Raw genomic sequence first — 121,896 nt, forward strand, 5'->3', positions numbered from 1 at the left:
GCATATCTTTAGTTGAGCAAATTATTAAACAAGTCTAAAACAGGAAACACAGAAAAGCCCATAATCCTTTCTCATCAGTTTTCTCATTGTGACTGTACAACAATTTTTCAGGTATATAGTTTTTTTTTCTTTATATTAAGCCCTTTGTTTTCCACTTCCCAGAAATCAGACATCGAGGCAGACATCTAATCTCTTCCACGTATTTATGAGCCTTCAGTGGACATGTGGTTATTATCTTCCAATGAAGTAATTTTCTAAAGTAGAGCAAGAAAGACTTTATTTAATAAATGAGAAACACAACCTTGATATTTTAGGTTTAGTTTACAGGAAGACTTAAATTAAGCTTTGCCAAATTAAAACACCACAATTGGAATCTGATCTATCTGCAACTGATACTGGTTGCAGACAAATCAGATTCAAACTTTTCCACTTTCATTTACCCATTCAGGTCCAAAAGTCATCGAACTGATGAAGTCGCAGAACTTTAAAATATCTTTTTGTTTTGCCAAGAGTTCAAACCCTAATGGGTGCTGTGACAGTTATTTTAGAGTTGGAAATGAGAAGTAGCCCCTTTGTAGAGTCTCTGTGCTTTAATCTCCCAGCTGTGTTGGTTCTGTTGACAAGCCCCGCGGTGTCTACATCTCCAGCATCCAGCCGCACTCTGCCCAAGTAAAAACATGCGGGCCTCGCTTTGAAACGAGATCAAAGCTGTCCATGTTACTACACTAAACATCATTTTCTTATGAGACTCATCGTGTGGGTTAGACCTCCACCCCACTGACTGACTGACTACTTAATAACACACATCCACTGCTGTTGGAATCACAGAAATACCATTTAAGTGGCTGAAGCATCTGAAAAATCTCCCAGTTTGCTTAAAGGCTGTGATCCATGAATGGATTAGGATTCTGCTTTGAGCAATCTGTGGTAACCATAACTGAGTTTTATGATGTCTAAAAGGAGAGGTTGTTGAGTTTTAACACAAGTTTATGAAAAAAGAAGTCATGATGAACTAAAAGTCAAACTATATTCAAAATGATCTCCTCTTAGCACTGTCCCTTACAAAAGGATTTATACTCTGAAGATTTTCACCTTTCACATTACAACTAAAAATTCAAGCATATTTTACTTGCAATTATATGGTAAACCAACATAAAATATTACATAAGGGTCAAGTGGAGGGAGAATGACAGAATAAAATTCATGATGTGTTTTGGTTTGTAGCCTAACTAAATCAATACTTTACAGAACCACATTTTGATAGATTTAACAGTTGAAGGTTTGGAATAAGTCAGTCCCAGATTTGCTCATATAGAAGTGAAACTGTTTGCCAAGTGCTCTGTCAAATAGAGTGTAGCCAAATTGAATGGAGATCTTCTGTGAACATCAAGTTTTAAGGTCCTGTAACAGATTTGCATCAGCATTTAGGTCTGGAAATTGACTGGCTCATTATAACACCTGAACTTGTGCCTGGTTCTGTCTAATTCTTTTGCTTTTTTTTTATTTTGTCTATTACTTATGGAGTTTTTGGTTTTAGGAGATAATTGTTGCTAAAACTTTGCCAGAAATGTAAAGCATTCCATTCCAGCTCTGACTCTTTGCTTAGAGTTGTTGTTCTGCTTGAAGATGAACCTATGAACCAGTATCAAGTCTTTGGGAGCCTCCAACAGGTTTTCTTACAGGATCACCCTTAATTAAGCTTTGTCCATCATCCCATCAACTCTGCACACATTATCTGTTCCCAATTAACCTTTTTTAAGAAAAGTAAAATCAGACCATTCCCATACTGGGATGGTATGATTTTAAATATAGGACAAAACAATCCATCGTGTTCTCACTAGAGCACATCTTTCTACGTTTTTGGTGTTTCCCTTTATGGATTGTGGTCAGCTCTAAAATTAATTTCTTATAACTTTCTTTAAGAAGTGGATTTAGTTTTTCTTCTATAACAGTTGTCCACCTGAGCAGTGGATCCCTGCAGCTCATTTGGGGTTTACTATAGGTCTTGTTTCAATTATGGGTAGTAAAGCAAAGGTCTAAGGGTTGAATACAAAGAAACAAATGTGTCCTTTTCCTTTTACATAAAAATTATATCCAAATATGTGTTTTCTACTCCACAACATAATCAAAAAATACTATAAAGTTTGTGTTTGAAACACCCCAACAATCTAAAAGGTCCACAGGTTATGAATACTTTTGCAAGGTGCCTTAACTAACTGTATCCAGCACATTTTTCTGCAAAGCAGTGAGCAGAAGCTAGAAGAAGAAAAACCACAAGCAGCATCTGTTTGAGAAGTTTTTAGTCCCCCTTTGCAGCAGCACTCTGCAGCTAGACCACCAGTGTAAAACGCTAATTAAACTCCAGCATATACTGTACATGCCCTCCTTTAGTTTTTGCTTTACAGGCCTGCTTGCTAATTTCATAGGCCACCATAATCACTGTGAGAAGTCTGTGGTGTGCACGTTTTGTGAGAAGTGTCTGGGCTTGCCAAGGCCTGTATGCGCCATCGTGCTTGGCGTCACTTTTTAACGTATCACAACTGTTTCCCTGGGAGAGGAGCAGTTAACCATGACATATACAAAGATGATGGCATGGGAAATACAAATACTTCTACATGTCCTGTAAAGCTTCACGTCGGACGACAACAGCCCATTTGCATTACCTGTAAAGCCGTAAATATCTTTGTAAAACATGAACCAGCTTTCACTGTGAAATATACTGTATATGTGAAGACCAAGCAGACTCTGGGTTTGAGTGTAGCTGCTGGTGATTGTAAAATATAGGGGCAAAGAAAGAAAATCCTTTCTCCTAATCCAATCAAAGTCCATTAACTATTCCCCTTTTTAGTCTCGAAGAGGTTATAAGCTCTTAAGCTCAGGCTGAATGGCAGGAAAAGCCTTCCTGCCAATACATTAAGCAATCTGGAGTGCACTCACATTTTTTCTTTAAGAATAATCAAGATAGCAAAGTGGTTAACAGTGTTCATTTGTGCACAAAAAAATATTTCTTCTTATTTTTCAAGTGACTTATCTGAAAAGAAATAACAGAATAAGAAAAAAAACAGCATTTGCACAAATATCTCAGACTATGCAGCCTTAAGATGGGAGGGTCAGCTGAGGGGAAACAGAGCAGGAGAGGTCTGCTGCTTTTCCTTTTCCCTCACCAACAGATGCAGCATGTCTGGATACTAAATTGGATTTATTAGCCAACCCAATTTTTATACAGGCCACAATCTTGCCTTACTCGGCTTTCTACCTAATTCAACGCAGCTTTACTCGTAAAATAAAAACGATAAATAAAATAAATGTGTCTGCTTCTCAGTTAATTAAGGATTATTTAACAACTGGAGTCGCTGCAAAGTAAAATCTTTGCGCGCATCCACTGAGATCAACAGGCAATCTGACTGATGAAGTAAAAACTAGGCTCATAAGGAAATAAAATGTTGCAAAGTAAGAAGAAAAACTTCTAACTACTTTTTTGTCAAACGATTTGGCCACTAGGCTCGAGTGAATCTTTTTTTCTTTTCTTTCTACTCTCACGTGAAACAACCAGCGCGATCAAAAGTCGAAGGTTTTCTTCATGTAGTCAACAGAAACCACTTGTCATTTTCACTTCTTACCTTCATGTGTCTTTCAAGGACGTTTCTAAACTCCAGCATGAACTTTTCTTCTGTCAGACGATTTGTTTCCCTTGATTTGCGTCCCCGGATCCCGACGCAGCGGAACACTGGAAGGCCAAGTCACCTCTACAAGAGCAGCTTAACCAACCAATAGGAAAGCAGCGGACTCGAGTTCTGGCCAATGAAAAATGTGGTAATGGGAATATAGGAGGAGCGGAATAAATTCCGCCTGTTCGAGTTTTGGTCGGATTTCTTTGTTTGGATTTTTTTAGATTGCAGTACCAGCCTCTTAAAGGGTCTCACAGAGACTCTCAAATAGCTTTAAAGACTGAAGAAAAGTTTTACTGGGGAGCCAGAATGTTATAGAGTGGAAACTTTAGATCCCGCATTCCAAATAATCTCCATAACAATGGTCCATAATTGTAAATTAATGGTCGATGTCTGTTGTAGTAACAGATAACATAACGTTGCCTAGGTCTCATGTCTGTGTTCACTAATGTCAGTAGTTATTTGGTTGTTTTATTTTGCATGCTCAAAACAGTTTTAACCCAAATGTGCTATCACTGTAATGAGTAAAAGGTTTTTAAAGATTATACCAAAATCTGTAGAAGCATAGCATTATATGAAAAAAAGTTAAAACTCCCTAGTAAAAGTTTTCAAAATGAAACTGATCTTTTTAGATCATACTAAAGAAAGATTTTCCCTACTAATGTAATCAAAACTGGGTGTGATTCTGGGGCATATATGCAAAAATAGACAATCAAATGTGCTGAGCAACACAAAAACCCTTGTTCATTATAGAGGCATTTTTTATAAATATAAACTCCTATTTTTAAGATTTGAGCCAGGGGTGGACCAAGGGTGTATGAAGCCAAGGGAAGATTTTCATTTGAGGGCTCATTCCAGCTAAACTCGTAGAAAATATGCTTCTTTTACTTTTCTCTGAAGTTCAAGCTTAGATCTGAAAATGACATTAATACCTTACTTGAGCGTGTTCCCATTACCCCAAAAAACCGTAGGATTGTTAATTGTTGTTAACTAACTGTCATTAGCAATACATACCATAAAATGCTTTTTTTTTTTTTTCCCATTCAAGCATTACTGAAATTTTGGTTGTGCATTATTGCATGTCACTGCAGTTGAAAATATCAGAAGTTCTAATAATAAATTATACTGGCAGCAGCTAATAACGTTTAAGAGATTGTGTTGGAAATGTTTCATAATGTCAACAATGTGTTAGGAATGTAACAAACCTGTTAAATACACCCCTGTCTTCCGACTTAAGGAATCTAAAACCAAGAAATTAGTCCTCATTTCTGTAAAACACATTTTTTCAGACATTTCCAATATCTGAGTAGCAACATAAGCAGTTACCAAGGACAACACACATGTGTTTCTAGGTGTTTTATCTCTGAAAATACACTGTATTGTGTCAATTGCCCACAGTATTCTTTCTGTAATACATAACAACTACCAGTAGAGTGCAATGCTCACATAAGTTAGCTGGTACAATAGCTGACAGTTACTTTGTCATTACACACACAATAAGTGAGGGACAAAAGCTGGATTCATGCACTGCTGTCAAAATGACTTCCTGGACGACAAACCCGCTTTTTAAAGCATGGTTTAATAGCATGGTTCAATGACGTAAGAGGAAATCTCAGTTGCATTTTAGCTTTGCCATGTTATTAGAAAATTGTACCGCTACACAGCTCTGTTTTTTGATTATTTTGTCCTCCTTTTTCACCCTTTCTTTCATCTTGAGGGTGTACAGAGAGCAAAGTCAGAGGATTGTCCCTCCTGATAGGCTGCTGCTGCTTGCCGCTTCTTCAGCACTAATAAGAGTCTCTATTTCAGGCTCCTCAATTAAGCAGCTCTGCTCAGCCTGCTGACTGGCTGCTGTGGAGAATCAATGTCCTTACATTCACTGTCCCATGTCCTTGTCTCCCTTTCAAACAGGTTCCACTGCGAACCTGTTTGAACAAGGTTTTCCGTTTAGTTCAGTTTGAAATAGTTGTTAAAGCAAGTAGCTTAAATGTGAACCAAGAATGATTTTTCTTCATTTTGGACTTTATAATTGAGATGGGAAGGCTGTGTGGAAAATGGAAATGGCAGGGCTATCTCTTAGAATTGAAAATTGGTTTTGTAAGAAGTGATATGAAAGTGTAATTTGCTTCAATATTGCAGTTTTGGTGTCCCTCTTTGAGATGTGCTTGAATTCTGCTTCTGCAATCATGAAAACACAGATTTTCCAACATCAATCTTTTGGTTGTCACTAAGGCAACCAACAGATTGTTGTATTGGTGATCTGTTTACTTGAACCTTGTAGTTTGTGGAATACCACTTAATTAGCTTTTGAATAGGCAGATTATAACAGCTGGATAAGGAATTTTATAGCATGGTTACTAGACACCTTTTGAAACAATGACTCGTGCTAGTTTTAAACTGGACTTTTCTAACTTCCTGCAGGAGATAGCTGTGCTGAAGTGGTAATTCTAGCTTGTATTTGATCAAGAAACATCATCCATTAATTTTCTTCTGCTGATCTGATGCAAAAGTAACAGGTTCAGTAGGAAAATCCACACTTCCCTTTGCACATGTCCTCTAGCTCACTTTATTTATTAACCTTTATTTCTTCAGGAAAATTCAATTGAGGTTAAAGATCTAAGAAAATCCACTCTTGGTGATCCCAAGGTGTTCTCGGTCAAATGGGAATATGTAGTATACTGTAAGTGAGTTCATAGGTCAGTCCCAATGGCTTCTCCCAGAAGAATAAATTCAGAAAGCTTTTGACCATAATACATATCTGGCGAGTTTACATACATAAGTTTGAGGTGAAGCAGATGAGCGAGCAAGCTGAGAGCAGATCAGAGTACTTTTCTTTTCTTGAGATCAATTGTCCTCCATCCAACTAAGATGCCCAGGCTTCAACACAAGTGTATAAAAAATCTAATTGAGAAAATCCAAAGCAAGATGAGTAAAAGATGGTTTCAATTTAAAAATATATATATATCTTTTTTTTTCTTTCTTTGAAATAGAGTTTCTTCCCAACTTTTTCTAATGTTCTTTTGGCTTCTATTGTGCAGAATGTCATAATTCATGTGAGTAAAGCAGATTGATAGCTTATTATGCCCACAACTTTCTGCCTGCCTTGTTTATATGCAAGGTAAAGTTTTTAACATTTCTCACTTTCATAATTTAAAAAAGTTATATGTTCCTTTATCAAAAACTGTTGGCAAAAGTAGCACAAACGTCAGTTTTTACAAACATCTACAGTATATATTAATATACAAACCCTCAAATGTTGTTGTTTTGTTATTTCTGTCTTATTTAACAACCATAAAGCTACACACACAAACTTGTACAAGATAAATAAAAGTCTTCAACTATGTGTGACAGTTACAGTATTTTTGATTAACTGAAACATTTAGGACAACAAAGAAAAAAAACTAGAAGGAAATTTGTAAGGGGGAAACATTTTTCACAGCAATTCATAAGACCCACATAAACTCCTACAGTTCTACAAATCCTCCTGGGAAGAAAAACCTATAGACTGTTTGTTACTATGGTTTATCTTAAGGTTTTCTATTACTTTGGTTCACTCAAAACTTTTTCCAGCTCTTCTTCATCTCTTTTAACGTTATCTCTGACTGTGAAGTCCACATCTTTTCTTTTTCATAAAGCTGTCCTGGGTTTCAGTGAGTGTCTGAATCCAGTTCAAAAGAGAATATCAGTACATTGCCACACCAAGCTCAGGGAATTCTATAAAAGGATATTTAAGGTTGGAAAAAAAAACACGGCTTAAATCATAAAGAAAATCTTTCCTGTGGGATATTATTTCATCAGCTGTGATAGTTCCAGGTTCCATCATGAGCACACATAAAAAAAAGTTCGCCCAGACCTGCAACAATCACAGTTAACCCCAAACATCTGGGACCCTGGTCTAAATAATGAATGAGTCAACTACAAAACTTCAATCTGTCTTACTTCTGTGGTATTATTCCCTGCTTAAGTGGTGTGCCAAATGAATATTTCATCTCTATTTCACACCTGGCACTCCATCATCGAAGTCAGACAGAGTGTGGATGTGACACACCTTAGTGGCACAGACATGATCAGAGAGAAGAATGGAAAGAGTGAGCTGTAAATATAGCATCAGAGTCCTGGCAGGAGCCGGCGACAATCTCGAACCTAATCTGAGGCAGTTATCAGCATCTGTTGCCTGGCACCCAGTTCAGTGGAGGTTTTAGTTATTCATCTATTGCTCCATATCTGTCAGGTTTTTTGCATCCGATTCCCCATGCAGAAGATGTATTCAAAAGTGTGGGTGGATGTAGCCTTTCAAAACCCCCTAAGTGAGTCAGTCACTGTTACACTTGTCTTCTTTGCTCAGCAGATCTGATTGCATGAAGAGATTAAAGGTTTGAACATTGATTAGTTTTGCCAATGTGTGGAAAATAGTATATGTAAATTATCTGAGTCTGACCTTGAAGTAGTCCTGATTAATCATTTTCATCTGACTAGTGGGTTTCTGTGTCCTGAAGCATGATAAATTTGTCTAGTTTTACCTATAAAGTTTTTTTTTGTTTTATTATTATTATTTTTTTTTATCATGTGGGAGCAGATGAATGGAACGTTTATTGTCCCAACATTGCTTTATTATTTATGTTGTTTATTAACTTAAAATACTCTCAGCTTTTCAAGAACACTGTCCCTGATCCAGCTCTTGGAGAAAAATAAACTAAATCAATCACAGTTTAGGTTTTGTTTTAAAAATAATAAAAACAGATATTACAAAATGCTATATTTGATCTGTTGAACATTGTGATAGCAACTTTATTAGGTACATCTATCTCTGAATACACAGAACACTGAACTTTAAAGTAGACTGGATACAGCAGCAGAAGATGAGTCTCACATTTCCACATTGTAGATGTGCAGTAAAAAAAATACAGTTCTTTTTATTAATATTTTTTATTAAAAATAATTATTTCTAGCATCTTGTTGAATCTATAACATGGAGGAATGAAACAGTTAAAAGGCAAAACACAGGTCCTATCAGGTCCTATTAATGTGTATCTAATAATATGGCCAGTGAGTCTATAAATGTACTCTGAAGAAAAAAGAATCTCTAAAATAAATGAAAGGGTTCAAAATATTGGAGATAAAGTATATGGAAGTATATGAAATTAATTAATTATTACAACAAACCTGAAATCTAGACAAAGTCAAATGTCTAAATCTTTGTACTCATTTAGCTTCAATTCACTGAGCAATAAAATTAAGTATAGAAAACAATTTTCTTTATTTGTCAGATTTCCAAGATAATTTGTCACAGCTGACAGATCACCCTTCAAATCACTCAAAACACAAAGATTTGTTTTCTATTTTCTTCCCAATAAATGAAAATTCAGTTGATTTGAGACAAAGACTGTATCCTGTGAATGTTGTGTCAATTTGTGATATGTTTTGTTTTAATGGAAAAAGTGTCCTACATTTTTAATGTTGGGGTGTGCATGTGTTATAGAAATAATTAACACATTCATTCTCCCAAGGTCTTTTATCAGCAGAAATTTTTGGAACTTGTCTGTTTCCATATCACAGAAAATAGTTTCAGTTTTCATATAATCAGGCTTTCAGATCTTTGCTGTCCTTGGTTTAGGCTGAGTTTTTTAATATCTAAAATTCAATTCTCATCTCTGGTCATTTTTTTTAGAATGGTACAAGAAAACATTCTGTTTTTAAATTGACCTATGCTTCATTGTTACAACACCATCCTAAAGGTGTTAGCACTTCAGTTGTTTCAGCTGAAAGTCATCTTGTTGGTGCCATGTTTCCTGTCAATAAACTAGATGTTGCAGCTCAGTGACACCTGTAAGCAACATGTTATCATTTGCATATTTCAAATTGTGCGCTTGTTTGAGAAGTGATGATTGCAAGCTCATTCTGTACCTATTTATCACAGTTGGCTAATTTCATATTATTTCTTAACTTGAACTTTTTCACCCCTGGAATAATTGTGTGGGGGCAGAATAGTCTCATTTTTAAAGGAAAACATTTTGCAACATATCTTGAGTATTTTCCCTAGAGTTATGATTTAATGTCTTTGTCAGGATTTTTCTTTCTCCTTGTGAATGAGCTGACAAAAAAAAAAAATCCCGCCACAAATCACAGTTTTACCTAAGAAGAAGAGGGAATAACAAGCTGATCATGATAGGTGTGATTTACAAGTATCCTTGTCATTTGAACCAAACAAAACCAGGCTTGTTTCTATCAAGGCAAATCAGTGTTATTAATTTTGATGTCCACAAAGTGTGTATTTTTTTAAATCAAGACGTAAAAGTAACAAACTAAACAATTACAAGGCATGAATAATTTTCCAATCTGAGATGAATGCACCTTAGCTTGTTGCTAAAGGTTTATTTATTATTTTTTAAGCTAAAAACAACATTCCTCTGTTTTATGACTACTCCTCCAACCAAGCAACTCATAAACATGGAAATGTGATCTATTATCTAATTTAAAATATTTCTGCTGAAAATAGATGCACTCAACCAAAAACAGAAAATATTTACAATATTTCTTCAGCTGAAAATATCATGTCAGCTTTATCACTTATTTCAACAACAAAAATATAAAGCATAAATAGAGCAAGTTACTGTAGCAGTCCGCAAATTTTCATTCCATATATCAACTAATACTCAAGAACCATATTTAAATCAACATAAGCCTTGTGCATATCTGTGCTGGAAGATGCTGGGTGTTTACGCAGGCAGCCGTCCAGGCCAAATTCACCAGATAGCAAAATTATGAATGGTAATTTAATCACATAATGGCTTTTACGCTCTCCAAAAGTCAAATTTCTTGTGTCTGCTCCTCTCTAACAAGGATGCTGGATGAATTTTAATGAAGGGGGCGTCAGTGCAATTGTTTTATTCCAGTTAAGACAACTGTGTTTATGACTGGTGGAAAATGATATTCAACAGATTAAATATAATAATTCAAAGGGGAAAGAGCATGGATTTGCACAACCTTAATGAACACTGTTAAGCAACAGAATTTGATTATCTACTTAGTGTTTATAATAGGAAAATTACTGGATATTAATAGTGGTCCTTTAAGCCATTCTGCACCCACAGATCATTGAAGTTTATCTGCTGAACCTAACAAGATATTCAAAAAGATATAGTGATATTTATTAAAGAAAAAAGCCAGTATGGAAGTTTTGAAGGTGGCTATATGACAACAAACTTGGAAAATATTGCTTTTACCGCACCTTAGTGGATAAAAATAAATACAAATCCAACATGACATTTCTTTTTTCAGTCATTTGCTCAATCCTGCACAGACTCATGTTTGTTCTCAAAGATGATTTGTTGCTGTACAGTCTGGAAGGTTTAGCAGTCCTTAAAAACAGCCTTCACACCTGAAGCTTATCTGAAATTATTAGTTGAAGCTAACTCACATGTTGCTGTGCTGTGAAACGAGCTGTAGAACCTTGAAATTAAATCCATAGATGTGCTGAAAACATGCAAACTCAGGCAGAAAGACCTCAGCCCACCTTCTTGCTGTGAGGCACTGAGCAGTTGTTTGTTGAATACATCAAACCTCTCGACATGTTCGAACAGATATAAACACAGATGAAAACAACTCTCACATTTAAAGATTGTATTAACGTATTCATATAACTGTAAAACACAAAATGTGCATTGAATGTAGGTGGAGCACTGAAGGTTTAGGACATTGTTAATGTGTTTGTCACAGTCATAAGCTTTCATTGATGGACTATGAATGATAGAAACCCAGTGCCCGGCATTAAATTTAAACATGTTATATGCTCCTTCACTAAACTGACCTTCATGTGCTTTCCTTCAGCCTCCTTGTAGAACTCAGTAATTGACAATTTGCTAAGCTCGGCCCCCTTAATCACTGCTGTTCTGCCTGTCAGTCTTCTATTCTTGCAAAAGCAGATATGCAATTTACAGCAGCAACAGGGGGATGATTTAAATTCTTTGTAATTCTGTTTAGTAGAGCACAATTGGATGTGTAAAATTGCCATTGCACGCTAAGAAAACCCTGCAAAGGTTAGGAGCTTTTAGTGAATAGTTAAATTAGATTAAAGTGAAAAATTATTTTGTAAACCAAAATGGAAAGGAATTTGCTGCTCGAAGTGAACAACAAGTGCAAGAAAACTGCCCTTCAGCTTGTCCAGTGTTCTCCTTTGACAATAGAGGCTTCTATACAGTCCTTATAGAGCCAACAATTATGTTTGCAAGGAAAATTATACTTTTGACTGTGCGGCTGAATAATAAGTACATTTGTTAAATATTTCTACATAAGAACCACAGTGGGTTTTCCCAGTCCAGATGTTTGTCCAGGTGACCAACTACAGTATGTATGTTTATGTCTTTGCCACTTCCTCTTCAAGAAAACAACTGTTTTATATTTGCTCCCACTTGTTAACAATGATAATTTAATGTAACTCAAGAATCTCAGCAAATTATCTAGGGAGATCCCTTGGTTTCTGTCTCCTTTAAGTGAGAAGCAGCTTATCCAAATACAGTTTTACATGCTTTAGAACAAAAACATTGAATTCAATCTGACTAAGTTAATTTGAATAGCACAGCCTTACAATCATTGTTGTCTTACAAAATAAATTCATTAATTTAATTCCCAAAGAGAATGAATTTATACATTTATTCATATCAATGACACACCATATCCACGAGTGGAAGAACACAAATTCATTAAAAAAAAAACATCCCCTTCTGGGTACCACACACAAGATTTCACCCATACCGTACATTTTTTCCCACTCATTGCACTAGACTTACATGTCAATGTAAATATTTTTGACAGATGTCCATTAGACCTCACCCTAAAACACTGTTGCTGTTTTTTTGAAGGTTTGAAAAAACAAAACAATGTTGTTGTGGTGTGGGGCTGTTCTTCAACAAATGGTATTGGCAGATTTCTTGTAATCAAAGGATGGATGAATAGAGAAATGTAGAATTTGTAGCACGAATCTAAAGATGAATTGAAAGGAGATTTTTCTTTGAGATAATGATACCAAACGTACAGCCATGGGAATTTTCTATTGTTTCCAGAGGAAAAAAATAAAGCTGCTAAAATGACCCATGCCAATTGTCTGACTGGAATCCAACTGAAAAATTTATTGAAAAATCTAAGTGACCAGTTGCCTAAATAGTTAATAAATTCTGTGTGGCAAATACTCATTCCGTCTGTCATCCATGCACCACACATGAGCAGGTTTCTTTGTATGTGCAGAAATATTGGTTATCACTGATGTCAGAGGTGAATTTTTATTGTTGGTAACCCCAACAAAAATATTTTTACTAAGGAAAATAATTGACATTCCATCACTCATTTCCCTGCTATTTACAACATGCAATTTTTGAAAGACAACAGAACATATATCAGTAGAGATGCATAGTTTCTAAGAGGCACAATATCATAGAAAGTTATTTATGTGCAGTGTGAGACTTCATAACGTAAAAAGGCTGACAGTGAATCCTAACGGCAGAAAGTAACTTAGATCATCCTGTGTCAAACTACAAAGCCAAACAAACAGTGTGGGAGCACATTGATGAGTTCACATAAAAGCCTTTAGTATTGATTGTGCTTCAGTAGTGAGTCTTTCATAGACATATACAAAAGATAGATGCCCAGCTTTCATTATCCAAAACACAAACAGAATAACATATGAATCCAAACTATTGTGAAGTGATAAAGTTTACTAAAACGGGAGAAGTAATATAAGTCTACTGTTGATTAACATCATTACACTGTGTCAGGATCTGTGTTTTTCTGTGTATTTATTTAGAGTTTTCTGTGTCCCTGAGTCTTCGTGTTGTCCTGTCTTCCCCTTGATTGTTTCCCAGGTGTGTCTCATTTCTGTGATTACCCTCCGGTGTATTTAATGTCACCTGTGTCTCAGCGTCTCTGTCGGGTCCTTGTCAATGTGTTCCTGTCCATGCGTGTAGCCTGTTGCTACCAGTGCTGAGCCCTAGCCTTCCGCTCTACTGTGCTGCCAGGTTTTGTGGACTTTTGGAATTATTTAAGTCTATTTTCATCATTAAACTTCCATCATTCATCTCATCCTGGGTCTGCTGCGTCTCCCTCACCGCTTCCACCACAACAGTTCATGACACACTGTTTGTTGTGCAGCTAGCTACTTGTTAAAGCCAGGCACTTACAGAGATCATTTTGAACCTCTCAGGCTTTAAATAGCAAAGCAAATAAATTAACATAAACACACACACATTTACACACAACAAATTAATTACTGTGTGAAATTCATAACAGTGCACACATAAATACATTTAAATGAATTCAAGGGAAGAAGAAATTATCATAGACAAAGTTTTACTTGGCTTTAAAACTATTTTTTTTAACTAATTTTTGATCTCTAAATGAACCCATAGAGCGCAGGTGTATGAAACAGAAAGCAAGCAATTATACATTAAAGCTGTAATGTTAATGCACTCTAAAGCATCTCTGTCAATATTATTTGTTGATGGCGACACTCAGAGGTTTTCGGTTGATAATGGTGACCATAGATATTTGAAATCATTTTAAGTACATAATATGCCATGTAATAACAACAGCATGTTTGTCCTTAAAGCAAAAATAAATCTATGTATCTGAACTTCAATGTCTCCTGAATGCCAACATTAAAAAGAAACAAGTATTTTCCTGTCTGAAAATAGAGGAGAAAATGTGTGGCATTGTGAGCAACAGACCTTGTGCAGAAGGTGAAACTGAAATATTTCTTACAAAGTTTTGTCTTATGTAGTTACACTGAAAATTCCAAGACAAACTGAACAGAAGATGAGGCATTTCAAAAATCATGCTTCAATGCTGTTCAGAGAAACCGCAGAACCACAAAACTAGCCATTGTAAATTATTGCTTCACTTTGAAATTTTATCAAGGGAGCTTTAAATACTGCCAATACCCATTCATGCATCAAAAACAAATTACTGCATCTTTATGGGGTTTTTTTCTTGCAATTCTAACAATTCAAACTGCCCAAGCAGACGTACCGCAAGGCCACCTTGCCAGGCACTCACAAACAGACTCTTTACAAATTTGTGCTGCATAACTTTGTGAAAATACAAAGACATAAAAGCACATTGTTTTGTATATATAAAAAGATAATTATCTGACACAGAGCAATGTGCAGAGGCATAATGACAGGACACCAGATTTTATGTCATAGAGGCAATGTTAACATTAAGCCATGTTATTTAAGCAATTTTATGCAACATGGAAAATCAGTTGTTTAAAGCACAATACTTTTCAGGATAATCTTCATTTCAAAAGGACAACTACTTAAAAAAGGTACTGCGATTTCTTTTGATTGTTTTTCTATTTATTTTAGGTCAGATTACAGTAATAATTCCTGTGAGTTATCAAAAAACAATGAAAAAGGCTGAGAAGTTATACAGAAAAAACATACTAGCTCTAACCTTTTCATCAGAAGACAACCTTCATGATAGAATGACTGGAATGCCAGAAAGTTGAGTGGAAAGCCAATGAAGAGGCAGAAAAACAAAAGAATGCTAAATCAAAGTAACTGGACACACAAGGTAGAGCATGAACTCTGTCTCTGTGGCCAGTCAGTTATGGGTCAGTGGCAGTGTCACTCACAAAGAGATTTGAGGTTTGCTATGTTTTGATGACATTTAGGTGATATTTTCACAGACAAAGTTAATTTCACTTCTAAAGCTGCCTACATTCTCTGAACATGATGTACTCTAAGAACATTGTCACTCTATTCCAACTGAGAGATTAAGTTTAAGTGTTTTGAAGTTTCAGTACATTTGCAATCTTAAAAACAAAACCTTAAAATTTCTGTGGCTCATCTTAGTTTTAAAGTGGTGGTACATGTTTGGTGGGGGAAAATTAATTATGCCCTTTGTCTCCCTTTGAATGTAGCTATTTCAGTGAGCTTAGAAAGAAGATATGATATGCAGAGTTTAACATGTACACTCTAGTTTTGTTTTTGCTCTATTACTTTCTCTTTGTTTGTCTTCATATATGCTATTGAAGACTTTGGATGATGCAATATTGAGCTTACAAATATAATAATACAAGCATGAATGAGACTGTGGTTTACTGACTTGGCTTATGTTATTTGTAGAATTTTCTGGTCTTACATTTTCAAGACACAGCTCTGATAAGATTGTGCCGACAAGACTGATTGTTACCTTTTATCAGTGGTGAAACTGGACCTTCTCTTGAATCACCAAAATTGGTTGAAGGATAATTGCTCTGAAGAAAAGAAACAGTGTTGTTGGGCTGGAATATTGATTGTTTATACATCCATTCATTATCCAACACATTTATACTTGTGGAGTGCGAGGGGTGATGGTGCCTATTTCCAGCGGTCAACAGCCAGTCCATTGCTGGGCAACACAGAGACAAACAGGACAAACAATCATGCACACACAGAGACTCACACCTAATGAGACTTTAGAGAGACCAATTAACCTAACAGTTGTGTTTTTGGACTGTGAGAGGAAGCTGGAATACCCAGAAAAAAGCCATGCATGCACAGAGAGAACACGCAAAAAGACTCCAGGCCGGGATTTGAACCTATGACCTTCTTGCTTCAAGTTAAGAGTGCTACCAACTGTGCCTCCATTGCAGCCCTTTTGAAAACTAATGCAAATAAAATTTATGCCCTCCATAGGGCCAGGCTTTTTTTTTCAAAGCTAATGTTTATTTGTTGTGTAAGGAGATCTCCTGGTACAGAAGAAGAGACTGACAAAAGAAATAATAAATCTCTTCAAATTATGTTTCCTCATCCCTGGAAAACAAAACTGATGCCATTAGACCAGTGAGACCATGAAATTTGCTTCCACAAAATATGATTTAATCTCTGGACTTCTACAAGATGAAGGAAAAAAATCTGATGCTGGTAGGTTTTATTTTACCCCTAATAATTAATCTCACATCTTGAATATAATTCAAATATTTATGTGTTGCTTAAAGAACAACTCTCTTTCCAGATACATCTTACCTTTACTATCACAAAGCACTGTTACACAGGCTTAATGGTTCCAATATTCTTGGGTATTAATATACTTTATTTCATAAAACACTGTCACTAACCTTATTCTGGAGCTTTCATTTCCAATTAAATTAGATTTGTGTGAAATATGATTAAGTACAAAAAAATGTCAATGACTGGATTCATTGTTGGCTGAGTCCAATTTTCTCCCAGGCTTGCAACGTGATTGATATGAGAAAAATGTGTTATCTGAATGCTTACAGACATTTTGTATTTCCTTTATGGCCCTCTGCTATTATAGGACACTTATATATGTTTGAAACAAATCTGTTTGGAAAACTTTTTTTGAGTTTTCGAACATTTCACAGCATCAGTTGTGATGGATTTTCCAAAAACGTTTTATGAAATGGCCAGAAAAATGCATTGAACAGCAAAACAATGGTCTGTTCCTAAGATTAAAAAAGGCCATTGCACCAAAACACCCAATGCCAAGGCAGACATATAAAAAACAATCCACTTGAACTGGTCTGATTGTGCTGTTGAACCACTCTGTCTGGTCAGCGATAATCACAAAACAGGTGGTAAACGCTGCACTATATGTGTAGTCACAGCCTGCCATTTCACATCAAAGCCAGAATTACCTGTCTCACCTGAAAAGTCAGATGGTGTTTATTTGAGTTCTGCTTCAGATCACATGGATTGTGTTCAAAGCACACGCTTTGCTAAGTTTAATATTTTTTCTCCTTAAATCGAAAGAAACAGATGATGCAAAAGTGCTGTCTTTGCATAGACATACGTTATTTTTGGATTATTATATAATTTGTTAAATGTCATGGACCAGGTAGTAATGAAGACTCAGATAAGCAAAACTTGCAAACTTTAAATTAAACAATAAGTGTTTAATTCAGCATTCCTATGTTGCCATATCAGAAAAAACTGTTTGTGTTTTTCTTCCCCTTCCTTTTTGCTTTCTGTTTCTCCACAGGTCCAGTGAGAAAACTGGTGCTAATTTACCCTGATTGACTCACGGGTGTGAAGGGAACCAATCAGGACTCAAGAAAGTCCTGCATAAGATGCTCACCTGTAGAGCTGAGGCCTTCTCCCCCTGGCTGGCACATTGCTGCTTCGCTCTGTCTTTGTGTAAACATTTGTGGTGGGAGTTAGAGGACTAGGTAAGTTTGGGGTACCCTGTACATTCCCAGTGGTTCTACTGCCATCTGCAGAAATGCACTGCTCCTAGTCAAACAGCCAGAGTCAGGAGTGTCTTAGCAGTGTCAATCTTGCCAGTCTACATAGTGCTTACATCCCTCCTACCTCACAGCATGCACCATCATTCAAACCCAAGATTACTTGTTTGTTGCAGTTCTACTAATGGCAGAGAAACAGCCTAATGTTACAGGAAAACCACTAACTTTTCAAGGTGAATGGCAGGCTCCTGTGGAGAAGGAGTTGTGGAGAAAGAGAGGGAGAGGTACCTGAAAGGAGTGCTTGTTCAAATTTTCAGACTAAGTCCACTGATTATCTCAGAACTTCCTATTGCCACTTTAAATATCCATCTGTTTTATGAAGTGCAACAAACCACCCATAAAACATAATGCATCCATGCTTGTACTTTACAGTTGGGATGACATTTTTAGGCTTTAAGCTTTTTCCTCCATGTATAATGATACGCACATCTAACACCAAGAAAACTTTCATGTGTGAAATACAGAACTGAGTTCTTTTCTGAATGGTGTCATGTCATGGGCATCCACATGCAGTTTATATTTACATAAGCTGTAGCTATTTGAACAGATGATTTTGGCCCATTCATTCATCTGAAAATTTGACCTGAAACTTGTAAAAGTCTGCAATTCTTTTCCTAATACCCTCAATGAGAAACATGTGGGTTTTTGGGAACAGGTTAGATTGTATTTTAAATTAATCTGTGTAAAGCTGTGTTTTATTCAGTAACTTTAGTGCACAGTTTCTTCATTGTGGCAGGTTTGCATGGCTGTGACCCTGCTGTGTACTAAATATTAATGTTTCATGTGTATTTTGTCTTCAAAATCTACCATAAAATATCTGCTTTAATTACAGGAAATTAATTAAAATTCTGAAGGAACAAAGTTGAATGAACCTCACTTTAAGGAGACATTAAGCAGTAAAACCTCAGTCATTATGACAAATGAATTGGTTGTTGTTGATTATAGAAATTGCAAATAAAGCAGTTGAAGTTATGCTTTCTCTTGTACCTTCTTTGTGCTGCACATTAACAACCAACTTGCTTCTCTGCTTTAAAACCTTGAAAATATTCTGTTTTCTCAGAGGACTTTATGCTGTAATTGAAATGTAGAGAACAAAAGTTTTGCTTTACAAAGCCATGGAAAACACATGGGATGGCGACAAAGAAATAACCCTGAACGTTTTTGATATACTAATCAAACTTCATTATCTAAAACATCCTAGTGGAAAGAAAATTTATTAATTTTAATTGCAGATGTGCAGTGATAGAAAGTTATCTCATATTCTTATGGACCATTCTTGTGGACTATAAATTATCTTTGAGAGAAAAAAATCCAACTCCATGCCACCACAGTCCCTCACATTTTGACTTGGTGCTGCAGATAATAAATAATTTTAAGAAAGTTTATATAATCTAATTTGATATCTGTTATTCTTTTCCTTCAAAAAGGATCTGGAAACAGATTTCTGTACATATTGTATTTTGTGATGCCAAATAAAGTTCTTTTAAACCCACTATGACGATGCAAATAAGATTTAATTTCCCAAGACTAAAAAGCCTTCTGGGTCTGCATGAGTGAATTATGAATGCAATTAAGTTATTTGCATCTGCAATGATTTATCAAAAAATTGTCAGCTTTCCTGTTCACATATCTGCTAATGTGGTTTGTTTTGAAGGATTAAATGTCATTTGTGTTCAAAGGCTTGTCCATTCTATTTTCATATGCTAGATTTTTTCCAGAAACCTGACATTGTTTAATATTATTAAACATTGAAGGAAATATTAAAAAATATCCTTGGAAAAGTGTTTTAAAAATTTGGGGAACATTTTAAAGACTAAACAGATAATGAATTATCAGTTTGCATCATCTAAAATTAACAATACAACATTGACAGCTTTGGAAAATCTTTCTGATTTTGTTAAGTTCTCAGTAAACCAGAATGAAATGAGGAGATAAACAACAAAGCAAGACAAAAAAAAACATTAAAAAAAAAATCCAATGTATTAGTTCATGAAGATAAACATGATAATTATGTAAGCTTGTTTGTTTTTTCCTGGTGTCCCATATCAAGTCTCTAACTCAGTGATGGACATGATCATCAGCCCACGGCACTAACTGGGAAAATACCTCAACCTATTTAAATATTAGTATAGAACTGTATCAAGTAACATTTTATATGAGCATAAGCTTATCAGTAATTCATTTTGTATGAATATTCTGCCCCTTCTCTTTTTGTTTTCTTTTCAAATCATTTTCTCAAATGAGGTGAGGTTTTGTTTTATTGTCTTTGTTGTTTAAAAAATGAGGAAATAAACTCATTTAAAAGAACTACTTTACCTTATAATTTCTCCCCATTAAGAGTGTTTCAATTTTTGAAATCTATTGCACTTTTGAATGTTTGGAAACCTTTCTGTCACAAAAGCTGTAAAAAATATCTATAGCACACAGAAAGGTATGGCAGTTTTGAGGTGAAGTGCTTAAAAAACTCGCAGCATAAAAGAATTATTCTGTTGCAGCCGGTGACGGCAATATGAAAATTTCACGCTTCGTTGTTTCAGCATACTTTTGGCTGCATCCACTAATTGTCTTTGTCTTTGTGTCAATGGAAAGGAGGGCAGGCAGTCATGTAAGAATAAATGTTGAGGAAGTGTGAATTTGTGAGTCATGACTGCTGCTTTAATGAAATGGTGTCACAGTGGGTTTATGCATCAACCGACAAACACTTCTTCCATGAAAGAACAAATCGTTGCACTGCAGCAAAGACTCAGCTTTAAAGGGGAAAAATATACCTAACATTTTTCAACTACTTAGTGAGATGATTTCATGTATAAAAATAAAAACAAAAAGTTAGCAAAAGGAGAACCTAAACAAAGACTTATTTGATTCATACTTTATTAAAACGTTACAAAACTTTATCCAAACATCAGAACGTACTGAAGTCCATCAATACCCTGCCTGTCTGCACACTGAGGGCACACAGCCTCGCTTTCTCTCCCCCTTTATTTCTCCTACGTCTGCTGGCCACACACAAGGCCCCCCATTCAAAGACCCTCCTCATCCAGCCACAGTGGTCCCCTGAGGTGCCTCTGTATACACTGACATGCCTGGGATTGAAGTGTGAGATTGAAGGAGGCTCATCGCATCTTCCTCGCTGCTGACTGGGCTCTACAGGGTTTCCTTTGATTCCTACTCCCCACTTGGTTCAAAGACTCACGATGAAGGCCTGTTTTAGAAGTTATATGAGGAATTGAATATTAAATTCTGGTTAAAGCCTATGCTTTTTTCTTATAAAGAGAAAGAAGCTAAAAACTACATTTGGACCCCTGCCGTGCTTCAGCAACTGCTTAAAAAAAACTTTAGAATGTCAGATATTTTCAACCAGATCTCTCATCAGAAAAGAAAATGACCACTAAGTGCTGCATTGCCTTGCCTACACATAGCACTGCGAAGAGGAGAAAAATTTTGAAATTGTCTTTAGATCTGGGATTGATGTTTCACAGCTGGTACAGCTTAATTTGAATTTTTTCTGTTACAGAGCCATGCAAAGGTAATTATATTCCTTGAACTTCTTTCACATTTTAATATGTTGACCCTAAAATTGAGTCTATTTTATCTGGATTGTATTGTAGGCTATGTACTAAACTAACACAAATTAGTGCAATAATGTGAGACCAAAATGAAAACATGGTTTTATTTTTAGTTTTTTACAAGTAAAAACCTCAAAAAATGTGGCAAAGTATCCAGATTTAGGTCTGAATTTGAATGTGAAATTCACTCATCATACATCAACTCTAACCAGCTTTTCCTTCCCTGCCTCCCCACAGCATAATACTGCCACATAATGCTGTTTGATGCTGGAATTTTTAAGGTGGTGTGTAGTGTTCATTTTTCACCAGGAATAGCATTTGTTCCAATTTTTTTTCCTTTTGGTTGATCAGAACACAAATTTGCTGTGTCCCCTACATGACTTGTATCAAACTGCACAGGATTTTTTATGGTTGTCTCTTAGTATTGACTTTAGTCTCACCACTCTTCTATGTGAAGGGGAGATTTGAATGCATGACTAATGGTTGCCCTGTCAACAGATCCTTTTGATAAATCCTAGCTATGTATTTCTTTTACAACTGTTGTCTCAACTACATTTCTGTTTTTTTTATAATATTGCAACAGTTTTGCTGTTTACATAAAACTAAAACAAAAAATTAGAGTCACAAACAGGAACAGCTGTCCTAGCAAGGTTGTGATCTGCAGGGAATGAGTCTGTGTTAATGGCTGTTCCTGGAATTGTGTTAAAATATTATGCTATGAAACAGGATTAGTGATTAGAAACAACCCAGCAAGCATTGGTAGCAAATAAATGCTGTTGGTAATTAACATCCAATAGAAAACGTAGTAAATTAGATTAACTTAGTACATAAAATAACGTATGTGCAAGCAACATATGTATGTAAATATAAATGAATATTTAAGTCTAAATATATATCAGTAATAAATGTATTACTGCTACCGATGACTTGTCCCCATGATTCTCCTCTATGCTCCAGTTCTTTCCCAGCAAGTCTGTTTATTTTCTTGCCTTGCACTTAGACATGAGCTCCTCATCTGGCCTTGTTTGTTCCAGTTCCTTAATAAAACTAATAAACATCTGCCTGGCACAGTCTCTGCACATTTTGCAGGGACGTTGTTACAATGGGCTTGTCATATTGACATCACAATCAATCAATCAAATTTTATTTGTATAGCACATTTCAGCAGCAAGGCAATTCAAAGTGCTTTACATCAAACACAGAAACACAATGCAACATAGAATCAACAATCAAAACACAGCATTAAGTAAAGTTCCATCATTAAATTTGTAATTGATTACGTTTCAAATACAATTCTAAACAGGTGGGTTTTTAGTCGAGATTTAAAGGAAGTCAGTGTTTCAGCTGTTTTACAGTTTTCTGGAAGTTTGTTCAAAATTTGTGGTGCATAGATGCTGAATGCTGCTTCTCCTCGCTTGGTTCTGGTTCTGGGGATGCAGAGCAGACCAGAACCGGAAGACCTGAGAGGTCTGGAAGGTTGATACAACAACAGCAGATCTTTAATGTATTGTGGTGCTAAGCCGTTCAGTGATTTGTGAACTAACAACAGTATTTTAAAGTCTATTCTTTGAGCTATAGGGAGCCAGTGTAGGGACTTTAAAACTGGTGTTATGTGCTCTATCTTCCTGGTTTTAGTGAGAACGCGAGCAGCAGCGTTCTGGATCAGCGCATGGATGAGTTTCTCTAGATCTGGCTGAGACATTAGTCCTTTAATCCTGGAAATGTTCTTCAGGTGATAGAAGGCCGACTTTGTGACTGTCTTTATCTGGCTCTGGAGGTTCAGAGCCACATACTCCCAGGTTTTGGGCCTGATCGCTGGTTTTCAGTTGTAATAACTGAAGCTGTGCATTGACTCTAGATCGTTCGTCTTTAGGTCCAAAAATAATAACTTCAGTTTTGTTTCTGTTCAGCTGGAGAAAGTTTTGGCACATCCACACATTTATCTGTTCTAAGCATCTGTTCAGTGATTAGATGGGTTCTGAGTCACCTGGTGACATCGTAATGTAGAGCTGTGTGTCATCTGCATAGTTATGGTAGCTAATATTATTTCCTGTTATAACCTGAGCTAGTGGGAGCATATAAATATTGAATAAGAGGGGTCCCAGGATTGAACTTTGGGGTACCCCACATGTGACCTTTGACCTCTTTGATGAGAAGTTTCCAATTGAAACGAAGAAATCGCTGTTCTTTATGTAAGATTCAAACCAGTTAAGCATTGGACCGGAGAGTCATGGTCGACAGTGTCGAAAGCTGCACTGAGGTCCAACAGAACCAGCACTGTGGTTCTCCTACAGTCCATATTTATATGGATATCATTGAACACTTTTACGAGGGCAGTCTCTGTGCTGTGGTGAGCAAGTAAACCAGACTGGAAGAAGTCAAAGCAGTTGGTTATCATTAGGAAGCTATTTAACTGTTTACACACAGGTTGGAGATCAGCCTGTAATTCTGCATTAGTGATTTGTCCAGATTGTTATTTTTTATCAGTGGTTTGATTACTGCTGTTTTCAAAGCCTGGGGGAAAACGCCTGAGGAGAGCGATGACTTTACTATTTGGATCAGATCATTAGCAATAACAGGCAGGACTTTCTTAAAGAAATGTGTGGGTAGGACATCCAGACAGCAGGAACTTGAGCTTAGTTGACTTATAATTTCTATAACTTGCACCCCCTCCAACTGTTCAGCTGATGATCTTCAGTTAATTGATCATTTCCTCATCTCCTTTAAAATTTCCCTTTGTCTCGCCATAACAAAGTTTCCACAACTTATCTCATTTCAGAATATTAAGGATTTCAATATGGATACCATCTCTTTTTAAATTCTCTGATTCCACATGCTCCTCCACTCAACTTGAAAGTGAATCTCAATATAATGACTGCCTAAATAACTTTCTGACCTGTCTTGCTACTATGAAAATTTGGTCTGTTACTTTCTCCAAATCTGGTTTACCCCTGAAATCTGTCTGAGAGCTCAATGAACTACTAATAATGAACAACTAGAACTACTCCAAAAGAAAACTGTACTAGCAATTTATAAAGAGGTATGTAATACTCACCTGGTAGATTATAAGGAATTAAATTCTCAAAGGAAATCCTCTTACTATTCCCATTTCATCTGTTCCAGAGTTCAATATTTTCCATTCTCAGGTTGCCTTTACCCTGCACTTTTCAACAAACCCTTATATTACTAAAATACAGGTTTTTAATAAGAAAGGTCACAAGATTAAATCATTTTACTCTCCTAAAATATCACCTTGCTTTCCTTTGAGATCTTCCCTTTTTGTTAGCCATTTTCCAGTGTTTAACTTCCAAGCATCTCTAATATCTCTGACATCATCCATAAGAATAAGTCTACCACTTGCGAACCTGATCTAACCCCAACAGCCCTGGTCAAACCCTGCCTTTATGCTATTCTTCTCTACATAAGTGCCATCATTCACTTCTTGTTTACTTCTGGAATCATTCCCACTCTTAAAATAATGTCACTCCCAGTTCCGGTTCAAATCTTTTTGGGACCCAAAGCATATTTTCATATTTTCCATACCAACATGTCAACACCCTATGCTTCATCATTCCTAAGCTACTCTAGAAAGTGTGTAACATACCTGCTGTCATTAGCATAATTTGTAATTAGCTTACATCTTATTACATATTATAACATGTCATGGCTACTGATGTTACCTTTGTAGGAGAAGCTAACAAAAAGAAATTGGATTTTGAAGTGCAGGGTGGTATTTAAGTGTTCCTTATTATTTAAATTATTTGTTTGTAGCATGAGCTACAAATACTGAATTTACAGTAAATTAAGAAGTTTAATTATACATTCACAATAGAGGTAGGATGAAACAATAGGAAGAGGTAAACTTAGTATTTGTGTACCAAGTATAAAAAGAATATAGAAATAATTTTTCCATGTTTAATAGCATTTAGCTTGTACTATTTAGTATTTTGTTTTGTTTTTTTTTTTTTAACAAAAAAAGCTCTGATCACTCCTATATAGAAGACACCTGGCTCAGATCCCAACAATTACAACAGTCTTTGCTCCATATCTAACCTATTTTTTCTCTTCAAAGTACTCAAAAATAATTGCCTCTTAAGTTTACTCCAATTTAACACACAATAACCAGATGAAAAATTCTTTTCTGATTTTCGTTCACCGCCACAGTACTGAAAATGCCCTCAGATAAATCATAAAAATCATCTTTGATACAATTTCTTACTGCATCCTTCTCCACTGATTATCTTTGCTTGATATCACTCATACTCTCCTTGACAGGTTTCATTCTTACATTGCTGGTTTGTTCATCTCAAGTCCTTTAGTTCCCATCATTCCCCTGTTGCAACCGGAGTGCCTCATGGCTCTGTCCTGGGGAACCTGCTCTTTGTGATTTACCTTCTTCCTCTAGGAAATATTTTCTGGTATTCTTTTTCACTGCCGTGCAGATGACATTTATCTCTATCATTCTTCTAAACCAAATTCCCCACTCTCACCTTCTTTCCTTTCCCCGTTTATCTGAAATACAATCTGGGTTTACCTCCAACTTTTTTTAACTGAATAACAGCAAAAGTGAGACCCTCTTTGTAGAAATTAAATCTGTATTATTCAAGCTGACAGTGTTTCCCTTTCACTTGATGGTTCTACACTCTCCCCTTCACCTCAGGTTAGGAGTCAGTGTGTCATCCTCAACAACACTCTACTGTTCACCTCGCAAAACAACAATACTAGTTCTGCTTTTTTCCATCTCCACATTATTAATGCTCTACGTCCCTCCTTTTTCCTCAAACTCCACATCTAGTCTTCTTGTCCATAACCTTGTCACCTCCTGCAACAACTACAGCAGTTCTCTTTTCTTTGGTCTTCCTCAAAAATCCCTCCATAAGCTTCAGGTCGTATAGAATTCAGCTGCTTGCATTATTACTGAAACGCGTCTTTTCACCACATCACCCCAGTCTTACTGTAGCTCCACTGGCTCCCTGTAAAATTCAGAATACAATTCAAAATTCTACATTCAAGATTAATCATAACCTTGTTCCTCCCTATGTTCTGATCTTCATATTTCTACCTCCTCCCACAGGCTTAGATCTTCCTCCTTTATTCATTTCACTATTGCTTGTTTGTCTTAGTATCGTGGGATGCAGAACTTTTCCACTTTGCTCCCAAACTCTCAAATTCTCTCCCTCCAAACATTAGCTACACCGATTCTCTACCTCTGTTCCAATCAGAACTCAAAACCTACAATATCTGTTTAAGATTGCTTACTCACTGTAATTACATACCTTTGCAACTGTTAATGTTTACCATTATTAATTAACCTTTTTTGTTACGTTGCTTGATCTGTACAGTGCCCTTAGTGCTTTGAAAGGCACTTCTAAATGAAATGTATTAATATTATTATTTATGACTCATTCATAACTTTACACAGAAGAAATCACTGAAGACCCGACTTGCCTCAGTTTAGATAAGTGTTCATGATTCCACAATAACAATGGGACTGGGCAAAATAAATATCCATGGTAGAGATCTAAGTAAGCAATGGGATCCTGCAGAACACATCTGGATAATCCCCAAGACTTATGGGAAATGTTTCACATGATAACTTGATTTTCTTCAACAGATGAAAAAACTAAAACAAGCTAGCTATTGTCACTTTTCTGGGACTACAGTGGCTTTTACCTGCCAGGTTCTTTCTAGGGTTTATCTGACCCTGTGGTATTTTTAAAGTTTCTCATGTTCCTTTATCCTGATGTTTCCATCTTTTAGATTGACCACATTGATCACAACAGCTGTCTTATTGATCACAATGTTTGGTTGGTTTTCCATTACCATTTTGTCCTTCTGAATTTGGAAATCCCACAAATTCTCTTTGTCATTCTCTGCCACCTTGGCAGGTGAATCCGACTTAGTCTGAAAAACACCTGCTCAAATAATTATAAACAAATATATATTTTATAAACACATATGTATTACATATAACAGCTGAATAAAATAGCAATCTGTATCTGGGGTTCTGTTTACTCCTGGTTACAAAGTGTTGCCTGAAGTGAGTCTCACAGATCAGATGCAGCAGAGGATTTCTAGTGTTAACTATCATTATCTCACAGACCTCTCAAGAACCCCTCTGCCTTTTAAGATAAACAACATCAAAGCAAAGCAAAGGGAAATAAATGAATCCATAGCATTTTAAAGTATTTCAGTGTTAGTAGATGTACAGGAAAAAATGCAGATCTTAAGCTTGGGAAAGACAAGATACTTGCATAGAGCTTCAACATTAATCACTTATATTGCCCCCTTAAACATGTTTGTTTATTTTTTAGAGTTATACAGTCAGAAAAAAGGAAGAATGAAGAGAAATGGATAAATTGTATTTTCAGTCCATATGACACAAGATGAACCACCAATTATTTAAACAAAATTTAAAGTTCCCTGAATATTGGTAAATAAAAAATATATACAATAAATACTATTTATTGAGTATTCAGCTTAGCAGAGGCTCATCAGCACCCTGAAACACTGGATATTTAACTCTGAATTAATGTCACTTATTTAGTTATTTCTAATGTAACATGTCCGAAAAGCAACAGTGTGGTGTTGGAGTAGCTTTGAGTGACAGGTTGGTCTGTCTGAGATGAGTAAAATGAGGCAGAGAGGAGAAGCAGGACTCACACGGAGCTGCCTCAGTGAGCGAGGCGGGCATTGTACTCTGAGCAGGAGAGAAGGAGGCGCGCTGCTCCTCTCCATCACATTTCACTTTCCAAACACTGACGGCAGAACAAAGGAGCCACCATGTAGAGTCCACCAGGTAACACTCGCATTATCTCGGACCAGACCGCTTCTTCTTTGAGTGATCCAAGCACTGATTGCTCCGCTTCGGAAACGTGTCCACGGGAGTTTATCGATCCATCCATCCTGGAGGAGACGCGCTGCTCGTTGGATGGAGGCGGGCTCCTGCTCTCTCTCTCTGACACCTGCGGACTCGGTGTTCATTAAAACTCTCATGTTTCGACTTTGAAGGGAGTTCATCTCCTTTTTGGTGAGTACGTTTATTTTTGAAAATCAACATTTTTAAATATTTGTATTTCAGACGAGCAAATTTTTAAATAGTTGGACAAGTTAAAATGCGCTGTTAGTCAAAGGAAAATGCAGAAATTGATTTGACTGATCTAAAATGCATTTCAGTCTAATATAGATCGGTGCCGAATTAAAAATGTAAGCACCCAATAAACATGTTGCTTCTTGTTTAAATCTTCAGCAGGTTCCCCTGTTCGTATTCAACAGGTTTGATTCAGTTCCCTATTCTGCGCTGCTAAATAGTAATGGTGCAGCTATGGGCTGATAGGTTGATATTTATTAGTTTAAATTTTGCTGAGCTGATTAAATTTTGAGTAATTGAGAGAATTATATTTGTAGTTCCTTGTCTTGGAAGCCGAAGCTACTATAGTAGTAAAACAAGACTACGATTAGGACACCTTATCTCGACTCTTGCCGTTTAGCTGCGTTTCAGACAAAAAGATTATATGCTAGAAACTGAATTAATCGTGTTAATCCCATTTCTGAAAAAAAAAAGAAAAGAAATCAAACAAAAGCCTTCATCGTATGTTGGGTCCCTGTAATGTGGCACATGTGCATCAATTGACGAGGATGCAATTGAGAAGTTTAAAAAAAAACTTTTTTATATAATTTATGCAAACAGTAAAACTCTTATAGCGTATGAGTTTCATATGATAAAAAGATTCTAATCATGTGAAGCACAATGAGTTACTGTTTTTGCAGCTGTGAATGTGAAATTTCACCTATTTTGATAAAACTCAAGTTTTTGAAAATCATCTGGTTCTGTCATGGTCACTGATCAGAAACATCTTAATATTTCTGAACTAATCTTATGTCATCACAAACCTACACAATATCAAATTACTAATGGTAGGTCATTAGTTATCATGGTTAATGTGGTTTAAAATGCTTATAAAATTTCATTTTATTAATTTTTCAGAGAATTAGAATTGTAGATGTATGTCATGGTGGGTCCGTACAGTACAAACCTTTTCTGTTAGATTTGAACAAAAGTGTGCTGAGTGGTCAGACATTTTATAGAGTGAACTGATTTTAAGCTCAGTATAAAGCTTCGCAGCAGCAAGCTTTGACCGGCAAACATCATTTTCTCAGCTGTGCAGCTGCTGATTTTTACCTTTTTTTGTTTCTTTTCTTCTGTACAAATGTTCTTTAGATGCCAGTTCTTTTTGAGAGCAGTCACATCTAAGGAAGCCTTTGTCCAACTTTCTGCTTCGTAATGGCAACCGGAGTAGCTGCATGGCTTCCTTTTGCCAGGGCTGCGGCCATTGGCTGGATGCCTGTGGCCAACTGTCCCATGCCCATTGCTCCGAGAGACAACAGCAGAAAACAAGATGAGCTGATCATCCTTAATGTCAGCGGACGACGCTTTCAAACATGGAGAACAACTTTGGATCGATATCCCGACACTCTGCTGGGCAGCTCAGAGAAGGACTTCTTCTACAATGAGGAAACAAAGGAGTACTTTTTTGATCGAGACCCTGATGCCTTCAGGAGCATCCTTAACTTTTACCGAACAGGAAAGCTCCACTACCCCCGTCATGAGTGTATCTCGGCCTACGACGAGGAGTTGACATTCTTCGGAATCATACCTGAGATCATAGGTGACTGCTGCTATGAAGAGTACAAGGACAGAAAGAGGGAGAACTTGGAGCGGCTACAGGATGACCAGGAGGAAAACAAAGATCTGAAGCAGCCCAACTTGAACTTCAGAGAGACTATGTGGCGTGCCTTTGAGAATCCCCACACCTCCACCTTGGCTCTGGTCTTCTACTATGTCACCGGCTTCTTCATTGCCATCTCGGTCATCACCAATGTGGTGGAGACTGTCCCCTGTGGTACTACCACCAACCAAAAAGACATGCCATGCGGTGAACGTTACACCGTGGCGTTCTTCTGCATAGACACTGCATGCGTCATGATATTCACGGTAGAGTACCTGCTGCGCCTGTTTGCTGCGCCCAGCCGTTACCGCTTCATGCGCTCTGTGATGAGCATTATCGACGTGGTGGCCATCTTACCATATTACATTGGCCTTGTGATGACCAACAACGAGGATGTGAGTGGCGCCTTTGTGACTCTGCGAGTTTTCCGAGTGTTTCGCATCTTCAAGTTTTCCCGCCACTCCCAGGGGCTTCGAATCCTGGGCTATACATTGAAGAGCTGTGCCTCAGAGCTGGGCTTTCTCCTCTTCTCGCTCACCATGGCCATCATCATCTTTGCTACGGTCATGTTTTATGCAGAGAAGGGCTCCAGCTCCAGCAAGTTTACCAGCATCCCAGCTTCGTTCTGGTACACCATTGTCACCATGACCACATTAGGGTAAGTAGAACACAGTATTTACAAATCATATTACTATTTATGAGTTAAATAAACTCACTAGATGAGTTTGTTTTGAGTTTTTGACTGACTGAATTATTTATGAAAACCAGTTTGACTTTTAAATGAGTGCTGAGGCAGGCTGCCTCTGTACTTCAGTACTATACAGCTTATTTATGAGTGCCAGTGTGTGTTTTCTGGAGTAGTTTAGCATGCATCAGTCAGGATACACACTTGTGGTGTTTGTTCTATTTAATCAGACAGTGATTGAATACTCTCTAAACATTCTTATAATGAAAAAATCCGACTAAAGCTGGTGTTAAGATTTATCAGATGAGACCCCAATTGTTCAATTGTTTGATCTGGAAGCAAGTTTTATATCTGAAGATGAAGTCAAAGATTCATGCAGAAGGATTCTATATTTTGTGGTGAAATATTATCTTTTGCTGCAGCATTTTGTGCAAAGCTGGTTTCTGTGTAAGCTGCTCCACTGTATTACAAAGTGAGAGTTCTCCTCTGTATGTCTGAAGGTGGTGTCCCTTGAGAAATGCTCGGTCACCTTTATAATGATTTCTCACTGCTCCTAATCGCTCCCTCATGCTCACTCAGAATCTATGACATAAATGGCAAGGTGAATTTATAGTTCATTTAAAGGGTTTCTGTAGTTGGACTCAGAAGAAGGAAAGGATTTGAACAGAAATTATAATTTCCTAAAGAATCAATTGTTCACTCTAGCATTGTGGAAAATGTAAACAGAGATAAAAAATGCCATGACACTCTTGCAACTCATTTCAGAGTTCCAAATGGCTTAAATGAGTGCAAGAAATTGTTGTTTTTATTTACTGAATCATGAAAAAAGTCTTGAGATTTACAATCTCAAACACAAAAGTCTTTCTGTCCAATCTAAGCATCCTCACGTTCAATCCTTTACATAGGTACACATTCAAAACACAAAATTGCAAACAATTAGACAAAAATAAGTTGTGTGTTGCATGTCTGGTCATTAGCATAACCATCAGTTGCATCAGGTGATGTATAAATAAAACTTGCTCACTTACTTTCTAATTGAAATTCAAACATATTATCATTGGCATTATATACTGGTCCTTTGAACATCCTTGTGGACACTGAATGCTGGAACCTATTCCATGACTGTGGGACAGAATACTTTAATGCTTTGAATGCATCAACTCGGTACAAGTGCTACTTCTTCACAAACATCCCACCAGCCATTACTGGTGTATTTGATTCCATTAATACCTGTTACTACATGTTCTACAAGTAAGAGCATCAATTTGGAAGTACTTTGCCTGCATATTGAAGTCAAAGTTGTGACCAGTTATGCTTAATTTAGTTAATTAGATGTTAAATCTCATTTGTATCTGTTGCATGTACTGCATTCAAGTTAACAAACTGTTCTTAATGTACAATCTGTTTGATGACACAAACACTAGTAATTGCAATTTCTTTTTAAATTACTAGTTTAATCTGTAAATTATGAGAAAAAAAACAATTTCTACATTTATCTAAAATAAATGTAGAACAATTTTATGTTTGAGGGGCCAAATTCTGTCCCTCTCCAACTACCATGTTCTATTTAGCCCACCACCAGCAGCCATGACCATAGATAACCAGCTTGTTAGTGCACAAGATTAGTTTAAAAATGTATGAGTTCAACATCACTCTTCTTGGAAATTAAATTTCTCACTCCCCATGGACTTTTCAATTTAACCAAAGGTCACGTTGTGACACATGGCTTTTAAGAATGTGAAACAAATGGTTAGATTTCTAATTCTAACTAACCATTTCTTGTCATTTGATAATACAAGGTTTAATTTAATATTTATGAAAGTGCTCAGTAGCTTTTTAAAATTGTAGAACTTATTAATAACTGGGGTGTAATTTACATTTCTTGCTGGGGGATAAAGCTGCATGTTGCACTATGGCAGCAGACACTTAGTTGAAAACAAACAGAGAATGAATATAAGAAAAAGGCCAAAAATTTTACAGGAGCCTCTTAAAAATTTATGAGATTTTCTTTAACTCAGAAAAATATTGATCTTATTCCTCTTTTTGTGCGAGTCTTGTCAAATTGTGTATTTTATTAAGAGAAGAAAACGAAGAGCTTCGCTTGCTCTGACTCACATGTACGAATAACCAAGGTCGGCTGGGGTACCTTGTTGGAACAAAAAAAACACTTATGAGGATAAAATAGGAGAGAGAAACTGCATACTCTGGCAAGATCATTATAACACCAACAGAACATTGAGAATGGTTGTTTGCTGCTGCATGGAGCCTCAAAGTATTGTTAAAATATTTTTTAGAAAAAAGGAGAGAGATGGCTTTCTTAGGTGTTCATTATAAAAAATGAGCTGCACTGAGACTTCTGGACAGGACAATGTGTGGGCTGTCACACTCCATTTTATTTGACCCATAACAAGATACAAAATGATTTGATGGTCAGTGTGTTTTTTTTTCCCTTTTTTCTGAGCCAAGTATATTCTTCCTGTTAGGATGACATGTATCACTGGCAGACCTGAAACTCTCTTCTAGCATTACATCAATTATTTTCGACTTGTGGAAAATGGCTTTCAGTTCTTTACATGTGCTCAGTGTGTCAATTTTGTTTCTTTTGTACAGATCAAAAACAAAAACAAAGAAAACCCATTGAAAAGCTGGACGTGTGACCAAAATAGCTCTTATTAGTTTGTGTAATGTGTTTGAGCTGAACAGGTTGCCTGACCCTGATGTGTGCATATGTGTGGTGTATTGCAAGTGTTATCTTTTGTATCATAGATACAAAAAGACAGAAATGCCAAGGTGAAAGCATTATGTAAATTTTAAACCTGAACAATGTGTTTTGAGCACAGAGCCATTATGTGAGACACACAAAAGGCAGCAGCACTGGGAGTCGACAGCTTGGACAATACAATCCTCATCACCAACCAAGGACACAGCTATCACAAATACTTTAAACTCATACATGTTTAAATGTGATGCAGCTGTTGTGTTTGTGCTGCAGTTTAACAGAATTTATCATCAAAATCTAATACACGATTACTTTGAAAAAATAAAATTATAATTCATTGTAAACAATTATGAACCTTGCAGACAAAATGTATTTAAAAGAAAGACAGATGCCATGCTCTGGTGTAGACAGCTGCTCAGGACCAGGGGTGAGAAATGGATCTCCAAATGTTTTATCTATAACAGCAGAGTGTCTCCTTCTATCTTCTTCCAGAGTGTGATTCAGTTTTAAAATTGAACAGAGGCTTCACACGTCGAAATCTTCTCCACTTCAAGCAGTGCTATGATCTCTTTCCCAGCACACTTTGGCAGAATCTGGCAATTGCTTTGGTAAACTTGGTTCATGCTCTCTCGCTCAGTCATTCTGCCCCTGTGGTTTCAGAGTTTGATCTCTACTTCATTTTTAAGATGTTTACAGAACTTCTTTCTTCCAATTTTCTCAAAACCTGGGGATGTTGGCACCAACTCTGACCTCAAAATCTGATATGAATTAATAGAGATTGTAGTTGAAGTCTGTGCACCGTATATTTACATCTCTGTTGATCCACATCTTATGGAATCTCCCACACTTACAGCAGTAATAAACATCTGTTGGTTGCCACATATTGCTGCTTGTTATTGGTTTGCACTGTGGATGATAGTCAAAACCTATCTGTGTGGTTAATTGGCTAATCTTATTTGCTACGTCCATCTAGAAAACAGTCAAAATGGTTTTGAGGTTATTCTCTCTAAACCATTTTGAGGTTTTTAAGGTTAATGGAACATGGCATTAAAGGAGATAAATACTTAACCTTGTTATTTCATGTTGTCAGTCAGATTCACCTCATGACTAAATGAGTTATGGTCAAGCACTGGTCAGACATCACATAAGATTGCGACTTTGTGTTGGTGTTTCAGACATACAGCAACACCTACTGAGGTTCTACTCTCGTGTCCTGTGGTGGATTTCAGTGAGTGATAATAAAAGAAGAGTAAAGACATAACATCAGCCATGGACAGTTGTAATGTCTGACTTGTACATTTTACTTTGAATCTTTTTAATGTGTATGTATAAGTTTGTAATACATTTTATTTTCTTGGCTACATTCAGTGCTATAAGTATAAAAATAAACTGCAGAGTCAACCTTGTTGATCTTTCTGTCTTACATCCTGTTTTGCTTTGCATGTCTATCTTAAAACAATCTTAGAACATGGACACACCTGACATAGGTTGTCACTTACCTTGTTAACATGTAATAAGATCCATAAGGCTAATAATGGCAAGGATCAATTCTCCTTTAGGAATAAAAAGCCAAAATTGACTGTCTGGGAATTTTTACCTGTCAAGCACAAAAAATTGTTGGCATTTAATGTCAGTTTTCAAAGAGCGAGGGAAAAGAGAGCGATTGATAAGAAAAAAAGTACCATTTTAACATTTTGCCAGACATCAGAATCTTGTGCTGATGTCACAAGATCAGCACAAGATGATCTTGTGCATACACAAAATATGCTTCTTTCCCCCTAGAAAGAAGCATTTTCTGTGTAACTTATGATCCATTAAACTACCTACATTTTACTAAATTAAAATCGATTTAATTGCTTTTAACCTAGAAAGATATGTGCTGCTTGATCCCTTTCAGGCTTTTTAGTGCATATGTAATTACAAAAGCAAGTAAACAGTATGTTACCTCTGAAAAGGCTCAGTGGTCTGCACTGTATTTTCCCGTCAATCCTTTCACTTGCTGTTGAATGCTCAGATGATCTGTCAATGCACATAAAATCCATGAAGGACATTTTTTATATGATGATTGAAGCTTTTTATCCAATTTAGACTCAAAACAAGCTCCTCTTGATAATGTTTTTGTGATCTCTGAGTGAAAAAAAAATAGAAATCTCAAGTTGAAGTCATGATTTCTTTTGCCATGTGCAGATTGTAATACAATTCATCAATGTTAGCTCAAACATTAACTTGGAATTTTGACTGTTTTTAATTAATTTTATGGTGTTACTTTTTATTATATTTAAGAAAAACAAAATCCCTAAAATTCAAGTATTTCAAATGACCTTTGCCAGAAATTACTTGTTGAACACATGAACATATTTTTTTCATAGGGGGATATAATTGTTGTCGCACCTGGTTGACTTTACAATAATTTGAAACTGAAAGATATAAATCAAGACAAACATCAAAAAAGTGTGAGAATTTATCAAACAAATGGGAACTCTACATTAAATTTAATTATTTTATAACAGTAGTATCCCAGCAAAAACACCTTTGCAGAGGGATGCCTTTCTAATTGTTGAAACTAAATGCATGAGCCTCAAACACAATCTTTAGAACAACAAGCAGAGGCAGTGCCCTGAATTATCATGCACAAACTTACTTTTTTCTTGAGAGTAAAAAAATGTGAAGGAAAAATCTGATTCCTCAGTGGGTACGTTTACACACAGATTTGTAATACTTTCTGAGACAAATTTAAATTCAGATCAAATTAGCTATCCAGAAGTTTGTGGATTTTTACATTCTCTACATGCTCTGAAAAATTTGGACTAGTGTGAGTTCTGGATATGTGCGGGCACCGGTCTGTTTGGCCTGTGCAGCGGGAGGTGGGTGTGTGCTTGTCTTCCTGGGGCGGCTGCTGCCTCCCAGAGTCATGTCCGCCTGCCCTTTGTTGCTCCTGGGTGCTGAATGGTACAGGCTTTTTATTGTTCTAACCTCTCTAACAACTGTGTTGCCTCTAAGTGACAAACTTGCTCACAAACACCCACACCTACTTCTATACGTACCCTCAAACACCTACGCACACTCGCATCTACACACCCACGCACCTGCACACCAACAAGCAAGGTGATTGAAGGTCATACAAACACAAGTTGCTGTTACAGCAATGTGGATGCAGTCTAGATTTAATACATTTTAATAAAATCTGGCACATGTAGGCAAGTAGATTCTCTATAACTGTGGTCCCCAACCGTGGTCCTCGGGGCCCAGTGTCCTGCATGTTTTATATGTGTCTGAATCTCTGGCACAACTGATTCAAAAATTTGTGTTAACTCCTTAGCCTGCTTTCTGTTGCTGCAGAAGCCTTTTAATCACCTATTCATTTAAGTCAGGTGTGCAGCAGTAGGGAAGCACGTAAAACATGAAGGACAGGGCTGAGGACCTCTGCTCTGTATGGTATGCCTGGAAAGAAAAGAAAATCATTGTATAGATGCTGCTTCCTCTTTGCTTTCCTTCTTTTTCTCCTTTCTCTCTTATCCTTATATTCTACATCTCCTGTGACTGTCCTTAGTTTGCTTTTCTTTGTGTCCTACATCCCTTCACTCCTTCATTGCAGGTCCCATTCCTTGTGTCCATGACTTTTTCCTTTCTTCCTGCCTTGCTTGTGTTCTACCATTTTTCACCAATGTTTGATTTTGTCCTTGTTTCTTGTTTTCTTACCACCATCCTTTAAAGTAATATTTTGAGTTTGACAGAATGTTTCTTTGGACTGGAAGGAATTTTAATGTTTTGGAATAGCTCAGCTAGAATCCCCACATGAATAGGAAGATATTTCTGATGTATAAATAATTAATTTCTGAACTGACTCTTGATAGTGGGCTGGGAAATTGCACATGCATGGAGAAATTATTTTGGAAAAAAGGCAATTCACAGCTGTTGTTGTACATGCAAATCTGGGACTTCAGGAAGAAAAAGCTGGGATTCCCTGGTGTTGTTCATGTAGATATTACTGGATTGAATTAGAAAATATTTAATGGAGAACTTGAGTATTAAATATTTAAAGGTGGTTCCTAGTTGGTTTAAACCTACAGTGAAAAAGTTTACTTTGTAGAAAAAAAGTATTTTTTTTAAACCTCAAAATAAAACTTGACTTAAAAATTAAGGAACTCACCTCTACATGCTTGTCACTTTTTATCACACTGCCAAGCAAACATTAAGAAAAGTGTTGGTTTGTGTTTAGGCAGCAGGGGAACATAAACTCTGCAGTAGCCGACATAATGAAAGCATGTAAATACAGACTGCATGACAAAGCTGTTAAAACTCAACACAAAATCACTTTTTTAATTTAAGATCTGCTTTTCAACTGGATGAAAACAGTTGGAAATCACTTAAGTGAAATCTGGGCCTGTTGCCTTTATCAGAACACTTATAAATGTGAAGGCTTACCCTTGATGTGCCTCCTTTAGTCTAATAAGTTGTCAGTCTGTTGTGCAACATCCATCCATCATTTTCTGTACACCCTTGTCCCTTAGAGGGGTTGGGAGGGGTGCTGGTGCCTATCTCCAGCTAACGTTCCGGGCGAGAGGCGGGGTACACCCTGGACAGGTCGCCAGTCTGTCTCAGTGTTATGCAACAGTAATAGTAAAAATCATTCAACATCTAAAGTTACATTTATGCTCACACATAATGATTTCCCCTGATCACGTCTGGACTTCTTGACCTGCCTCTGTGTCTCTTCTCAGTGTCTGTATGAGCCTAAGCGGCGCAGCGCAGCAGCAGCTCTGGTAATGGGCAGCAGCTGAGGGAGCTGAGGGGGGGGAGAAGGAATGTCTGACTCTGTAATCAGCCTCTTTCACTGTCCAGGAAAAAGGGTGTTAAATCAACCTCAGGTGGTTGATAAAAAGACCAGGATTCAATCTCAGCGAGGTCCGCTCTCCCAGGCTGCCTGCCGACGCCAGCGCTGTCGGAGCCATCCGGATACACGGTCGCTGGCATGATGAGGACAGGATCTGATGATGAGGAAGGAGAAAAACCTCTCTCACTCTCTCTTACTGTCTTGTTCTCCCCATTCTCCCCCTCGTCCCCTGTGAGTCTTCCAGTGGAGAAGCTATTTTTAGAAAGCTGACTTTATGTGTGAAAGGGAGTTAGCAGTTTCTGCTATAATCTGATGCATGATCCAGAAACAAAAGATGACAGTGGTCATTTTTACCTGCGTTACAGGTGCACTAAAAACAAAGGTTCAGTGGCAGTCTGCAGTCTCTCCCAACTCTCTCACACCTCTAAAAACATTATTAACCCAATAATGAGAGAAATATTAATGAGGTGTGCATTGAAATCCGACTCCGGTGTTATAATTAGAGTTATTCTCCCAGTTGTGGAGTCCTGGTCCTGGACGGAGGCTTGTTCTGTAGCAGTAAGTGAGAGAAAATGTTATGCATGTAGGTCATGTTCCCATCTCTGCCTTAATCAGTGGCTATATATAATCTGCTTCTTTCTTCAGAGAGACTTTTAGCACTCTCCGCTCTGCGTTCTCTCCTCAACATCTCTATTAGACGAAGTGGACTGGGCCCAGGGGCCGGAGGCAAGGGAGAGAAGTCAGACGAGTTGGGCTTCAGGTTCACAGAAGTTCTGTGCACGGTGCAGCGATGGTTAGACTCGCCATCACACAGTTTACTTTCATAAGCAGGTAAAAGTGGTCAGAATCTGTCTTAATTGTCAATAGCAAACAGATGTCAGACCTTTTAAGCAACACAAATGTGGCCCTGAATCAGGTACATATCACATTTAAAGTATCCTAAGCCTGAAAGGTCATGTTACATTTTATGGGATGTTTACTTCAACGATTGTGACACACAGTATTGCACTGGAAGAAGTTGCAAGATCAAACCTTAACAGAGTGGGGAAATAAGTATGGCAGATGTTGTGACTGGTGCAATTATTATCTGTTTAATAATTGCAGTATTACCTTGTTTAGAGCTGCAAGTTCCTGCTCTGTCTCTCCTAAATACACTTGCATGAGATGTTGCTTCTTACTAAATTTGTTTTTAAATAAAAGTCTTAAACAGTATTAAACATTATAATTCAGTGTTGATCTTGTAGAGGTAGCCATAATTTTGTGAGCTCTAACTGCACAAAAACTTTACAATTTATATTTTAGGAGTACAGGGACTACAGTGGATTAACATTCTATTAATAGTATTTTTCTAATGAAAAAAATTCATTTTATTATGTTCAATAAGAATATGTTTGTTTCCTTGTTTTAATTATATGGATAAAAAAAACATTTTTGCTTCTAGTTGTATTTCAGTTTGTTTTATTTTAGAAGCTTCATTCAGGAATCAAATCTAAAATTGTTGTCCTTTGTTTTATCTTAAATTTTGCACTGGTTTGTTTTATTCAATCCCCATTTTGATAAGAAGAATTGCTAGCTGCATTCTCAGCTCATCATTCATGAAGGCTAAAAGAAGTGATTAAAACACAACAGAACCAAACACTTTTAGCAACTGAGTCTGTTTTTTTTTTAATTTTTCAGATGAACACATTTAAAGTGGGGGGTTTTGTTTTCATTTTCTGTGTTGCGCCTCATTATAAATGGAGCAGATAGTTAGTGTGTTATCCTTTGATATGCTCACAAGGTAAACAAATCATTACATTCTGGTATCTCATTGCTGGCAGTTGTATTTACAGTTAATAATGGATTATTGGTAACATTAGTGAAGCGTTGGATAACATTCAGGCTAGTAATTAATTTTGGAATAGCATGCATCATTTTGTTAATAATTCAGGTTCCTTGTGCCAAGCTGAAGTAGAACTGGAAAGCAGTGCAGTGTTTTGTACGTGGTAATGTTCTTTCACACAAATCATCAGAGGTTACAGATTGTGGTGGTTTTCTATAAGCAGCCAGCTTTCAGATGGAATTAATGGGGTATTTTGTCGTGTTGCTGAACCCCATGGGGTCAAAGTGAGTGCAGGGAGTTGGAAATTAGAAATATTCTTGCCTTTATCGGGCCAAGACGCTCTTGGAGCCAATTTCCCAACCCGGGGCTCCTTAATAGAAACCTTTTTAATGATAGCTTTGGAATTTAATTTAGCTCCAACACAGGTTCATTTAACACCTAAACTAATTTAAAAGGAATTAAATGCGCAAAGGTGTCTGGGAAGCTTAATGACCTCAGCTCTCTCCGGGTGTTTCTTATGTGGTTGCTGTAAAGTGACCAAACCTTTATGCCAGTTTGCCATGTAGACAACATGCACCTTATGCCAAAACACATAAATAACCAATTAATATGCTCATCTTTAAATGGATGGTGGAGTAACTGCCTAATAATGCAACAACACTGTGTTTGCAGTTTGCGCAGCATGTCAGATGCAGCAGTGTTTGTGTCAGTTCATTGTCAAGGTGAATCATCAGCACAGCTTGTGAATGAAAAATGAAGACACTTCTTCAAATAATCAAACTGGGTTGATTCTGCTGGAACTGTGGCATATTTATAGGAGGACAGTCACACTGACAAGCTGCGATAGCAGTGCAAAGAGTCTTGCATCTCACCTGTCTCAGTTTTCAATGTTATCTTTCAGGCAAAAGGATTTCAGCAAACACGTACTTCGTGGACCTCTGAATCATCAGTATCATTTAATTATACCATTTAAGTACCTTCTTTTGTGTAGGTATTAATTGGACTTTAATTTCACCAGTAGGAGCTTTAATTAATCTGCATTGTGTGAAAAATTCCTTTATGGTAACTTTAAAAATTAGTAGCATAACATGTTTAAAGGGGTATATTATGCAAAACTGACTTCTTTGAACTTTCTATTTAGGGTTGCCTTAATGCCTGGCACCTTCAATGCTCCACCTATGTCCCCAAAGCTCTGCCTTTGGGTTTCAGTATCCAGCTGTGCCCCGAGAGCATCCACCCTCTTAACCCACAAATCCTTCAGACTAGCAGCAGCAGCAATTAGCAGTCTGCTCAGAGCTCCAAAGAACAGTTGTAAACGGTTTTATTGGACAACATGGAGAAGCACTGTTGTGATGATGTGCTGAAGGAATGTCCGGAAAGTATAGGAGATTCCTTCAAGAGTCAGAGGACAATTTCAAGGAGTCAGATAAAACTATAACCCGAAGTAACATATTTAAAAGTTATTTTTGATTTATGCATCATTTTCATAACAACTAAATTAAACATAGTTAATTGATTTTGCTATGAAGAGCACTGTGTGTACTGTAAACCCAAATTTTCTTTTACATAAGTCAAGCTGTTATTACTAGTCTTGTCATTATTTTTCAAAAAGCAAAACAAAATGTGCATTGTAAACTACTCAAAATCAGTATTTGCTGTATTAATGGCTCTGAGCTGAGGCAACTCAGTGAACACCTGACTGGTGAGCCAGTAGGTGGGAGTAATGCTTTTCTGAGTTTGCCAACACAAAGAAAAAGAAGAATCAGTGAACCCAATGCTTGTTTCTTCTGACAGTGTTGGCTGCAGAGGTCGCCTGCTAATTGTGTTTGTTCTGTGGCATTACAATAATTCCTGGTGTTATAGCTGTGAATTTTGCTTGGTAGTTCAGCTGTGTTAGTTCGTTCAATTCTGTTTGTTCTTTTTTTTTAACCCACCTTATTTGATTTATGCGGAGCCCGTGGGGGATCATAGGGAATTTGTTTTCTTTTACATTCCCTCTCTAAATTTATATGTTATCTTGACAAAGCTGTGCATTTTGTAAAAGTGGCATGAATGTCAGCATAAATGGCATTTCATACTATTCTGTTCTGTTTTTATTCATGGCGGTCTGTTGAAATTCAGTAATTTGATTCACTTATGAAAACTGTTGTTGTGGAATAGCTGACGTCCCTGACAGAATCTGGGTCTTCTTTTAGGGCTCACGTATAAACTCAGAAATATCCTACTGATTCATTGTTTGGCATTAATGTTTACATTTTCACATGGTCAGATGTTTACACAACTTTACGTTTAAAATTTTACTATTGCATTAAAATAACAAATTGATTATATTTACATTTAATAAGTCTAATAAATATGATAAATAAATACTGATAAACATGGGAACCAAATACTTTGTTTTCCATGATAAACATGAGTAATGATTTCTGATAAACATGAGTAATGATTACTGATAAAAATGAGTTACGATTACTGAGAAAACATGAATAATGGTTGAGATCATCAGTTTTTAAAACCTTGAGTTCCTCAGTAATGGGTTATCTTGGACACAAGACTTTATGTAAACAGAGCTTGATTTGTTTGGTTTTTGATTTTGTAAAAATGACAACATGCCAGGGCAATTACGTACCATGTGCAGCTTTAGTAATGATTACTAATTTGGGTTTATAGTGTGCCTGGAAAACCATAATAAGTCAAATACTGGTGCTTTATAATTTTAGTTAACCAGATAAATTGTGTCATAATTTCACACTTAGCTTTGGCGATGCATTCACCAATAATCATCCATCATGATTATATTGTGTTTGTCAATGATATAAACTTTCATGTAAGGTGCATAAGCAACTGAATAATTCAGCCATGTGCAGCTAGTTCACCAATGAGTCCCAGTACAACCCTTTGTAGCAAGCCAACATTCTGTCAGAATGTGCCTTGCTAAGTGTTGTAAATATGGTTGTATAAACTTGGCATCCTCCTCCACCACATGTCGAAAGTTTACTTGCCTACCAATCTGTGTATTGGTTTTACAAAGTTTTTATCTTTCCACACAAGCTGCAAACAAAACATGTTACAGGCTAAATGATCAAAGGCATCTCTCAAAACAGAGCGGAGGCGATCTAATACCTGCTTGAAGTTTCTGCAAACTTTCCAATGTGGATCCGCAACAGAGCAAGATCTGAGTGATTCCTTTTTGTAGCTGTATTTACTAAGTCAGATGTTCCTTATAAATCAATGATGAAGCTGAAAAATGTTTTAGATGAGGTGTTGATTTAACATTATTGCAGCTTTATAAAACCAAGTTATCCCTGTTTTAGAGCAGAGAAAGGTGGAACAGTTTGCAGTAACTGTGTTATTGCAAACTTTGTAATGTGAATGAAATATGATGAATTGTGTGTTCACATCTGAAGTGTTCATAGTATAAATAAAGCAATGCTTGTTATTTTTAAAATTAGAAAATTATTTTTAGATTCAATGAAGAGGATATTCGGGGTTGTTATAATGGTTCAGAATTTTTTTGATTTTATGAAAAATCCTTAGCACCATCATCTCCAGTTCTTCCAGAATAGAATAACCCTTCTCTGTCAAGTTGATTAGCTTTTTAATGTTTTGGCTCCTTGTCTGATGCTACTACCTCAACAGATGGTGGCAGAAGAGATTTCGATCTTCACAACAGACTAATAGGATATAGGTATTTAATTTTGATAATAAAAAAATTATGGGGCCCTATAAAATGCCACTTACTGAAGACAAGCAAAAGCAATTTTTTTCCCCTTTCTATGTATTATATTTGTCTCTGGATAATGGTAACTTTAACCTCGGATACTTAAATGGTACTTCTGTCTTGATGCAATTTAGGTTCAGTGTTTTTTTTTCCTTGTGTGTAAAAACTACTTTAAGCATTTAAGGACAGACTAATTGGGTTAGTCAAAATTAAATTTACATTTCTTTAAAAATGAGAGTTTCTTCAAATGTTTTATTGTCAAAAAATAGGACAGCTTAAGTCACAAACAATTGAAGACTTAAAGTACAGCTTTATAAACTTGTATGTTAAACAAATTTAATTAAAATCATCATCAGTGGCTGTTTCAGATCTTCTATCTCATCAAGAAACCAGAGTTGAACTGTTGAACATTAAGGCTGAGAACTCCTGTTCAGCAAACTTCACTCATGCTGAGAATGTTGCAAATGAAAGCAGAATGAAGTGATTAGTGTATTCTCTCTGAACAATTGTGCAACTTTGTTAGTGTGTTTTATAATTGGGTCAAAATAATCACTTACATTTAAGTTTTTAACTGACGTGATCAAAGAGAGGTTTTGATTTTTTTTATTTGTCCAGCAACTGGATATCAGTGTGTCAAACGGAGTCTTTTAGACCGGAAATTTATTTAAGAAAAAAAACATAAGAACTCCCATACATAGTTACACTCATGAGGACACATACTATCAAAAAACATAATAAATGCTTGGCTTTTTTTGTAATGTTTTCTGCTGCATCTTAAGTTACAAAAGAAGAAAACTGAACCTTCTGTGTCTGACCTAGAAAACAACCAGCAAGCCAGACTTGGATCTCAGGGGTCTAGGAGGGGCACACTTAACATCAAACAAAGCAAAATAAATGTTTATATGAACCTGTTAATGGGTTCAGAATGTTTTATGAATGATAAATGTGTCAAATAACAGTTTTATAGATAAACATTAGCTTGACACTTATGTTTGGTATTTTGTAGCATCTAGTCGGTAAAAACATTTCTATAAATTGTATCAAGTGTTTAAGAAGTTTTTTTGTGCAAATTTTATCTCTACTATTTTTGAAAACTGTCGAAAACATGACAGGTAATCAGGCATTAAAACAATTTTTGGAAACAAGTGTGTTATAAAAATATGTCGTCTTCTTACCTCCTGTGTCATAAAAACAGTGTGAAGACAACTGGGTTGAATTTTTGTTTCATGTCAGCTCACTTAAAACCATCTCTGCTTTAATCAGGCGCTGCCAGTGTCTCTGATCGTTCTCCACATCAAGCACATAGAGTTTCCCTTGCGTGTAGAAGTCAATATTTCTGTAAAAACAAGCAGTTTTGTTTATTTATACCCACTCTTCTAAGGAGAGAGCTGATTCATATGTCTAGTTGTCAGGAGAGAATAAGTGGGACTCCCAGGACAGATCCCTGGTATATCCCAGTCTTATTTTGCACCTAAGTTTATGTTTCTGTTTAATATTTTCCCTAAGAGTATAAAAAAAAGCACATTATATTTTTCACTCTTTACAGTTAGTCACTCACATTAGCCAAAAATATAGTCGAGTGCTAGAACATCAATTGTCAATATATGTTTGGCAATTGAAAATCTGTGACTTACCAAAATAGCGATTGATGGCTTCGTACATGACCACCTTGCTAAAGTTTTTGATATAATTATTTTTAAGGTAAGGTCCAACAAACAAAAGCGTTACTTTTTAGATCAATCAGGAGTCGGTTAAAAGTTTTGACTTATCTTTCAGTTTATATTTATAGTTATTCACTGACGATGCAATTGAATCGCACAACTGCCACTGTAGTTTCCTCATCTGTTGTGTGGGGTGTTATTTACAAAGACATGCATGAATTTTAAAGCGAACTGTACAACAGGTTAAAATCAAAAGCTGTTTCCAAGCAGACAATTCCAGATGTATGGAACTGCGCATAGGCATGAATCCAAGTACATTTCCCGTGTCATCATAATCAAAGTTGAACATAACACACAAGGGCATAACAGATTCCTTGCTTAAAAGATCCACATTTAAAGATGCAAATAAATGTGAAATACTCGTCATGTGTGATTCTTGTCTTGCAGAGAAAAAAAAACAAACCATAATGGTTTGTTGGAGTTGTTCCAAAATGAAAAGTGTATTGCACACACTATTAGTGTGAATGAATGCCAAAATGCTGCAGGAAAACAGTGAGGTTGGTGTTCAAACTTTATAAGTGTTCATTGAGATAACATATGTAAACAAAGAGCCTGTCAGGGGCTGAGGAAATACTCTGAAACTGTAGTTTAACCAGCAAAAACCAAACTAATCACTTGAACCGTCGTTTTATAAAGATATCATAGAGATACACTTATAGCCTTAGTGTGTATGTGGGGACACACATGCCTATTTGTTAAACTAGTTCTAATGCACTAAAATGTTAGTTATTCAAATTTGTGCATCTGGTTTTTCTACTATTTATCACATTTTTGATTCAAACCCTAATGTTTAAGTATTAGCCTACTAGGTTTAGTGAACATCTAGAATTTAAGAAACACTTATGTTAAAATTTTCCATTTACAATTATAATGTCCTACCAATGTGGCAAAAGTGGGAAATAGGAAGATATTCTACAGTATGACAGAAAAGCACAACATTGTACAGTAGTGAGAAAAAAAGAGAAAAAAGCCAGTCAGCAATGAAGAGAGAAGATGCAATGCTATCTGGAATAGTTTTCAACACACTATCTTAAGATGTTTGTATCCAGGCACAAAGAAGCACCTTGAATGACATGAGATGCTCTGTGCACAGAAAGAGACTGTTATTTTTAGATGCTCGACCCTTATCTCACCACACAGCTGGCAAAAGATTTGGCACAGAGAAAGGTAAAGAAAATGTACTAATAACCTTCAATGTGCTGTGAAGGAGGATTCAGATAGGGAAAGTGAAACGGTGTCTGAGAGCACAGCCAAGGTTAATTGCATGTGCCTTGAAAATGAAATGTGAGTGTTGTGGTCTTTTATTGGGTTCATCATTCCAAAAATAATATCTTTGGTCTTATTTTATGTTCTGAGTTTGTTTTTCTCAGTTGTTGCTGTGTTTGGTCCTCCAGGCCACAGTTTTCACACCTGTAGTAATGTAAAAAAAAAAAGAGGAGATTCTTAAAGTTTTTAGTTCTTTATCATGAATTGTTCAGAAACTTATCTGATGTTATTATTAATTTATTTATGGAAAACAAGAAAGTGATGTAATTGCACGTAACCACAAAACAATCTTGTTTTACTCATGAAACAAAAGATACCAAATAAAAGACGTCTTTTAGCTGATGATAGTCATCCCCTTTGAATTGAAGAGAATGACTATAATTTCTTTACCTTTTTTGATTTTACCTTAACTTTTATTTTCACTTCAACGGTCTCAACGACACCAATGAAAGTGTGTGGGATTTAAACTGGGTAAGCCAACTTAAAATACTCAATAATATTGTTTTCAACACATGTCTTTTATGTGACATGATTTTACAACTGATTTATTACTAGCCAGAAATTAATTTTCTTTAGATAACATTAAACAGATAGTTTTAAGAGGTCTTTTATTTCAATTCTGTGTGTTTCGTGATGATCCTTGATTCCTTTACTTACCCTTCTCAACCTACATATTACCAGATTCTGAGTTCTTCTGGATTTTTTGTTGTTTGTCCACTGCCGATTTGGTCAAGTTTAGCCTTACCTTTTTTCACTTTCACTTCCATACTCGAGTAGTAACTTTGGTTTTCTTTAAAATATATGTACTATCTTTTAATCACACTATCTTTTTAGAAGTGTGAACCCCTGTCTGCTTCGGTGTATTCTGCTCCAGAGCTGAACAACTGAATAGGAGAAGCAAAAGAAAATAAACTTATTTGTGCCATTCAATCTGAAGATGTTCAGAATAAATGTGCATCAATGTATCCCTGCCTTAGCAACAGTCTGAGTCTCCTATTTAATACTGAAATATTAGAGCCTAGCTAACATTATATATTAATAACACCAGCGCACATGTTTATGCTTTCCATCACCAGTGTTGGAAATGTGCCTTTAGGCTACCATCTCATGTTTTCTATTTACTCTCACATAAAAGTTGCAATTTATATGCAGGCAGTGTCCGGCAGACATGAGAAAAGTCTAAGTGTTGGTTTTTCTAAAATCGTAAGAAGAAAGCTTATCCTTAAAAGTCATAAAAGTGTTTCTTTGACTGCAATTCATTTTAGAAGCGAGATATATTCTCCTATGCAAATCTAAGCTTAGTTTTTAGTACAGGAAAGATTAACTGTTCCTCTTCAATTGTCTTTACTAAATTGCCTTCTGCTGTACAAATAAAACCACATATAAATGATAAAATCCAACTGGAGGTGGCTTACTGATATTAGCAAAAAAAATCTAAATGTATTCCAGAAAATGAAAAAACTAATTATCAACCTTTCTATCTGTAATCCTACAGATTCTGTGATGAAAGTAAGGGATGCTGTTGAAAAATATTCAATAAGTGTTTTATATTGTCATAGTTGTTATAATTGTTATCTGTTCTCTAGTAATTTGTTGGGGTCAGTTAAAGTAAATATTTCATGAATAGTTTATGTATAAAGACGTTGCTATTAATGGACCTCATCAAAGAAGATTACTAGCAACCTGCAAAAAAAGCCCACACTCCTTTAACTTTTTCAAATTTGGTAATGTTGTAAACACAAACATCAGTGTATCTTTTGGGATTTAATTGATAGACCAATACAAAACATTATTCAATTGTGATATAGAAGAAAAATGATACATAAAAACCTGAAAAGTGTGCCATGCATTTATATTTACTCTTTTGCCCTTTTTAATCCTAAAATCCAATGTTTCTATCTAGCAAGTTTTTAATGTCAGTATAAATGAAACTGTTATGTGAAGACCTCAAACGTTTTTCAGAGAACAGTAAGGAACAAACAGCATTGTAAAGATACAGGAACACAGCAGACAAGTGATGGATAAAGTCTGGGTGAAGTTTAAAGTAGATTATGAAACTATATCTCAAGTTTTGAACATCTCACAAAGTTTTCCATTCATCATGAGAAAATGGAAAGCATTTGAGCAACTAAAATTCTAGACATGGCTATAAAAAGTGAAAGGTCAAGCAAGAAGAGCACTAATTTAAGAAGCAACCAACAAACCCATTGTAATCCTGGAAGAGCTGCAGACATTCATAACCTGGGTAGAATAATTTGTTGTCAGAAATCTCTTTATGGAAGACTAGCCAGGCTGATGAATTATTGAGAGAAAGCCAAAAGAAGTTCCAGTTTGCCACAGGCCATGTATGTGACACAGATGAGTACTTAGATAGCCTCTTCATGTCATTTATGTCAGTTCATCCATAAGAATAAGAAGTTAGTTCTAAATTCAGTTCAACCTGGAGAAAATTAATTAATTCAGGCTCATAGTTCATTACCTAAACAATCTGAAGTTCACCATGCCAACATGAACTAGTTCTCTTCCATTTATTATATTTTGTCCTAAGTCAAATTTAAAACCATATATATAGATGTATATTTTGACATGCCTTACATCTGTTTTTTTCTTTTCTAATAAGCCATCAGTTAATATTCTTACATTTAAAGTGAGGCTCATAGTTTTATGGCCAAGTACAAAGTGAGGAAAGAAACATAAATTATCAATATCAGGTCCAAACAAACACTGCAAAAACAGCCAGAGTGTATTGACCTGAGTCTGCTGCCCAAGTACAAAGACAGAGCAGCCGTCACTTGCATCTTGGAGGCAAAATATTGTGTTGTTTTCCTGCATGGAAAATCCGAAGTTTGCTACTGAAAAAAGATGTTTATATATTGTGTTAATTCCAAACTCAAATGCTGCAGAATAACATCAAGGTGACCTGTTCTCACTTAAAGTTCATAATGTAAGAAACAACACGAATTCAAAGCGTAACACTAGCTGAGACGGAATTTTAACTGTCTAGCCTAAAAGCAAAAACTTATGTGTGATGGGAAATGAATATCCTGAACACACCGTCCTCCCTGATAAAATGCTGGTGGCAGCATCATGCTAATAGAAAGCTTTGTTTTCAGTAGGACAGGAATATTTATCAGAGTTGTTAGGAAAGTGGATGGAGAAAAAAAACCAACAAACCTCAGCTGGCTCCATAAGATGGCAGTGCTCAGAAGCAGAATGTGTTTATTGTCAATGTACAGTACAGACCAAAAGTTTGGACACATCTGTGTGTCCAAACTTTTGGTCTGTACTGTACATGTGCTTGTATCACTATACAAATAAAGATGCTTTGTGATTGTTACTTCACAAAAAGGTGAGGAAGGTTAATTGTTACTGTTATTCTATTTTGAACCTCAGAATCCATCATCTTTGGAAAGAATCAGAGTGATAGTAGCATCATGTTTGAGGGATATATTTTATTTCTGTTTTCTCAAACTGTTCACAATTGATGGAACAGTTAATGCTGTTTAAGACTGGCCCATTTCTCAAGAAAAATATTACTTTCAGCCTCTTGGGGAATTTGGAGCGGACAGAAGCTCACCTTTCAGCATGACAACGGCTCTTAAAAAGCTGTCAGAGCAGCAGCAGTGCAGCAGCGAGATGAACAAGTTTGCAAAGACACTTCCAAAGAGATATGAGACTAGTTGTTTGAAAGAGGGGCTGAAAAAAATTGTTGAACTTGAAGATGAAAGCTTCCAGGGAGGGAGAAGGAGAGTTATTGAAGAATTTGTCCAAGCTCAAGCTGAGAGCAAGCAAAGAGGTGTACAGGGAAAAGCTGGAGGGCAATCTCCAGCAGAATAACATGCAGGGTGTATGGTCAGGGATGAAGAAGATCACAGCTTTCAAGGTTAAGGGGGATTAGGGTTATAGAAACTTAGACAGAGTTAGTAAGGCTTGTTTGTGCTCACTATTCTTATTTCCTGCAGCAAGGGAAACCAGAAACTCAACACCTCCTTCAGTTTGCTGTTTCACAACAGTCATAGACCACCACAACCTCTTAAGTGCTATGAAACATTGAAACCCCTTATGTCTCATCATCCCAACTGTCTGTCTTCAGCAGTCAGGTAAAAAAGCAGCAGTGAAGAACAACGCTGTAGGCAAAGATGGCGTAAGCCCAGGGTTGTTGAAATGTTACAGGCATCTGGGATTAAACTGTAATCCCAGTGGTTACTTCCTTAGTCTGCAATTGAGTCTGAGAAGATTATAGTACCTTGGGAGAAGCCTTGTCTTGTTATGGTAACTAAATCCTTGTAAGTAGACCCTCAATAGGTTTTGCTAACATGAACCACAAGAGAAGTTCTGAAAAGTATGTTTTAGTCTTGTCAAAGTAACAAATAAGCATGTTGCATTCTTGGTTTACAATAAGTAATTTTCCTATTTCATCAATCTTGCTCTGTTTTTGAAAGTCCCATTCCTCTCAAGATTATATTCCTGTGGTTTGATTTTGTTTCCACTCAGAATTTCTAGAAAATAGAAGTGTATGTGTTCACAGCTGCCTGGATCATTGACCACCTCACAACAGACCACAGTTTGTGAGATTGACAAGTTGTCTGCCTGAGCAGATGGTTAGCAGCAGGAGCACTGCTGAAGGCTGCACTCTATTCCTACTCATCTTGTACACTTCATCCTTCCAGAAAAACTCTGAGTACAAACATCAGTAGAGATACTGGAATAACTTTGCAATTGTTAAGTCTGTCTGTGATTGGCAAAACTTTATATTTAGGGAGCCAGTGAAAGATTTGGTGGTGTTATAGGGAAAAAATTGCTTGATTTTGAACATCAACAATATAAAAAAGATGATGAACTTTAAAAGGGGAAAGAATTACTTAAGCAATTTTTGCATTCAAAAAGAAGTTGAGGAGGAGGTTAAAAAGATATTTGGGTGTCCCGGTGGCTAACCATGATTTGAGGTGCAGCTCAGAGGCTGTAAGAGAATCTGACTTTTTGGCTTAGAGTCAAAATTACAGCTAGATGGAGTATTTCTCCTCTAAATCTGTAGTGGAGACGGCCCTTTTAAGCTTCAGCTTTCAGCATAGTGGTTTTCAGTTTCTTCAGGTTACTAAAAAGAGTTTTTCTTACAAAATTATTACAGGTGTTATTTGAAATATTTAGATGTATGCACTTGTACACCCCATAGTACTCATAACATTTTCTCTATTCTGGAGGGTTTGTTTTTCTTGTATGTTTTTGAAGGAAGGAGGCTGTAAGGTTTTTATAGGGTATATTTATGTATGTGCATTTAGGTAAGACCTACATATATGTATGTATGCATGTGTAAGTATACATATGTACAAGTATAATATTAACAATAACAAAAGTATGCTAATTGTTGATAGTATAGAAGTCAGATGTCTGAATTGACGTAATGCCTAACGTCACAAACTGCAGTTATTAAGGCTGGCCATAAAAGGCCAGGAAGAACACAGTCAGACTACCTGACCTGATTTTTCTGTTTAATGTCTCCAGCTGTGTTTAATAAAAAAAAGTCTGAGTCAAAAGTGGAGCCAGTGGTGACAGTGCAACATGTACAGGAAGAGGAAAGGCACAGCAAAACGGCACAGATTGGTTTCCTAGATTGCTGCTGTGTATGATAAAGTCAAATGGTTAGTGTTCATTACCTCTAACATAATGTTGGACTGAAGAGTAGATGATGTTCGAGGTTGATTTGATGTTAGTGTTGTGAGTCGTAAATCATTTCACGGAAAAATTACTTGGAAATGCTGTCTCAGACATTGATGTTTTGCAATTGTTTAATTTGTATGATTTAGTTGAGTGGTCAGGGTTTGTTTCTCTGCAGATGTACTGAACAGATAAACATGTTTGATTTTCTGTCATGTTGTGCTACTTCCTTTTTTTTAGTTGACACATCTTTAAATGTTTTTTTCACAACCTTATTGATAAGAATAATTATAGCCTCACCATTTCATACTCCTTTTACTGTCAAAGCTACATTTTTTTTATTGTCTAAATGCCACGATCATAGGAGTCAGGAATATTAGAGAACAGTTATTATTATTATTATTATTATTATTATTATTATTATTATTATTTTCTAAGTCAAAAATTTCGATAAAGTAAGACTGATATGGTTTCAAACAATTTGGGAAAGCCCATATGACATGTAGTAGCTTTGTTAGCTTCTGGTCATTAATTCAATCTGTTCAAACAAACTTAGTGAAATACAAACGTTATGTGAATTTCCAGCCAATATATTGTTAAGGAAGGAAGTGGGTGTCATGTCCCCAAGACTGACATGTTTTGATGTGAAATATATGCACATCAAAAAAAGCTGGACCAGCTCTACACCCTCGGCAGGGTCCTGGAGGGTGCATGGGAGTTCGCCCAACCAGTCTACATGTGTTTTGTGGACTTGGAGAAGGCGTTCGACCGTGTCCCTCGGGGAGCCCTGTGGGGGGTTCTCCGGAGTATGGGGTACCGGGCCCTTTGATACGGCTGTCACGTCCCTGTATGACCGGTGTCAGAGTCTGGTCCGCATTGCCGGCAGTAAGTCGGGCTCGTTTCCGGTGAGAGTTGGACTCCGCCAGGGCTGCCCTTTGTCACCGATTCTGTTCATCACTTTCATGGACAGAATTTCTAGGCGCAGCCAAGGTGTTGAGGGGATCCGATTTGGTGGCCTTAGGATCTCATCTCTGCTTTTCGCAGACGATGTGGTCCTTTTGGCTTCATCAGATCGTGATCTGCAGCTCTCGCTGGAGCGGTTCGCAGCCGAGTGTGAAGCGGCCGGGATGGGGATCAGTGCCTCCAAATCCGAGGCCATGGTCTTGAGCCGGAAAAGGGTAGAGTGCCTTCTCCGGGTCAGGGGGGGTGTCCTGCCCCAAGTGGAGGAGTTTAAGTATCTCGGGATCTTGTTCACGAATGGGGGAAGAAGGGAGCGGGAGATCGACAGGCGGATTGGCGCAGCGTCTGCTGTCAAGCGGGCGCTGTACCGGTCCGTCGTGGTGAAGAGAGAGCTGAGCCAAAAAGCGAAGCTCTCGATTTACCGGTCGATCTACGTTCCCACCCTCATCTATGGTCATGAGCTTTGGGTCATGACCGAAAGAACGAGATCGCGGATACAAGCGGCCGAAATGGGTTTTCGCCGTAGGGTGGCTGGGCTCTCCCTTAGAGATAGGGTGAGAAGCTCAGTCATCCGGGAGGGACTCAGAGTAGAGCCGCTGCTCCTTCACATCGAGAGGAGCCAGTTGAGGTGGCTCGGGCATCTGGTCAGGATGCCTCCTGGACGCCTCCCTGGTGAGGTGTTCCGGGCACGTCCCACCGGGAGGAGGCCCCGGGGAAGACCCAGGACACGCTGGAGGGACTATGTCTCTCGGCTGGCCTGGGAACGCCTCGGGATTCCCCTGGAGGAGCTAGAAGAAGTGGCTGGGGAGAGGGAAGTCTGGGCCTCCCTTCTGAAGCTGCTACCCCCGCGACCCGACCTCGGATAAGCGGAAGAAGATGAATGGATGGATGGATATATGCATCAACCCTAGAAAAAAAGACCTTGTGTAGATGCTGGCGGGGAGGAGAAAGTCATTATCCACGGTGAAACAAGTTATCTACTGATATAGGCTTAAAAACCAATCAGTGAGGAAGAAGTCATTACTTCAAAAGCAATACATATAGCCAAATTGCAGTGTGCAAATCTGCTCAAGGACAAAGTCCTCAATTTTTGGAGCCATGTTCAGTAGTCGTAGTATTAGCCCGCCTCTTAGATGGAGATAGGCACCAGCTTCCCACAACACCCTGGAGGGTAAAACATGTTCAGATGAATGTTCAGTAGACTAATGAAGCTAAGATTTAGGTTGTTGACTATATATCTGCAGAAAAATTGGGAAAATAAATATCTGTATTATATTAATCAATTAAAACATTGCTTTCACAGACTGAATGTTTTCTCATATTTAATTAAAACTGTCTTTCACACCATGAAGGATTTGTTGAATGTTGAGCGTCACCTACATTAGACAGCCCCCAGAACCTCCACAGCTGCATTGAGTGTTTGATTAAAGTGTGACGTACTTATAGAGCTCTGTCCTCTATCTGCCTATGTTCCACATCTCCTCAAAGTTTCATAAAATATGGCAAAATCATTCTTCTATAATCTTGTTGAGGCAAACCCCCCCCCCCCAAAAAAAAACAGACACAGGCCATAGAAAATGTACTTGTGCCTTGTCTCTCGCCTTGAGAGATGAGTAAACAGACTCATTGCTTTTCTAACAGGGTCTAAGCACCCATGAAAGGCTCCATTCAGAATCATTATCCTGCCAAGGAGTGGACACGTCAACATGACACATCTCAGCTGAAGTGAATCAGCTGCTCTGGATGCCAATTATGCAGACATCTCAGGGCTAAGGTGACCGTTGTGTGGAGCTCTATGAAGGCTCTGATGGATTGATATCCACACTTCAAAATGGTTGATTCAGTTTCAAAAGTACATATTGTAGCTGAATAATAAAGCCGTAGGAATGGAGATGTCTTTTGAAGCAACTATGTCAATCAGAATAACCTTATAACTTTAATGTTATAAACATGTTTCTTTGTGTATCCTGCTTAATTATTTACTGTCAATGCTTTAATATGCAATGCATAAGTAATTTTATGCTTAGGTTACCCCCAGTAGATTCTCAGCAGCACCATCATGTTAATCTTCAGTAGCTCACATAAACAAGAGGATCTACAGTTCCTGTAGAATATGCAGCTTTATTCTGTCTCAGATGAGAAAACACAGAAAATGCTGTATGTTTTATTCTAGGGATGCATATTTAAAACCTATTCTTTTGGAAAAAATCTTTTAAATGACTGCATTTTGAATATTCAAAATTGCATGTTTCTTCATCACTGATTTCTGCTCATTTTAGGTTGCTTCACAACCTCAGCAAACTTTTTTAAATTCTATTTTACATTACACAGCTTTCTTCGGTTAGTCTGCATTTTCAGAACCACATGAAATGAAAGGTGACTTGGAAAAAAGACACAGAAAATAAATGCTTGGTTGAAGTAATTGAAAGACTGAGAGCATAAAATGAGACATGATCGCGAAATGTGACCAAGTAGGGAAATCAGCCAAGCAAATTGCACCATCAAATCTGTTTTTTAGGATCTTCCTGCTTTCTAAGTACTTTATAATAAGCAGCAGCTTGGTTGGACAGATTGGTTTTACTCTGAAGAGCATAATCATTTGTGCAGTGAGTGACCAATATATCAATTTCAACACCACACAGTCAATAAAATAAACAGGTTGTTGTGCATTATGGACTTTTGTTTCGCTGCATAGAGCTATATAGTTGTGATGGATGTGAAACAGAATGGCTGCATAAATCAATTATAAATATCAATTCTTTTACAATAATGGCTGTTGCATAAACTATATTTCATTCACATTCTACATGTGAATGAAAAATTGTTTATATTGATTTAAAACATTCAGAAATAAATCATTCATTCAACTGTTCATTGCACAGAAATTACTACGATTTGGTTCCTATCAAAACTTAAATTGAATGGATTGTACTTTCAAGTGGAAAACTAATAATAACAGCAGCATTAAGATATCTCTCTTTCTCAGTAACTATTTTCACTGTAATGTTAATGCACAGGCTTATTCCTTTTTTGTGTTAAAGGTTGCAAATGACAATTGTATAAGACCAGATTGTTGCTTTTTAATCGGTCACAGACATGGAAACCAGGTCGCTTAATCTGACTGTATTCTTCTTTTCTCATGATGCCAATTGAAAAACAACAGCCTGCTGTGCATCCCAACAAATTAAAATGCATAAAAATGGATGGTACATTTTGACAAAAAGCTATCCTACACATCAATGTTTCCTTCCATGGAGCTCACCCATGTTTTCTGTACATAGGATGTTTGTAGCAAAAGTGCTTATTACGTCGGTTTTCTGTTCTGCCAAGAAGTGGATAAAAATCCATCCCCGCATGCACCTATGAGTTGTCCGCCACTTATCCAAGATTGAGTCTCAGATAATAACGTCTTCATTCTGCACAGTAACACTCTGTAGCTCATTTTAGGGTAACCCCAAAGTGTTCTCTAGCCAAAAGTGATATATGGGCTCTTCAGATCAGGGTCTCCTTCCATTCAGGCAAATCTGGAAAACCTACAAAGGGAGGCCCAAAGGCACATCCTACCCAGATGTGTGGGTCACCTCACACACCTTGTTTTGAAAGCTATTCCCTGAAGCAGAACAACCACAATAAAATACTGATGGGTTTGGATACTTAGCTTCATGGGTGTTCAAATTCCTTACTTGTATTTTAGGATTTGATTTTATACTGTAAAAATAAGTAAAAAGGCTATTTTACTGTTGCTTGTATGTGGAATAACATTTAAACTGTATAAACTAATTTAATTTATCATTAAATTAGTTTATCATTTACTAGCAAAAGCAAACAAAATCCATTTTACTACACTCTTCCATGAATCCAACACCGTCGTCATCTTATTGTTTAGTTAAATCTGATTTGCTCTCATCATATTAAATTAAATGCAGTTAATTTTATCACTCTTCAAATTCTAATCGATACATTTAAAATTGTTGTGTTATCGTTGCTCTGATGCATCTTATAAAAACAGAACAAGAAGACTGCACCCAATTTGAAATTTTCACTAAAGTCAGGAGAACTGATCAATGTTACATGTACTGGTATTCCTCTACGACACAGGTGTCAAACTCCAGTCCTCAAGGGCCGGTGTCCTGCAGTTTTTAGATGTGCCACAGGTACAAAACGCTGGAATGAAATGGCTTAATTACCTCCTCCTTGCGTAGATCAATTCTCCAGAGCCTTGCTAATGACTTAATTATTCTATTCAGGTGTGGTGCAGCAGAGGCACATCTAAAAGTTGCAGGACACCGGCCCTTGAGGACTTGAGTTTGACACCCCTGCTCTATGGCTAATAAACCAACAGAGCTAAAAACTTAAGGCTGAAATTTCTTTTTACTATAGAAACTATAAACCTATATAGTAAGTGGCCTGTGTCAATTAAATTCTCTATACAGTCACTAATGATGGTTAAAAAAAGACATACAATTAATATGAACATATTTGTGATTCTTTTTGAAATTGACATTGAATTTTTTCATTATTGGTATAGAAAAGGTTAGTTTTTTTACTGTTATTGTTACACTAGACTGGGTTTTGACTAGGGAACCTATAATTCTGTGTTAAATTTAAAAAACTTTGCAACTGAATGAATAACTGAGGTTATTTGGTTTTAACAGTACATTTTATTGTCACTTGACATGAGCAATCTTTGAATGTTGTGTATTCAAACAAATCTGTTAGTTTCTCCTTGCAAATCATTTATGTTGACAGGAAATATGAACTTAGGAGAAGGTTAAACCAGGAAATTATTGAAGTCTGAAATGTACTAACTTTGTACCTGAGCTATTTATTTCTGTAGATTTCTGTCCACTATGTCCTAGTTCCGACAATGTAAACAGTCCCAGAAAACTTGTCCTGTGGTTGTTGGCAAACGCTCCTGCAGTGTAATTACACCTATAAGAAAAAGTGTAGAATTAACACCACCTGCATCTTTTATCTGCTTCATTAAAAAACCCCTTGAAAGTAATAAAAGTAAATAAATGCTGTTTACATACATTCCAGCAAATGAGCAAAAGTCCATTTGATGGGGACCATGGATATACAGTAGTATATGATATGATGATATAAGTAATTAGTTATGATTAACATTACTAACCACAGCACATTTTTCTAAATAATGCTGTGTCATTTACATGTCTTCTGGAAAACTGCAAAAATTACTTATATATACTTATATACATCGGTACACTTCACAATGAAATATTAGGCGTTCGTGCATAGCAGTGCACAGTCAGTATGGCTCACACAATATGCACAGTGCTCCCAAAATATGTGGGAACCTTAACTCTAATTAGATTTGTTGTTCCATGACAAAACGTGTAAGAGTTCAAGGTGTATGTCTCTGTCTAATTCCTTCCTGAATCTAAAGCTTCTTGGAAAGATGAGGAAATAAATACTACACTAATTCCTCATCTCCTTGTGGAGATCTTAGTTTCCTTAAAAGTCAGTGTTGGTTATTTGTTGCTTTACATGGGAGCCTTATACTGTACTTTGTGAAGAGCTGAATGTTAGAGTTCAGTGTGTCTCTAAGTGTCAGTTGCTCCATCTTTGCACCTATTTGCTCTGTGACTTTGCCACATGAGTGTGTCATTATGATTTTTATTTTATTTTTTTCCCAGAGTTGATGCATTATTACATGGAGTAAAATTGGGAATTAATGTAGAAGAGAAGTGGGAGGGAGAAAATGACAGAAAGATGGAGACAGAGACTTTTGGTTAGAAGTATAATAAGTCCTTTTGGAAGCTTCTTTCTTTCATTGTGCTCCAGTGGTTATTCTGTGGATGAGTTACACAACCATCAACCACTTATTCATTAATACAAAAAATATCCTGCTGTTTCTCATCACTGGGTGCAGGTGCTTCAGTATCTGTAAACCACAGATGTTTTGAAGCACAGAAGAAAGATGATGTATTCACATATCACTCTGATTTAATTAATATTGGTAAGACATGCAGAGAAAAACACTTTCACTTTTGAGCTCTGACTCTATGAAACTCAATATTATTGGCTTATTAGATTCATAAAATCAAGTCAAAAACTAGGCAGGAAAATCTTTATGGAGAAATAAGCCGGTAGAAGCTTCGACCGGTTTCTGTAAAATTCCACGAATGTTTGCTAATTTCTTTTTCAGAAAGGACAATGGTATTTGTTTTGGCATTGAAGATAACCGAGCCAAAACGACCAAAGTGACAATGCTTTCCAGAAAAAGCACAAAGCAAAACAGCCCATCTATTGTATTGAAGACAGTGGAGGAACACATTCCTGACAGCTCAAGGGAACAAAACATTACTCTGCCACTTCATTTGAGGAGACAAAGACAGAAGAGGAACAGCCAAAGGAGACTATTTAAAAGGAATCAGCTTGTCTCTATGGTGACTCTTCACACTGAGCAGCTGCATTGTTTCCTTCTTTAGAGTCTTTCTGGTTAGATGATATACCAATATTTTTAAGAGGGAACTACTGATAATTCAGGAGTCACAGTAAAAACCATTAATACCCAAAATGCACTGATCTACCCTGATTTAAGGAAGACTTGTGGTTGTTAACACAAATAGTGAATCAGCCAATCACGTAGCAGTAGCTCAATGCATTTGTCCTCTTGATATAGTGAAGATGGCTTGAAAAAGTTCAAATTGAGCATCAGAAGCTAGAAGCAAAAGCCAGATGGCAAAGATTTTTCTTGCCTAAAAAGTCAACTAAAAATGATAGATTCCTCTTTGTATATTAAGAATAGTTCTTCTCCTTAACTAAATTTCTGTTATCTTAACATTCCCTAAGCACCAATAGCTTTCAGTTTTCATAAGGAGAAATATCCAAAGAAAGTAAAGACTCTATCAAGATGTCTGAGACATGACGGAAATGCAAAGCAAACTTTAAAGTATGGAATCGGCTTTTCTCCTGCTGTGTTTGTAACAGTTCAGACAAATGCATCACCATCAAGAACTGCAGTTTATGAGAACGGCTATACTTCTAAGGCTTTAAAAATACTGAACTTCCTTTGTGCTCAAGTTATTATTCCACAAGATATAACCAACCGGATTAGAAGTTCTGTGGACCAGACATGGAGAAATCTGTAAAGTATTGCCCAATTTTATATATAAAGGACTAAAACTTCTTCCCTGCAGAAATTTTTTGCCACATGTATAGCACCTTGAATAAAATGACCTTTGACATAAAAAGGACATTTCATTTCCACATTACTATAGTCTTAGGAGAGTCTATGCCCTCTAACAGAATTGATTTAGAGGCATTTTAAAGGTCAAATAGCTACAAACTGTAGAGATTGTTTGAATGCCATTCGAGAGCTGCAACCCTCAGTGTCTACAAACAACTTAACGATCTCCGCTTTCAAGGTCACAGACAGCTGGTGTCTGTCTCCAGTGGTCATTGAGCAAGAGGCAGACAACTCCCTGGACAGGTCACTAGTCCATTACAGGGCATCTTAGGACTAACAGCCATGCATGCACTCACATATAGGAGCAATTTCGAGAAACCAGTTAATCTAAGAGCTATGCTTTAAGACTGAACATGCAAACTCCATGTGAAAAAATCTTAATCCAGGATTCGAACCCAGGACCTTCTTGATGGAAGTGTGCCACTGTACAACCCCATCTTAAATAATGTTAAATTAATTTAACCAATGATGTGTTTTTATTGGCTCTGTCATCTTTGAATCACCATAAAATCAGACTGTATATAAGGCATCAACATTTATGTAATTGTACAGTACAGCATAGATCACATGAATAAATGAAACTTATGACATCCGCTAACCCACTTTAGCTGTTCTGCATGCTTAGAAAAACTGGAAATTTTGCCATCTTAATGTTCCCACTTGAATACTGAAATCAGTAAATGATATAATCTCGATTGCTTAAAAGAAATGATGTAAAATATGTAAATTACTGCTTTCTGGACATCTGTTCAGTCAGCAGTCTTACCCATGATTGTGTAGCCTACTCACACAGAGTGAGGACTGCTTAAAGGCTCAGGAAAAGTTTGAAAGTTTTTCAGTCTAACAGCTGATTAGGGTGAAACACCATGCGTTTCAATCAGTTACCCCTATGACAGTATTCTAATGTTCTGACACACTAATCTTTGGGTTTTCATTATATGTAAGCCATGATCATTAAAATGACAAGAAAGGCTTGGAATACATTACTATGTGTAAGGATTCCATATAATATATGAGTTTCTCTTTCTGAGATGATTGACAAGAACTATTGCACTTTTGCTTAATACTTTATTTTTGTAGATGTACTAGTAAAGGCTTTCAAACATTTGTCTGTGTGTAATCTATGTAATGTTTCACTTGATGAAACATATAATGTTTCATCAATGTGTTTTGGAGACACATTAAATACTGTTTCATCAAGAGTATATTATTATTTAAAGTGATAAAAGTTCCTGAAATAAACAGGCTTTTAGGTAATATTCCAATTTATTGAATGGGTCTGCACATGTAAAATATAACAAAAGACTGCTACAGGTAAAAGGTTTTGCTACTCACTGTTACTCAGCCTAAGCATTTAAAAAATCTTGGTACTTTACCCGAGAAGCTGGAAAAACTAACATTTAGTCATTTTCTTTTATGCGGAAAATGAATATGACTTTGTTGAGTGCTCAACTTCACACCTACCAACAATAAATAAATGGTAAATGCACCAGAAAGTTTTAGCTCTTGCTTGCCTTGTGATCACTCTAAACACTCAAAAACTACATTAATCCATTCACACACACACACATGCACCCCTACAACTCCTTTTAGTCAATACAATACTTTCTCTACATCAGTAGACCCACACACTAAAAAATGTGGTGTACTGTGGTCTATGGTGGTTTAAGGTATATCACCCTTAAACCACCATAGCCACTTTGAAACATATTGGTGGCAGCAAAATTCTGTGAGAAAGCTTTTTTTCAACAGTGACAGTAGAGCTGGTTGAGATGCGTTAGATACAAGGCAATCCTGAAAAAAAATTAACTGTTAGAGACTGCACAATATGAGACTGAAGCAGACATTAAACTTCATACCTAAAACTAAAAGAAATGTACAATGGAATTGTTTAGATAAAATCATACTCATGAAAATCTTATATTTACTCAGGAAAAGCACAATATAAATGTACACTAAAGTTAATTAAGTTTTTAACATAAAATCATGTATATTTCTGCTTCAAAATTATGCACTACTTTTTGTTGATAAATAACATAAAAACCCATTAAAAATCACTGAAGTTTGAGATTACATTTTGACAAAATGTGATAAAGTTCAAGGGGGAAAAATACATATTGAAGGCACTGTAATATATTCTTAATGCAACATGTGTCCAAATTTAACTTGATGTTATTTTTCTTGAGAAATAAGATGCATGCAGCGGTGCCTAATATTTTAAATTACGGGAGCCATTCAGGGACGGTATTAATAATTGTGTTTACATGTCAGCATCAGTGATAAATATCGACACCTGTGCTACCAGGTGGCATCCTGGAGGGTCTGCACTCACAGCTTCATAAATAACATAATTATTGATTAATGTTTTCTTAGAAACCCATACTTCTAATTGTGAACATTCCTTTGAATACAGATTCAGTTAAGGGTGAAAATATGTCTATATATCATAAAAAACTCATTAAATGAATAGTATGGACAGATGCCAACAGGTTTTAGGCATTTTTTCTGCTCTGCCTTCAGACGAGATGTAGTTCAGGGCTTTTTGTGTATGCTGAATACTGAATATTCCTCCATTATTTTAGGGTTAAGGATGTAAATTATTTTTCAGATAAAGCATGTCAGTTGTTCTCAAACCAGAATCCACAGTTCTTCTGCATGCTCATTATTGTTGAAAACATAAACATGCATAACACCCTTCCAGTGTGATCTTACAGACAAAGAAAAAATAAACAGAGCAAATTGGTCATAAAGTGTAATGGAACAAAGAAGAGATCAAATACAATCAGGGTTTACAACTAATGATGGTAGAAAGCACTGCAACAGCAATTTCAGCTAATTAAATTAGGTTTTAAAAACACAATAAAGGACAAATAAAACAGTGCTTGACTGAAATTGATAAAGAGCAGATAGAGCTGACTACTAGCCCGAATGTTTATTTCTTGCCCGAATGTTTATTCTTGCTCAAAGGTTGTGTTACATCCCAACTCAGATAAGCTGTGCTGAGATAACAACACTGCGAATAACATAAACCCAAGTCAGTCCAAAGTCTTGGGGTCTAAAGTAAAATTTGATTTGGGCAAGATCATAACTGAGTAGCCATCATCATCATTTAGTTTGCATTATGTATTTTTTTACATTTACTATTCTTTATTTTTATCACATTATGCACTTTTAACTGGTGAGACAGCAATGCATTGCTTAGACAATATGTCATTCAGTTTATATTATTTATTAAAGAAATAACAGTTTGGATAAAGAGTATCTTGAAAGTGAAACTTTAGCACAAGTGTATTTAGTTGATCTCTCAATTCACAACAGAATTGGATGAGTTGACATACAAACAACTGAGATGAATATTTCTAGAAAATAGATTGTTCCTGACAACACTTTATTCTCAAGGATCTGAACAACAGGTTGGCCCAGCCAGGAATTTTCCTATTTGCGACATCTTCCTCACTCACAGTATGACAAGTTTCAACACTGCATCAACATAACAGATCCAGCAGAAAACCATATACACACCTTAGAAACTAAGCAAATAAGAAAATTAATCCAACCAGATTTCAGCTACTCTAATTCACCACATTACCCATAAGTCCTTGAGACCACACCACCTGGGATGCTAAAGTTTTCTTACATAAATATATGGTGTCCTTATATTTATGCAGTTGAATTGTGCATAACATGAGACCCCAAGCAGAGAATTATCGAGCAAAAGATTTATCTCAGATCAAAACTCTTTGTGCACAAAAAAAAGAGAATGTGTTAACGTGACTAGTTTTGGGATAATATGTTGTAAAATTTATAACTAAAAATAAAATAATTTATTTGGTAAAAGATCCCTTTTCTAGAGTCCCCCATCTAACAGGATATTCCTGAGATCAGTACATAAAATTATTCTTTTGTGCTCCTTGCCACTGAATGACTTAGTTTTACAACATCTGTTACAGGAAAGGAAAAGCAGCTTTTAGTATTCATGCCTTTCAGTGCTATGGAGCACACTTCCTCAGTATTTGAGGCTTAAAACATTGTGCACTTTAAATGAAGAACAGAAACACCAGCTACTGCTTTCTGGTAAATTATGAATGTTGTCTTTATGGTAATCTATGACCATTTTTTTCCCCTGATTTTATATTGCATTATATTCAGTGTATGTATTGTTTTTGCCCTCTTTTTACATTTCTTTTTGTCTTACATGAATAGCACATATTTGTAAACTTGATGTATGTTCTACTTGTCTCAAAATAATCTTTATAACTACAATTTATAGTCTCAGTTAAATCACAGCCAAAACAAACATTGCATTGGGTACAATATTTTTTCTGTAATCCAAGGTTAAGAAGAGTTTCTGTGTGTCTGTAATTCAGGGGGGTTTTGTGTTAAGTACTTCAATAACCCATTTGAACATTAAATATGTAGGTCTCAAGGTTGCTGAAGTATTGAAGAAGGACTAAGAAGTCTCCTCTATGGTTTGCCTTGAGTCCTGTATGGGGGAACATATTTAACCATTGTGGTAGCAGCATCATGTTGAGGGGATGTTTTTTTCTTCTTCTTCTTTTTTTTGTGGCAAACGATAAAAGAATGATGTTCTCAGAACCTCCCAATCTGATTCTGTTGAGCTTTTTTTTTTTAAAGGAGGAAATAATGCTCTAGATACTCAAAGTTAAACGAAATATATCCCAAAACACTTGCCATTGTAACTTCTGTGAAAGGTGGTTCCTTGAAGGAATGAATTGACTAAAAAAAATATTAAATGATTTAAAAATTGCTGAAACAAAAACAATTTAAAAACTATTAATGAAAAGATAACCCGCACAAAGGTACAACATTTTTTCATCAACATACCTCGCTGGTATTAATTAAAAGACTGTAGATAAATAGGCCATCTGTTAAAGTGAGTTTAACTCTTTGGTTCTGCAGCACACATGTGCCATCATGCTGTTAAAAGAAGGCTTCAGTTCCCTGAGCTGCAGGCGGAAGCTGAGCCAGATGAGAGCCTGATCACACTGCTCTGTGGCCCTCCGGGAGCCTCCATGAGGTCTGAGTTCAGTGTGGTCTGACTTTAATGTGCATTCATCCTTGAATCCTTAAACTGTGTGCAGTCAGAATTCACAAACTCCATGTAATCACATCAAATGTGAAACTAGGTTCCTAATCGCGTTTTCTCTTACTTGTGCTTCCTGTAATTTCACACAGCTGCATGAGCTTTAAATGTGTCCAAAGCTGCAAAACGTGTTTAGCTTAATACATGATTAATAAGAACAGTTTAAACATCTCCAATATTTTCTCCTGAATGCTTGTAAGGAAATCACTGTGTTCTAAGCAGAGGTTCGTAGTTTAGCCAAAGATTGAACCCAAGTAAAAATAGCATCACTTCAATATATAGCTTTACTCAAAAATAAGTAAGAAATAGTTTACCATGAAATGCATACCAGGAAAGTTTGATCATTCTAATTTCAGAATCAATTTTTATTTCCTTACTTCTGAATAGAAGTCAGGCTGAATTTTAAATTGTATAGCATCTTGAAAACTGATGTTCTAAATCTCATTATTTTGCTGAATGCAAATATGCAAATTCAATGTGTATTCATTCTTAGACTTAAGAATGAAATCTAAGAATGAAGTTTAAAGTTTAATAACATTTAAACTTTGTATATTTTGTTTATACAAAATATAGACAAAGAATATTTGACAGTTTATTATAGTAACATACTGTACATACTCATTTCAAACTGCGTGTATTGTAGTTTGATACAGTTTCATGGGTGCAATTTACAGTGGATCTGACAGAGACTGAAGAGAAAATGTAAAAATACTTTTGCTTTTTCATGAATGATCAACATCCAGCTCAATAGCTTAAAACACCTCTATCCATTCTCTGTTAGAGTAAAAATATTTCATTAGAATCAAGAACGTGACCTTGACAGATTATTATAAATCAGTAAAATGCCTTCAAAAGGTGTCCACACATAACCTCACGTATTGAAATTAGTTGACTCTTCAAAGGTAAGCAAAGTTTTCACACAGAAAACAGAACAGCAAAGGAAAATAAAATGCTTCAGCTTCAGAACAACCTGAACAGCATGAAGTACACATTTATTGTAACTCTTTTTATGGCTTTACATTTTTCACCAAAGATTGAAATACATTTTCATGTTTGTTCAGATATAAAAAACTTTCCAATTGCCAAATCTTTTATATGCTCAATAATGGTGAAGGAACTGATCACATTGCATTAAGTTGACGTATAGTAACATTAACAAAGACTATTGTGTATTCATAGAGTGGAAAGAAAATGATTCATGGTTTTCATGTTTTTACTAAGGAAAATCTGAAAATTTGAATTTGTATTCAGGCCTTTTAACTCAAAATACCACATTTTGCTGCAATAACAGGTTTAAATCTTTTGGGGTATTTTTCTATATCTAGGCAAAATTCATTTTCTGCTCCTTTGCAAAAAATAACTCAAGCTCAGTCAAATTGGGTGGATACTTTCAGTTAATAAATGTCTTTCCAAGTCTTGGCACAGATTGTTACGTTTTTGGATTTAAGTTTGGGCTTTAACTGAGCCATCTACTTCCACCCCCAGTTTCAAGTCATTTGCATCCTCTAACTGGTTTAGTCTCAAAGTTGTTCTGTTCCAGCTGCATCCATCTTCCCATCAGTAACTGACCAAGCTCAATGTCCGTGCTGAAAAAAAAGTTTCCACAACACGATAATGCAACTGTCATGTTTAACAATGTGGGTAGTGTCTTTATATTGATGCATGGTGTAGTATTAATTTTCTGCCGACATGTAGCATTTCTATTGTAAGCCAGGAAGTTCAATATTGGAAGAGTCTCCCATGAGCCTTTTGGCTGCTTTTGTGAATAATTCTGTCCTTGCCTGGCCTGTCGGTTTTGTTGGACAGTCATGTTTTGGTATGCTTGGAGCTTTACTGTTTCCCTTTTGGATGATGATAATTTTAACAGTTTTGTGCAAGATGTTGCAAACTCAATATGATATGTTAAAATTTGGTTGAAACAGTGACAAGTTAAAAAGTTAAATACTTTTGCAAGACATTGCATTTGCAGTTAGACTGACTGATTATGGCAAATTTATCTTTGAATATTTAAATATTTAGAGGGAGGTAAAGGTGCAACAGATCTCTTTATGAAGGGACAAATTATTAGGATCAATGTGAAATTAAATTCAGGACAGAAATTGTTTTATCTAGCTTTTTGATTTCATAGTCTGTGGAAATCAAATGTAATTAGTTTCTACTAAATTAAAAAGAAAATTGTGTTCTTATAAAAATTGATTGAATAGGGTAAGATCAGGTTGACTGTATGACAACAGTTTTTATTATAACCAAATAATCTTTTTGTTTGTTTCTTTTGTTTGTGCTAATGCCTTCATTGTCAGTGCTTCAATACTTTTGTTGTTGAAACCTTCGTGGTTTCCCATTGTGGTGCAAAACTGAGGGTATTTTTAATAACATTTAAACTAAAACTATATTAAAAGAAGTTGTTTCTCTGAGAAATGCAACTTCATGGATGCTAAAAGTCCACAGATAAATCTTGGTATTAGGGTTGAAACGATTCCTCGAGTGATTTGAGTACCTCAAAGCTTTGTTAAGTTATATTTTATTATTTAATGCACCGTGTTCCAGGCCGGGTCACTACTTGAGCTGCGCAGTGCTCTCACTTCCGCCTGAGTTGTTGACGAAAGCTAAGTGTTAGCAGCATAATGTCCTGTTTTCAAGTTCGGCCTGGGAAGATTTTATTGGTCTTTGTCGTTTTTGGGTGGACCGAATAGGCATCCTTAAAATGACTGGCGCGACGCCTGGAGTATGGTAGGCTTTTCTCCTCCCGGAACTGCTGCCTGGTGGCGGTTCAGAGCGAACAGCGAGGAAGAGCGCTGCAGGTGTCTTTACAGGTGAATGATAGACTGAACACTGCAGGCGGCTCCGCATTAGTAAGTGTAGCTTTACTGACAAACCGGAAAATGTATTTCATATCATCCCGGTCTCAACAAATGAGGTTTCGGAGCACATATCATGGCGGCACGTAGTTGGTAGATGCGTTTCTGTGCGTGAGGAACGAAGGTGTCAAATTCCGTCACTAACATGAACACAAAAGCTATAAATGTCTGGTAAGGTGAGAGTTCATCTATTAAATTGACTTAAGATGAATGCATAAACGAAAACCTGGAGTATAGGCATTTTTTATAAGCCAATTTGTGAGCCTGCGTCTTTATTATTAAATTGAATATAATTTCAGATTTTTGTATAACTTTTCTTCAGGTTAACTTAGAAAGTGAGCTGTCAGTTACTACAAGTCAATTTTCTAAACTACAGAAAAATTATTGTTAGGGAAGCTCAAATGTGAAAAATTGAATTGGATGCTGATATGTGATAGTACTACAGCTATTATGTTAGATTTACCAATGTTTTATTTGATCTTTTTTTTATCCAATTACCCGATTTATCGTAAGAATAATCGGTAGATAACTCGATTACTAAAATATTCGTTTACGACAGCCGTAGTCAGTATTAACAGAAAATGAATTGAATTCCGAAAAGAAGTGGACTGATAAAACAAAATTGAAAGAATTTTTCATTTTGACTTCTATGTCCTCTGTACATTGTGTTCTCAGATCTATTTCTTTTTCCCTGTGCATACAAGAAAAGAAAAGTTCATCCTGTACTCTCTGTCCAATCTAGCTTTGATCTCCGGGCGCTGTGATGCTTTGTTTTCACACGTCCAGCAGTGGAAGAGGCACCACTAAGTGGCTGAATGTAATTGGTGGAGTCTTCAGTGCCTCCACTCGCGCTGCATTCGATCTCACTCTTGACTGCTGACAGCTGGACACAAAAGACGCCCGCAGACAGCAAAACAAAGGTGATTTGTAGATTACAGAGCCTTGTTGCAGGTGAATTGCACTCAGTGCCAACATTTAGTGACAAAGGTTGAATGAGTTATTTGATTTCAGTATTGTCGACGTGTCTATAGGTGGAAAACAAGTCAACAAATGCAACATTTAACAGCTGGTTATGTAATTCCACTTTCAGCAACATTAAGAACTTTACATTGTGTCATGAGCACTGGTTTTAAATTAGTGGTTTCCCATTTATTTAAATTAGATTTTGAGTTACTTATCTAGAGCATTCGTTATTCTGAGCTGCGATTGAAATTCCAAAATTCTGAATTTACAGCCTTAACTTCCCACCCACGCACTCATACAGTATATGTTAAACAAAGCAATTGTTCTATCATCCCGTTTTAAACTTTTTAAAATGGCAGTTTTACAAAACTACCCAGTGTTCAAAGGTGTAAAATACGCTGCACTTAATGTTAAATATATTTGTCATGGTACAAAAGCAGTTTGATGATTCTGATTTGAATCTAGCTATTATGAACTATCATGAACATCTCAAATGTGCTTTCTTAGATTAAAATCGGGTAAATGTGAAGACTACAAGAATTTATTTACTATGAAAATCCCACTAAATACAGTTCCAAAATATTCAGATCATCCAGTCTAGGTAATATCACACAGATCTACTTTATTTTTGGTACTTAATGGTTTGAACTTCAGAAACGAGACATTGAATGGTCTGAAAACAAGTGAAAGGTTTTCATTGTGTGTATGTATGGATGAATGACTGAATGTGATGTAAAAAAAAAAAGCACCTTGGAGTCCTTGGACTTGATAAAGAGCTATGTTAAAGCAGGCCATTCACCATACATGCAATGAATGGTACCATGGTATAGTTTTTCAACTTTACAGTGTTTATTTTAGTCATTGTTGGATATATTTAATATCTATAACCTGTAGTAGGTTCATGGCTCCCAGAAACACTATACCAGTCAAGTGTAAGAACAGTTGTGTTTGTTTTTCAGATCTATCTTTCAGAAACCATCAACAACATTTTGAGACAAATACTTGGAAACAGGTTACATTTTTTTACAGCTGCATTAAGTGCACAAAATATATCTCTCCCCTTCTCTAAAGCACATCCTGCTCTCCCCGACCACACCTACGTTTGGGAGTTAATCTTTCTGTAGTCTGTGTACCACTAAAGGTTGAGGTCACGCTGAAAGGTCGGGAGCTCAGGCCTCAAAGCCTGAGTGAAATGTGAGGGTATGTTGGGCTATAAACTCTCCTGCAGAGAACCACGGTGGGTAGAGGGCTTTGAATAGAACAAGCACGTTCTGTTCTCTCACACCAACACCAGCACCGAGGAGATGAAAGCTGGGGGATGATAGAAGACACATTGAATGAGGGGGAGTGTAGAGCTTCAGAAGAATGGATAACGGCACATTTTTGATGTGCCCTGCCTTTGGTTTTATTTTTAACTGTGAGGAAATGCCTTGCATACACATATGCAACCTTTTCCTTATTTTGTTGAGACATTAAAATGCATGGATTATTTTTTTTTTTTTAACTCTATTTAGGTCCCATGATTTCTCTGTTTGACTTCCAGTAAGACTCCAGCTATTATAGGACTGATTTACCCCCATATTTTGTTATTCTGCTCTCAGTATTTTAACCTGACCAGTTTTACAGTTTGCTTACTCAACTGAATATAGATCTAAACCTCAGCCATTTCTTTCTTCTTTTTTATTTTATTTTTTATTGGCTTTAGTGGCCTTTATTTGACAGTGAATTGACAGGAAAGTGGGTAATGAGAGAACGGGGAAGACATTCCGTAAAGGTCACCAGGTCAGGAATTGAACCTGTGACAGCCGTGTCGGACTAAGGCCTCCATACATGGGTTGTGCTTAACCCCACAGCACACACACTTCAGCCATTTCTAAAGACAAAACCAAAGCTGTTTTGACACATAACAGACAACTTATCTTTTTTTTTCAGTTGATGTTATTTACCATGATATAAATTGTATTTTATGGACTTTGAAAACTGTTTAATAAATACGCAACCATTTCCTGAACAGATATACCCAATTCAGTCAATTCAATAAAAATGCAAAGAACAAATGTTTCAGTGTTCACAAATCATAATCATGCACTTTTTTTCCTTAACATGCAATATGTTATTCTTTTTTCTTGTGCTCCTTTTTCTACATTTTCCTTCCACTCAACTTTCCAATATTATTCTTATATACACACTTATTTGAACTGCCATCTTCTTTAGCAATAATTGTTTGTGACTTACGAAATAGTCTCTGCTGGACAACCATAAATTCAACAGCTTTAAACACAAGATAAATAAACACCTGAAATATACCCAGTTTTTTTTACTGAATTACAGAAACAAATTGACTTTTTGATGATATTCAATTTTATTGAGATGTACCTGTATGTCAAAGATTTTGCCACATAATAATTAATACCACAGTCTGCATTTTCTTCTTTTCTTTCATGTTCTTGGAGGCTAAATTCACCAAAGACTTATGAAATAGCATGGGACAAGTAAGTTCAGTAAACCTGAGAAGGTCTGAGCCTGTATTTGTTTGAACCATGGATCAAATCATCTTTCCCTGTTGAGTCCTTCCCATTTCCATGTTATTACATACTGGTCACATTTCTTCTAGCAGATGGAGGGGCTTAAAGGAAAGACTGGGGGATTGAGTGATGAGACTGGAAGATAAAGAGACTGAAATGAAATACAAGGTGAGAGACAAAGTCAAGACATGGTAAAATTCACACAGCTGAGTTTTCACATAATGTAAAGACACCCTTAAAAGTGACTTGAGAGATGTTTTGGAAAAAAAAAAAAAGTTTCATGTAACCAAAAATGGTAAATAGTAATTTCCTGTGAACGAGATTCCCTACATTATCCCCCTCACTGAAAATGCCAAAAATAATTTATTCAGGTAGCTCTGGGATGCTTAGCTGCCTAATATTTAAAACCTATCATATCTGAGCAGCTGTTTGCTCCAGGCCAGCAGAGTAAATAGTGTTTGTTTAAAGTCTTAGCATGTAGAGAGATATGCACAAACAAAAATTAATAGTCTCTGAATTACTTAATGTAAACCTAAAATTGATAGCAAAGTTCTTGTTCTGCTGTCACTGAGCTTGCTTATGTTTTTCTTCTATGTATAAGAAATTTCAGCTGAAAAAAGTCATGTTGTTGCACTAATGTAGGTGTTTTTCACATTTTTCATTCAAGAAAAGTCTGAACTTCAACTTTTCTAATTCACTTTTTCTTGCTAAGAGAAACTAGTAATTTTGTCATTTGTTTTGGCCATGAAAGTGGAACTTGTTTTTACATGCTTTGCAAAATGAAAATGTTTGATTTGAAGGACACCAATGAAACCTTCACTCTTTATTATTTGATTTAATTAAAAGTTTTCATAATTAATCCCTTTAATTTGAAAGAAAAAGTGTTCCAATAGCTTTCTGACCAACTAACTTTGTTTGAAAATCCAAAATTGAACATTTTCTGCCTTGAATGGTACACTGCTCAAACTCAAAATTCTGCATCCTCAAAAATATGCTCTGCTCTCCCAAAAAATGTATTTTTACATTAAGGTTTAATGCATCTCGCTCAGATACTTTTCTCCAAATAATTGCCTCTTTCTCTGAATATTTTTAGCACTATAAAAACAAATGATTAAAATAACAGCAGTGCCTTTTTTGGGTGCACTTGTTTAACTCACCGACTTCTTAAACAGTGTACATGACTAAGTGTTTTAAGCAAAAATATTAATTAGATGCAACATGTGTAACTTCTGGCAGCTTGCAGTCCTAGGTGCTATGCATGAATGAATCCAGTAAGTGATGTAAACAGGAATGAAAGAATAGCTGTTTAAAAGGCATTTAAGTTAAGTACATAAATATAGTTTCAAGGTAGAACACAAATATAATTATAAGGGTAAGTTGTACAATGTTTGAGGCAGAAGTTAAGAACTCAATATACGAACAAGGATCTTACTTTATTATCTGCTTGATCTACATTGTACAACATCTGCATAGAGGGATCTTCAGACTTAGGGGAAACCTGAAGGGGAAATTGCTGCGGCTCAGTAGATTCCTATATGCTTAATGAAACACTGAGAGAATAACATTATCTTAAAAACTCTAAGAACATGTTATTAGAGAAAGCCGCCATCATTAAGGTTATATGGGTGCACAGTTTTAGGTGTTGGAAGACTAACTCCTGTTTTCGCTGTCAGGAAACTGAGTTTGACACCAAATTCACCTGTAGTGTTTGTCAGTCCAGTTGTGTAAAATCCATTTTTCTGGCAAAAATACACCACTGCAAAGACGAGGAAATTTTATTCTGTAAGAAGATTAGAAAACTTCTATATCACCAGTGTCTCTGCTCTTAAAAACAAAACACAAGTGTAAGCTGACACATCAGTGCACATCAGACAGGAGTACTGTGACAGTGATTGAAAGGTCTTTTTCCGCAGCTTCATGAGCTTCGAACAGTGAGTGGAGACAGTTGAAAAAGCAGCCAGAGGGTGTTTCAGTGCTTTAGTGGCTGTAGATGATGTAGAAGTTGTCTGTGTGGTTGCAGCAGATGAGGATGCTAAGCAAGAAAAGGTTTAAAATTTTTTAGCTCATTAGTTCTATCCAAACTCCCATCAGTCAGAGCTTTACCTTTGTACTGATGATCACTTCAAAAATAATACAGCAGAGCTTATAGGTGACATTAACACCCATAATAATCACACCTCATAATATAAAAGAATGCACTGAGTTCGACTAATGAACTGATTCTCTTTTGGTCTTCACGTCAGACAAAAACAAATGGGAGCTTATTAATTTTAATTGTATTGATTTTGATCTTTAAAAGACCGAATGAAAGGTCTTGAGCAAATTATATTAACTATAAGGTCAGGACAAAACTTACCAGGGGAAAGAAAAAGAGAGGAATAGTTGCAACACTGTTTCTAAAGTTTAAATCTCATACAGAAATCAGTGAAGGACATTTTCAGAAAAGAGAATGGGATACAATTTTTACCAACCAGAATGGTTCAGGTTGGTAAAAACATACAGTCCATATATAAATATATACAGTATAAGCCATAATAGAAAACATTTAGCAAAGTTTAAAAAAAATAATTCTAGCGCATTCAGAGTCCTTATCTCAAGGCTTTGTAGAGGTGGATATTAAACAGTGACAATTTAAAAAAATAAGTTGAGATCCAGGCAAATGCAGTTAAACACTGTTTCAGAATACTAATATGTTTTTTAGTTTTCACTTTTTATTCACAACCTCTGTTTTTCCTGAATGTTCAAAGTATGGAAGGGAACCGACTCTGTTCATCAGCCTGCCATAATTTAGTCAGCCTAGGGGTATGCTTTACTGAACCAATAAGGAAAATCAAAGTTCCTGTAGCTCAGATTCTCTAATTAGAAACATCAGAGGCAAGAAAGTCATTGGAGTTTTGAATGAGCTGAGCAGATAGCTCAGGGTTAGGCATGTGTCTTTATTAGGCTGCAATAGTAGAAAGTAGCTGAAATATATAGCAGAGGAACATTGCTGTTGATATCCTAGAAATATCTTTATATGTATACATATTAAGAAACAAACTTTTATACATTCTCTAGGGTATAATGTGCTTTAGAAGTATTTTGCATTTTGGTTTGAAATGATGTATGATTTTTTTTCATATTCTGGACCAAATTAGGGAATCCAAAAGTGAGAGGGTTATCAAATCTATTTTTACTATTGTTTTATTATTTAATGGAACAAAAACAGTGGTTCTGTTTCATTAAACTGAACAAAACCAGTTTGAAAAAAATATTACATAAAAATACCTTTTCTGTAGAGTCATTGCTTGATTGCTGTTTGTAATTAGCTGTGAATTGTCCCTTATAAAAAGTGGCAAAACAGTGTATGCTGTTATCATTTAATTAGATTCCATCTTTCTCTCCAGACCTGAATTATATCTCATTAAACCAAATCTTTCCTGGCTTGCTGACTTTTGCTTGTGTGGCTTATAGAATAAAGCGTGTGTCCTAAAGAATCCTGTCGATAAGCTTGATTTTCCCTGCAGGCCTCTTCAGGACTAAGATTACAGGTGAAGCATGGATGAGTCTGGTGGCCGCAGTGGCATAATAAGAGAATCATTTCAAATGGGAGTGGACCCACTAGCTTCATGCCAAACCTCTGACCTTATGACACACTGATGGCAGCACTATCAGCATTCTCAAGTCAAAGTGTGTCCTGGCTTGACTGGGGGCTTTCAAACAAAAGGAAAGGTCCACTCTCCAGCTGAACTGTTGTCACCAGCTGTAACATCCAATCAACATCCCCTTTGTACCAATAAATAGCCTTCAGGCACCTTGCAGATAGGAATGGTAATGCATTTGTTGCTGCATTAAGGCACCTTTATGGGCAGAACTTCAGTCACCTCCAAATTGTGTTCAGGCCCAGCTGCACTGGAGGTTTGTACAGTGAAAAATATTGTGCAGCTTTCAGACTGCTCTTTAAATCTACTATTTACTAATGTTAGGCTGTCAAAGAAAACCATAAAATGACATTTACTGCTGGAAAGAATATGAGGAACAGGAAAGGAAGGAGTCAATTAGAAAGCAAAAGCAGGGGCTCATAAAAAATTAATGTAAAGTTGTAGTCCTTGTTTTCTTAAAACTGACCTAACTACAATGCAACAAAGGCATTTTTCCTCATAATTTGCTTATTGTGACAGGCAAACTAAATAAACTGACATTTTAGATTTCCTGTTCATGAGTCCTATATACTTGAAGTACCAAGTTATCCACAAGAAACATAACTGAGGATCCTCAATCATAAGATGAGAAAAATTAACAGAGTTTACCATTTTAATACCACTGACCATACAGTTCCACACCCTGAACCCCCAAACCTGCGCATGATGCTGATTAATGTAAGTTCAGATTTTGCTTATTGTGTCCAGAGAGAGGCTGATCTTTATGATGGAGGCCTAGAAAACCACCAAAAATAGAAAAGCGCTACAGATTTAAATGGGTTATTTGAAACAACGTTTCAACCCTTTGATTGTTGTGTTCTAATTCATAGTGTTATCCTGTTGTGGTCTAAGTGAGTCATCCTAAGTCTCGGCCTCAGTGAGTCCTGCCACTGTGGCAGAATGTGGCAAGATCATTAATGAGACTGCAGGAGTGCATCTTTTAAGGATTAGACAAGTGCAGGAAGTAAATGATTGTCTTCATGCTGAAGTACTTATTTTATTAATTCACTATGATTGAGTCATGCTCTAACAGGCCATGAAGGTTGCAAAGAGATTAGAAAGGTGTTTTTATTTTATTACATAGTGGCACTTTTAAGGTACTTTCTTAGAATATTTTATTAAAGTTGAATTCCTCATTTCTGACCACAAGCAATAGAGTATAATCAAGAAAATCTCTAAATGTACCCAGACATCTTACATGTGTAAATACCTACAAGTGCACAAGCTATCTTTCAGCTGTGGCGACGTTTTTAATCATTTACTCAGTCAGGACAGGAAAATAGATTTTATGAAAAAAAGTCTTTGGAGGATGAGCGTCTTATGTGGTTTGAATCGTAGGATATTTTGAATAAATATGCATTTTTTTTGCGGTTCTGTGATGTATTAGGTTGCTTATTGCCCCTCACAGAAATAGAACAGATTAATATGAATTTCATGCCTTACTGTGATTTAATTTGGAGTCATTATGTCTTATGATGAAATGGGGAAATGCTTTTGGTTAAGTTAAATTGCCTTAATTTAAAAAATAAGTGGCACAAATGTTTTGTTTCTTTCAGGTAGAGTCCAGAGTGGTTGTTTACCATAGGTGATTTTAGGATAACTGATTTACTAGTTTTAGTAAATAGTCAAATGTATCTACTGTTTTGAAGGTGCCATTAGTTTATTTCTGGTGTATAATATAAAGGCAATGTGTCCTTTCTGAATGACACCTGTACTGCAGGGTGCATTTTAGGCCAATTTTGCTCACCACGCTGCCTCACAAATATCACAACTAGCCTTTGCTATCCCTCCTGCCTTTGTGTGGACTCCTGAAGTGGGATGCCTCTCCTCTTGAGTGATACAACAGTAGCTCCTTGGGTCTCTTGAGTCTTTCAGGCAGCCTACTTTCTCACATAACCTACTTAGGAGGCTTTTTAAAAAGATCCCAGAGAAAGCTTTTTCATTTCTTTTCTCATTTCATGCTTTCTAATGGAGCAAGATGGAAAGACAGCTGACTGGAGGATAAGGGGTATACAGTAAATATAGGTGGACACGTGTGGAGGATGTCAGCACAGGTGTGTGACTGGATTACCACTGAACTGTGTGCTAACAAATTGAGGTCTGGCATAAGCTGTTAAAAAGTTGGAATAGTGAGCAGGTGGTTCTCCATTTATAGTTTGTTCTACAAGTTCAGTCATCACAAAAAATAAAAATACATACACAGAGCATAGTTTTTACAGTTCAAACTAAATTGTACTTTCATAAAGCATAATTTGACATTTTTAACTGTTGTTCCATTATGTTTGATATTAAGCAATTAGCTTCATTTCCTACAACAGCCTGATTTTGAAATCATGGTTCTCAACACGAATCCAAAACAGTTACTGTGATTTATACACAGCAACAACTGAGACACACTTCCTTCATGGTTGGAAGAGAGCAGTAGAGCAACAAACAGGAAACACTGGTACCAAATGTTTGTACTGAGCTCTCTATGGTAAATTATTCCCAACAAGCCAACACCAAACAATCGTTAAAGGCTGTCATCACATAAAAGATAAGAAATGTCTTATCTACACCACAGAATTACTGAAATTCTGCTATGTAGATTTTATAACCATGATGAGCTTTAATAAAATCTAATTTTATTTATGAAAGTGTAATTTTAATAAACCCAAGACATGTAAATTAAAGATAGTTTGCTTCATTTATCAAAATTGATCTTAGATTTGGGTGGCTTAATGACTGCAGGACAAGCTCCTTATATGAATTATGGAACTGTGTCTGTGCTGGTCAATCCTAGCATAAGAAAAAACATGAAACTGGAAACACTGTCCTGCAATTATTGTTATTATTGTTTCAATGGGCTTGCCCACAAAATTTGTAACATGGCAACATGGCAGTATAAAAGATGCTAAATGAGAAAGACTATTCTCAGATTTTAAAGTGATGCCATCACAATAAAAGATTATTCACAGAAACACATTGAAAACATGAAATAAAGTTTCTCACATTTATAAAGTCTCTGCACATGCTTTTGTGCCTGAAAACAATCCTGTCTCCACAATCTCCAAACAATTCCTTTGATTTCATGCTTGGTGTTTGATTTCTGACATGCACTGTCATCTATGGGGTCTTATATAGGTGTGTGTCTTTGCAAATCTAGTCCAATCAGTTGGATTTACCACAAGTGAAGTCAATTTAATTGTAGAAATATATCAAGGACAATCAGTGGAGATAGTTAAAGTTTGAGCTTCATAGCAAAGGTTGTGAATACTTACATGATGTAGTTTTGTGGTTTTGTACATTGGAAAACACTCAAGAATCTTTTTTCCACATTGTCATAATGGAGGCATTTTTGAGTATAATTTTGGAGAAAGACATTGATCTGATACAATTTGGAACAAGGCTGCAATGTAGCAAAATGTGGAAAAGTAAAACCCTGTAAATACTTTCCAGATGCATAAGACACAACATGCACGTTTTCACAGTCTGAGGAAGGCACAGGAAATCCAAAATTAAGCAATAACAAAATTCAATAGTCTTCCTACAGGCTTTTGCTCAATTAAAATTCATACTGGATATATTATCTTTGTGAGATCATGGTGCAAATAATTGTACCACTGCACTGTCTGATGTTGCCTTTAAAAAATAATTGTGGATCAAAATTCCCCGCATGAACAACCAACCTATGAGGCCATTTTAAAGAAGGACTGGCTCTGCAATCATATTAGGTTTAATTTGTAACCATGGTGAAATGATTCTCTCAATAAGTATCACTGAGATCTGAGAGTACTTTAACATGTTGATATTGGATTGAGTGGGGTTAATTCTCAGAGCAGCTTTTTGTTTTTCTACTGCACATTCAAAGAATCAGTTTTATGAGAAAAATAATTCAATATAATGTCCTCTTTGTATAAACCTAAAATGCTTATCAATGGTGAGAAATAGTACTGCAGAAAGGACACTCTGCTTTTCTGCTTTGTAATTGGAATGGGCTAGAGCTCAATTTAAGTGAACTGGAGGAGTCCACATTTCTTAACTGGAGTAACACACAACACAGCTTTTTTAAAACTTTGTTCAGTATCAATATTTTGACCTTCTAAATGCTCTTAAATTTGACCTACTTAAAAAAGAATCTAAGTAATTTGTTGGCATGATCCACTATCCAACTGTATAGTCAGTGCAGAGTTTGTAGCTGCAGTGCTGGAGCTCATTTACAGAATACCAGATTGGCCCATTAGGGAGAGAATGACAGGACAGGACTTCCTGCTTATTAATTGGCACATTTTCATTTCCTTGCCCCTGATATGACACAGGAGGCAAGTTCCCCAGACCCTCTGCTAATTGTGTGGCATTCAGTCACATCATAGTTGGAGAAAATTCAAGCACAAACTATCAAGAACCTTAGCTCCTTCTTTTTAGACACACCTCTGGTAATGGTGATTAAGGTCAATGGGAACAGAAACAGAATCGAAGCAGACATGAGAAACTAATTGGTTCTGGGTGAAATCTTTGACTGCAATTATGGCAGTCTTATCCAACATAGAAACCTCCTGATGTCACAATCTCTGATGTTCACAGTGAGCATCAATCTGTACCAGCGTGGCTCTGGGAAGATAATTTCTAACTGTGGAAACATTCCTTGTGTTTATGAGCCAAATGTAGAATAGAACTGCTATTCCTAATGTTCATCTAGCTGCTATTTGCAGCTTCATTTTGTATCATGATTACATTTTAACTGTAATCATGATAAACCAATACAGCCCATCATAGTTTCCCACTGCCTAGATATCAAGTTTCAACCAATGGCATAGAGGTAACATGTGGTAAATGCCTTTCATGTTCACAAGCAAACAGAGACTTGTCTTGTTGAAAAAGATGATTATAAGGACTGCTATCACAAACAAACAGCTGGAAAACCTTAATGGTGTTCCAGACACTGATCTTCTGCAAGCTAAAAAAAAATGTGATCCTAAATGCCTTAATCATTTAGTATTGTGGCTACCAACTGCTTTTTCAACCAGTCTGGCCAGAAATGAGACTCCTGGTCTGGCAGAAAAACAGTAGAGTGGTGAGATATTTCTGGCACTCCTTAATAGTTACCTTTCAACTAGAACCTTCTGTCATCACGTCAAACAGATTCAGCCACCCTTTAATGTCAAGTCCCTATTGAATACACTACGCATAAATTTAACATCTCTGACCACTTTGATGTGAATGACATCAAGGTGTACTGCTTGTTCAACAACTTGGAACCCCATAAATTATCTGTCAGACTTTACGGAAAATGTAAGTCATAATTACCCTCTGTTAAGCTTTGAAAAGACATGTGTTTGTCATCCAATTTACCCACGTAATTTTACTTCACAACTTGGACTAGACTCCCGATTGAATCAATCAATCAAATCAATCAAATTTTATTTGTATAGCACATTTCAGCAGCAAGGCATTTCAAAGTGCTTTCAAAGACTCCCGATTGAAGTCAATAGAAGGACATGTATCACTCTTGTTTTCATGTCTCACTGGTTACCAGTGAGTTTTTACCACTTGGTGTAAAAACTACAGTAGGTGTTAACTTTCACAGCTTTTCATGGTCAAGTTCCTGACAAAACATCAGACTTGTAAATACTTACCCAGGAACTCCGACCTTCAGGTCAGCCAAACCGGAGCTAGACTTGGTTCATCAAACTGATTTTAACACCCTTGGACATTATTCCTTTAAAGCTATTCCACCTTAAATGTACAAACTACTTCCCTAGTCTTTTTGCAATATTGACATAAATGGACCTTTCAGAAAGCAGCAGACTTTTTGCTCTTTTTTTCTATCTTTTTTATTTACTTACTGATCAAACAAGTTAGATTCTTTTTCGAAGTGAATATTCTACCTGAATGAAATGATAAAAGGAGATAACCATAATTATGATGTTTCACACAGAAATGATTTAAAATATTGGCACACTGATGCATTAGCTTTTTATTAAAATATTGAGTCTTTGCAAGAATTTAATGAGTTTTACTTCATATTTCATCATGAAATATTTCTAACATTCAGAATTTTCATCATTAGGGTCTTATTAGCATGTTTGCTATTCCCTGTAGTCATATGATGTAGCTTACATTCTATTCACCATAAGGAAGATTGTGATTTGGAGCACAGCCATATGAATGATATAGGAAAAGAAGCTCATTATTTTTAGAGAGGTTTAGCATGGTTAGTACTTTGTCATGGTGGTATTTTGTTTAATCACAGTCTGAAAAATGAGATATAAATCCTTTTGCATGGCTCACCAATAATATGCTATTGTTTCTGAATGTTCTGCTGCAAATGTCACTGCATCTCTGCAGCAGACTGGCACACAAGAAACAAATATGAATTTCCTGTCACATCCTCAGGATGGTATGCTTCATTACTTCTGATGATTGTGTAGCTGAAATTGTCAATGAAACACATCTGAAAGAATGGAGAGACTATGAAGAAGCATGCGCAACCATGACTGGAAAGAGGTACAGAACAGAGAAGGATGATTCAGAGTTAGGCTCCATCTGGGAGGAGCGGAAATTGGAAATGCATGTACTTTTTGTGTCCTTTTAATGTTCCTTTACTACTCGAATCAGCAGAGGGAAATGGAAAGCTTGTCACATTCTGATTCTGCTTGAGGTCTCCTCGTGTTAAAAGGAAGTTCTCTTTACCGCCAACGTATTTAGAATAAAAGTTTGGAGGAAATTTTGACCAGCGTCCATCCACTGGTTTCTTTTGCAATTGTGAGAGACATATAGAGGCTTTTTAAAAATATTCACTATCTTTCATTCCATCACCAATGTGACCTAAGTAGTGTATAACTGGACTAGAAGGAAATGCATGAATGGTCTTCAAAACAAAAATCATATCAATTTAAATCAGAAAAGTATATGTAACTATGTATATAGTTACATATAACTAAAAGTAACCTTTTAGTTACTTTCATTTGATTTTGTCCCGTTGGATCTCCCTGAATTTGTCTTCATCTATCTTCCTTTTAACTTTGACCAAACTGCTGAAGGATTACATTTCCATATCATGAAACTGCCATCCCTGTTCTTCCCTGTACAGATGGTCTATTACCTCCTTTCAGAAAGACCTGCTTTGATATTTTTCACCTTATCTGATCTTCCCAGTTGAGATATGAATTGCTGCAGCTTCTCCAGAGTTATCACGAGCCACCTAGCTTCCTTTCTGGTTCAAGCTCTGTCTGCCACACCTGTTTTTGAAGGTTAAAATAACTCTGTCATACGCTTTCCATTTTCAGATAATGAATTGAACAGAGCCTCATCAGATGTTCAGAGCTGGGAGATTGTTTTGTAACCTAACTGTCCTTCAAACCTCTCTAAATAGGTGGACTATTTACTATGTAGGTGACATCTGAAGGTAGTTGATTGCAAAATGATTTAGTGGTGTTTTTATTTACAAATGTTGGAAAGCAAGTACTGCAATGGACTGGCGACTGGGTGTACCAATGGAGATAGGCACCAGCCTCCCTACAACTCTGCAAGTGCAATTTTGGAGCATAATAATTTTGTTGATTTACTGAGTTTATTCCCACAAACAGGCCTTATTTTTGTGGCTAAGCCCATGCATAACAATGTTTCACCAGGTGGATCCAGAGCCAGAAGAGGGCCAGGCTGGACTCACTGGCAGAAACTGTGGGTCATCCTGGTGTGTAGTGGAACAAATTGATTTCAAAACAAACTTCTGGGATGAGCTTGTAAGCCGGTGAGAAAAGACACTGAAATTGTCTCCTGCAGAGGCTGCTGACATCAAGGTTAAGCACTCTGATATGGAACAGTTGGAAACCATCGTTGCTGGAGCAGAACTGCAACCATTTTGAGTGAAAAACAACATAATTAGACAAGAGGGAAACAAACAGGAGGTGTTCTGTGAGCATTTGGAGCTGCTACTGTAGGTTTGAGACCAGTCTGTTGCTGAGAATCACTCTTTAAAAAAACTGATCAGGCATGAAAAGTTGGCTTTAATGATCAGGGCCCTACTTGTCAAAAAAAACTATATTCAGCTGTCTTTCTTTACTCTTTGACCTTTTTGGTGATACAGAATTTCCTCTCCACTGCGTTCTCAACACAATGAGAATCTTGACAGATAAAACCAATTCAGTAGTGACTTCTGAGCTTCTTAAAAGCTTCTACCTGCCCAGACAAGAGTTTTCTCTGACTTTCTATTTTTAAGATGTTTTTTTTGGCATAAAGCTCCACTGAATAAGCTGTATAATCGCTAGACTTACAAGCCTCCTGTTTTCGCACCCCTTAGACTGAAGAGAGGAGGGATTAAAACAAACACAGCCTTCTGTCCTCGCTTTGTAAATATTTACAAGATAAATTATAGGCGGTTGATCAAATCCTCTTTCCAATGGGTTTTTCATGCAAATTATGCAAATCATCATTACTTACATAAAGCAGTTAAGTAGACCAAAAATGTATGAGATCTTGCAACTTCTCTTTCAATTACTTACTCAAACTGAAAAAAGTCAGTTAAATATTATACTATAAAGTATAAAGTCTTGTTCAAAAACCACACCATTTTGGTTTGACTTTTTTCCTGTTATCTTTTCTAATTGTCTTTATAATAAAACATAAATTGTTAATTAATATTAAAGCACTAAGACAAAACAAATTATTTTCCAGGTTTGCTAGTGCAAGCTAATGATAGAGAAAAAAGACTGCAACATATATACAAACTACAGTAAACAGACAATTAAAAAGTCAAGTTACTTTAGAAATGTAGTTTATTATGTGTAACCATAGTTATATTTGTCCCACTAACATTTAAAGACTATTGCCAACAGATTAAATGGTTCAGTAAGATTAACCATTTAATCTGTTGGCAAATGTAAAGCAAGCAAATAATTATGTTAAAACATTAGAATATATGTTTCCGTTTATTTATTGAAGGGACTGAAATCTTTATGCATTTCTATGACTTCATGTGATAGAAATGCATCAAGTGCATTTCTATTACCCTCCCTACACCAAACCAAAGGGACACCTCCTATATTCTTTGAGGAAAATTTTGATATAGCAGAAAGGTTGTATGCTTCAAGCAGCAGTGACTCAGAAAACTGAAGTTTTATTATGAAGTGACGGAGATGTGACCACAGGGTTAGTTGTTATTGTTGCCGAGCCTGACTCCAGGCTGCAAGATGATGAGACAAATGATTCCATAGTTTGCTCTCTCTTCTCTGTCAGCTGATGAAAGATGACATTCTCTAAGATGTCTCCCTGGCTTTTTCACTGTAATATTGTTTGACATTTCTTATGCCTTAAAATGTGTCACACATCATTATGGCTGTGATTTTAGGAAATGCAATATGTTTCTCTTTGCAGCAACATGATTTTCAAATAAATAACATTGCAGAAAGGTTTTTGTGCAGTGAAACAAACCACATGATTATTTTTTTTGTGATTGAATTAGTTCCAGCACAAAATGATTCTCACCTCTTGCTCTTTTAAGATCCATCCCCTCATTAACAGAGTTGATAACCTGCTCTGTGAAACATTGTTGCACAATGCTAATCAAAAGTCCACTTCTTCAAACATTGAAACATATATATATATATATATATATATATATATATATATATATATATATATATATATATATATATATATATATATGCGTGGGTGGGTGTGTGTGTGTGTGTGTAATTTTTTTTCTTAATAGTTATTGATGTTTTCATTTAAATATACTGATGAAGAGAAATTATCTGACTGAATATTCCAACATATTCTCAGATATAATATCTCAGATATAATTTCTAAAAGCACAGCTTTCAGATGTTAATGGTGTTCTGTAGCAGTGACTTTACTTATTACTGGTTGTGTTTGCCAGACAAAGACATAGAAAGTGTTAAAGGTGAAGTGGGTGCAATATACCTGGTATTTTGGTTAATTACTTGGGCAAATGTGGAATATCTACCATGATAATAACACACCATGCCATTCTGTTGCATGAGCAAAGTGTTTTAGTGTTGCACCAATAAATAACTTCTTTCCCAAATGTGTTGTTCACAGTCCTAATGCTTAACGATCCCTAACGCAGCTGGTAGAGCAATGGAGACTGTGATTAAAATACAGATTTAATCCATAAATTTGATATATCCATAGCAAAATTAGATATTATTCTGCCATGAGCAAATGATAATGGCAGAATAACCGAAAGCTACCTCAGATCTGATTTATTATAACTGTGTCCATATTGTAATCTTGCTGCAGTTTTAGGATTGTCGTATTTTGCTATCTTGGATTATGAGGTGTAGACAAACTCTTGGCAGCTGTTATATCTATGGAGATCTTTTATCTCCATAGGTACACATTTGGGGATAGAAAAACAACATAGTATTGATTTTGACAGTTAAAAGTCTAACATTTTGCACCTCCTGAGACTATGAGCTGCTGTCCCAGTATGCAAAGAGAGAATTTAAAATGTTATTTGCCATTCGTGTAAATGCATTTTAATGTTTTTATTTATCTATATTTTCTATTTCCTCAAAACGCATTGCATGTTAAGCACAAATTATGTTAGTATGGTATTCATTTGCTTAGAACCTTCTACACTATTTATGTAGTCATTCAACAAAACTCAAAGCTGAAATTAGCATGAGAATGTATTTAAATTTGCATCTGCACATAGTGGTAGAGATTAACTCAGAGAAAAAGTGACAACTGCAAGGTGAAATGTCATAAAGTTATAAACTTTCTCACACAGTAGTGTAATTAATAAAGAATGAGGTTAGGAGGGAGCATCTCCTAACAGTTAATGGATTTCCCTTATTGTTTGTTAACGTTTTCTAATTAGTATACAGATAAGCTGTATAAATAGGACAGATAAACAACAGATGTTCAGTGAAATGTCAAGAGAACTGTTAAATAGTGCACTGACATGAACATAGCAACATAGCTGGAGAGGAGAAAAAAATGAAAGGAAAATAACAAAAAGCACTGACCAAACACCTAACAAGTTTGAACATCGTATTCATTCAGTTATGCTTTTCTTTTTTTGTCTTATGCTTGTTTTTCTGTTAATTAAATAAATCTTTGCTCCTGATTCCACATCAGTGGGAGCAACCTGGTCCTGAAAGGAATGAGTTCAGTATTCAAATAAAACAAACTCGGTGCCATGGAATCACAATAATCAGACTTGATAATTAAATTCAGATTTATTGGAGACAAACTGAAGCACATGTGAGTCAAGACAGCTAAAATTGAATTACTGCTGCAATTCAGAACACATAAACCTGTGATCACGAGACCAACCATAGGACACAACAGGAGTTTCACTTTGGATTATTTATCCTTCATTGGCTTGACTCAAGCTGACATTTTTAATTTATTTTATTTGTTTATTTTTTGTAAAAATGTATTCCATTTAATATAAAGCTATGCAAAGTTTTACTTTACTTGAGAAAATACTGTGTGATATGTATGTTTGTACTTAAAATCTCTTGTTTGTGCTTTTGTTTATAACTCACTTTAAAACTTTAGAGGCTCAAAAACAAAAAAAAAATGTTTGTTGGGTCACAATATGAAAAAACAAACAAGAGCAGAGACTGCTTATGACACCTGCAAAAAGAGACAGAACCTCATGCCAACTTATCACATGAAGCAATTTCAGAAAATCACAATTACGTTTATCGTACACGATACTGACACAAAACCTTCTGAAAGAGAAGTGTTGAATTATTATTGCTTATTTTTATTTATACTTTTGGGGCAAATCTAAATGTAAATTAAGTTTTATTTTCTTTATACTAAAAGATTCTGCACAAGGTTGGATTTTGATGGAGAAAAGCAAAGGGCAAAAACCTACCATACATATTGCCCTTGGACCACATTTGCATATATTATTATTCATGAGTGCTTTCATTACAAAGGTCTCTGTTGTCCATCTGTTGCAATTCATTATAAACTAACAGGCCACAAATAGGTAACAGTTTATCACATTTTCTCAAGTGCTTTTGATCAAGCATTGGCTGTTTAATGAAATAGAAATTATACTTTTCCCATGAATTTGAAATCAGTTTTAGCGATTTATACACATGCTCTGTACATTTGCAAAGCTTCATGCCTCGTTAAGTTTGGTCACATACACATGTTTGCTGTTTGGTACTGCAGGTCTGCAAAATGTTGTTATTGTGCTTACATAATCTGCCTTGAACCTTTGTGGCCTGCAATGTGATGCTTGAATCACTGTTGATTGACGTCATTGTAGATTCAATTGTGGAGTTTGGAGAATGCCAGTCCTCTCTAAAAGGTACTTGAACATTTGGTCAAACAATACAAGCCAGCTCATTGAAAACACTAAAAGGCTTGGTGACCAATGGTAACTATTAGTTTTGGAACAAATCCAAAGTATTTGGATAGGATTTTGTTTGTCATCTACTGTGTATGTGTCTCATTCAGAGAGAAAATCGCCTTAAAATTTTCTATATCTATTGTACTTCTTTTAAAATACAGAGGTACTAGATTTTTTATATCTACCAAAGATCCTGATCGGCATATTCTAAGATTTTTGTATTCATCCTATGACAATATTTTAAAGTCATTATTATATCAGCTAGAAGCTTTTAGACTTTCCAGCTGAAACTAGCAGTGGCGTTACATCCGGCTCCTAGATTAAATCTAACTCTAAACGGCAGTAAAGCAGTAGCTACATAAAAAAAGATGGATGCTTCAACTTATAGTGTTTGCTTTATTATGTGTAGCTCTTGGAGCTTACTGATAATGCACTCTTTCCTTTTTTAACAAAATACTGAGGTCATTGTTAATTTTTATCTTTAGTTTAAGCATCTAATCAATTTGATAATTTAATTTCAAATTAGAAATATAGCAATATATTTTTTTGATGTCTGCAAATTTATTTGATTGTGATGTTAAATTCTGAATACTAATTACTCCCAAAATAATAAAAAAAAACAATGTTTTTAACTACTAATAAAATTGTACTTGACTAAGAATTAATCTGCTAAGGCATTTTGTCCTTATAATTTATTGTGGATGCAGTATTTTACATTTTGTGGCAGATTTGGACTTACTTTATAAAAGCTGAGCCCAGATCTTCTCAATATTATATATTTAAATATTTAATCATATTATGCTGTATAATTAAATTTTAAGTTATGCAACCCAACATGGAAGAAAAATTGTTTATCAAATGAACATATGTGACCCATGTTCAGAAATAAATATTTTTATTTTCTTTCCAATCTTGTCAATGACACATTACGATGAGAATACAAAGTCTGACTGAACTCCACATTAAGTATTAAAAGCTTTGCTTCTCTGGGACACAGAAATGTCCCCTTCCTGAGAGTTGGGATGGTTGGACATCCCCATCATGTCTATGCTTGCATATACATTTTTTAACAAATCAAGCATCTGGAACTTGTTTCCAAAAATCAACCAGACATTTGCAGATACACAATTTTCTAATATCTTGTCTGATTTTTTTTTTTTTTTTCACGATATGACTTTAAAAATACATCCACAGGGATGTGTTAAAAGACAATTATCCCTGATGCTAACAAATCTATGTAAACTTGAATTTGAAGAAAGTTAAATAATAAATGTTAAAAAATATATGTTTTTTTGCAAGTTTCTAAGCATTTAGCAAATATAATTAAGTTTGGTAATTTTACCTCACATAAAATAAGAGAATTTTGGTCCCATTTACATCTAGATAGTGAGAAGAAAAATGTATTTGGTGTGTGTAAAATTTGGTTTCAACTGTATGTTTAAATATAAGAAAAAAACTGTAAGAAGAGCAGCGTTGCAGACAAATGCCTAACTTGTGTTAAAGTTATTTGTTACTCCCTCAGTTTTGTCATTTTCTGACCTCCTTTTTAAATCTCATTGGTGAACCTTAAACTAATCTGCTCCTCTAACTAGAAAGTGAAAAAGACTACTTGGTTGACCGTCTTGTCCTGGGGGACTGCAGGTGTGCAGAAGTTGTAGAGCTGATTTTCAGACACACTGTCTGACCTTTGTTTATTCTAAGGAGAGGAAGCAGGGGATGGGGTGATAACAACGAAAACCAGAGGGGGAATGAAGGAAAACAGGGGTGAAATGGGATTAAACAGAAAAGAAACAGCAAGAAACAATCTGATGTCTGTTATTACACTGAAAGGCATATGAGAGATGTGGGATATGAGTTTGTGTGACCTGCTGCCACTGGAAAGAAAGCACCATCCATCATAACCTGTGTGAGCTCCTGTTAAAATTAGAGGCCAGGGCTACATCAGCAGGGGACAGCTAACACGAAGGGCAAACTAACCTGCCACTGAGGGCTGCTGAAAGTGGTCTAAACTACTGAGAGTTTATTTTAAAAAAGGATAAATAAAACAAGTTAAATTAAGGTTCAATGTTGCTGAGAGGATGATGTATGAGAGAGACAACCAGCTTTGAAAAGGCTGTAAACTGTAAGTGTGAATATTTGTTAACCTTTATTTTACCCTACAAAAACACACAGAGCATGCATTGTATTTTTCAACTATCTGCTTTATATTCATTCCCGTGTGCAGACATGCTGCAAAGTAACGCCAACATCCTCTCCTGTGACACAGTTCTTACAGCTTTCCTCTGCTCAGCTGTGGTTTGCCCACTTTAAACAAAACAACAATTTCAGTTATGATGTCTTAGATGTAGTTTTACATTTTACACTTCACAAAAATCAGTGTATATGTTGTCGCTTACCCATTTTGCAGACACTGCCTCTGAGACAGTTTTTTTAATTTCCAGCGAAAACCCTGTAAGCGATTAAAACAAAGACATAAATTGATGTATCTGATTACGGTAGTCCTTATGGCATACTCTGATTTTTTTTAGTGTATGCTTTTGAAAGATTTATCATGTCGCAATCCAGCACTACACCCTGGGTAATACTTGAGTGATGGCCTGTCTTTGTCTTTTTGTCCCCTGGGGAAATTTTGTCGATTTCATGGATTTAATGTCAACCATTTAGTAGTATGTAGTTTTAGAACTTATTTTGGAATTATTCAACTGAAGGATAAACGGGATAAAATAAAAACATAATATTGTTATGTTCCAGTTAGGTCAATGGCAGAATCTTCCAGTGGCTTCTATGAAGCTGACAGAAGGCAGAACTCGCATCCAGGAGCAGCGAATATGTCCAAGCACAAAGACATTCAAGCTTATGACTAAATCATTACATTTTTATCGCTTTGAACACGTTTGTTCATTAGACCACATGAAATGGTAATCCTATTTTATGCGGCAAGTTTTAAAATATTTCTCGTTAAATAACGCAGTGTGATTTAAACTGCAGTACTACCACTTTTACCTCATTAATTTGAGCTAATGCTTTTAAGGTTCAGTTTTTACCAAAGTTAGCAGCACTCAGCTACTAATGTGTTGTTCTCCCAATTTTAATTCAACATGATTGGCTACAGACACGTGAATGGCAGATATTTTGCAGCAAAGTTGTTTCATTGTTAACTGAAACATATTTATTTAGTAATATAGAGTATGAATTATTTTCTGGAGAGATAAATTGCAGCATAACATTTTTTAACACTCCCAAAATATGAACTGACAAAAAGGGGAGAAAAAATGTTAATAGGAAAATTGTAGAGGTTCTAACATCCCTGACGAAGTTAGAACCTTCATGGATGGAAGGTGCATGGAGAGGGTCAAAGGTGAAAACTCCAGCATCACTCAAAGTACTAGGAAACAACTTTATTTGAAGACCAACTTTATTTGTTTCAGCTTGTGGCACTAAGATTGTTTCCTCATATTTTGAGCGTTGCTGAATTCTTCACCCTGACTGAATTACTATAGAATTGAAATTGAAACTCTTGTGCTAAACTAATGAAGATATAGATCTTTCCTCAGATTCCATGGAGATTATAACTCATAATGTAGTTAAAGCATTTTTATTTTGAAGAATTAAAATAATATATCAGGTTATCTGAATAAAATGCTTGAAAATCTGTGATATTGAATGTGATATTGTGCTCATGTTTTGTTTGCATTGTGAGTTTGTTTCTTGTTTCCAGAAGGGAGACAGACTGTGACCATATTACTTGAGCTTAATAATCTCCTATTTAAAAAAACATGCATATGTTGGTGCAAACTGTACAACCCAGAAATGATACATCTGCAAAATGTCTTTCAGAGCTCAATTGCAGCTTTAAACGGAGTACTGACTTCGAGCGAATAGAACATGGAGCAGCATTTCCACTCATTTCTGCTCACGAGCATCAATCTGTCATCCAAATACAGAACAAGATGTTTTTCATCAAGGTGACTATTTATTCTGTGGAGGAGCAGAACTTACTGTTGTTTTTTAGTTCTGTCTTGACTAACGTGTCAGGAGTATTTGTCTGAAAAGGTCAAAACCTATGCAAAATAATACATATGTTTTACCATACTAGGGTTCAACATGTATTTTTTCTTTCTTTGTAGTCTATTTAGTTGTGGTAGAAGCTTTGTTTAGCGCATGATGTCCAAGACAAATTTTCCTCATGGGGACAATAAGCTATATATTTATGATCTATCTATCATAAACCTGAGGATTTTGTTTGTTAGTCTCATAGTTAAAATTACACATATAGATAAAAAAAAGAAATATTTCTGTTTATATATATGTGATCTGTGAATGTGTTACATATTTCAATGGTCTGTAGGGTTTTGTTATGACAAATAGGTCAGAAAAGTACTGGGGATAGACCTTCAAAATCGAAACTGTCTCAAACTCATAAACTGTTTTGCATTCCTGCCCATGAGTGCAGTCTCATAACTTATGATTCAAATTAGAATTTGTTCTCAGAATACCCCACTGCATTAGGTGCTGGGATAATTCAGCCTTTGTAGTCTGAAATGAAAATGTGGAGCGGGAAATTGTGTTCGCAGTGTAATTGTGTGGTGGCATGTTTTATGCAAATTTGGCAACAAGAAAACAGTAAACTTAGATTTTAACTGAAAGGTAAAAATGTTGATAAAGTTATTTTTATATTAAAAAGATGTGATAAGATTCCAAGGCCACAAGTGGCTTCGGTGTTTGTGTCTGTGATGGTATTATCAGGTATTATGCATTTAATCTTCAACATGGCTGCCTGTCTGGAAATTGATAGAAATTGATGGATTGAGGTTGCATTTTCTGTTACTGCTGCTTTCGTTGTTCCTTTCTTGTACCTCTGATGAGGAGAAACGGCATGAATTTCTGTTATCTGCATTAGCAGAGACAGAGCCCACTATGTGAGGATGTGTTGCCCCTGCACTGTAATACTGCTTTTTATATCAGCTTAGATACAAAGAATTTTCTTCTTCATCATTTCTGTGTTCAGAGAAGAAAGACACAAAGTATAATCACTTCTGTCTGTGAGAAGGAGGGATGGAAAGACACCGAATTTGTATGAAGCCATAAATCTATAGGATTGTGAAAACGTATTCCATGCTCTTTTGTCTTTGCTTTTTTTGTCACACTTAAGAAAAACATCCAAACAAACCAACTTAGCCCTAAGTAAAAAAAAAAACTTATATTAAACCTATCTAACAACACAAAATAGACTAAAACAATTCAAAAAGCAACTTGTTATGACCAGAACTAAACAAATTAAAAAACATAAAAAAGTACTCAAATCCAGACTGAAAAGGGTTACAAACTCATTTCTTTGAGGCTTTGAGACTCCTGCAAAGAACAGCAAGAGCCATTATCCACAAGTGGAGAAAATATGGAACATAGTTGAACCCTCCCAGGAGTGGTAGGCCTACCAGAATTACTCCAGTTCATCCATGACTCATACTTGAGGTCACCAAATAACCCAGAGCAACATCTACCGCACTGCAAGCCTCACTTACCTTAGTTAAGGTCAGCGCCTGGTCTCCTTTTATTTGTTCAACAATAAGAACAAAGCTGAGTAGAAATGTCATCAATGGGAGAGTTCTTTGGTGAAATAAACCCTGACCAAAAGGAACACAAAGGCCCGTTTTTCATTTGCATACAAACATTTCGGGAAATTTTTCTTTTATTTTTGAGGAGACTAACGCATAATCTTTCTCAAAGTGTCTGTCCCATTTCATCTGGTATAAAACTAACATAGCATTTCAGTATAAGAACATCATAACAACAGCGGTCAAAATGGTGGTGTAGATCTAGGTCTAGAGACAGACAGACAGACAGACAGACAGACAGACAGAAATTCTGCTCTGTACTAGAAATCTTGAAGGATAATATCTGAATTTTTGTTTTTGACCCTTCTGCTTAAACCCATTTGTGTTGAGCAGAAGAAGAATGATCATCAACAAAAGTGGAGTGGTCTAGTCAAATTCCAGACTTAAATCCAACTGAAGTGCTGTAATGTTACCATAAGTGGGCTGATCATGATCAACAACTCTCCATGTGGCTGCTTTAAAAGATTTCTGTAAACAAGAGCCATCCAAACATTTCAATGTAAAATACTTATTGTTAATTATTGCAAATGCTTGATGGCAATTGTTGCTGCCACGGGTGGCAAAACCAGTTATTAGTTAGGGGCAATTGCTTTTTCACCTTTGCCCAAGTTTGTTTGGAAGGATTTTTTTTCTTTTACTCAATTAAATCTACATGTGATATTTACTTAATTTATCTTTGTGCAACAATAAAATGTATTGGTTAACTGATAAACAAAAACAGAAGTAATCTGAGAGGGACAAAACACTTCCTTCACATCTTTGTATGTGCTTTAAATTGAATTCTTCTCATTTCCCTTTAGCTACGGAGACATGGTCCCGAAGACAATTGCTGGAAAGATCTTTGGCTCCATCTGCTCCCTGAGCGGCGTGCTGGTGATTGCTCTTCCCGTCCCTGTCATCGTGTCCAACTTTAGCCGCATCTACCACCAGAACCAGCGGGCAGACAAACGTCGAGCTCAGAAGGTGAAGCTTACTGTCTTTAAAAATTGTACGCAGGCATGTTACCTAATTTGAAGGGAAAGCAGGTTGTGAATTTTAGAAAGCCTAAAGGATCGGGATGAAATATCTACTGAGCTCATAAGATTAAATGGAAGATTGAGATTTTTTTTTGTATAAACATTAGTGTCTTTAAAAACAAATCACAAACGTCAGTACTTCAGAATAATTCAGTATTGTCTGTACAACTTCAGTGACTGCAAATTAGTTTGTTGCTTGTCACATGGAAACTAATTTAAAAGCCTTACACATGTATAATTCCTTTCTTTCAGACATGTAGACAGATGCACACTTTAGTTTGTAGTGCTAAATATTACTCAGCCACTCACCACAGTTCCCCTGTAGGCTTGACCTTTCCACAAGGCTAGATAAGAGCGCTATTAAGTTGGGGAGCGGCCACTGATAGCTAATTGACAAGAGGAATGTCTGATTTGATTTGAACCTCTTCAAACATAATGCACTGACCTCTCCTACATCTCAATAATGTGAAGGTGAACTGAGCCTGTGGTTCCCAACAGGGTAATTTATTGGTTCTTTAGCATAGAAATTGAAATGGTATATGAATGCCACAACATGTTTTTAATTATATATTTCCGATAATTACAGTCAGTAAGTGATACATTCCATTAATCGACAGAGGAGATTCTAATAAATAAGCGTTCACTTCATCCTGCTCTTTTTCAAACAGAAAAGTAGCAGTAAGATTATTATTTTGTTCTCGGTTAAGTATGCACATGTTTACTCTTATCCTACAGGTTACTTGTTTTCTACTAGTTTGAAATAAAAAAAATACATGGGTAAATAAATAAGGCTCAACTCAAAGTATAATTCATCTGACTGGCAGCGAAGATGAAGGGAAGAGATCAGAAAACACACAAATGTTAATATTTTTCAAATTCATGAACACAAATATTTCATATTTGTTTTCTGTAATAACTATAAGCAATGTTTGTTGACAAGCAAAATAAGAGCAAGGTAGTGCACTCCTCTATAGTACGGTTAAGTCTAGCCAGGTTAAATTATTGTACAATATATCACCCTCAGCAGTGAGCAATGTTCTACACAGATCCCCAATGTATTCCCTCATGCTGCTGGTGAAGGCCTTGGGGCTGAGATTGATGGAGGAGGACCAGCATGGGCGCTTCTAGACAGGGGCCAGTGTCCCTGTAACAACTGGTGATGGCCCCTGTACTGAAGATATAATAATAAATCAATTTCATATGAATATATGTTCCAGCAGAGAAATTGAAAATAATTGGTCGCGCAGACATACTGAATTTAACCGTGTTTTTAGCAATGAATTAAGTAGTTGCACTTTGAGCTTCAGTTCAGTTATGATCACAGTTTTCATCTGCTAAATCATTAGTCTGCAACTAGCTCTTTGGCTCACTTGACATGTTAAACAATGTAATATTGCCCCTTTTATTTTTCTGTCTGTTTGCTTGTCTTTATTTGTTTTGTTTGACTTTATTTTCCCTCTAGAGCACTGAGAAAAACAGTGAAGCATGAGTCACTCATCTGGAGTGCTCTCTGTTTTCTGTTGTGACCGTGTACTTATCTGGTAAATGCTCACAACTTCAAAATGTTAACAGGTCACTAACAAATTTCTGGGTTTTTGTAAGCTGTTTTTATTCACACATGAGCAAACACTTCCCCTCCCATGTCATCTGTATTTTGTCTGCGTCACGATTTAAAGACACAGACTGAGGACAGAAAAGAGGGAGGGGAGGAGAGCTAACTCTGTCCTCCATTTCTGCAGCTCTCCTGGTCTTTCCATCCTCTCTAAGTTTAATTTTTCTTCATTCTTTTATAACAACTCTACTTCAGGCACCTTTTACAATTATGTACTCGTCTAGAAATTTTACTTCACAAAAAGCTCTTTTCACATACAGTAGTAATTGTTGTCTTTCTTTCAGAAAATTTCAAATTGAGCTTAATGACAGTGATTGTCTGCTAACTGTGACAGTGCGTGACTTAGTGCACAGCATATTATCCTTTCTTCATATTTAGCAGCCTCCTGAGGACCTAACTGCCCATGAAAACAAACCCTGATATTTGGTCTTAATTTACCAATAAGTAAAAAGATCTTGCAGAAAGGTTTCTTCTTTTATTCATGCATAAATCAGTCGTGCAGCACTCACCATCAGAGTGATGGTGAGTGTCGAAGCAGTAAATGGATTGAGGTCACGCTCCTAATGGGACAGCAAAGTCAAGTGGAGCTACACTGCAACCTGGCAGGTTGTTGAGCAGGAGAAAAAAAATAATAATAAAAAGACAGGAGACGTGAGGGCAAACCGAGAAGACTACAGGATAAAGAAAGGAAGAGGAAGGAAGTTGAAAAAGAGCAAAAAACAGGACACAGAGAGGACAAAGAAATCACACAAAGTATGACGGAGAGCCATTAGACTGGCTTAAGAGAAGAGAAAATAGAGTAGTTCCTAGGTAAGAGGTCAGCATTTCCAAAGTCAGCAGTCTAGATGCCTGACTTCAGGTCTGTGATTGGTGATAATGGAGCTGAAAGTTCAGGCTTTTTCTGTTCGGTCAACCAAATCAAGTATTATCACCTAAATCGACCTACAGAATCTCACCTTTAGCAGATTGTATACTGATTTATGTAAAATAACCTTTTCAGCCATGAATAGTCTTCATGATCAATCAATCATGTGGCATTTATACTCAGAGACAGAAAAACAACTTAAAGCATACATTTAAATTATGCTAGTATGGTTGTCTGGTGAGAGAGGCTGCCTTTTTATTTGATTAGAGGTCAGACGAAATGATGATGAATTGTGATCAATAAACAACATCAATTAAATGAGATCTAGTTAAAAAATAATAATAATAACCCAGAGCACTTTATGTAGATAAGTGTCAAATCTACAGAAAGTAATTAAACATTAATTGTTGCCACAATAAATAGAATTTAATTTGATAAACAATATTACATACAACGTATAATAAACTAGCCTGTGTGTTATTAAAGCTGGATGTACAGACTTTCATTAAAATCAGCAAGACACAATGATTATTTACTGTAATAAGCCACAGCTTTATTTTGAATATTCAAAATCCTGTGGTTGAAATATTTCCATGGACATATAAAAGTAACATTTCTCTTGAAGTATTTTTTTGTCAGTTCCCAAAGTGTTTGAAAAAGTGCTTAGGACTGACTAACATTCTAGATTAGGAATCATTTTTACCTTAGCTAAAATGTTATGCTTATGTAAGATATTTTTTGTTTTGTTTTGTTTTCCCAATTTTACAAACCATTTGAGGTTTATTTTGTCTTTTGGGAATTTAAAGACTCTTACTCATTGAGATTTTGAGAAAATCTATCTGTTGGGTTATATAAAAAATAAATGTTCATTTTACAATTGGAAAATAAATCAGGCATATTGGACAGTGGACTACATTGATGCTTCTATAATACCCATTCAGGGACTTTATATGACACATTCATGCCTCAATACTTCAGGCTGCCTTTGAACTTTCTTCAGATGTTTATTAGGAAGGTTTTCCTTCTGTGATCACTGGTTCAGTAGGCGCTCAGAAAAACATCAGTACAATCAAATCTAACACATCTCACACTTACGCATCAGAGTTAATTTTTATTTCATAATATTTCTCTTTTTTGTTTCAGGCGATGCTTTTGATCCAAAAAAAAAACTGTCTGCAAAACACGCAGTTTTCACTTTCAACATCATATGCTTTTAGCTTAGTGAACAAAGAAAGAATGATTCAGTCCTGCATCATTCCGTTATTTTCACATGTCATGCACGCAGAAACACACTATCAGTATTATTACATCTCACGTTGCAGCTTTCCACACATCTTCACAGAATCCAGAGTTTGACTGGCAACTTTTGAAGCATACAAACTTATTTCATTACTTTTGATTCACGTCTTGGAAGAAGAAATTGCTCCGTCTGTCTCCCACTTTCAAAATACGTTTATAGTGGAACGAGGGGGCAAGCAGGACAAGGTTAAAGAAATCACTCAACTCATGTGTCCACGAGCTGGGGAGGAAGTCACCCTAATATCCTCTTCATTTTAAAAAATGTCCCACACTATTCCTTTCTCATTTCCTGTCTGTATCCGTTGCTTTGTTCTGTTATCGCATCAGCACTTTAAAACAGGTTTATCTTCTGGACTCAGAACCAGGAAGGTCTATGCAAAAAGTTAAACACAAGTGCATATTTGTCTCCCCTTAAGAATCAAAGTAATATGTTTGAATGTAGAGAAAAATAAAATCAATTTGTGATGTCCTCATCAGCAGATGGAGTGGGATATTTAAATATTTTAAGCACCACACCAAGTGTGTAGACGTGTCTTTTTCTTGTCATTTCCTCCTTAAGATAAATAGTCTGCTAGCATCAGGAAAAAAAGATAACCTAGAATATATAGAATAGAATATATATTGTGAATCAAACAAGATTTATTTTTTTTTAATTGCCTAAAGCTTTGTGGTTGCTTGTTAGCTTCACAAAAAAAATCTGAGAAATTGTAAATTGCTCCAAAAGTGCAAAAAATGAATTAAATCAAGTCCAAGTTCCAATCTCCACTCAGACTTGCTACCTGATGCAGCACAGATGGAGCTCCAGCTTTCCTAATGTCAAACTGAGTGGAACCGGGGTTTTGATGAGGACTTTTTAGCAGCACTTAGTTTGCAAATTTTCAAAAATTGCAAGACTTGGTCATAAATTGCTGCAAAATGTGTGTCATGGCTCATCACCAACAGAAGCTTTTCAAGCTTTGGTGCATATACATAATCAACAACAAATTATGTGCTGCTCTTCTGGTTGTGGATTTCAGAATCTGTTTCGCATCAATATTTGCTGAGCTCCAAAAACTAACAATGAATGTTCCTACTCTAAATGCTTTTGTGTGGTTTTTGTTTTCTCACATTTTTATACTCGAATAACATTGATGGATGAATCTTTTATAGGATTTTTAAATTTATTATGTCATTTACAAGTGGTACTTATGTGCTATCATAGTCCATCTGCATATGTGGCCACAGAAAACTCTCTAAGGTTCCAAGTGTGGATTAACTAGCCTAACTATGCCAGTACTGTTGATCAAACTTAATTGAAGACAGGCCCCACTGATTTTTAAACCATGTTCATCTGTTACATTTTCCCAGGCAAATATTTCAAAGTTTTATTATCTTGTGATTAATAATCACTTTTAGTTTCTTGCAGTGGAGAAATACTGTATCTCTTCATTTTGAGAAAACCACTAGAAGTTGTTCTTGGCTAATCTATGTCTCACTGAAACAAACGATATAAAGCCTAACCAATTTAAAACGTTGATGCACTGTTTCCTGGTAATAATCCTGGTCCAAATTTTTATTCCTTTCTAAGCCCTCATGAAAACATTCCCTATGAATATAATTCAGATTAAGACTGGGTATTGAATTGGCACATGATATATTGCCATCAAAACACAACATTATCAATAAAATAAGCCAATAATAGCAGAAAGTAAGAATGATCGTCTAAATCTATGGAACAAGAGATTTTTTCTTTCTTGTCTGTCTCCTTTGCTTTGTTCTGGTGTCACATCAGCACTTTAAAACAGGTTTATCTTCTGGTAAATCTATTGATATGACAGACTCAAACTGACAAACTTTTAATGTTGGGATTTCTTCAAACATTTTCAATAAGAGGACAGAAACAAAAGTAACAAAATACACTCACAGTGCCTTGAAAATGTATTTCTTCCCATGAAACCTTTTCATATTTTATCAAATGACAAACACTAACTTCAGTTTATTTCACTGAGATTTGATGTGGTAGAAAAAAATATTACGGGGCGTGCTGTGGTGGCGCAGGGGGTTAGCACGCCCTACGTTTGGAGGCCTTAGTCCTCGACGCGGACGTGGCGGGATCGACTCCCGGTCCCGACGACCTTTGCAGCATGTCTTCCCCCCTCTCCTTCCCTGTTTCCTGTCAGCCTACTGTAGAAAAAATACGAGCCACTAGCGCCGTAAAAACTCTTCAGAGGAAAAAAAACAGAAGGGAAACAATAGATGGTTTTCGTGTCATTTAACAACCGAAAATCTAAAAAATGTGGTGTGAATTTGTTTTCAACCCCATTTACTCTGGTTTCTCTAAGTACAATTTAGTGCTAATACAGCATTTGAAGTAATTTCAGTTCTTCCTCATAGAGGGGTTTTGAGAGCTACTTTGCTGTAATTTTTAGATTCATCCCTTCTCCATCTCATATGTATCAAATGACGGAATTCCCTTATCAGCACGTCATTCAGCTCTGATGAGGCCCGGTAACGAGCAATTCATTTAATTCTGGTATGCTCACTGAAGAATGCAAAGTTTCAGGATAGTAGCTCTGAAAGTCTTGAGTTGGGAAATCCTAGTTTTGAGCATTAATGGGCTGTTTGAGGTCATATCACAATCTCAGTGAATATCAAATTTGGACTTTCACTCTGAGATTATCATTTGAGGTAGACTATTGTACTCTTAATGAAATTATCATCTGAGAACTGCTTTTTGTTTTCACTCAGGCTAGTTTTGTCTAATGAGAAAATTTGATGATCTGAACCATTTAATTCAAAATAAAATCTTTCTAGGGATCTCTTCCATAGAAGAGGAGAACCTGGTCAAAACTAATGGACGCATTGTTTTTGCTTCAATCAGGGCTAAAACCATAGATCTTCTTGCTGACAAAGTTAGAAGTTGTTAGTTGTTAGAAGTTGCAGAATACTAATTTGATGAAAATATAATATATTGCTTTAGGAAAATGAATGCTTCTTTTTCAGCTTCAAGCTATGCCTTCAATTTAAGGCTGTTTTTTCATAGGCTGACCTCAGTCATTGAAGTTTTGCATTTCAGACGTTTGAGACGATTTTCAGTGGCAACACTTTGCTATAACTTAGTGAAATCCCGGACCACATCCCATTCAAAAATTATTTAGAGTTTGCCGTGTGAGGGAACTTTCTTTTTCTCTCTTTTGCTTGCACAAAGACATTCTCTAAAACTCATTTTGGATAAGCCAGTCCTCAGGACCCAACATCACTCCTACTCTTGTGGTTTTAATGGAAGTTAATCCCTGCTGCAAGGTCTCTGTGTCTGTAGAAAAGTGAAAAGTAGCAAAAGGATGCTGTTACAGCAACATAAAAATGTCCATGGACTCAAAAGGAAATGCTCAGCAATCCCAAATGGATGAATTATATTTGATACTACATACTTTCTGAAAGATGTTAGTGAGCATTCCCCTCCAGACACAATATGCTGCAGAGACAGCTTTCATCACATTGAAAGAAGAAAAACCCCAACGAAAAGCAAGCAGCACTTCTTGGATAGCTGTGAAAATTACTATGCAGTTTTGGTGAATACTTGGCAGACTCTTTTCATTAAATAAAGCCTTAGTCATCTTCCAGCAACCTCCTGCCCACCTTGTCTGACAATCTGACCTCCTTCTCTTCCCACTTCCAGAAAGCCAGGCTGGCCAGGATAAGAATAGCCAAGTCTGGCAGCGCCAACGCCTTCCTCCAGAGCAAGCACAACGGACTCCTCAACGAACTGCTGGAGCTGACGGTGAGAAAACCTCCAATGCTCTTTGACACAGAAACAGAAAGAAAGAAAAGGCATTTTCAGATGTTTTCATTAAAACTGATGTGCTGTGCCAGCAGATTGTATTTCCATTTTATACATTAATATTATTGTTCCTGGTTAAACAACCCTCTGCTAATTATTTCAGTCCATTGCAACTCAATCGCTTGGAGGCAACAGCTTCACATATGAACTACAAACACAAGCAAAACACCAACAATTATTGCCACAATTAACCAAAGAGTAATTTAAAAGTAATTTAGAGGCTATAAAAGAGCAGCAGAATCAGAAGTCATTAAATTCTTGTCGTCAAACTGGGCTTGGCTGATAGTAGGGGAGTTATGTGTATAATCCTCTGCGGTCTGTGTTATCGGCATAATCACACTGAGTGCCTTTCCTTGTTGTCTTTCAGAGAGTTGATTTAATTCCCTTGTGTGGAATTATGAGAATAGGATATGTTTTGTACTGCTTGTTGAGGAGCTCTTGATGATAATTAAATGATTAGCACAATAAAAGGTTATAGAAAATGTGAAAATAAATCTGTGACTGAACATGGTGATCCTGGAAAATGTGGAGCTTTTGTTTCGACCCTATGCTTTCCTGAAACATGAGCACTCTGTGTAAATAGCTACTAAATGGTGAAATTCTTCTTTTTGTTTATTGGTACCACAGTGACACTTAGTGGTTGATTTGTGAATTTATTTTATAGAGCGGTAGAGTTCTTCTTCGCGTATTTTTGTGTTAGGCACTTCCTGTTTGCTAACCACGCCGAGTGAGCGTTAGAGCCTGAGGAAAAGTAAAGAAAATCTGTAAAATAGCGCTCTTGGGAAGCAGAACGAGTTTTCACGGTGTCAGACAAGGAAGGTTAATAATAAACTGCACCCGTTTGGAACTCCCTGCGTCTGGCTGTTCACTCCAAGAGGCCGCTACAGTGAAAACTCTCTGCAAGAGACCAGATCTTTCTGCAGTGAAGCCGACACCATTCTACCTGGAACCCAGCTGTCGCCGCTTGCATCGATGATGTCACACAGGCAAGATAAATGGACAATCACATGAACAAGCTCACAGCATAACTGAATTGGCATAGTGTGTCAAAGGATAATTAAAAAGTCTTCGGTGAACCAAGGCAGTTGCAGGAAGCAAATAAGATGTCACTTCCAACAGAGAAAACGGATCCTGTAGACATGCCACTCAGGTCTAGCTCCAGAGAAAGAAAGCTAACAGAAAAAGGCCAAGAGATGCACGTCCAAGACAACAAAAAACGTGAGAAAGCGTTTCAGAAGGCTTATGATTCTTGGAAGTGGGTAGCAAGAGAAACTAGGAAAAAACTAAAGGCCCTCTGTACATTAGAAGACCTCAATGATTTACAAGAAAACATTCAGGCAAAGTACGATGCTGTAAGACTGCAGTACGAGCCCATCCTACGTAACAGTAACACCACACCAGAGATTGTCAAAAGGATGGAAGCTTGTGTTACGCTCACAAAGGAAATTTGTGACCTTATAAACAATCGTACAGAGACTATTGATAAAGATTATAATAGTCATCTTGAGAAAGAAAGAGTGAGAGAAACATTAAACAAAGATGAATATGGCTCTATCTTTGGGCACACTCAAACTGAAACCGTAAGCTCATCAAAATCATCAGAGAATTCAAGCAGCCATTCCAGCTCATCTAGTACCAGTAACAGCAAAGCAGATGCGCAAGCAGAGCTTGCTGCTAAAGTGGAGCAATCAAAGGCCACCAAAGAAATTCAAGCACAGCAAGCACAGCTCCAAAAATTAGAAAACGAATGGAAACTTAAAGAGTCAAAAATGCTGTCAGAAATTAAGCAAAAAGAAGTGGAAATGCAACAGCAGCTGGATCAGGAAAGAGCAAAACTGCAGCGGTTAAAAGAAGAAAAGGAAATAGCTGTAGCAGCAGCTCGTGTGAGAGCATATGATGAATTTGAACGCAGTGAAAACAATGTTGAAGATACTAATTACAGAACAAACCCTATCTTCTTTAGAGATAAACCCTGCTTGAGTCCAGAAGCTACATCGTTCCAGCCTTACCAATCAGCTCCGGAGGTGACAATAAATCCTGAGTCATCCAATCTAGCTGAAGCAATCGCCAGCTCATTAAGTATAAGTCGCTTACCAGTCCCTGAACCTACTGTATTCAGTGGGGATCCTTTAAGGTTTACTGATTGGAAAATGTCATTTATGACTCTCATTGACAGAAAGCCCCTCCCAGCTAGTGAGAAGATGTTTTATCTCAGAAATTATCTTGCTGGAGAAGCACGCAAAGCTGTTGAAGGTTTCTTTTACCGAGACTCAGAAAGTGCATACATTGGAGCTTGGAAAGTCTTACAGGACAGATATGGGAACGCGTTTATTATACAGAAAGCTTTTCGTGATAAGCTTGCAAGATGGCCAAAGATTAATGCAAATGACTCACTTGCACTACGTGAATTTTCTGACTTCCTCCAAGGTTGCAAGGAAGCAATTCCACATGTCAAGGGATTAGCTATCCTCAGTGACTGTGAAGAGAACCATAAGTTGCTCAAAAAATTACCTGAATGGATTGTTCGCAAGTGGAGTCGAATAGTTGTGGATGAACTTGATGAATCAGGTGATTATCCAGATTTTAAATGCTTCACAGAGTTTTTAAGCAAAGAGGCAAAAATAGCCTGTAATCCCATTGCCTCACCCCTGATAGGAAATTTCAAGTTTGCAGACGACAGAACCCAAAAGAGAGCCAAGACTTTCAACACAAATGCACAACAAAAGAGTTTCAGTCATGGGATACAAGATACAAATGACTGTAAAGCAAAATCATCTTGCTATGTTTGTAAAAGTGAAGCCCACGGCATCACCAGATGTCCCGCTTTCGCCTCAAAGAGTGTTGAAGACAAAAGGACATTCATACACGAAAATCGGCTCTGCTTTGGATGCCTGAGAAAAGGTCACGTGACCAAGGAATGTAAGAGACGACACACATGCAATATATGCAGACGTCGTCATCCAACCTGCTTACATGAAGAGAGGAAGGAAAGATCTGTGGAGACAACAACAAATAGCTCCACTTCCACAGAAGAACATGCAAACCAAGAAACACACAGAGTTGTGTCCCATACATTGACTCAGCATGTTTCTGCCACTACCAGTATTGTACCAGTACTTGTGTCTTCACTACAAGAGCCACACAGAGAAATACTAACATATGCAATGCTGGACACACAAAGTGACTCGACGTTTGTGTTAGAAGATGTAATTGACAGACTGAATGTGGATTTCCATCCAACAAAGCTGAAACTGAGTACTATGACTGCTGTCGACACAATCATTTCCAGCAAGAGTGTTCATGGTCTACAAGTTCGAGGACTTAACTCTGAGAGTCGCATCCAACTACATCAAGCTTATAGCAGAGATTTTATCCCAGTGGACAAGTCTTATATTCCGACGAAAGAAACTGCATTAATGTGGCCCCATCTCAGAAACTTGGCAGATAAGTTACCTCCCGTTCAGGACTGTGATGTAGGGCTTCTCATTGGATACGACTGTCCAGCTGCTCTAGCTCCACTTGAAGTTATAACAGGTGATAAAAACCAACCATTTGCACAGAGATCAGAACTAGGATGGAGTATAATAGGCTCATCAAACCCCCACCTAGACAGACAAGGAGGTCAAAGTTTTGTGCATCGACTCACAGTAAAGGAGCTACCAAGCCCGTCTTCAACTGACATTTTAAAGGTCTTAGAGTCGGATTTTACGGAGAGAAGTTACGAAGAAAAATATGTGTCCCGAGATGATGTTAATTTTATACAGTTTCTCAGTAACAACATCACACAGAGGGATGACGGGCATTATGAAATGCCTCTTCCGTTCAAAGGCAACGACCCGCCTAACCTACCAAACAACAAAAGACTAGCCCAAGTTCGCCTGCAGGGTCTTAAGAAAAAATTAAAGACCAGCAAACAATACTATGAGCAATACAAAACATTCATGGAAGAAACCATAAATAAGGGTGATGCAGAGCCTGCCCCTACAACATCTGAAGGAGAAACAGAGTGGTACCTTCCACATCATGGCATCTACCATCCCAGAAAACCAGATAAGCTGAGAGTTGTTTTTGATTGTTCAGCCAAATTCCATGGTGTTTCTCTTAACGACACATTGCTTACTGGGCCTGATTTAATCAATCCTTTGGTAGGAGTACTATGTCGCTTCAGGAAGGAGACCACAGCTATAATTTGTGACATAGAAAGAATGTTTCACCAATTTTCTGTCACTCCTGAATCCAGAAATTATCTCAAGTTCCTCTGGTGGAAAGGTGGAGATTTGGAAAAAGAACCACAGGAGTTCAGAATGACAGTTCATCTCTTTGGAGCTGCTTCATCTCCAGGATGTGCCAACTTTGGGTTAAAGCATCTGGCACAGCAACACAAGGCTAACTATCCTCAAGCAGCCACATTTATTGAGAAAAACTTTTATGTGGATGATGGCTTAGTCAGTGTGCCATCAGTTGAGGAAGCCAAGAAACTGATCATTGAATCACAAGAGTTGTGTAAGAAAGGAGGCTTAAGGCTTCATAAATTCAACTCAAACAAGGAAGCTGCTCTCACATGCTTGGATTCTTCAGAAGTAGCAGCAGCCATCGAGCCCCATGGTTTGGATCCATCCTCATCTGAGCGTGCACTCGGGATTCAGTGGTTGATAAAAAATGACACCTTTGTTTTTAACATCGGCTTAAAAGATCAAGCTTCAACCCGCCGCAGCTGCTTGTCCATCATTGCTTCGCTTTATGACCCTCTCGGATTCATTGCTCCATTCAGTCTTAGTGGAAAACTGATTCTTCAAGAGCTTTGTCACCGAGGCATAGGATGGGACGATCCTCTCCCAGAAGACATAAAGCCACGGTGGGAGAAATGGACAAATGATCTACTGAAATTGAAAGAGATCTCAATTCCCAGATGTTATCACCCCCCTGACTTCCACAACATTGTCAGAGTAGAGCTGCACCATTTTTCTGATGCTAGCTGTGTAGGATATGGTGCATGTTCTTACCTGAGATACATAAATGACAAGGATGAAGTTCACTGCAGTCTTGTGATAGCAAAGGCAAGGGTTGCTCCCTCAAAGATCACAAGTATCCCAAGATTAGAACTTGCAGCAGCAGTGATTTCTACAAAGGTCAATGTCATGCTTAGATGTGAACTTGACCTAAAGATTGATCAAGAATTTTTCTGGACTGACTCACGAGTTGTACTAGGGTACATCAATAATGATGCTCGCAGGTTCCACATATTTGTTGCCAACCGTGTTCAACTGATTAGAGATAACAGTGATCCTAATCAGTGGCATTATGTTGAAACGTCAGAAAACCCGGCTGATCATGCATCCAGAGGTCTTTGTGCTTCAGATATTCATTCGACAAACTGGCTGCAAGGACCAAGGTTTCTTTGGGAGCATGAGTTACAACTGACGACCAGCACTCCAACGGAATTACTAGTCGGTGATCCTGAAGTCAAGACAATTCAGGTGCTCGCAACTGATGTCAAATGTAGTAATGACATCCTCAATCGCCTGAATCGATTTTCCTCTTGGACAACACTCCTCAAGGTAGTTGCAAGAATCAAGAGACTATGTTCAAAGCAACAACATGGCGAACATGTGACTGTTGACGAACGTGAAAAGGCTGCTGAAACAGTGATTAAGATTGTGCAACAACAAACCTTCCCAAATGAAGTAAAATTGCTTAAAGGTGAAAAGAACATTCCAAACACCAGCGCTCTTTTCAGTTGTGATCCCATCTGGTCTGAAGGGCTTCTTCGTGTCGGTGGAAGATTAAAGCAGTCATCTCTCTGTCTTAAAGTCAAACACCCAGTGATACTACCCAACAACAGTCATATTACTAAGCTGATTGTGTCCCACTACCATGCTAAGACATGTCATCAGGGTCGAGGCCAGACACAAATGGAACTTAGAACCAATGGCTTCTGGGTCATTGGTGGGAGTAAGTTGGTGGCCAAGATGATACGCGATTGTGTGTTTTGCAGAAAACTTAGGCGGCCAACAGAAAAGCAGAGAATGGCTGACCTTCCTAAAGAACGCGTCGAATCCTCTGCACCTTTCACATATAGCGGCATGGACTGTTTTGGCCCTTTCATTGTGAAGAAAGCCCGCAAAGAATACAAAAGATACGGTCTAATTTTCACATGTCTCTACTCTAGAGCTGTCCATATCGAAATGCTCGAAGACCTGTCGACTGACTCTTTCATAAATGCACTGAGATGCTTTATCAGCATTAGAGGAGCTGTAAGACAACTGCACTGTGATCAAGGCTCTAATTTTGTTGGTGCCAGGAACGAGTTCACACAAGCACTGAAACAATGTGACACTAAGTTACTTAAAGTTTTCTTGACGGACAAACAGTGTGAATTTGTTTTCAATTCCCCCTCTGCCAGTCATGCAGGTGGTATCTGGGAAAGACAGATCAGAACCATCAGAAATGTGTTGAATGCTACTTTTGCACAGTGCTCAGGCCGACTCGATGACGCCTCCCTCAGGACATTGTTATATGAGGCAATGGCTATTGTAAACAGCCGCCCATTAACAGTGGATGGAATCAATGATCCGCGAGCATTAGAGCCCATAACACCGAACCATCTCATTATGATGAAATCTAAGGTTTCTCTTCCTCCCCCTGGAGTGTTTGTCAAAGAGGACCTATATGCCACAAAGAGGTGGAGGAGAGTGCAGTATCTCATTGAACAATTTTGGAGTCGCTGGAAAAGGGAATATTTGTTGAACATTTCCATGAGACAGAAATGGCACTCAGCTCAGCGTAACCTCAAGAAAGGGGACATTGTCATTATCAAAGACGACAACCTTCCAAGACATCAGTGGCAACTAGGACGAGTGGTTGAAACTGTTCAAGGCGATGATGGATTGGTCCGTCGAGTCAAAGTTCAAGTCGGAGAGCGAAAGTCCAATTCCTCTTCCAAACTCTCAATTATTGAGAGACCAATCCAGAAATTGGTTCTTCTTTTGGAAAATGATGAGAAGTGATAAACAACCTTTGTACAGTTTATTCACCATGTTATTCTTTTCTGCAGGCATGCTCATTTAGTAGAGTCAAGAAATCCTGTTCAATTACTTTCCTCATGTCTTCTTTTGTTCATTTATTGAGACAGGATTTGGTGGGAGTGTAAATAGCTACTAAATGGTGAAATTCTTCTTTTTGTTTATTGGTACCACAGTGACACTTAGTGGTTGATTTGTGAATTTATTTTATAGAGCGGTAGAGTTCTTCTTCGCGTATTTTTGTGTTAGGCACTTCCTGTTTGCTAACCACGCCGAGTGAGCGTTAGAGCCTGAGGAAAAGTAAAGAAAATCTGTAAAATAGCGCTCTTGGGAAGCAGAACGAGTTTTCACGGTGTCAGACAAGGAAGGTTAATAATAAACTGCACCCGTTTGGAACTCCCTGCGTCTGGCTGTTCACTCCAAGAGGCCGCTACACTCTGCTTTTCCAGACTCGGGTAAAAAGATCCTTTGGTGTTAACTATTTTCAAAAGAGCTATTAGCTTGTCAGTCATAATTTACAGTGTTGTTTCCAAAATGTTCACCACGATTACAGCCTGCTCTGAGAAAGAATGAACCAACAACCAGAAGGAAAGAAAAAACAGCTTTTTCCTGTGAGCCAGAAGAATGAAGAAACACTGTAGCTTGAAGACAGTACACTGTTTTAATATTTGTTTATTTTGTTGATGGTAAAACTAACAAGAAAAACAAGAAAAACTTCCACCATGAATTTGCAACCAGGATGCTGTGCAAAATTTTGGAGCTAAGAGTGGGTGTCTGGTTTGGCTGTGTTTTATTTTATTTTAACAAATAAAATCTGTAAACTGTGGCATGTATTTGCATTCAACTCTCCTTATGATGATAATCCTGAGTAAAATCCACTAATAGCAACTACTAAAGTTAAGTAAACCTTAGAAAGCATGCAGAAGGCTTTGTGTAGAAGAAGACCAACACTGCAAATCACCCAGAACACATCATCATCATCATGAAATATGCTGGTGACATTATCATGCTTTGGGAAAGCTGGACAGAGTTGATGGCAAGATGGATGGAGCTAAATAAAATTAAATGCTAGAAAAAAGCCTTTACGATTCTGCAAATGACTTGAGATTGGGGCTGAGGTTCACTGTAAAGTAGGACACCAACCCTGAACATACATTGAGACAGGTTAGATCAAAGAATATTAATAGTTTGAATGGCCCAGTCAAAGCTCTGACATAAAAAAAATTGGAAACCTGTAGCAAGATTTGAAACTGTTGTTCAAAGTTGTTCTCTATCCAACCTGACTGAGAAGATGTTCAGCTGTAATCACAGCAGAAGGTGATTTGGAAGAACCGTCGAAACCGTCCAAATCACCTTCTGATTTGGACATGAATACACGTACAGGTTGTACCCCGCCTCTTGACCATGCAAGGACAAACAGGTACTGAATTGGCAGGGAAAAGCAGAATGAAGTGGTCAAAATCGTTACATGATGTTGTTTATTTATTTTGGTCACTTTTAACTTTTCCATACACGAGTACAAAAAGAAAAAATTTGCAATGTTGAAAAAACAAACAAAAAAACCCACAGAAAATGCAGAAAAAAAATAAATAAATAAAAAAAATATACAACTAATACAGAAAAATAAACAATATTTAAATTCCTGTGAATGGCAAGATCACCAAAGTGTGACTGAAAAAAGTGTAGAAGGAAGTATAATTTTATATCTTCACTTTGTTATACATGCAGCATCATGAAAGTCAAAACAGCTGAATCTTTCCTGTACATTTTTTGAAAATACAAAGGAATTTCTGCAGAGTTTGTGAACAAACTGATACAAGAAAATATATTGTACAATCACAATCGAACCTTATTATATATGTTTAGCAATTTATTTTTATACATTTTTTATTTATAAAGAATGAAAAACAAAGTTTTAACTTCTCACTACATTTATTCCACACATAAATCCCTCTAACTGAAGTTTTGTAATTTTTGTCCTGATCTTTAGTTTTTAAACAAACCCAGTTTGTTTCTTTAAATTCAAATCACTTCTCTATACACTTTTGAAGGAGTTTAATGGCAGTAAGGAAGTTCTGAAAGTTTTTAAGCTGTCAAACTATTTCTTCCATATGCTTTTAAATGCATCGGTATCCACCTGCACATATCAGGCAACCTGTTTTTTGGTACAGCAGATGTTCATCCCTGCTCCTTTCCACTTTTATGCTTAGCTTTAAAAAAAACTCACAACCACCATGGAAAAAAAAAATGTGTTTGGTAATGCATGAGCAAATTGCCCATATCCTTCCCATCCAGTGCATCACTCCTGCTTTCAGTGACATACTCTGTGATTTGCAGATGGCCACCAAAATCCATTTGGATCTAATCGAGTCCAGTGTGAAAGCTCCTGGGTGTCTGGAAGTGGTTGGAATTATCATATAAATGCCATCTGTGAGTGCTGAGCAAACCAGTCCATCCCTCTGTGTGGGTCTGTGATGTGGCTGCCAGCGTCCTGGTGCATCAAATTACAGTGGTGTCACCGCTGACAGTCAGTCAGTGGCGCTTCATGGGTCTGGGGTAAAAGTGAGGGTGGAATATATGACAAAATGACTGGTTCTCTCACAGCTTATAGTTAGATTAGAAGTTCACAGCAGGTCTGTTCACATTCGGGTAATTTCATACTTTGACAGCCGTTTATTGGTTACACAAATCAGGAGCTCGTTTTCACAGAGGGGGATTTATCGATTATGCTGTCAGGCTGGATGATGACCTCTCTAGGAGGCCATTACAGCTTTATCCATTTGAATGCTGATACCATAATATTTGCTTTTCATATCGAAGTGACACAGTTGCCTTTGTGTTCACATTTCGAGCCTGGCTGCTGATGGATCAAATGCTACAGGCATGTTTGTTTCGGAGCTAGTTCAAATGGCTCTGTTCATCATGATGGATGTTTTTTTTTGTTTGTTTTGGAAGCAGGCAGATCATTGTGATGTTTCAGGGAAGCAAAGAGGAGTAGTGATTAGATACTTTAAGAGCTGCAATCATTTCGCTGATCTAATGTTAACCAAACATGTTCCCTGTTTGTCTCAATTAGAGATGAAAGCAGAAACTCCTTTTTGGTGAAACTCCTTTGTTTATTCATCTCTTTACTTTACTAATTCTTAAAGTTACCTCTGAACTATGACAGGTAGTGCCCATTTAAAAAAATTTAAGTGTGTAATTTTGACCAGTTTAAGACAGTTATCCTATTTCGGGCAACTGTTGACCAGAGTCAAAAGTTTGTTGAACCACCTTTTTCTGCAATCTTATCTTTATTTTCATCTCTACCAGTTTTGTATACGTAGAGACTAACATTTTATCTCCATAGATCTTTGCAAATTAGCCTAAATTCAGCTTTAATATGTATGTACTCTTGATATACAAATCTTTGTTGAAGCCCTCTTTATTTACAATTTTTGGACCAACTATTATCTGTCCTTAAGACCCAATGCAACAACGTTGCAGAAGCAAATATGGAATCACTTTGAGTTTTTTATTACTCTTTTTTTGTTGTTTTTATGGCATATATTGTACGTTGAAAGTTAATCTTAAACCCTCAGGGCAACTAAGCGCATCACCTTGTGGTTGAGTTAGTTAGCAAAGGTTTACCATAAATGGGAAAAAACAGTCACTTATCCAGTTACTGTATATTAAATTAAATTCATGAATTTTCACAATTGTATAAATAATGCAAAAAGATGGCCAATTTTATAAAATATTTAATCAAATTTAATTAGATATTTGTTTGTTTGTTTGTCTCCTGCAGCAAGCTATAGCTGATTATTCAATGCTCAGATGCCTGTTAGTTAAAGAGTTGAGAATAACTTGGTTTGTCCTTTGTAACACACACACACGCAAGAACACGCCCACATAAACAAACAAATACAGGAAGATGAAAAGCTTTATTATTCGTTGTCAGCAGGTTGTAAACAGTTAATGAAAGTACCATGAATGACATTTCTTCTGTGAAGCTAGTTTTGTGTTTACTTTTTTGGATTCTTCTTTTTCAGAAAGAAAATTATTTTCCCTGCAGCCATCATTTGGGACTTTATTTGAAGTTATATTTTTACTCCTGTTCAACAAGAACAAGAATGATAAACAAACAGTTGATAGAGAGGACGATCACCGCTTGGTTAACTTGACTGCCAAACTGAACAGATCATAAAAATAAAATAAACCTGTACTTCACCAGCATTCACAGTGGGACTTTTGAGCAGATGGGGCACTCAGTCCAGCACAAATAGTTTCCATTCTAGTTAAATAAAATGAAAATAGTTTTTAAAAAGTTGACCAGTAAACAGTGGAAATCCAAACAGTTGCCAGCAAAAGGTATTATCCTTTTCCCATGATCTGGATTATATTGCAGATGGAGAGCCTAACTTTAAACCTTTGTGTTTAGAGGACAGCGCCACAAATCATCATTTGATCAGAAATAGTTTTGTTCTGCAGCCCACATCACTGTATTGTTCATGTTCCTGGAATGTGAGTAAGAGTCCTTGGACTGCAAAGCCTCCTACCCAAATCCTCCTGAGTAACAATGCAAGCTGCAAGGAGATAATTAATTTATTTTCTCTTTTCATTTTTTGCCAAATCTAATTACTTTGAGGCTAAGCTTTATTAGAGATGCTGACTCAAAAACAAGTGCTGTTTGGAGAAATTTCCATCAGCCGTTCCAACAGTTATTTTCCTCTCTTTTAGATATCAATAACTATTCAGCTGAATGCAACATCTAATAACACTCAGTGGGAACATCAATAATTTAGTGAGAAAGCTCTCAATAACACGTTTTTAGAATTAATGCCTTTTGTTCAACAAAATAAAAGTGGAAATTGTTTTGATGGGGTTTTTTTTAAAGTAACTGGACCACGGGAAGCACAGTGTTAAGTATTAAAAAATACTAAAAAAAAGTAAGATTTATGGCAAAGCATCAATTCCTATCAAGCAGAAAAGTAATTATTTACATCAGCAGAGTTATTGCTCATTATTTAAAAAAAAAAAGTTAAACAGATTAAAGGAATCAAAGAAAGCATAATTTTCCTTTCTACATATTTTTGATTAAGTAATTTTTAAAACCTCTTCTTAGGAACATTATCCAGACTGTGGCATATTATTTGACTCATTTTGATAAGATAACTGTCTGTGTGTTGTTACTCAGGGTTCGGAAGAAGATGAGCAGAAGCTGATAAAGTCCATCTCCCTGTTAGAGAGCCAACACCACCACCTGCTGCGCTGTCTGGAGAAAACTACAGTGAGAATGCCTCTCTGTTTTACTTTAAACACTCACTCAAGTGTTTATTCACACCTTGTTCAGTAACAGGTTGTTAAATAATTAAGCTGGAAGTACATATTTATTTAAAAAAATAGAAGGCATACAGTTCAGCTGCACAGCAGACTTTTCTCGCTGTGACAGTCGATGAACAGTTTTTGTTCATGTAATGGTACCTTGTTGGAAGTGTTGACATTGACGCTGGGAGCGTTGATCTAAAAAAAGACTTCAGGGAGTTTTGCTTCTGTTAGATACGTCTATCACTTTGACAGTACAGTTAACCCACTCACTGAGTCTGAGTGTCGAAGTCAGTCAGAAGCAGAAAAGAAAGTGCTGGCAGAAATACTGCCAAACTTCTAAATTTTTACGTCAGTTTGACAGTGAACATGTGACACAGCGAGGTTGTCGGAAAAGAAAAAGTGGTAGGAACTTATGCTGTGCAGCGAGAAATATGTGTAATATGCATGTTGTCAGTGGTTACTGAGGGAGAATAATAGAAAACCAACAAAGCTTTTTAATTCAGGATTTCTTTAGCTGGGGAAGCTGCATAAGATGTACGCCAACTTACCTATTGTGATAGCAGAGGTAGTCTGGAGTCCTCCCTTAATTAAATCTGGAGAGTAAATGACAGAAACGAACTGGAAGAGGCCACAGGTCTCTTATACTAAAATTCAACATCTGTCAGGTAGTAGTTGTTATCACTGAAAGTAAGCTATCTTTATTACTTTTACAAACCACATTTTAAAACATTAAACAATGACGTAAAAAAATATTTTCCCCCTTAGAAATTTGTTTTGTTTTTGCCATTTTAATGCTTCACATCATAAGCACATTCTGATATCCAACAACTGCCCATGTAAATAGAAAATGCAGTACTGAATTTACAATTTTTCTTATTAACATAAATAGTTTCCCCAAACCAGCCTAGTGTGAATATAATGCCACTCTCGTTAAATAATGAATTAGATATCATTAATGCGATTAACCACATTTTTGTGATGTAAGCTTAATTTTCCATAACCTATAGACTTGTCATAATCGAAGGAATCATTAATTATGTTCTCTAGCAAAAAATTCTAAGAGAGAATATAAGGTCATAGCCAGAAAGTCACATTCTGGATGAAAGCCACAAGATGATTGTGGAGTAGCCTATTCAAAGTCCAGATAAAAAATCTCATGGAGATACTTTGGCCTAAGTTGAAATTTGCTGTTCATGCTCAAAGTGTAGCTGAATTGAAACAATTCTGCAGCCATAATCCAGTGCAAAGGATTGCAGGTGTGGTGACCAAGAGTGACACAAACAAAAACAGAAGAAATCTGTAAGGGGCAAACACTTTTTACACTTTATGTCAAACAGCCAAAATAATAAGCTAAAAATATTTTAGAGGAGAGTCATTCTAAAAGTTTCCATTTGAAAATAAACTACATATAACATTGTGCTCTGTTTTGGTTTTTTCTGGAACCGTTGTGTCTTTTTCAGGCCCATGAGTTTGTGGATGAGCAGGTGTATGAGCAGAACTGTTTGGAAACAGCATTGCAGACCTATCCATCACACAGTTCCTCAATAGCCAGCCACGACAGTCCTGCGGTGACCTGCTGCGGCGCTAGTGGAAAGAAAAATACTCCACTGCCCAATGCCAACCTGTCCCTTGCGAACCCAGTCCCATCACACCGGGGCCCCCTGCAGGAGCTCAGCGCTCTTCACATACAGAGCGCTGACCCACTATCACACACAAGCAGGTGAAATTGAGCAGAAAAAGCTTGAAAGTGTCAGCAGGGTTTTAGGTCTGAGGATGTTGAGTCAACTGTGTCACTTGTGGTAACTGGCCATGAAGACCTCACTTTTATAAATTTGAGGTTTATTTTTTTAATTCACTCCATTAAAAGTTTATTTTATGCAACAACATTAATTGTTGTTGCATAACAATGTTGTTAACATTAAGTGTTAATTAACATTAACACTAATAAATTATTGGAAAGTTGCATAGCTAATACATATTGCAAAGAGATGCTAAATTGAGAACATTAGTAAGAGACTTTTTAAATATTTGAAAATCTGTAATTTATTAATGTTGGAGTTGTGACAGAACTTATGTGTCAGTGTTAACATTTATTTGTGCCTTTAATTTTATAGAATAGGTTTAGAGTGCCATTAATTTTATAAACAGGTTTTATATTGAACATAGATGCATATCTGGGTAGGTGAAAGAATGAATATTAGGTCTTTAATCCAAGAAGATAAGCGAAGGGTTGTAATTGCAAGACAACCCACTAGGGGACACTGTTTAGCTGCTTATAATGCAACCTTACTTAATGTTGATTCTAAAGCATCTGGAAACAACAGCACCTTGAAAATAGAAAATAGAAAATACGATGTTCTCCTAATATGAGAGGCGAGATTTGCTTAAAACTATATATTATTTAACCTTTATGTTACCAGTATAAAACCTCATTGGGATTAAAAACTTCTTTTTCAACAAAAAAGAGATTTTACTTGAAGCAGCAATAAATACGACACAAAAGGTTATACACATAAAAGAAATGACAGGCTATGAAAGACAAATAAACATCTTTGAATCCACCTCAAGAACTTTAAGTTTAGATGGAAAAAACACTTGATGAGATTAATTCAACAAGCAAGTTTATGTGAGTTTTTAGATTTTTTTTAAATTTATCAAACACATTACATTTAAAGTTCAATAAAAATGAAAACTTGAACTCTAACTGAACTCTGCAACAGTCACTCATGGTCTGTTTTTCTTTCTTCTCTAAAAGTCGCTCAAACCTCAATCTGAGAACTGATGAGAGTAAAAGGATCAACTGCAAAAGCGGCCGCATCACCACGGCCATCATCAGCCTCCCTACGCCTCCCGCTTTGGCCCCTGACGCCGACGGCCTCCACGGGCCGCCGCAGAGAAGGCCGCTGCCGCCTCTGGGTCACCCGGCGGCTCCCAGCATCCAGACCACAACAAGCTCTGCTGGTACCAACATCGTCAAAGTCTCAGCTTTGTGATTCCCAACCAGGCTGATGTCACTCAGCAGGAGGCAGAGAAGGGACAGAGGAGGTAACACAACAGCTGTTGTTGAATGCACTGTGTCCCCTGCTCACAGGGACGGCGATCAAAGAGCTGTGCTCCAGAACTGAGGAGAAATCACTCGAGGACTTTAGAAATTTGAACTGAGAATGTCACACTTGTCATTTTGTGTATGTACTGTAGATACGGAGAGACTTGCTGCATTTCTAATAGTTTCTTAAATCAGATGTCTTACTGGTAAAAAAAAAAAAAAAAGAAGAACAAAAGATGTGCAGTTAGAGCCTCAGCACAGGCTGACACAAGCTAAGTTTAAAATGAAATCATCACAATGATATTTGCTGACTTTAAATATTAAAGACAGATAAAGATGTTGATTGTGTTTATTGTAATTTTATTGCTCTTGTTTGTGCTTTGTGTTGTTGTGTTAAAGTACTTTTGGCCTCAAAGATGTATTAGAAGTTTTCTTTATTCTTTCAATTCACATTCCCCATGGCTGCTGACTGTTTTAGTTGCCTTGGATTGGACTCTAAATTTTTCAAACTCAAGGGAATGTCTAAGAAAGTCTGACAGTATCCATTGATGGGGAAAAACTGTTCATCCATTTACCAATTTCCTTTATTTTTCATTTTAAACTAATTTTACAAAGATAACGGGAGTAAATATGAAAAGCAATTGCCACCTTAGTCTATTTACTGTTAGATTCAGTCTTGGCAGCAACAACTGCTATTAAGCTTTGAGTCTTTTACATCGCTGTGGAGAAGCTTCAACCTGTTGTTCATTTAGGAAATATTTTAATTTAACTACACTGGAGCATCTCAATTGGATTTAAGTTTGGATTTTGACTAGGACACACAAAAGCCTTTTTTTGTTGGGATTTTTTAATAAATCCAGCTCTAGAGTGAGACTGAGCTTAAGGCTGCATAATTTTCTGAAAGAAAATATTTTTTTTACATCCATTACGGCAAGTCAGTGAGGTCTTGAAGTGGCACAGAAGAAACTGAAGAAATCCATAAAAGGGACAATACCTTTCCTCAACAGCATAGCTCTTTTTAATGAAAGTTTTATATATTTTTAAGAAAAGGATTGAGGTGGATATTGGGCACAAACATTTTAAAGTTTTATAATGGTTGCAACTAGTCATTCAAATAAACACTGTAGTTATAAAATAACTAATGGTGTATGAGGTTTTGAGAGAGAACCACATGTTTATGTGGTTTATACCCTTACAATACCATTTTAATAAATATTTCAAATTCAGATTACAGATCTATTAATATCATCCAATTTAAATAATTAAAAAAAACAATTTCTAAAACATTTAAAAGGAAATTATGGACATTAAAAGGTTCATTATTACTTTTGTAGGATTTTCTTTCAGCACCTTACAACAAGCAGGTTTATATCATAAACAGACAAGAACATCCACCAAAAACATTCAGCCTCTTTTTTTTATTTCATTTTTGCAGTGACACAAAGGATGCATTTTGTGACTTCAGCATTTCTTTTGTTACATGTTTCTCTAATGTGCTAAAAACTTGAGAAGCTCTTAAGTTTTAAGACTATCCACAGAGTAGCTGTTCAGTTCTCTCTCTCTCATGCTGGATGTCTAATTCTGGTCAAAGTCATGACTATTAATGAAGTATTATTGACTAATTAGTGCTTAGATTTTATTTCACATTGATGGCTTTTTTGCTATCGAGCCATTTACATTCTGGGCTTTGTGCTCCATCATGCTTTAGAATGCAGAGATCACCAAAATGTGCCTGGGCTGCTGGAGAAATTAGTCATGGAGGACATTTTAATAATATTCTTTATTCATGATAGTACTTTCAGGAGGTTTGGAAGAAAGTCCACTTCCCTGGGTGGCAAGCGCACACACGAATGGATCGTCAAGATGCTTCCATGTCGGCACAATACAGTAATTGTCTTGACTTTCATTGAGCTTACAAGTTTCCCAAATAATTTGTAGCAGTAGTAGGTACTACTGTGTAAAGATCCACTTACCCCCACTTGCTGATGGTGTTTGATGAGCTCTTCGCTGGTGGCAGCACATTTTCGTAGCACACCTCCAAAGAGGAGATGGTTCTGGTGCTTTTGGACACTCATGGATGCCCTGAAGTCTTCTTGATTACTAGTGCACTTCTCACACTACAGTTTCAGAAAACATTTATTTCAATTTATTTCAACTACATGTAGCAATATTTTAAGGCAGAGGAATGAAGGAACATGCTGTTTGTTGGAGGTAACAATTGGTAACACAATAAGACAATGGTTTCAATCACTCATCTTCCCCTCTTCTGTCGCAATCATGCTATTGATTAGACTGATCAGAGAATTACAGCTCTTTCATAAGTTTACGCGTGCTCACAAGATGACTGTTCATCACAAACGCTGAACATTTGTGTCACTGCAAGAACTTTTTGCCATGCAAAACTATAACAAAAATGTTTATGTTAAAGCCCAATGTGTTATTTTCTGGTTTAGGTTAGGATTTTTTTCCTTCTACAGCATCTGAACAGCTAAAAGATTGAACTTGAAATCTTACAGAAGAATGAACAACTGGGAAATAGGAGACTCAAGTTAAAATTCACTCCTTGCCTTCACCTCGTTTTTCTTTAATTTCAACTTGTTAATAAGAAATTCTCCAAGTGCAGCAGATTAAAAATATCAATGCTGGTTATGCTGCAAAAAGCCAATAAATAACTCTGGAAGAGGGAGAATTTGTTTTAACAATATCAAACATATAAAGAGACTGATTTATAATCCGAAGGATGAAAGCATAGAAGTATTACAACACAGGAAGAAAATGACTGAAAACTCCTGGATTGTTCCATATCAACATGCTGCATAATGATGATCATTTGAGCTGTTGTTTAAGCTAATTTGTGAATATTTGCCAATTGTGATGCAGTTATTTGTTTCAAAAAGTGTGTTAATTCACCTTCAAGTTTGCTTGGTTTGCAGTAGAAAATGCTGCTTGAATTATTTAATGTATTGAATCAATCATGACGTAAAAGTGTTTTTGCAGTGTTGGTGTATTTTATGTTAATTTTCTGTGTTCCGCCGCATCATAGATAAAATTTGTGCCAAAATTGACCACTTTTCTATCTTCTGTAAAAACGAAAAAAAACAAAGCAAAGTTCTTCTGCCACTTTGAACAATATTAAAAGTCCTTTAAATATGTTTTTTCTTGACATTGTTAATGTTTAAAATATTAAGTGTCAGTTGAGTCATGACATTTATAAACAATCACAACTGGAACAAAATCTTCATATTAAGGCTTTTTGTAACATCTTGCATCACTTTCAACAGTTTAAGGGGAAAGTGCCGTCCTCATGTTAAAGTGACTAATAATATTCATCCTTCTCTGATAGATTAACCTTTAAACACATCATTTGGTCACTTTTTAAAAGTCTTGGCACTCCTGTTTGTGTTTTTCTCATAATTTTTCCTTTCAAACTTAACTTTTCTGTCCTTTTGGTGTGTATACAAGCTTGTGTCTGTTTGTTTGTTTGTTTGTTTGTTTGTTTGTTTGTTATAACAGCTTTGAAGTGCCAGAGAAAAATTAAAATCTGTCACAGAAATCAAACCTCGATTTTCTTCGCCTGTCACATTCTTTCAGCAATTCACAGAGCTTGATATAGTGGAATTATATTTTTTCACTGTCATTTATGATTGAAGTTGATAATCCTACCCAAATAAAAACTTTATTTGTGTTCTGACTTTGATGAGTGCAATAAATAAATCCAGCTAATCTATTCTAGAAGAGATCCTGTTCAAACTTTTTTGTCATCAGCTCTATCAACATCTAAAATAAACAGGATAGGGGAACAAAATTTTACTTTCACTTTTACTACAACTGTTGATCGTGATCATTTCTTTTTGTTTAATTTTATTTTTAAATGTAGGTTTGGACTCCTACATATACTATATCTCCTACTATATCTGGTGACTCTGGATAAATTGTTTATGTCGTCCTTAAAATCAAATGAAAAAATCTCAATTTATTCAAGTTCATTACCTGTCACAAACAAAGCTGGATGAGGACTTTATTTTATTGTAAAGCTTTTTACACATC

The 121,896-nt window shown here is 36.5% G+C and overlaps 2 protein-coding genes across 3 annotated transcripts in view; one reads left to right on the forward strand and one right to left on the reverse strand.

Moving 5' to 3' along the window:
- The window catches only part of cttnbp2nla (CTTNBP2 N-terminal like a), a 17,269-nt gene extending 13,535 nt beyond the window's left edge, over positions 1-3,734 (reverse strand). Inside the window, exon 1 of the mRNA XM_032550315.1 lies at positions 3,621-3,734. Within this exon, the coding sequence (XP_032406206.1) occupies positions 3,621-3,659 (39 nt within the window). The 5' untranslated portion in view covers positions 3,660-3,734. The remainder of the gene's footprint in view (positions 1-3,620) is intronic.
- Positions 3,735-28,056: 24,322 nt separating this feature from the next.
- LOC116711117 (potassium voltage-gated channel subfamily D member 3-like) lies at positions 28,057-121,546 on the forward strand. Of its 2 annotated transcripts, XM_032550498.1 has the most exons (7): positions 28,071-28,500; positions 29,692-30,857; positions 94,663-94,825; positions 102,313-102,414; positions 114,673-114,765; positions 116,264-116,523; positions 117,559-121,546. In XM_032550498.1, exons 2-7 carry the CDS (start codon positions 29,755-29,757, stop codon positions 117,794-117,796), a joined length of 1,959 nt encoding a protein of 652 aa, XP_032406389.1. In that variant the 5' UTR covers positions 28,071-28,500; positions 29,692-29,754; the 3' UTR covers positions 117,797-121,546. The 2 variants fall into 2 exon arrangements, with proteins under 2 accessions (XP_032406390.1, XP_032406389.1); XM_032550499.1 differs by lacking the exon at positions 114,673-114,765 and having other exon boundaries at positions 28,057-28,500.
- The last annotated feature ends 350 nt before the right edge of the window (positions 121,547-121,896 follow it).

This window comes from Xiphophorus hellerii, chromosome 20 (genome assembly GCF_003331165.1).
Source record: "Xiphophorus hellerii strain 12219 chromosome 20, Xiphophorus_hellerii-4.1, whole genome shotgun sequence".
NCBI classification, from domain to species: Eukaryota; Metazoa; Chordata; class Actinopteri; order Cyprinodontiformes; family Poeciliidae; genus Xiphophorus; species Xiphophorus hellerii.

Bases quoted from the DNA above. Each gene is read 5' to 3' on its own strand.
- LOC116711117 (XM_032550498.1), top strand. From the start codon at position 29,755: ATGGCAACCGGAGTAGCTGCATGGCTTCCTTTTGCCAGGGCTGCGGCC. The intron at 30,858-94,662 runs GTAAGTAGAACA...ATTTCCCTTTAG, and splicing joins GTCACCATGACCACATTAGG to CTACGGAGACATGGTCCCGA. The intron at 114,766-116,263 runs GTGAGAATGCCT...TGTCTTTTTCAG, and splicing joins GCTGTCTGGAGAAAACTACA to GCCCATGAGTTTGTGGATGA.